The sequence below is a fragment of the Copidosoma floridanum genome, unplaced genomic scaffold (assembly GCF_036245765.1).
Source record: "Copidosoma floridanum isolate Cflo_tuat_1 unplaced genomic scaffold, Cflo_Japanese_pri ptg000004l, whole genome shotgun sequence".
Classification (NCBI taxonomy): Eukaryota; Metazoa; Arthropoda; class Insecta; order Hymenoptera; family Encyrtidae; genus Copidosoma; species Copidosoma floridanum.
In genome coordinates this window covers 41665314-41781930 of record NW_028321881.1, presented here as the reverse complement: position 1 = coordinate 41781930, position 116617 = coordinate 41665314, and the positions used below count along the sequence as shown (strand labels likewise).

Genomic DNA, 116617 nt, shown 5'->3' with positions numbered 1-116617 from the left:
AGTGTGTATACAATTTTATTACGGTACACTACCATGGTTTTTATTTTTCCATGGAACATTCATATTTTAATTACCCCTAGTCAAATTCCAGAGCTAAACAGAATTACTGTTTTTTATAATTTTCATGTAAGTTATGAATTTTTTTTTTAAGGAAGATATAGTGTACAGAAAAAAAGGATTACCATCAATTTTGCTGCCACTGCAAGTGTCACCATTCTCCACGTATGATTATTTTAAAAATATTCAAATTTTAGGAGTTTCAAAATCAAGCGTATAAATGAATATTTGATTCTAGAAAAGTTTTTTTTTTATAAAAATAGGTTTCTTTTCCAACGTTAAATTTTTTTATTGTTTTGAGTATAATTTTTTCTATGACAATTTAATGCATATTTTGATTTTTATATATAGTAGTTATATATTTTTTATATTTACATTATTCATTTTTTTTTTAGTAATTTTTGAGAACGATTCTAAACGTAATAGCAAAAATATTAATGTGACAAAAATTTTTTTACCACTTTTTTATACCCTTACATTTATTGTTAGCTATTGTATGTAATTTAACACAGACAACCCTACATCATGAGTTATTTTTGTTAGTAAGAATGAAATTGTTTTTACTGTAGTTTAACAAATGCTTGAAACATGGCAATAAAAATTTACTGTTTTTATAAAAAATTTTAAGGCCCTGCATTAAATTTACACCATGTTTTTTCAATAAAAAATGCAATAAAATTCATTAATTGTTTTTAATTGAACTTAGCACCGGTGTTCGGAAGCATTGCCACCCAGCGATAGCGTATTGATGAAATTAATTTTTTAAGAGAGATATGAAATTTAGTATTCATAATACCTTTTTCCGTCTTCGATATTTGATTATAAAATAGTAGAAGCTACCGAACACGACTCATTCGATACAACACTAATATTATCGTTCATAGAATCAATAAATAGCGATTAAATTAAATACTTTGGAGGAAAGAGACAACGTCAAGGTTTCAGTGGTTTTGCTCATTAAACAAAAAAATTAATTTAAAATTAAATAAACACGAGAACTACCGTATAAAATGATAAAACTTTATTCTCTATTTCAAGCTCAGTAAGCTCGAAAAAAATTGCATTAACAGGATCTTAAGCAAAACGATGAACAGAGCTGAACCCAAGCAGTAAACTAACATAAGATTGAAACGCGTGCAGATACGCAACAGATACACTTCCCAACATCGAGCAAATAACAACGCGAGCAACAATAGCTCGGAAAAAAAAAATTCGTAACGACTTGCCATGCAGGCAAGAAAAAGCTGAGCTACCATACTTACGCTACACCCGCTCACGTATATGTATCGCATTGTGTATAGAAAACGGATTACGAGCTCGTATATACTGTGGGTTTTGTACACGTGAAATTAAGATGAAGAAACAGCGCGCTCGCGAGCATCAGGTGCAGTATATTCAGAGTCAAGTGTTTCTGCACAACATATACATTTATATGTATGTGTGACACAAGAGAGAAGAGAAAGAAAGGCCGTGGAGAAATACACGTCTGGTGTGCACTCCATACAAACAGCCAGGGAACATTGAGAGAGGCTGAGCATGGGATTACGTGTGTTGCAAAAATGTTGGAACCTCTTCGAGAGTGTGCAATGTGCATAGAGAAAAATGGCATACATAGTGCTGCTCTCGAGACTCAATGATATGTATATTGTATAAGCTGAAACCTACGGCGATTATAGGATACTGTACCATCGCTGATGCTGCTGCGCGTAATACCATACCTAATTGTCCTACATGTATCAGCTACGTGTTGAGGTCTTTGGAAAAAACTTCATTTTTATTTTGTACAAATGTACGTGAGAGAGGGTGGTAGAATTGAAAAGTATATTTGTCTTTAGAGCGCGTGGTGGCTCAGTCGGCTAGGTCGTGGATTGGCACGTGGGAGACCGTGGTTCGATTCCCGGCCAGTGCGACATTGTCGGGCAAGTACCTCTGTGATTTTTCACATGTGCTTTTTCACCACGCAATGCCTCTCGAAGAGGGTTTAGGCAACCTTCTCGCAGCACAAATTGCCTAATTTCCACCTACCCCCCTCCCAGTAATCGGAGGCCTCCCATCCCTCATCCCTTCCTTCTCCCAAGTGTTAAGTGCCCATAGTAGTGCCCTTATTAAAAGGAGCCGGACGTAGAGCACTATAATATAAAAAAAAAAAAAAGTATATTTGTCTTTATTGTGGTAAATTATAATCTGCTGGGGAAATGATGAATAAGTAGTTTTGGAACAATTGTTGGTTTAAACTCTGGTGGACTTGGAAAAGTTACGGGTGGCTTTTGAGTCTGAAAGAGATTCACGATGGGAGTTTTTTTTCAGTTTTTGACGACCACCTATCAAAAACTTTCGTTTCACTAATACTCGAATGATAACTGGTTTCCAGCACTGTTCATTAAATTTTAATTTCACTAGGGACTCCGCCCCTGCATACTTCACGCACCAACGCCCTCACAGTTAATAACAAATATTTAATTTATTGATTTTGTTGGAACAATTGAATAATATGCTACTAAAAAATATGGTAGTTTTAATTTTAATTCGATGCAACAGTTTCAACTACTGATTATTTAGTCTGGTTTTTAAATTTACACGCCCAAGGCTGGTCTCGATCAATCACAGAACGAATAACTCGAAGACAATCAAAATTTATAGGTCAGGAAATCGTATCTACTGAACTCTACAGAGTATATCATGGTGTAGAAGCTGCGTATATTTTCATCGGCAAAGGTAAGCTCTTAGTTTCCTCAGCGTATCGTTTTCTAATATATTTTCAAAGATTTTGACGTATACATACTACGGATGCTGGTAAGCGGCTATATATACAAGCTGATCGGATAGAAGAATCCATTCTTTCTTTTTCAACCAAACAGGTATACGTGCAAATATCACAGAGTTACAGAGCTATTATTCAAGAATGGTACCGAAGGCTTGCAAAATTTCCACGCTTATTTTCGAGATCTATTGCGAAGTAAGTAGTCCTTATGTTACGTGGTAGAGGACAAAGCTTAAAGTCTGACCATGAAAGAAATTTCGGGCAATACCCTCCCCTGCACGTACCCCCTATATATGTATTTAAATTCAGTGTGCGCGAGTCTCGCGAGTAATCTCATCAAAGTACCTCTTTCTCCTGGACCAGCTGACTCACATGGTGTCCATATATGCATACATACCTTTTGCAGAGGAAAGTGATTAGACATGGTCTCTGCTCGTTGTAAGCCTTCATGTCTATTTCATTCAGATGAAAACGGATGTTTTGAGGGTTTCTTTTTCTCCCCAAAATAGGCCATTAAAGTTTTGCAGTGGTATTAGATTTCGGAAATGCGAGAGATTGGCATTTGAACCATATTAGATACTTGATAAGTGCAGGTGATCGACGAAAACTTCAAGCCGAGTGTTTTGCTTACAAAGACGTATTTGTGGGGCAGATTGTATTGAGGGGATCTTGAAAGACTTGCAAAAGATCGAGAATCTGAATTATTTTGTGATCCTAAATGACGTAAAAGTTATCGGGCTACTTTGAACGACCGAGTAGTGATTGGATGACTTGAGAAGACCTAAAAGTCTTTGCTTGGTTTTGAGTAATTATCGATGACTTTGGGAATTTGTGTTATTTTCTATTTTCTATCTATTTTGACAACTCCTTGGATTATACACAAAAAGATAGACTGGGTCATCGAACGTACATCTTTGTTAGGTCACACCTATGTAGATTTGTAAGCAAAAAAATGTCTACAAACCCTTGAAAGACTGAACAAACAAGCTTTCAACAAACTACTCTGACTATCAAATTCAACATATCGTCTTAGTTTTTTGTGTTGATATCTTTACGCAGGTTTAAATGTATTCAAGAGAAAAAGCTTTTCTCATTATTCTGCTTACAGTTTGTATATTCGGTACTTGTGTATATCACATATTTACCCTAACTCTCAGCAACCGCTAAATGAACAATAATCAGGCTATTAATTACTTAAAAGTTCGAATGCAATGGGGGGAGAAAAAAATCAATGGAAAAAATCGACGATCTTTGTACTTGTTTATTTTTACAAATATGCATACGTTGCACCAGCATTTTCCCAGAGGCTCATCACTTTACGGCAAAACGCCCATTCTCACCTCATCTCATTAAGGATTCCGTTGCGACACGTACAGCAACAACACCAGCAACACAATGGATAGCCCATACTTACACCGTGTACGTGTAGTGTATAACAAAGCCCTTACTCTTGACGCAATAACGTGTACGACGGCGTAGCCAAAATAACGTGGAAAAATATAAGACTGAAAACAGTCACAGAACCGCTTAAAATTAGAGTTACGTTCAGAGTACACGCATCGGTTTTCCCCAACTGGTGCACAACTTATCGATGCACGAGAACTTATCACTCACGCGTCGTGATTATCAGTCATGTGGTTGAGAAAAAAAACGGGATACCTTCGTGAGAGCGTCTCGTGGCAAAAGGAGATCACATCGTGTAAACACACACGGTGTTCGCAACTGTAATTAGAAAAAAAGGACAGATCCATATGCATGAAACGTGAAAAAGGAGCAACAACTCGTACTCGAGAGAACGAGATTTAGGTTGTTTCGTCGACACATATTTCCTGACGCTGTATGAGTACGTATGTGTATATAATTAACGAGGGGTATACCCCACACGTGCACGATATAGCGATTTCTCGTCACACATGTGCGCGTGCCAGTCGCACAGTTACAATGGAAATGCATTCGCACAATAGAAAGAAGCAAACAAACTCTGCTCGTCACTGCTCCAGCATTGGATTTTTAGTTAGAAAGTGTGGGTGTTTTCTCGGCGCGATGCTTTTGATTGACACCCAACCGGGACAGTTCAATGGCGCGAGGCCTTCTAAATTCGTGGAGGACTTTCTCCTCTTGAACACATAAACATCGGACAGATACAGAAAGTGAGAGAACTTGGATTGACGAAGTTGTCTTTGGTTTATATGTAAGCATGCAGGCATTTTTATCCGATCGATCTTTTTTCCTGTGGTGTGTGTATACGAAAAATCTGCTTTTTTAGGAAACAATGCTGATTTCTCATCCAAGTTGCGAGAAAATATGCGTTTTCCTCGCAGAATTGTGATTTTTCCCTTATCTTGGATAAAATCATCCTTTCACTCTGGCCATTTTTGTGTGTGGTTACATGTGTCAAAAGTTAGTGCAGTTGTATGTATTTGTAGAGCCTTTTCCGAATGTGGTTCACGATGAAAAACAAAAAAAACTTTGTGCATGAATATTCGTGTAGTAACGTTTGAATGTGACTGGGGTATCGAGTGGGTTATGTCTAATTACCATTTGTATGGCGGGCGCGATCGAGTGTTGGGTAGCTTCCGCTACATATACATACATCGGTATAGTTATGTCATCTTTGTATACGCATATGTGCTTTGGATAGCCAAGTTGATTTTTTTTCGTTTTATTTTTTTTAATGCCTTATTGAGAACTTGTTTTCATTTTGGCAGAGTGAAAATTTTTCTTAGCATACGAGTGGATTTACATATTTTGGTCGTTACAAGATTTTGCAAATAATTTTTTTTCACCATAACGGGCTATGTTACGTAGTCTAGTTTGTCAAGCCATCGTTTGTTCGGATCTAATTCATTCTGATTTCTATTTAACAGGTATCATTTTTCCGATGCCATTTGTGCACTCTGAGATAAGTATTTTTTCTCATTTCAATTTTATTGTCCATACAAATTGACTTGCAAAAAAAAAAACGTCAACATATATTTAGTTACAGTCTCACTTGATCCCATGTCAACACTTAATACGATACACGAGTACAACAACTTGATATCATATAGTATAACATACTAGCTACCAGATCTCACTTGAAAAAGGTAATACAATATAGTGCAACGTTCAACAACTTTTTAATGTGTGTATCGAGAAAAATCCACAAAAACTCAAAATTTGGGGCCACCATCACCACCAAAAGTGATCGGTGATACGATCAATCAAACAAAACGACACACTATTGTAATCAATCAAGCAGAGGAAGTACAAGCAACATCTGCGGTGAAAGTTCAGGGAAGAGATCCGTGTTTTCAGCCATGTACGCTTGAGAAACACGTGCTTACAAAGCAGTGATTTCCATCGATGTATGTACGCGTGCATAAAACGGAGCCGCACGTTTTTCCAATCCATTTGGCGAACGGGGACCGTCAATCATTGGGGACTCATCGAGTGCGATCGTGGGGATCGAGGACTCTCCGAGAGCCGTACCACACGCGTGACCGAGTTTCTTTGCGTGCAGAGCTACACGTGCTCGAGAAGAAAAAAAATAATACGGGAGGGCGCACGGCAATGCTCAGTGATAAGGAAAACGAGGAGCGGCATGAATCATAATTTTTCCACGCGTCCAATACTCTATGAAAGCGGGACGTTCCGTCGCTCGGTTTCCTTGTGGTCTCTGAATTTTCCTTTCGAAACGGTGCACCGTAACCTGCATGCATCGGTGAGGGTATTTCTTTACGACTGAATAAAATCGGCGATGGTTACCCTTGTGCAAAACGATGGTGAAAACACGCGTGGTCTACAATTATCGATTGCACCATGGAGAGCGAAACGATCAGTCATGAAGAAAAAAAAAAGATCCCGCGCACGAGAGGATTTGCATCTCTGGAGACTCAAAGTGATTCAATTTTCTCTCTTTTTTTTTTTGACCCCGTGAGTGGTGAAAAAAGGTAGATCGTAAAAAGAGGAAAAATTATCTCGGGGTATCGCAAGTGCGTCCATACGACGGTAAGAACCAATGTTTTCCCATCCGTAAAGACCGAGATTCGCACCGGTTGGCTTATTAAAAAATTGAAGTGTCTCGTAAAGTTGTCTTTTGCAAAAAAACACGACGGTAACGAGCCGCGTGGCTGCACATTGTTTTTCCCACACACGATAAATTTGCCGAGGGACATACTTATTGGAAATGTATTAATTTCGATCCAGGTCAAAAAATCGGGGGTACACGGAGGCGTTGCGTAAAATCGGATTGTTTTCAGAGTGGCTAATGCGCGAACGCGCGTTTATAAAGATATATCGCTTCAATTGTAAACCACGCGTGCATCACTCGTACGCGCACTTTGCTTGGTTGAGAGGCCCCCAGTAACGGTATTGTAAACTTCTGGTCTATATAAATACTTGCGTGCTTAGTCGCAAATGCGTGTTGTACAACGCATTGCGTTATGAAAATTATTGAGTGCATAGACCGAGTACATATCTCTAACGAGCGTTCAACGATTGGAAAATTGGCAACAAAAATTAAAAATGCAACTATCGTGATGGGTGTCAAAGGTGTTTGAAATTACATTGTTCATGAGACGACTCTTCACGATAAGAATAATTGTTGTACTGAAACGATAATCCATGCATTATGGAATGATAATGTTTATTTAAAGAATTTCATCGTATTTTATCACAACAGTCAGTACAGTTTACAATTTTCAGTTTTAATTCAAGTATCTTTTGAATTACGTGACTATTGTCTTTCTTAGTGACATCATTGTTAGAAGACTACATTGATGAAGTTATATGTAGTTCAATTTTCAACAAAAATCTTTAATGTATCAAAAGTTTATTGAAATCGTCAACTTACAACCACATTTTCAAATAACATGACAGGACTAAGCCAATCCAAATACAATAGCTTTTTTTTCGTTTGATGACTTAATGAAATTGGTGACAAATCGTTTAAAATGAGTAATTCAAACAAAAAATTGGGAAAAAGTAAAAAAATATGGTGTTTGTGTGAGTACACACTTATCAGGATGTGACAGAAAAAAATAGTGTCGCGAGTCACGCCTATTGAGACACCTGGGCAAGTCTTGCAGGGGATCGTTACTAAGATTGTAGGTCTTTGTAAGGCTCTTTTTGTGAATTACGTGTGCCAGAGTAGAACAATTCTTTTTTGCTGTTGTTTAAGGAGAATAGTCGCACAGAAAGTTGACGCGTCACTCATTGTTTGACGAAAAAGCGACACTGTAGACTTTTGACGTAATCTGCCTTGTATGTATAGGAATATTGGACAGTATTTTGCTCTATAAGCTAATTTTTTACTTAAAGAAAAGGGGTGGACCAAAGGACAATATCTATCCCAGCAAAAAAAGACTTTCTTTATATTGATAGTGTTGTCAACTCCAAAACCTCTTTGGGCAATTTTTCTTGCGAATTAATAATGTTATACAAATTCCAAGTCAGAATAATCATCAATTCATTTCGTAGAGTTTCAAACCCACACAGAATGTTCATACTACACGTTAGACCCGTGCTAGTCTCATTTAGTTCAATCAAAGATTCACGAATTCGTAGACATTGATGTATCCCATACGACTAAACTTTTAAATTCCAACTATTATCTACGTAACATTTTTAAAAGAAAATTTTTTTTTTGGGGGGGGGGGTAAATATTATTATGGTTTGCCAAAAATTGATCCATCCAACACCTTACATCAGTAAGGGTAAGATTAATCAGTAGGGATGGTCATGAGACATATGTGCTAATGCTGGTCTCGCCTTACCAAACTCGACTTTTTCTACTAATCACAACATATCTCTAGCAGTCACAAGTGATGTACCTCCATTTATTTACAGAACTTAAACTGGCATTACATTTTGAACCCCTTTTTTTTAAAGTTAACTCTTATAACATGAGTCTTACATAGATTTACAACGTAAAATCTAAGTGTGTTAAAGTACACGTTCAAAGCGTACAATCGAAATTTCTGTTTTTTATAAAATACATTATAATAGTCTTAATAAATATTTTAAGAACAACCAAATTGATGCTTCAAAAACTATTTCAACTATTTTATTAAATTAAACTATTGTTTGTCATTAATGATTGACATAGGAAGGCTGTAGAGAGTAAAAAAACGAAGCCTAGTTTTTTCACTCCACAGCTTTCGTACATTGATTTTTCCTTTTGAAACGAATCCAGTTTAATGAAACTGGTTAACCAGTTGTTACGTCATAGATTTAGTTGTTCTTAAAATTCTTATCCACGCCACCATGATGTATTTTGTAAAAAGAAAAAATTGCAACTACACACTTTAAACGTATATTTTAACATGCTTGGATTTACACTGTATCATTTTAACATACACTTTTTTTTACTCGACGGTATTAGTGTTAATGTCATTATTATTTCCTCAAACTTACTTACGGTGTCATCCTCATACGTTACGAACATCACTTATTTCTTCGAACCGATTGCCTTACGTTACACAGTAAAAGTATGTAGGGTACAATTGAGCCGCTACCCGGTATACTCACACGCTAGCGTCATTTAGGACCCATACACGATCCACCCAAGAGTCAACAAATGCGATTCATCTTGTTTTCGGTTCATTCCCAGCACAAAAAACACATTGTGTAATGACTTCCCGTTTACACCTGTATGGTCTTGAGTCATACGTTCGTACGCATGGTACGGAGGTGCGATTGCAGCGTCACGTAATTAACTCGAGCAGACGAACTCTTGCTCAATACTTCTCGTTACAAACAGTTTGATAACTGATCGTTCCAATGAGATCCGGAAAATTTAAGGTCCTTTCATTTAAAAAACAGGCGGTATCTTCGAAATCACCTTCGTCATTATTACTTCGGTATAATTGCACCACTAAATAAATATCCCTTGGATCGAGTAGCAGGAAGAAAATGAAACTTGTGTACTCTTTTGGATTATTATTCCCATGCAGTAACTCTACACTGTTTCACGAGTGATGGAAATAAAAAAAAAAAAAAGAGAGAGAGCGAGAGGTGGCGACCGACAACGATGCCACATTCCAGTCACATGCTCGCGTGCACGCGTTCTTCCAATCGAACGTTATGTAAAAATCGACGTAAAAGAACACGTATCACTTACGTGCTGCTGTTTCAAATGACAATTCCTTGTGCGAAGTTCCATTGATAGTTTTTTTTTTTTTTTACTTTTTAGCGACCATACGTGCCCCTTTTTTAACGTATACAATACAAAGCTTTCGCAAACGGTTACATAAGGTACTAAAAACTCTCTTTTTTTGTTTCAGGTGAGTTACATTAATGGACTCTATGGCAGTCCCACAAGCACGTGAGTCGTCCTTTTAAAACATAACTTATATGTACCGTCGTTTGGTGTGCCTTCAGCAAAATCCCGAAAACACTTTATGCCAATTTGACCCCCACAGGCAAAACAAAAACACGTCAATCGATTGATCGAGCAGATTTTTATGTAAGAAATAACCTCGAGGTGTACGTACATGCGTGTACTTCATCCTAAACTTAATTAATACATCATCGCTACGTTGCAAATTGCAATAGGGATTTACACGACCGTGCACATTGGGCAGTTTAAAAAAAATTATCCCAACTTGTAGGCACGTCTCGCATGCGTGGAGGCATAATAAGAGTAACTACTTGCGAGACTACTTGCTCGACGCGCGTGAGAAAATAGCTGGTGAGCTTCAATGATGATGCATTTTTGCTCCACACGATGATATACGTATAGAATAGATGCTCGTGCAATGTGGAATCAGAGAAAAAGTTCGCGGAGAGGAGCAGCATGCAGGTACGAGCTCTTGCGCAAAGCACTTCTCGTCTGAGTATTAATAGGGGGAGGGGAGATTTTTGATTTTTTTTTTTATACTTTTTTCCCGCTTCAGGTGTATCTTAATTATATCATGCGTTGTATACGTATGAAAGTGTTCTTGCAGCGAAGCCATTTTTATAATGTAATTTTGTTAACTAGACCTTAAGTAAAACTATTAGATTTTATTCAACTATTATAATATTTTTATGTGATCATCCCAAACTATTATTGGAACTGCAGTGTAGGATGATAAAAATTGAAATTATATTATGTGTCATATTTTACAGAACATTGTCTTATATCGACTTCAGAATGAGACTCATATTATAAACAGAAAATATCGTCATAACACATAGATGCTAATTTACTTTCAATTCTTCCAAGCATATTTGTAAAAATGACGATTTTTATCATGTAATGCATTGAACACGTTGTGAAATAATAATTTAAAGCCTAAATCAAAACATTCTTTGATGTACACCACTAGTTTTAACCATAAATTTTTAGAAATCTGTAAAAATTATACTCCAAATATAACAATTTCCAAAGGAATTTTAATTTACCTGGTGAACTTAATGAAAACGACGACATTTGATGTCTGAACAAAAACTACCTCGAAAACCCTGTCATGACAACACCAATATATCAATGCACATATCCACGTACATTATTCACAACCATTTATTCTGAAAGTTCAGCGAGTAAAGATACACAAATGATAAAGATGCCAAAAAAAGTATGGCCGTAAAAAAAATGGTACTTAATCTTAGCCGCATATCGATAGAACGCCCTCCCCATAATGGACACCGGCACGTGCATGCACCTTCATCCGGGAACTACATGTACACAAAGGCCGTCGAATAATTACCGATGAGGCCTTCCCAAACGTTTCTCTTCCCCCTATCCCTTTTTCCATTCATGGGCCGTGTGAGAGTTCGATCTCGCCAGCAAACATATTTGCACAGGCTGTCTCTGAGTGCGCATACTTGGGGTGCCCTTTTTTCAATCTTTTCTCATGAAACATGTAGAGTTTTATCCTATGCATTTTTCTCTCGTTCCTGGGCATCCTTAGGGTCTCCTCTGTAGGTACATTGTAGTGGTAGGTTTGTTTGTCAAGTGAACGTGGCCGATATAGCAGAAGGAATCGAATATTCCATCATAAATTTCATAATGTAATACTTCTATTTCAAACCATAATGAGTTGCTGCATGTGTCAAGCTGACGTAGTTTAAGTCATGTGAAATAATTACCATAGTGCCATCGTGAGGATTAAAAATCTACTAAAAATGACAATAATCATACATCCAAATAACAAGTCGAATTTACGTAGCTGAATTGATATAATCCTATTTTATTACACAGTTCGTAATTATTAATTTGTGATAAGATTGGAAATACTACGGTTACGCATTACAATCTCATCATTCCTTATTGCTGTCTTCGTGTTTCCCAAAATCTTGGAAACCAACAGCTCATAATTTGGTTTAAATATTTTGAACTTATTTTTTTTTTATCGCAATTGCAAGACATTAAATAACATCGTTTGATAAGATGCAGCAATTTGATTAAATAAAGAACTCCTAAAGACATTTTTACCCACGATTGTAGTCAGATTACTTTGGAAGTTCACTGTCTTCGAACAGCAGCTGTCATTTCATCTTCTACAAGCACCTTAACACTAACTCTTCATTAACCACTAAAATTCAATCAACAGTCACTTTAATGGTCACTTAGATGGCCACCAAACTTAAAAAATCGTAAATCATCGCACCAAACAACGTACAATACAACTTTTTCAGAATTAGGTCCATTCCACAACCTGCAATTATTTTTTGTCTCAACTTCTCTTCACTTTGTTTACAAACAATTCTATTTTATGTTCCTCAACGATAAAATGGTAAATTTAGTCGATGTTAAAAGTGAAACACGTTTTTGTTACTGGTAGTTTTTCAGAAGAACAATTTTTTTACTCCACTGAGCATGAGCTAATAAAAATATAGTTAAATTTTCTCCATAACAAGCACAATATTACTTTCTAGATTAGTATTTTAATAATAATAATGATAATAATAAAACTAATAATAATAATACTAAAAATTTTAAGCTGAGAAAATCATTTGATATTCCAAGAGCGTTTTTCAAGTGATAGTGATCAGCATTAATTTTGATAATACACACGAGGAAATTTTTTATCTATGCTCTGATGGTAATTATTGACAAGTACGAAAAAATAAGCAACTACTATTATTAGTTGTTGATAATTTATTAGTAGGCACTTTTAAACTTACGTGTGACAATTTTTAGAAATTATTTTATCGTTATCTCTTACATTTTCTTTAAACTTTAGTGTGCGTTCCTGTCATCCTCGATGACGGTGCACTATAAGCCCAAAAGAGTAAAAATAGACGTTAAAAAGAGCAATTCCTTGATATTATTCATTACAAAGTAGTAAAATTGCAAAATGACTCTTCATAAGTAAATAGTAGTTTTGAAGATACCCTCCTTTCAAAAGAGTAATGTTTGAGTTTTACTTTTTTGAAAAGAGTGAAAAGCCAAAATCACTCTTTTCAATAGAGCGAACCTAAATTTTCTCTTTTGAAAAGAGTGAAAAGCCAGAAATACTCTTTTCAAAAAAGGAAACTAACAATCCTTATTTTAATAAAATTTGCAATTGTAAAGAATCAAATACGTTACATTTTTTAAACTGCAAAAAATACAGACTAGTATACAAGACTTTTTCAGGTGAAAGTGGAATATGCCTGCTCGCAATCGATCCATCTTTGATCAATTACCTGTAAGTACAGTTGTCTGGATCCATTATTGGTCTGGATCCATTATTGATCTAAAATTGCGAACACAATTGATCCAGTCTTAATCCATTTAATTAATTTTGGTCCTCAGCTCTTAGTCTATATGTAGGTACTTGCGAGGTTATAGATACACGAGCAGGCATATTCCACTTTCACCTCAAAAATTCTTGTATACTGATTTTTATTTTTTGGAATTTTTAAAAATAAAGCGTATTTGATTTTTTAAAAGTGTAAATTTTAATTAAAAAAAGATTTTTAGTTTCCTCTTTTGGGAAGAGTAATTTTGGTTCCTTACTCTTTTGAAAAGAGTAAATCTGGTTTCTTACTCTTTTCAAAAGAGGATATTTAAATTTGTTTTTTTGAAAAGAGTTATTTTAACTGTTTACTCTTGTCAAAAAAAGTAAAATTTAAATATTATTCTTTTAAAAGAGAGAATTTTCAAAACTATCATTTATTAAGAGTAATTTTAAGATTTTACTACTTTGAATAAAGTGATCTCGAGAAATTAGTCGTCCCAGCGTCTACTATTATTGTATTGAGATTTATAACGAATCTTATACTTTCCATTACGGTTCTCAAGACGCCAACGCCCATTCACGTGAACTTCTTTTGTGTCGTTCGTGAGTTTATTTTGTATAACTCCCTTGATGAAGTCTAAGTGATTAGAGACTTTGGTCACATAAGCCACGTTTATCGCAGGCAAAGTGTGACACAGATCGCTTACTACTCCAACTACTGTTTCCTTTGCAACAATGAAAGCTCCACCATTATCCTAAAAAAAGTTTAAAACAGTTATCTTCGTGTAATGCATTCTATCTGTACTAACAACATGATTTTAACTATATTATTATTTATTATAATAAATATGTCATTTTTACACAGCGAAAGCCGTAGTCTTCTAGGGCTGCTTCTTTTTGCGCTACGATTGCATGGAAAGTTTTAGGAACTGTATCTTTATTCCTGTCAGCTATATCCTTTTGTTCTGTTTTATTAAAATTCAATTGATTTTCATTTATTCTGAGAATTGCTATAGGGATAATTATGTCGTCAATAATTTCAGTTCCCACAGGTAAGTCTATAACGTTGATTGATGAATTGTTCTTTACATCAAGCGGTTGCTCCATCTGATCACGAAAACACATTGGTTAAATACTATCAATGTTTGTAAGGCATTTGTATGAATATTCTTGACAACTATCCTTACCTTTAACAAAGCAATGTCGTCGAAATCTCTATTCTCATTCTTAGTGCTACTATAGTTATACCCTAGAGGCATGTACATGTAGTGTGCTAAAACTCAAGTACCTTCCTCCTTCGTTGGATTTGTTGTTCCTGCCGTAACAAGAACTGGTAAAGTAGGTTGCTCAACTAAGATCTTCAGGCAATGAGCAACAGCCAATACGATGTCAGGTTTGATAAGTACACCATAGCAAAACTTATATACTTTATCAACAATACGTCCATCACGAATTACTGGAAAACTCAGAGGATGAGTAGGATGTAAGCCAATTGTAATGGTAACAACGTACGAATATGGAAAATTCTTTGTCTTGCCAAGCAACTCCTTTGGCATTTTTTCAGAATCCAAACCAACGGCTGAAAAGAGTTTCTAATTAGCTATACATCGTCATACGATCTCGCGTTTCAGTTAACTGTTAACTTAATTAAAAAGTAGGAAAAATTCGAAACAAATTACGGTTAAGCTGCTAATTATAAGATCTGCTAGGTATATTTGCTTTCATCGAAAAACAAATGATAGCTATTTCATGTAAGTTTGAGAATTTCAGCAGTAAAGCTCATCGATACTTAAAAAATGGAGATAAAACTTTACTATGTTGAAGTTTGTATCATAATCTTGAATCTTACGTACATCAAAAAAGTTGATTAAATAATTACTGATTTCGACGTTGCGTGTCTTAAACTTTACTTTTTTATTTTAACGTACATCGTGACTATTATACACTGTCTATACTGATGACAATGATAATGTAGTAAAAGTAATAAATTTCGGAAAATACTGTCTCATCAAGTCACGTGGAAGCGTGATTTACTTCAGCTTTGCATACTCAAATTTCTAACTCTCGTATAGTAAAATCGTCCCGTATACAATCAGTAATACGAAAAATGAAGTATGTGTGTTAAATCAAAGTGGTATATGTATGTACAAACTTATGTACCCAACGATTTTAAACATTCAAAACAACGACAGTATTTTGGCTTTTGTTTGAGGAAATATAGCATGAAAAAGTAATCGAGCAATTATTAGGTTTGAGGATTATAGAATAGTACCTTGTTGGTTCTCTCCGTGCAAGGGTTGTGTTCGGAAATAATGCCTTAGTTAAGTAGTAGGTTGGTACCTACCCTCACCCCGGCTCAATTAACCGACCGTGTGTTCACACATGTGAACAAAAGTTAATCAGCTGATCACGTTTTGGCTCACTTTAAGCGTTTTTAAGTGGTTAAAGAGAACTTGCGTGCTATTTACTGTGGCATTAGGAAATATCAGTAGCCAATATCATACTGTCAGTTGCTTTGCCTCATTTTAAGAACATGCATACCTCACTTATGCACAGGAAAAATTAGGCTTGCAGCTAACTTAACGATAAGACCACTTATCGTGAAGGCTGTGTCAGGAGAAACTTGGGAAGGGAATTGGAGCATTTCGATATTCATAAGTCTCGTTTTTGTTGTTCTAACGAATTTCTACCCTGTATTCATCGGTAAAGCTGTGACATAGAATTAAAGAGACTGAATTAAACCAATTAAATACTTATTTTTTGGTATTTGAAAATTCGACTATGCAAATTTGAAGTAAATAGTAGCACGGTCGCCGAGGTTATATTTACAGTGATGTCTCTACTTATTTGAGCTATTGGAAAAATGAGAATGACTACGGCAAACCCTGTATGGAACGTAAAGCAGAAATTAAATAATATAAAGAAGATCCTTAGGCTAATTATTGTATTGTATTTGTAGATATACATCTTAGCTTAACAAACGAATCACGATGTTTCTTATACCTAAAAATATAATTTAAACTATTAAGCTATTTTAAATATTCTTACCTGCGCCTATTAAAGCAGCAATGAAAATTAGTAACATAGTTGTCTTCCTGATGATATACTTTTCAATGCCAACGATAGTACGGAAGATAGCTTACTGACTAACTCAGAGAAAATTATGTCCTTTTATACTTAAAATTTTGGGCGTACCAATTAGATTGTTTTTCAAACTCGAATTGCTAAAAATAATAGCTGATCAAATTATTCATTGTTAATTACATATTAGCTCATTTAAAAAATGAAATAGTTGAGTGCACGTGTGAGGCGTTGGCGGTTTTTGTTATACTTACTTTAACAAGCTGTTTTGTGAATAATGAAAGCTACGGATTTTTCGCAATACAATTATATCAGTGAAACATCTATGTGAAAAGTAGATGAACGGGTGCTGTTATTAGAATCTTTATTTAACTTGTATTTTTCTTTTTCAAAGGTAATGCTTTTTGTACGTGTAAATTAGTTTTCGGAAAGCTGAGTAAAAAGATGTTATCTCGTAGAAGTAATTAATATTGTTTTAATTTAAAGACGAATCAAAAGAAGTCAGCTAAGTTAATGTAGGATTAACCTTCATTATCTTATAGGTCTTGAAAGGTCTTGAATTCAATTAGCAATAATTAAATACTATTTAACTCATCGTCGATAATTTGTCAAGAATTATTTACTCAAACATTTTTTTAAATTTTCATTTATTTTTTATCTGACCACACTAAACAATAATATTATTAAAACATTTTTTATTTTTTTCCATTAAAAAGTAGTAAGAATCACTGTAATCTACGTCTTAGCTTGAATTTTCTCAAATACTTTTCTAGCTTTCTGGAAAGAATGTTATTTTGTTTTGATACATAATTTATAAAAAAAAAAAAAAAAAAATTGTTTTAAGTTGTAACGTTCGATATCTTACCTTTGAACGTACACACTGGGATTATTAAACAAGAAGGGGCATGAAAGGACAACACCGAGGAATGGTGAAGGTCTCTGGTCACTATTAACTCGATTTAACAGATCAAGCGAACCCGGAAGGGTGAAGGAATAACCCAAATAATTATGAATTGAAATTGGGGATCAAAAAGGACCATTGAGTTATACGTTTAATTTATATATTATCATTAAACTCGTTTTCTAAAAACCATAACAGTGATCCAAATTGAACGTCAGTTATACAAAATTACTCCGTTTTACCAATAAGGACGCTAATGGATTACAATTATGACAAACAATTTGTTTGTGAAACATTTGCGTTTCAAGTATTTCCGAAGATTATGAAATAGTTAATAATGATATTAATCAACGCATGAATTAAAAGGAAGAAAGAGATTTATACAAAGTGTTGTAAGGCGCGCAACAAATGACTGCTAACAAAAACTCGATTGGAAAGAGAGGCCTCGTAGCCTTCCAAGCAAGGGAGTCAAAGTTAGAGTGTCAGGTCTCTCTTCTAGCTGCAACATGAGACCTCGGTTTTAGGGCGGCATATGAATCTTCGCTGTCCTTGTTTATGATACCGATGGGCCAGAGAAAGAGACAGGTAGTCGCTTCAAATCACATATTGTGATTCTTCCATGTAGTGCTAGCGTTAGGCTCGGTGACTGCGGCGCGGGCGACGGTACGGGATGTGCTGCGTAACAAGCTCCCAGAAAATTACCTACTTGATGCGCGAGTGCGCTTGATATTTATGAGCGCCTAATTTTAAACTTACATCGTAACAAAAAAAAAAAATGTATTCATTTTTATGTAGTTACATGACCGATGGTCACAAAGTAATGGATTCAGATCTTTTAAGTTTTTCGGGAGAATCTTAAATATAATATTACACTGGAGTTGGCATTAAATCATGAAGTTATTTAAATTTCAAGTGTTTTAGTTAGCTGACATTTTTTTGGTTATTACAAAAGCATGTGAAAAGTGCTTCTCTCATTTTTTATTAATATAATTTATAAGACAGAAAAATACTCTTTGAATGTACTAAGAGTAAATGCTCGGAAAAAATAATAGTTAATTGGTTATTTAGTTTTCCGTGTGTTTTTTTTCATCTGTTCTTACTTAAGTCATGTCTGTTTTTGGATTTCAGTTTCAATGTCTGAACACAGCCAAGAGTATTGCAACATCGTTTTTCAATAACAAGTTGTTATTCCTTAAATTTTTTTTTTATTAATTTTAAATTTATACTTTTACTTGCGACCCTCCCGTCAGCTTCGCCCAAAATTATTTAAAAGGAACACCGTAATGTGTTGCCACTCAATGTAAAACGTTTTAAGTTAAAAATTTTACATCTATCTTTACCACTTCTCGGAACAAAGAATTTCTTATTAAAAGCTTTTTTATTTGAATTTCATACATTTTATGTGGTTTCTTTTTCCAAGAATTTTTTTAGTCCAGTTAGTTCAGAGCTTCATGGCATTACACTTTTTAATGTGAATACTGTAAAGCATAAGAGTACACGATTGCAACAACAACTAGAAGTGACGACCTATTCCAATGAATTTAATCTTTCATTGTTTTGAAAAGCTTATTTATAATAATTTAATACATCAGCATTAGTATCTCTCACAGTTAGAGTTTATTTAACGAGCTCTTAAGAGTGTGTGATGCCAGAATTATAATTTTGGCTGAAACGTCTCTTACCAAAAATCGTTTGGTTCACGCAATCACAAGCTTTTATCTTTTAAACCGCCCATTTCAACGTGTTGCTGAAGTTGAATTCTTTTTTTTGCTAGCACTGCTAATGTTACGTAACTATCATATATTTCAGCCCTTTGACTGACTGATATTGCATAAAATTTTTTTCTCTCAAATTTCTACAAATTATGTTTACGAGGGATAAAACGCCTATTTTTTTTGTGATGTTTCATGCGAGAGAGATGGAATACCGCCGGTGAGTTGAGCCTCGAGACGAGCAAGAAAGACGATGAGGAGTAGGAAGAAGAAATGTGTAATAAGGACGATAAGTGACAATCATGCGTGTACCCTAATGTGGATCAGCACCTTCGACAATGTGTATGAGTGTGTGTGTTCGGGTAGTGAAAAACGATGAGACGCGGGAGAGTTTGGGACGAGTGCCAATTAAAAGTGATTTCAGGCTCTTAAAGAAGTGTGTGTGAGATGGATGAAAATCCGGACTATCCAAGGCGACGACGCCGGTTCTAGGATGGGAGCCTGACGGGCCTGATCGCCGCGCCCGTGGGCGTCCCGGGCGACCCGGAACAGTTGAGAGTAGCCTTCGAGGTGAGGGGCCAATCGTACGTGTGTGTGTGTGTGTGTGAAGCGGGATTCGTAAAGAAGCGTCCATGTGGCGGCCGTCGGCAAGGGGCCAAAAGGGGTTCGTTGCGAGAGGACGAAGTGTGTGTGCAATAATTTTGAAGCATCGCCTGAGCCTCGGCAGCCAGCATGCGGCTGCCTGTTGGACTACAGAGTGCAATTAAATAAGTCTAGGGTGCTCTCGACGCCAGGATAATACCGGGGTGACGCGTGGTTACGGGTGCTACGGTACAATCGGGAATTCTCGCGGACGAGCTGGATATTCGTTGCTTCGGCGCTGGTCTTCCTTTGGGGTTCAAGTGTGTGGAGTTCCGGGTACGGAAGGAAGATGTATACGTGTGGGTAGACGTGTACAGGCCTGAGAATGTGGGTATGTGAATTGCTGATTGTATGCGAAGTATGTCACGCGGGTAAAATGTGCGGACGAATACGTGTGCAAGCATAGTTGTAAGAGGTGGCTTAGTGACTAGCGTAGCGACGGATCTCATTGATTTCATCTTCTGTAAATGAAATAAATAAATCGTAAAGGTGAAATTTGTGTTGAGTGTATTAATTTGCGTAGTTTTGCGTAATGTGTTTCTTGGTCATTTCCCTCGGGAACTGTCCGCCTCTCGACAGACAGTCTGTGGCGGGGCCCCCTCTAGGTGAAGAGTCTACTTCGGGAGAGCGGAGAGGAGCCAAGCATAGGTGCAGAAGAGTAGATCGAAAATGTATTGGGTAGGGGAGTTTTGACGTTTAGGTACTACAGGGGTTCCAGAGGCGATGTTAGTGCGTTGCATCGGGACCGGCTCTCGTCGACTTGAAAACGCCGACAGGGCTGGAAAATGCAACGTTACATCGTCGTCAGAGTGTAAATCCAACACGTCTGACAGCTATTCATTTTGAACTGTAATTTGTGTGTTCGATGTAAGTGTGTTTGAGCAGACATTTTGCACAACAGCTTTTCTTAGTTGAGGGTACTCTAGCTCAGCAGCTATTAAAATAATATATCCAACAAGGCATACAGTATACAGTGTTTTTTAAACTGATCGATTCGTTGATAGATAGGAAGCTAAGTATTTTATCCATGTTTATCAACTGTCTTGTAAAAAAGCCCTGATTTCTTGTCTAAGGACAAAGCAGGTATTTTCAATTAGACGCAATAGTTTGGAAAGTCAATTTTGCAGCAGTTAGTATGGGCTCATGATACAATAACAGTCAAAAGACAACTGCTTATGGCAGCAACATGAGAGTACTATTGAATAACAGTACAAGAATTAACTAAATTATAAAAACCTATTGCAAAACTACGAAAGTAAATGACGTAAAAATATAGGAGTCTAACCGTGAGCAGCTCTACTCACGATCCTTGAACATTCAGCCATCAAGAAATGAGCTACTAAGTCAATCAACCATTTGTTTTTTTTAAACAGACACGAAAATTCAATTTCTTGTTTCAAAATAAAACTCCCACATTGCTTAACTGCGCATAATATAATACTGGTTTTAATTATATTTTAAAACTATTTTTAAATACTGTTTTTAAAAGAAGGAACACATATTCAGTAAACTTAAGAAAAACTAAATATTGTACGTGTAAAACATATTTTTATTTCTAAACGACTGTTAAATTTTGCAGAGCCCAGAAATATGTCAATTTTAAAGCTTGAGATCCTAACACAAGAGTTTTATGATCTCCCTATAACTTTAACTAAAAATATACGTAGCAATATAATTAGTCGATGTAAAAAGTAAAATATGTTTCTGTTATAGGTAGTTTTTCAGACGAGCAATTTCTGTACCTTTCAAAGCATGAGCTAATAAAAATGTGGTTAAATGTTTTCTATGCCCAATGGAGTAGTATTTTCTATATAGGAATTTTAATAATGTTAATTTTAAATGATAATAATAACAATGATAATTTTATGCTAAAAAAAGTTTAATTAATATTAAAACTCATTAATTTTAATTAAATCTCAAGAAAAACTTTTTATCTATGCCCTGATGGTAATTATTGATAAGTATGAAAAAATAAGCAATTACTATTATTACTTGTTGATCTTTTATTGGTAGGCACTTTGAAACTTACAACTGACAATTTTTAGAATGTAATTTTTCGTTATCTCTTACATTTTTTTAAAACTTAAGTCTGCGTTTCTGTCATGCTTGCTAATATTAGGATGTCGCAATAAGCTCGTACTTTTTATTATGGTAATCAAGACGCCAATGTCTACTAACGGTTAGTTCTATGGTATCTTTCGTTAGTTTGTTTTGTATAACTCCCTTGATGAAGTCTAAGTAACCAGAGACTTTGGTCAGAAAAATTACTTGCACCGAAGGCACAGTGGACATCAGATTACTTAATACTCCAACCACTGTTCCGTTTACAACGACAGAAGATCCACTATCACCCTAAAAAAAAATTTGAAACGATAAACGTCGTGTAACATATTATATTTATACTTACATGATTTGAACTATATTATTATATATTATAACAAATATGTCATTTTTACGTTACGAAAGCCGTGGTGCTTAAGGACTTCTACTCCTTCTTTCACTACTAATCCATGAAAAGTTTTAGGACTTATATCTTTGTTTGTATAAAATATATCCTTTAGTTTTGTTTCAATAAAGCATAACTCTTTTCCATCTGCTCTGAGAGTTGGTATTGGGACAATTTGGTCATCAATAATTTCAGTTCCCGTGGGTAGGTCAATAACGTTGATTGGTGAATTATTTTTTACTTTAAACGGTTGCCTCAGCTACTCGCGAAAACACATTAGCAATACTCAATTAAAGTTTCTTAAAGCATTTGTGTGAATATTCTTGACACCTATCCTTACCTTTAATAAACCAATGTCATCAAAATCTTTATTCTCCATTATATTACTCCGATAGTTAAACCCTGGAGGCATGTACATCTTGTTTGCTAAAATTTTAGTACCTTCGTCCACCATTGGATTTGTTGTACCTGCCGTAACAACAACTGGTAAACCAGGTTGCTCAACTAAGGGGCTCAAGCAATGAGCAGCTGTCAATACGATATCAGGCTTGATGAGTACACCATTACACCACTTATATGGTGGAGAAACCACATGATCACCACGAGGTACTGGAAAAGCCAGAGGATGATCAGGATGCAAGCCAACTTTAATGCCAACAATGTACGGATGTGGAGAACTCTTGGTCTTGCCAAACAACTTCTTTAGCATTTTTTCAGAATCCAAACCAACGGCTGAAAAGAGTTTCTAATTAGCTATACATCGTCATACGATCTCGCGTTTCAGTTAACTGTTAACTTAATTAAAAAGTAGGAAAAATTGGAAACAATAAAGTATGATTAGGCCACTAACTATTAGACCTACTAGTTATTTTGACTTCCTCTTAATAACAGATGATTGCTGTTCTATGCAAATTTAAGAACTTAAGCAGTAAAGCTTATTAATGCTTGACAGACGGAAATAAAACTTCAGAATGTTAAAGTTTGCATCATAATACGAAATATTTCGTACATCCAAAAAAGTCAATAAAGTAACTACTGACTTCTACGTTGCGTATCTTAAACTTCACTTTTAGATGTTAAAGTACATCGTGCCTATTACATATTATTTACTAAAGCAAACGGTGATATATTAAAAGTAATAAATTTCGGATAGTAATGTTTCGTTACATTTACTGGTCTACGTTTTATTTTTTGAGCTATTGAAAAATGAGACTGACTACGGCAAACCCTGTACACAACGTAAAGCAGATGTTAATTAATAAGGTAGACACTCAGGCTGATTATTTTATTGTATTTGTAGATATACTATTTAGCTTAACAAAGAAGTCACAAGGTTTCTTATATTTAAATATATAATTCAAACTATTCAACTATTTTAAATAATTTTACCTGGCCCCATTAAAGCAACTATGAAAATTAGTAACAGAGTTGTCTTCATGATGATATACTTTTCAATACAAACGATGGTTCTGAAAATACTTAGCTTACTGACGAACTTGGAGAAAATCGTGTGCTTTTATACTGAAAATTTTGGGCGTACCCATTTAACTGTTTTTCAAACTTGAATAGCTAAAAATAATAGCTAATCAAATACTTCATTCTTACTTACATAATAGCTCGTTTGGAAGACGGAATAAATTTCTGCACGTGTGAGGCCGAGGAGGTTTTTGGTATACTCACTTTAATAAGCTGTTTTTGTGAATAGTGGAAGCCACGAGTTTTTTTTGAAAAATAGTCTTATCAGTGAGACATCCATGTGGAAAGTCTATAAATGTGTGATGTTATTAAAATCTTTATTCAAGTTGTATTTTTCTGTGTCAAAGGTTATGCTTTTGCACGTGTAAATTAGTTTTTTGGAAAGCTGAGTAAAAAGTTGTTATCTTGTAGGTTTAATCAATATTGTTGTAATTAAAAAAACGAATTGAAACAAGTCAGCTTAGTTAATGTATGATTAATCTTTATTATCTGATAGGTCTTCAATTTAATTAGCAATAATTAAATACCATTCCACTAATTGTCAATAATTCGTCAAGAATGATTTTCTCAAATATTTCTTTTTAATTGTATTCACTTTTTTATCTGACAACATTGAATAATATTGTACTATTAGGGTGGTTTTTTCATGACTTCTGAGTCAGAGGTGCGACTGTCAAGTTGATATTTATCAATGCTGCTTAAATTTTAAGCGATTATTTGTTAATATTATTTATTAAGGAAAATTAAGTACTGATTCAAAATTTTAGATCATAATATACGATATAAAAGTCAGTAGGAATGATTATCTAAAATTCGCGCTTAACCTTAAAATACTAGCAGTAGATATTTACCGATGCTTTCAACACAGGAAACAAAAATATATGCCTGTATTTCTTTTAATATTTTTTGATTAGGTATGTAAACACATATGTTACGAGATAGCAGTATATTTGGAATTTCATAAGCTTTATTGTGTCAATTTTTTACGTAATTACGTTCAATAAATTAATAGCTAGGCTACAACTTTCAGTAAAAAAAATGATTAGTTAATATAAAAGCACATGTTTAGAATTTAATTTTCACTTATCATTTTCTTGCGTTTATATTCGTCAGCCTACTTTGAAATTTTGAGGGGTAGCGTATTGTAACTTATTAAATGATTCCTCAAGATTTCATGCCATTCTGTTCATAATCATTTCATGAAAGAACTACCTTAAAACATATTTTTTTTTTTAGAAGACTTGTGATTGTATATAAGCTTTTAAATTTAAATTACTTCTAAGAAAATTAAATGATCAGTCGTGAGTTTGTGTGTGATAACATTTTTTTTTTTCAATTTTTTCCTTGAAAAGTAGTATAAATGACTGTAGTCTACGTGTTAGTTTTAACTTCCTTAAATATACTATTTACTTCTGTCAATTTTTTTTTTTTTTATGTAAGCATTTTTCTAAGTCTAGTCTGTTGATAGTTTCATGGCATTAGACTTCTTGATGTGAATACTGTGAAGCATCAAGTTTTCGTGATTGACGTGATAACAAGAAGTGATGACCTATACCAACAAATATAATCTCTGGTAGTTTTTGAAGGTTTATGTACAACTATTAGATACATTAATATTGGAATTGAAATGGCACCGTTCACAATTGTAGCTGATATATAGAGCTCACTTAGGTTTGTAATGCCAGAATTGAAGTTAAGGATGAATCATCTCTTGACAAAAATCGTTCAGTTTACGCAACCACAAACTTTTTTTCTGTTAAACCACCAATTTCAGCATGCTGATAGAGTTCAATTCTTTTTTCTGCTAGCTCCACTAATGTGACGTACTACGTAGGCTGTCATGTATTTTAGCCCTTGGACTGACTGACACTGCATTCATTTCAACAAATTATGTTCCCACAGGTTACAATGCCTGTTAAATAGTTCTATCAACTTTTGTATAAGACTTTTATTAATAGTTTCTGACTTTAAACTGAGCTAGGGCAAAAGTTTGTCTAGTCCTTACTATAAAGAACAGTCTTTGTTAGTGTTATTGTGCATTTATATTCCAGTTATCTTAGTCTCTTATGACTACTGATTATTCTGACCGTCGTTAGAGTGTAAGTTCAACATGTCTGAAAGCTATTTGTTTTCAACTATATTGTGGAGCACGCGGTGGCTCAGTCGGCTAGGCCGTGGATCGGCACGCGGGAGACCGTGGTTTCATTCCCGGCCAGTGCGACTTTTCGCGCAAGTACCTGTGTGATTTTTCACATGTGCTTTTTCACCACGCAATGCCTCTCGAAGAGGGTTTAGGCAACCTTCTCGCAGCACAAATTGCCTAATTGTCTCCTACTTCCCTCCTGTAATGGGAGGCCTTCGATCTCTTTCCTTGTCTCTTTTCCAAGTGTTAAGGGGGCTCCTACGACTACTGCTGAGGTCAAAGACAAACAAAAAATAAAGTTTTGTTTTTCAATAAACAAATGTGTCTGAAAATCATTATGATATTTTTAATAACGTATGAAGTGAGAAAAATGATATTTATGTGTGTAGTTTAACTTTGTACGAAAAATTAATTATTGTTTTGACCAGTCTAGTGCATACGAGGGTACAGTGGTACACCACCTGTGTTGGTGTAGTATAGCGATGTAATATATAGGTATATGGTATATATATGTCGTGTTTGCATGCGATTCCGCTATTACTCTACCTCTATAGTGTTTAGTATCTGTATGTCATTAACATCATTTAATTGATAAACAATGGATGACGGTCCTTCTGATCCACCTAAAAAAAAAGAATACCACGCACATAGAGTCTCAAGAGGATGGAGGAAAGGCAATCTCAACTTTTTGAAAACTCGCGCGATTAGGTGAACAAGTACGTCTGCTACCCACGTGACCTCCTGACCTCCTGGACACTATTTATTTATTTCCATCACAAATATCTCGCTAAAATGGTCCTTTATCCACAATTTTTAATAGAGCATATTACAGAGGAAGACTTCATCTACAAAACGTATATATTCAGTCAGCTGGGACATTTAATTTAGGTTTATTATAAACGAAAACAAATTGTTTTTCACGCTGCCCCATAGGAACACGTGCTAATAGTTACAACTTTGAGCTCGGATTTCTCAAAATTTTGACCCATTCGAAATATAATTTAGACCACCATTAAATTCAGTAGACTCTTATTTACAAGAAATAATATATCTCTGTTTGGGGACTTTCGTGAAGGAGCCCCCTTAAGTGCCCTTGGAAGTGCCCTCATTAAAAGGAGCTGGACGTAGAGCACTATAATAAAAAAAAAAAAAAAAACTATATTGTGGTTAATGTCCGCTTCCTGCATAAAAACCCCCAGCGCCAGCTTGTGGCTGAATAGTGAGTCCACATAGTTACAAGGATACACGGAGAAGCATGGTTGCTTAAAGTCAATAATTTTTTCGTTTACATAAAGATCCTTCCTAATAGTCTGATCATCTTACTTAGAATCCCTAACTCCTTAACTTTACGATGACTTTTCTTTCACCATGAGATTTTGCTGTTATAAGTTGTTAAAGAGACGTATGTTCCTTTGTTGCTGCTACATGTAAGCTACATTGCATGTGTCAGTAAAGTGTGTGAGAGAGATAGAGCATACTTAGTAGGCATACCTAGTACTAACACATGCAACATAGCTCACAAGGATCTTAGTATTAGTGAAAAAAGTTATTGACTTTAGGCAACTATGCTACTCAATGTATTCTCGTAACTACCCGGACTTACCACCCAGCCACAAGTTGACGCTGGTGTCTTTGTGCACGAAGCTTATAGAGGTTTTGAATCATAATATATAAGCAATTTAAGAGCTTTAGTTTTTCTTTATTCCATACTATCTTTAAAAATTAAAAACGTTTTTTGAGAAGCGAGAGGTCATAAAGGCTTTACAGTATTTTTAAATTTTGTGAAACATCCTTTTCAAACTAAAACATGCAACAAAATCGAGTATAAGATAAAGACTACAAGTTCTAAGAAACTCTTATAAATATATTGATGATTAGCTATATCTAAATTCGAATATTATGGTAACAAAATGATTCCGGTCCAGTTTTCCCCAAAAAAATATTGCAAGCTATTATATAATTTTCAAATTAAAACTCTAAGTTATATAATTGCAAATCAATTTTTATTAAACTGATTTAAAGACATAGGTTACAACAAAATTATTTAGACTTATAATTTTAAAAATTCCTCAATAATTTTTTTTTTCTTACTATTGACGAAAAAATCTTCTTCAATAAATTATAATTTTGTAAACTACAATGAAATGAATTGCATTAATTCTCTTATGGATCAAAAAAAAGTGTAATGCAAGACAAGCGACAGCCTAAAATGTACAATACTTCCACTTTTTTATTCATACCAGCCACTATGATACTTGAGATCCAACCAGGTGCCTTTTTTAGATTTTACTTAAAGAAGATAAATGTTTTTATTTCAATTCGTAAATTCTTCCATCATAAACAATATATAATATTAGTATAGATTTGTATACAGATTGGCACCATTGAGCGCCTCTCAACGACAGGGTGCTGAGTGTACACCAAACTCCTTTTAAGTGAATCCAAAATTGTACGATTGTTTATGAGGAGTTCATCAGTGCTGCTGCCTAGTAGTAAAAGTAACAATTCAGACGCTGTTGGTATTAACAACAAATATACATTTGGTCTAATTCTTGTGTTATTGTTTGTCAGCTTTACGCTGGTATTATTTATTTAATCGTCTTCTAAGTAAAAATGTCTGCTATCCAATTTTTTTACAAATCAACTTTCAAGTCTTTGTCAAGTGCTTTTATTAGAGATAACTGTTTTTGTAACGTGGTTTAGTATAGATCGTCACTACAAGATAAAGTTTGTACTGAAATAGTTTCTCAACAAACGTAATGCTATGTATATATACTTCATCCATTCTTATCAATAGTCTTGTAAAAAAAGCCCTAATTCCTTGTCTAAGGGCAAAGCAGATATTTTCAACGAGACGAAATAGTTTAGAAAGTCTATTGAATACAGAATTTGACGTAGGCTAATGAAAGAACAACAGTTAAGAGACAACCAATAATGGAAGCACACTAAGAGTATTATTTAACAACAATTCAAGGGTTAGCTTAGTTTTAAAACTTATTGCGAAACTATGAAAGTCAATGAAGTAAAAACCCGCAATGCTTCATCAATTCTCACTTATTTTTTAAAACTTTTTCACGGTAAGATTTCTTAGTGAAGCGACAAACATGGAGTCAATTAAATATCATCGAATGATTAGCAGAAGCCAAAAAACTCTCATTACGAAACCTCTTGCGTCAATTATTAATCAATAGTTATTGTCTATAACGGGCTGTTAAGAAAATAAAAATGATATATTGGTTACTTCACATACAATAAACCTGCTGCACTAATGTTTGTTCTTATAAATCTTTAAAAACATGATAATTATACTGTAAAATAGACGTTTTATTACATATATTATTTTGAAACGATCAATGTAATTACACAATTTATTACAATAACATTACTGATTCCTAGTGTAGTCAAATTAAGGCTGTGTAGGGTGGTCGTGAAACAAAGGCCAAAATAACTGTATAAAAATTGTAGGTTTATGTTCTAATGGTTGTAATAAAATTTGAGATACTGAACAAAAATCGATTTAATGTTATTCTTAAATTGTTATTTTATTGAAATAGGCATTTTACAACCAACAGTATTTGAAATTTAATTTACAATCAATGGTCTCACTTTTCTCAACACTTTAGCAAGACCTTTTATCATATTTGTAGGTATAAACTATAAATTTTAAAGTGATTACGATCTTCCGTATTTTAGAACTACTCTGTAAAGACCATTTTCAAACTCAAGATCCCAATCACTATTCATTTGAAACACATCGGTGTTTCCAGTTGGGGCGTTATTCATAACCCCCTTGATGAAATCTAAGTGAGCCGCAACTTTGATTATCATTAGATGTTGTACCGTAGCTGATGGGTAAAACATACTACATATGACTCCAACAACGGTTTTTCCATCAAGAACGACGGAAGCTCCACTGTCACCCTAAAACATATTCAAAACAATTATTATCGTACAACCGATTATATTCACATTCTTGATGCCATTTCAACTATTTCATTATTAAGTATGGCAAATATTTTTTATTCTTACATGACCAAAGCCGAAATTTACTGGGTCAGATGGTTGCTTCCTAATTACTCCATGAAAAGTTTTAAACTTTACTTCTCTGTTACTGTCACGTGAGTCTTCAAGTCTTGTTCTTACTGTAACGATCTTAAATAACATATTGTCTCTTTTGACAAGTGGTATGTCAAGAACTACATTGTTTATAATTTCGTTTCCCACAGGCAATTTAATAAGGCTGATTGGTGAATTATTTTTAACTTTTAATGGTTGCTTCGTCTGCTCATAAAAACAAACAAGGAAAGCTCCATCAGTGTCTTATAGGACAGTTGAACAAATAATTTTAAAACTATTCTCACCTTTATTATAGCAATATCATCAACATCGGTAACATTAGAGTAGAGTTCGAACGTTTTAAGCATGTACAGTTTGTCCGCCAAAACTCGAGTATTTTTCTTCTCTAGATCATTAGTTACGTCTCCCACAATCAAAACTGATAGACTACGATCTTGCATCACTCCTCTAAAGCAATGACCGGCAGTCAAAACGATATCAGGCTTGAGTAGGGCCCCGGTACATCTAGTTTCACAATTGTAATTCCAAGAATTTCCTTGACAACCGATCCTTACGGCAACTGTGTATGAATATGGATGATCGTTGGTCCTACCAAGCAACCTACTTACCATTTTTTGCATTTTTTCAGATTCCAAACCAACGGCTGGAAAAAGATTTCTTGATAGTAAATAGTAGTAAATTTGTATTTTTACTATTTTCAATAAAGGAAATTTTGGAATCCTTTTATGAAAACGATGATTTAGGGGTTTTTTTTTGCAAGTGTTGAATATACACTGATAGTCTTTTCTACTGATAATACGTAAATTTCGTCTTTAAAAAAAGTAATATTGTATAACCACATTCAAAAAGTATTATTTGAAAATCACTTTTTTGGAAGTATTAAATTCTCTTTACTACTATTCATTAACAGTAGTAGTAGTTTAAGTAGCCTTAAAAAATTATTTATTTCACCTTTACTGTCGCAAGAGTGTATATTATAATTTGATAAAGTGACTAGTAGTTCTATTTACATAGTCAACGCGAGTCTTCTTTAAATATGAGTCACGATATTTCCTTGTTGCAATTGGCTTTAACATTACTTGGCAATATATAATGTAAAAATATTTAGCTATTTTCTTACCTGCGCCCATTAAAGTGAGAATAAAAGTTAGTAACAAAGTTGTCTTCATGATGATAAACGATTTAATGCCACCGACAGTACTGAAAATACTTAGCTTACTGACTAACTCAGACAAAACTATGTGCTTTTATACTAAAAATTTTAGGTGTACCGTTCAACTTTTTTTAAAACTTGAATGACTAGAAATAATAGCTCATCAAATACTTCATTGTTAATTACACAATCACATATTTTTAAGACGCAGTAAGTTACTGCACGTGCGGAGCTAAGGTGCTTTTTATCACACATACTTAATAAGCCGTTTTGTGAATAATGAAAGCTACGTTTTTTACTTTTTTTTTGAAAACAGCCTTATCATTTAAACATGTATGTGAAAAGTGCACAAATGAGTGCTTTTATCTAAACTTCTATTAAACTGGTTGTTTTTTTGTTTGAATATTATGACATACATGGCAGCTAGTTTTTTTAAATATTCGATAAAAAAGTTAACTTTATATTATTTTTGAGTTAATATTTACTAATTTAATTTTAATTAAATTAATAAATGTGAAAAATTCAATTAATTAAATGTGATTTTAGTTTTTATGAGCTCGAATATTCCTTATCAAGTTTAAAGAGTAGCAAAAACTATATTTTAGATTGCCAATATTTTGAACAAAAATTAATCATCAACACCTCAAACTCAGTATTGATTACGTAATTGCTTAACTTTTAGAATACCACATAATTTAATCACAATGATTTTCCAAAAAGTCGAATAGTGTAGAGTAGCATTAGAGTGCGCTCACACATGGAGTTGGAAATACTTCCAACTGAAAAACCCCACGGGAAATTTGAATTATGTTTGAATTTCGATATTTTAAACTAATCCCATACATCGTTTAATAACTTTTATGTAGACATCAAAGAGTAGATAAGTAGGGTCACTCCCGTAACCTAACAATTAGAGAAAATTTCATCTTACTTATTGTACTACAAATAAAAGTTTATGGAACAATGCTATGTATTGTAAAAAGTTTTTACTTAATTTATGTTATCATTTTGATATACAAAAGTACTAACGTAATTAACATTTCTACTTCCAACTCTATGTGAGCATATCCTATTTGATTTTCAGTTGTTTATAATATCTATAATATTCAATGCATGCATTTAATTTAAAACTTTATTTTTATTACTTGTTTATTTACATAAAAAGTACAAAAAAAAGTTACTTGATTGATGGCGATATAAAAAACGTACACGTTGTATGGAATACAGTAGTTGCAAAACTTTATATTATTACTCGTCTAATTTGCCTGCTAAATAATAAAATACATGAATATTTATGTGAGTAGTTAAAAAAGTAGTGCCAACGACTCAGATCGCGAAAAGTGCGTCCAACATTACTACTCGAATTGAACGTTTAATAAAATGTATGAGTTATAACTTATAAATAAGAGACTTGTAGCTACATAAAGGTAATTGTCAAATGTTGATATAATTATTCTGATGAAATTTTGATGCATGATTTCTAGCACTTGGAGTAAAAAATACAATTCTATAACAATCTCATACAGACTATTGTACCCTTGATGCGAACCTAGAAGCTACGTATTATAATTGCATTTGATGCAAATAAGTTTTGTAATTCATGCTGACAGCTGAGACATATTTACCAATAAATTGTATGGGATGGAGTCAAACAAAATTTACAAGTCAATAATTCGAATTAGAAAAGCTTAATTGTTAACTTGGTGCCTTACATCAAAGATCACAGTAATTCAAAGTAAATAATAAGAGTCAAAGACAAGGAGTATAACATCGATTGAGATGCAAAACAATTCATAGCCCATGTTTGAATAACTGTCGTATTAATTAAAAAACATAAAGTAAACAGAAGTTTTTACTTCAGTTGCAAGCGTAAGTAAAATCAACGATTTTACATTTCATTTTTTAGATATAAAGCTTTTTAGTTATAACCTGCTACTATTAACAAGCTCAACATTAAAAGAAATCACTCGCTTACAACACAACGGCATCGCGTAAAGCATAATTATGGCTTTGCCTCCGAATATAAATGGACAAGTGAGTCCAAACTCATATCATGTAGAGGTAAACATCTGCATAAACTGGATCAGTCCTTACTTATATTCTCTCCATCATGTGATTTGGTTTATGACACTACGTTTTTTGTCCATAATCATAACAATATCTTAACTTTAACAATAACTAAACAATAAGTCCATATAACATTTCCACGATAGTTCTTTTTTAAACTCTATGGACAAAATGATGATGGATCTACTTATCTTCATTAACTATTATTTTTGACATTTAAAAGTCATAATCTTGGTTTAATAAAAAAAGTGCTTTACAATTTTTTGTCTTTATCACGAAATTATAAAATTATTAAGACTTCTACAATTTTAGTACTGATACTGTAGCCTACTACTTGTCTATTAATACACTAGGGCGTGGCTATGACACACGCAATGCTACGTCTTTTAGATGAGTAATATTTTTTAATGTGGACTGAGATTGATAACAGCTACTGGTGTTACTAGGTAGGTGTGTACTTATGAGATAAAAAATTAATTAGTAAAATTAAAAACCATTTATACTTTTACTTAAGACTTTTAAAATTTTTTTAGGAATATCGATAAGCATTTAGACTAATATTTCTCAACCAAAATTTAATCTCTCGTATCATGCAGTTTAATCATCTTTTAAAAACTTAGTAAACCGTTGCTTTCTAATTTTAAACCAGCAAAGAACTTTTTTGTTTTTTTCACTATTTTAAGACTTTTTTGACTCAGAGGTCTATTCAAAGATTTATTACAGACTCTATGCTCTATGGCAGTTTAACTTAGGAAGTTGAATCAACCCCTAACTCCCCTACCTTCCCTTATTTAGTCCCCGCATTTGTCCATGGTAATGGAGATATGACTCATGGCTGACCCTGTGCGGTACATCCTGCAGATAATCTTACAAGACTTTCTTCTGATAAAGTTTTCTGCACTTGAGGAGTTTCTACAGAATCTTGCAGGATTCCTTCATGATGCTCGTAGGATTGCAGTAGGCTTTACTGTAGACTTCTTTTTTGAAGAACAAAAGGAGACAAGCAGTTTTTAGTTTACCTAAAAATTAAGAATAATCTTACGCATTAAAAGGCTAAAAAAAGGACAGTCACACAATTTCTTCAGCTCTCTTTTTCGAACACAGCATCTTTTACTGGTGACTCATTTTTCCCTCGATTTCTTTTCCTACCAATGCCATCGGTTCATCTCGCACCCAACAAGTTTCCGCGCGTATCATCACCACGTGCGAATCTAGGTTCGATTTCTCCTGTTCCCAAGAAAACGCCCATTCATATGATCGTCTGGCTGACTGAGTACTCTCTCCATTTCCATTTGGCATCGACAACCAAGGAAGGAAAAGAAAGACACACCTGCTCCAGTTAGGATTGGAAACCAAAGCCCCCATAATATAAGTACGCATGAATTTTCCCTGATTTATTTTCAATATCGCCATACCTATTAAAGTTGTTTATTTTCGAGCTGTTGACGATCCTAGCAAAAATTATGTATTATGTGTAAGTTACACATAATACATGATGCAAGTCTCTTTATTTGTTTCATGTGATTTATCCTTGCAAAATTAGAGGTTTACGATGTTTGATTATTTTGTGTTGCAACAGCATTTGTACGGTTTATTAATCAATCCTAAAATACTAAGAAATCCGAATTTGATGGGCCCATTATTACCTTGGATTCTAAATTTCATGAAAATAAATTACTTCGCAAACTATCTCCATATTTTAAACAGTAAAATTTATAATGCGTCTAGTATTTTGATATGTTCCGTATAAGATAAAGTTTTGTCATCGATAAAATTAAAAAAAAAAAAAATGTCTTAAAAGTAAAGCCTTAAAACATTACAAAAAAGTTGTGATGAAATTGTAAAAAGATTTTAGATGCCTTGAAATCACTTCTGATTCGGGACGTATATGTATGTATGTACGTAGTGTTAACGTTTCGTTGTTACACGATTGGACAGTGCTTTTCTTTACAAGTTTGGCCTTGAGCTGATATCGCTTACATAACAACAGTGATAAAAACGTGGTTAATCGACTAAAAACATCGTGAGCTTTATGTTATGCCAGATTAAATGGTATATTTTCGCATTTGTCAATCTTCTTATTGATTCAGTTAATACACTGATCACTATCTGGAAATTATAAAAAAAAAAAAATGATATTCCGTAGATAGGCAAACAAAGACACGCAGTTGGTTTCTTTATTCCAAGTTGATGATTTTGAGATCAAAATTTTTGAACAAACTTCAAAATGGCTTTCTTTCAACGTACTTTATTCGAGGTTTTCTCAAGTGTGATTTTCAAAAACCTTTATGTAAATCGATGATTCTTAATGCGCATCACTTGTACAGATAAAGTGTATTTATATCTTCACAGATCTTCTATCACAAGTTGCCTCTGTGTGAGTACACTGAACAAATGGATTTTTAATTATGGGTTTGAATGAAATTTGTGAGTAAAAATTATAAAAAGTTTGTAAGTCTGTACTACGATGATTCCTCGTTTTTACAAAATTTAATTTATTAAATTTTTTTTTTTTTGGCCAAAAAGTCAAATTTAAAGTAAAAATTACGGTAACAGCAGTACATATAACATGTAGGTTGTGTATATGTAACATAGGATTATTTAGCAAGATAAAAATAGACGTACTACGAAGCAGAAAATGATTAATGATCAGTCAACGCTATTAGAAAATCATAAAATTATTTGTCATTTCGTAAAACAAAGAATGTTTTTTAATTAAGGCCTTCTATTTGTTATCCGGTTGGTTCAAGCTGAGATCAAGTTGTTATCATCTAAATAACATTTGTGGGTTATTAAAGTTAACAGTTTGGGAATCATTTCAACAATCAATTTTTTTTTTTTTTTTTGTAATATATGATTAAAAATACATTTTATTAATCTATCTTTAGTTTAGAGAAATAGTAAAATTTAAAGTATGAATAACTGTAACAACGCTGCAATGAATAGGTTAAATAAGTTGTACATTTTTTTGAGCAAGATGAAAATAGACTTATTATGAAAAAATGTCATGATCAGTCAATACAGTTAGCAAATTAAAAAACTACACATTAAAATAAGTATCATTCGAGCGTAAAGCACACCTATTCTATCTAGTGCGAGATAAAAAATATAAAGCAAACAATATAGTCAATCTAATCTTTTATCGATAAAAGTCTGTTTTGCATTTGCATGAATAAAAATTTTATCGATTTTTCATCATAGTTCAAGGGCTCATAAAGAACTACAGCAACTTTTAGATCACAATTTTGAATAGAACAGATTCTCGAAGTACTTTTGTAAAAAGAATCCAGTCGAGCTTTTGCAGCAAATATTTGATTATTGTCTCTCTCACTGTTAAAAAAACGATAAAGCTTATAAAAAATTAAAGATAGAAAATGAAATTAAATTAAATTTAATTTAATTTAACAAATTAAATTTTCTAACATAAATTACTATAAGACACTAAAAATTGCAAGTTCACATTTAATTTATCAAATTACAGTAACATTTTATAGATTTTTAGAAATTGATTCAATATGACTAATTAATATTGTACAAAGATACATTTCAAATAAAAATATTAAAGTTTACATACTTATTTATTTTAAAAAACAGTCATAGATTTCAGTATGTTAATATATTAAATACCAATTACTGAACCAAAAATAATGTACAGATTTTTAATAAAATAATTAATAAATGTTTAAGAATAATGCGATATTGACTAAAAATAAAATATAAATAATAAAAATAATTGTGTACAAGAACATTTATAAAAACAATTAATATTACATTTGACAGTTTATTAGCAACCAAAATACAATTCCAAAATTTTATTTTACAAACGTTAACATGCAAATGTATTAATTCTACATAGCACAATAAAAAAATTTCTTACGAAACTATTACACAAATATTAAATTAATAAACAAGTCTGTTGAAATTTTATTATTAACAATTATCAATTCTAATATAACTGATACACTAAATATACTTTACAAATGTATAATATTTTTTAAATATGATTAAAGGAAATTATATTCACCACTGCTTATAAAATTTTAATGAACTTTTTTTTACATATATTTACGAATTTCAAGAGATAATCGTATGTATTGTACGGATAGTAATTTCTTTTATATATTGATATTTAAATAATTAATACTCTTGCTTAAAAATTGTATACATGCACTTATTGAATTTACACTATTTTAAAAATGTTAAGCTCAGAAACCATTGATTTTATTTTAATTTCTTAGGCACGATTAATACTCAAGAATGCTTTAGAGTCTTCCCAGAGCAAAAAAAAATAAGTACCCTAGAAACTTATTGTTTTTGGGTAAAAAACAAATTGCGACCGTAGATCTCGATGTTTGGGGTCTATGTGTGAATACAAATATGGGCGTAATCAACTTTTTTGACTAACTTATGCAGTTATTGTCGGATTGGGCTGAAATTCTACAGACAGCATCATATTTTATGTCTTACGTAATGGTTTAAAGCTGGCAAGATTTTTTGTTTTAGAAAAAAATGGCAGTCATTTTAAGATGGTACTTTCAGTGAAAAAAAAAACCATTTTTTCGGCTACAACTTTGTTACGTGATATTTTTGAGGTTTTCATGCGAACAACAAAGTTGTAGATACGATTCAAGTACAACTTTTTATATTCAACATTTCCGTCCCAGATTGACTTAACTCAAACATTCTGTGAGCCAATAAGTACTCTCGGGCCAAAAAATAGCCCTGGTGGTGATGGTGCCCATCCGACGACGATCACCATTTCCTTCTAATGCATATTTATTAAATTAAGTAAATATTTTTCTGACTTTGAGCATTTGATTTTTTTCAATTTACTAGATTTGTCATTGAATGTGCTTCATTGATCTATCTTTTTATTTACTCTCTCATTATAGAAACTAAAGATACCAACGATTTACAGAGACTTTTTATATTGTTTCACCCGCAATAGCTATGTTAAAAAACGCAACTTTGGCTGTCATGTACTCAAAAACTGAGCAGGCGATTGCTCTAAAATTCAAATATGGTTTGTAAATCAACCTCATCAACAGATTCCAACATTTTTTTTTGGAATCCTTATTATTTTTATTTTCTCAGCTAACCTCTATTATGACGCATGTCAAGACAAAAATTTGGTATTTACAAGACAGTTGAATTAAACCTTCTCACCCCATAAGTATTTATACAATACTCAATCTCTTTTAGATAAATATGAACATCGCGTCAAAAGACATTCAATAATATACTAAAAAACTGCATGTACGTTTCTAATTGTAACACGAATGCATACGAGTTTCCACAGTAAATTCGCCACCGTAAAGTCAAACGAAAGGTCCGACTAACAAAACTTCGCACTCCCACGCGTTATGCGCGCAATAGAGAAAAACATGGACTTTATTAGACGACTCATTCGTTAAAAACACTTCCCATCCCACGTAATAAATATAATTATTATGACTACAACGCACTCGAATGCTCGATTGTCTCTTTAAGCAAACAGAAACAAACATGTGCATACATAACTCCATGAAGTAAAAAACAATAAAAATGGAAAAAAACGTAAAAACAAAAGAAAAATTAGCACAATATGCCGAGAAAACTCTTTAATTTCATCATTAGTACACATGAACGTACATACCTACAGTCCATCGGAACGCGGGTCTCCTCACTGCTTTTCCGCGAGAAAAACCCAGTTTTAATTGCTCGCGTGCGCCTTTCTCAGCCTCTTACGCTTAAGAAGGAGCTTCCTCTACTGTTCTCCCTCTAGTCCTTTTTTTTTCTCTCATTCAAGTCACAGACGCGCTGCAAAAGGACATGCGAAACGAGAGCCGCTATACTTGCTCCTTCTCCAATGGAGCATGCGAGTTTTCCGCGTATACCTTCATGTGTGCCCACGAGCATAGGTATACACGAACGTGGGGGAAAAAGCAGGACGCGAGCGGAAATGGCGAAAATGGAATATACGTATCCCAAGCAGTAGGTGCTCTCATAAGGCAGGTATTAGGAGCATAACAGGTACAGCCGATTAAACGGACTCCTCTGCTTCTGCCTCGACGTCGTCTGCCTGTACCTACTTGCTCGTTTTTTTCTCGTTTATCTCGAGCGTTCGAGGGAAACCGGATACTAACTCGGCTTTTCTCGCTTCTTCCCTTCGCTCAAGCCCTTCTTTTCTTTTTACCCTCGTTTTGTAGATTATTGCGATGATTGTCGATTTACCGATTTTTTTTCTCTTTCCATAGAAAATGATTACACGTATGGATGTTTGAGAGTTGCTATTTATGATAATTGTGCGCTGCTGTAAGGTAAAAATGAGACGACTATAGAAACCGTGTGAAGGTCCAGATACCCTAAGAGAACAGAATCTGGTACGCTATCAAGTGGCCTTGTGGACCCTTTTTTCCAAAAAACGCAAAATTACGATGGAAAAAACCAATACCCTCAGACACTAGTCTCATGACAAACACCAGCAATGACTCACTGCGATCAACGTATTAACTTCATGAACCAACCCGCATGGAGTTGTAAGTAACAGGTCATTTCCATATCCACTAGACGTTTACACTATTATTTTTCTCCCATACTAAAACAAGACTTCACCTTCTAAGACTTTATTAGACCTGTTACCTTTCGATTCATTCAATCATCGTTTTGTTCTTATTGTTTGGCCGAATTATTGCAATCCGTAGCGTTTAATCAAACTATTACCTTTAACATTACTTTCTGAGTTATTGCAGGAAGCTATTGAATAGGAGATAAATTCATCCATACTTAAGAACCAAAATCAGTGTCCGTAAAAAAAAGAAAAGAAATATTCTAAAAGTTCATAAGACTCTCTGCAAATCATCGAGTCTTGCGTTTCGACCATACAGTGGCTTATGCATGCAAATCAATTTGTTCCAAACCCAAGAAGGATACATGAAAATAAAAAAGAATGGGACCGGTTTGCCTAGTGACCGAAAGTTCGAGCGTCCCCTGATAGTATAAACTCGGATTACATATTACATCACGAGCTTGCTCGCTTATCTTATCGCCGTTCGAGAGAAAGAAACGCACATAATATACACACGCGACCAACCAGTTATCCCGATTTGGCGCGTATGACGTTTCGTGTATAATACACCCGATACTTGTTTCGGCGGCTCCGCCTTGTCTAGCCTCAACGACAAGAATTTGGAAAGGGTTCATAAAGATGAAAAAAGGACGAAAAATCCATATAAATTTAAACCAACGTCTCAAGAGGCTTCGACGCCTCGTGATAATCTTTCGTAAGCTGGGATTCAACCCACCAGCAGCTCTGAGAATCCAGTTACGCCAACGACCGGACGTTGCTGCTGTCGATCACCGAGGAAACTCGACGTATCCACACTCATAGTAGCGGTAGGAGAGAGAGAGAAGAGACAACAAAAGCTTTCTCCACGTAGGGCAGCGAACGGTATATTATTTCGCGGGAGGCTGGCACCTATTATCAGCTCGCGTTATCTCCGCTCACTGTGCCGAGCGGGAAGGAGAGAAACCGGTTTTCACGAAGCTGTGGCGTGGCCCGCGTGTGCCTATTGTATACACACGTGCGTTGCGTACCGATCTATCGTAAATAGATCGCTCTGCCGAGCTGGGCAGGGAAGGGAAGGAGTATAGCGGGTACTTCGGTATATACGTGCTGGCGCGCGAGGCGTTGTCCTGTGTTTAGGTACCTCATCTGTATGGTTCAAGTATAACAGTGATGGAACGGGTTTTTCCCAAAAGTTCAGATAAAACAACCATTGACATAAATAATTTAAATTTTTTTAATAAGTTTTTATTTATTTATAAGACTTACCTTTCTAATTTATCTTAAATTTCATTTTTACCCCAATTGATGCACAGCATAAAACACTTTAATAGCGCATATTTCAGTAAATAAAACGTGATAGTTTTTTAATGATAGAGCGTGAACGCGTTGTTTAAGTAATATCTTTAATTGTGTTTTAAAACAATGGGCATCCAGTATTTGAGACTATGTTTTTAAATATTAAAAGAGCATGTTATTTATTATAAGAATAAAATTTAAAATAAAAAATTGATCTTGTTATCGAAACATTTCTGATCGTCCCTGATTGATTTTCAGTATGAAAAAATAAATGAGTCATTAGCTGTTGGATTACTGATACGGAACTTCTTGTATTTTTTTCTTTATAAGATGGACTTTGTCTTAACAGTAAAGAGATTATTTTGATTGTGCGTTTGCAAATTCGATTAAAAAATTATTTTTTTGTAATAGTTATTGTTTATTTAATGTTAACAAATTTGTCCGACGAATTTCCATGTTCCTATTACTATAATCATTATTATTGTTTTATTTGTTATTATCATATTTATAATTTTTATTATTACTACTATTACTATTATTATTATTATTATTATTATTATTATTATTATTATTATTATTATTATTGATACTATTGTAAAATAATTTGTAATGCAAGAGGGATATGTGTAGACATTATTAGCAATAGCTGTTCACGACCACACCTAGTCTATTTGTCGACCATTCACATTTCTCCAGGACCAAGGTGAAAAACTATTTGTTAATTTGCCTTACACTTCCTGATCGATGATTAATGTTCCTCCGAATGCGCGCACGCTCGTATATTCACAACGACTCGTTCAAATATGTACTTATTCTCGATGCATCTCGCGATTAAGCTTCATGCGCGTTAAATAGAATAAACACGGTCGATCGCGTATCGTTTTCAAGAAACACGAATGAAGAAAAAAAAAAAAACTGTAAAATTGAGTTTAACGAGGCTCGAGATGATAAATGAAACAAGATACCGATTTCCACACGGGTTTACACCCTTTGTTTATCAATTGCTGCACTTAAACTCAATCAAAAGAGAAACAATCATCGTAGCTATACATAGTTTAATCAACGAATGAAATCTAAATACATGCACAGCCACATCGCCAATCTTGAAACTCTTTCTCATCTGCACAACAACCGTATTAACAATAATCACCCACTCAGTAACAATTATGAGGCAAACGCGACGAAAGCAGGTCCAAGTCGTGGTTTCTCGCGCATGAAACGATTCTACACCCCAGACAACCACGACGTGCACCCACAGACCTGAGTGGCGCGAGTATGTGTGTGCCTGCGAGTGGGTAACCATTAGAGAGCACGGCGATGACCTTCTTAGCTGGCTCCTAAGTGTGAAGCGTCATCAGCCGGTGACCGGGTTTCATTTTGAAGCAAAAACGAGGAGGGAGAGAAGAAGAAGAAGAACCAGATTATTGTGTGCTTGCTGAACCTCGACTCACGTGCTTACCCTTCATATATTATATGTGACGCACCTGCTGATGACACCAACCCTCTTGCTGATGATCCACTTGGACGGGGGTGGTGTGGCTCTTCTCGTTTCCTTTGGTGCTGTAGTTTCCTCAACTATACGGTGAACATGTCCGAAAATAAGTGGATTCTTTAATGGCTAGTAGTTTTGTTGAGTCTTAATTAAATATAGCTTGTTTAAAATCAGCTATTAAATTGAGACCTGGTTTCGATCACGTTTTTTGGACAATATTTATTGTCTTCTTTTTCTATGTGTCTCAAAACCATAAGGAAAATTGTTCTTTGGTATAGCTTAATACTTACTGAACCATAGGAATAACTCGTCATGATAAGTTAATTTTAATAGCAAGCTTTTGAGATTTGCTGTTATTTCCTGTTTTACTCTTTGAATGAGTGCATGGTAAACTTTGTTGGCAATTATAATTTCTACAAAAGTCATCTGTGATATCATCATAGTTATTTACGTAACAAGTGCGGAAAAGACGATTTCCCGCACGAGTCGTGATTGACTCGCACGAGTGGCCGGAGTTGACGGAAACGAGTGCCAGTTGAGCACGGCACGAGTTACCGTCACCAGCCACGAGTGCGAGTCTATTACACGAGTGCGGGAAATTGTCCTGCACGAGTTGCGTACAAGTTTTTTTGCAATAAATGTGCGAAAAATAGGTGTTTTCCGCACACTATTGCGAAAAAAACATTATGGTACGATAACAATAGTAACGCAATGAAGGACAAAAATCAATGTTTATATTCGATACTGCCATACTTTAGTTTCAAAAAGAATGATTACATGAAAAGTTCGGGAGCTCTAACCTCAAAAATAATCAAAACAATCAAAACTTTGTCGAGCAAACTCATGATTCATGAAAAAATATAATTTTATTACAGAAAAAATCACTGTGTCTTCGGAAAGAACTTAAGATTCCGTATTGCCTCTCAAGAGAAGGTATGTATATACACGAGTATATCCCAAGGGATACTGCAAACAAAAAGAGAGGGGAGAGCGAGTGCCGAGAGAGTCAGTGACCCGCTGACACAGATCGGATAACCTACGGCTCTCGTCCGCGCTACAAATATGTATACATATATATGTAGCCTATACATGCAAGTGCAGCAGCTCTTTAATCAAGACGAGAGGATCCGCTCGTCACCGACCTGAGAGCGTGCACGACGTCCTTGAAATCCTCTCGTCTCGAGGACGACTTTTACTCGGGTTTTTTAAGATCCTCGTGACTAGGGGTTGATTTTCTAATTTGCCATCATCTCACCCTTTGTTTCTTTTTTCCTCTTTTTTTTCTCTTTTTTTTTTTCTCTCCTAAAGTGGCATACGGAGTGGGGAGCATAAGGTAAAAGCACCAGTACGTGAACACTTCCTAAAATTGCACCAGTAGATTGAACAGCTTGAATAAACTATTTTCAATTTAAGTGGATAAAAAAAAAAAATGTTTCTGATATCCTTTGATCGTTCTTTAGATAAAACAAAATTTATATTTCAGTAAGTCTTTATACTCAACGAGAAAAAAATTATTTATTTGTGCAACTTGTATGAGGTGGCTTGTGAGACTGTTCAGGTACTGGTACCATTATGTTTTACCTATACCCAGTACTCGAACACATAAAAATGATTGAAATTACTGTTAATCAATAATAATAGTATGTCAAGCCAGTCGTTATAGTTTTCATAATATGTTACCAATGAAATTGGAAAGAAATTTTTCCATTTGGTTATTTGCAATACATTATGAAAATAGAAATCAGTAGAAGGCAGCTAACATAACCTCTCTCCCATTTAATTATCATGTGATGTTCAAGTACTCGGTCAAAAATACGTATCGGTACCAATACCTGAACACGCTGTTCATCTACTGGGTCATTGGTAAAAAAACTTTAAAATTAATTTATTAATTGTACAAATGACCTAGAAAAACTTTTTTGTTTTTTTTTTAAAGGAAAAAATATAAACTTACTGGTGCAATGACTGTTTTGTTGTTATGCAAATCAGAAATTCAATAAAAATGAGAAAACAAAGACTTTCTGGAAAAAGTGTTCACGTACTGGTGCTTTTACCTTAGCAGTGGTTTGGAAAGCACGTGTTTTTGCGGCGTTGCGGCAGGTGGACACATTCCTTGGTCGGTTGTTCACGCTACGACACACTTCTGTATCGGTCCGGGTAATAAGTGGCTAGAGCTCGCGCCTGGCTATTACAACGCACAAACAGTGTCAAGATCTCCCTTCATACAATCTGATATGTATTTATTGTTTTTTTTTTTTGTTTTTTTTTTGCTAATACTTACATCAAATTATTTGTTAATTTAAAAATAAATGGCAACAATGGAGCAACGTCATTTGTGCTTAACGTCCTTTACTTTTCGTGCTCATCTTGGTCTAGTTTTTTGTTTCGCAAGCACTTATAAGAGCAAGATCGACGATAATTCGCTTTACCCTACAGCTATTCGAATTCTTACACGTATGTATACGTGATAACAGAAACCAACACGTTTTTATTTTTTGTACCACAGAGATGCTAAAAAATTCACGTTAAATACACATTACCCATCAAACGTATATATGCATGTACCAAAGCGCCTATACGTAAGCGAGGCACTTTGATACTTACCTTCCGGCATCGAATGGCTTGGCGTGTAATTTATGCCCGTATCTCTACGTATCATCGGTGCTCGAACTGTACGTATGCGTTTAAATTCGACTTTCCTCGTGGCACGTGAGTTCACTTTAGGCTTCAAGATACTTTGGTACCCGTACGTTATGAAAAGCAACGAAGGATCTGATGAAAAATTGAGCGCTGCTTGTGGCTTTTGTGAAAACTTGTAGGGTAACGTCTACTTGTTTTGAAATGGTTGTTTTTTTTCTACGTCATATGGGATGTGTATTGATGATTAGTGCTTATTTATTTAGTTTGGAACTTTTTAATGCATAAGTCAATCCTGCAAGTACTAATGCAAGTAAACACTATTAGACATGTAAATATATATTTAAAAAAAAATAAGTTTCTTTATTAATATTGTCTTTTTAATTTTTTGAGATAGCATGTCCTTTAATGGTGACATAAGATTAAAAAATCAATGTATTAAAATAATATTTGAAAAAATAAAACCGCACAACGTCAATTTTTTATATTCAGTGTAAATAGAAAAAATTATAGTTTAAATAACTAAAAAACACACTTTTAGCACGCACTAAAAATTACAAAATAATTTGGACATTTAGTTTTATGACTCAAGAGTTTTTCCTTTGCCAAATCTTCATTAGATCGCAGATAAACATAAACAATTTCAGTTCGTAATGAACAATAAATAATTACCTATGCAAAATGGTTATAAGTAGGTAATCATCTTTATTAAGTACCATGATTTATTATGAAAGAAAGCGTGGAGCATTTTGTCCAAAAAGAGTAAAGATTACTCATAACTATTTCGCATAGGTTATTATTTATCGTTCATCAAGAACTGAACTGCGATCTAATGAAGATTTGGCACATAGAAAACTCTTGAGTCATCAAGCTAAATGTCCGAATTAGTTTGTAATTTTTAGTGCGTGCTAAAAGCATGGTTTTTAGTTTTTTAAACTATTATTTTTATTTTATACTTTTTAGCCCATACCATTTAGCCCTCGACGCGTATCCTACTTTGGCTTAGGTGGGATCTCATGAACTCAATGTCCAATCTTCGTATTCCTCTCGTCGAACCTTATTGATTGATACCCATGATATGATAATTTGGTAAGAAAATGTCATTTCACATTATTTTCAGCAAACCCTTTCATTTTATACCTAAATCATAGGGCTGCATTTCAAATAGCCAATCTGCCACCTTGGGACGGCCGCCATGTTGGATTTAGGTCATGTGATTATTTTTTTCGTATCCCATTCAGCAAACCATTTCATTGAATACCCGTATCATAGGGGTGCATTTCCAATAGCGTATCCACCATCTTGAAAGTCCACCATGTTGGATTTAAGTCACGTGACTATTTTTTCGTATTCCTGATAGCCAACCCTTTCATTTGATACCCATATTATAGGGGTGCATTTCAAATACCCTGTCCGCTGACTTGGACATCCGCCATATTTGATTTGTAATGACGTTTCTTAGCTATAGTCATATATTGTCATCAGAACTTAGAGCGTGTGCAAAATTTTATCCTAATCGAAGACCAGGAGTGGGTCAAATTAAGATTCTAAGATTTTCTTACAAACATAGGTAGTTAGAAGTAAAGCTGATAAAAGCGTGTTAAAAAAAAAAAATAGCACTAAAGAGTGAAAAACATTGTTTACTCCAAAAAAAAAACAATTTAAAAAATCGATAAAATTCCCAAAACGTGAAAAAAAATTTTAAAACGTTAGCTGTATTTTTTAGCAGTAACAATAATCTTCAGGTAAAAAAAATTTACCATGCTTGATCTAAGTTGATCAAAGGAATTCTAAGATTAATTATTTATTAATGTAAACAAGCATTCACACACCCATACGAACACTTCTTTATTTCTGTTTAGTTATAATTTGTCATAGAAAATTTTATAATCTTGAAGATTTTTTAACATAAAATATTCTTAAAGAACAAACATAAGCAAAAAATTACCATTTAAAAGAAAAGTAATTTTATTTTTGTTAATCCATAAAATCAGAATAAAAAGGAACTGTAACGTGAACAACAATAATAATAATCTTAAAAAATAAAAAAACCAAGCAGTGTATAATTCTAACTGGTTAGGCACACAACGGCAAAAAATTTGTTTTATTTCTAATTGTATATAGTTTTTCTGATTTTCACTTGTGACGTCATTGCAAGATGGCGCGATCACTGGGTTTTTTTTTCAAATACATCTTTACTTGGTAAGCAATGCAAAAAAATGAATGAAATTATCGTGGGCATAAAGTTGATTAGAAAAACATTTTATTTTTTGTGCTTACCATGATCCAGTTATAACGAATTTGAAATATAGTCAATAGCGATTCCCGATGCATTAGAGGAAATTTTTCGTTTGTTTGCCAAAAGTGTAGTTTTAATGAAAATCAGTACAGAAAAAAAAGTACTGCAATCAGGCGGATTGTACCCGTTTACTATACATATATATATGGTTGCAAGCTTCCTCGCCTCCGCGATCATAACAAAGTCCCATAACCTCGGACGAGCTGTCAAAAATTTTCTTGTTTAATCTGTGTATTATATACAAAAATGAGTATTAACGAACAAAATCTTGTAAAATATAGGTATCTTGAGAAAGTCAAACTAATTAATAACTGTGATCCCTATAGTCTAATACCATCTCAGTTGTCTGATAATTTAAATCAATTACCTGTTGTGACAATCATGGATATAGTCAATTATTTTGTTTTGTCAAATAGTTTTTATACTGGTAATCAATTAAAATCGTACAAATGTCTTGATGCATTTAAATTTTGTGAAGCTGGTTTTGTTTTTAATGTGCACTTTTCTAAACAGGGGGATAACTTCGTTGTTATTGCAGAGGTAAGTCATTGAATCTACTGTTACAGAATATCAAAGCATTATAAAAGTAAACAATCAATTCATCAGTTTTCCTGCTTATAGGTGAAGCATTCTCAAAGAATGAATGAGACGCCTTTGAAGCCATGGATCATACTAACCATTGATAGTTCAATCGCTAGTGCTCATTGTACTAGCAAGGCTGGTCTGGGAGAGGTCTGTAGTTATGCTGCAGCAATTTGTTTTTGGTTGTGCATAAAAAATACTGGAAAAGACACATCTTGCACTGATGTACTTTCAGTGTGGACCAAACCCACAGGTACCAAAACTATTCATCCAAAAAAAATTAAGGATATTGATTGGGGAAGACAACTAACGTCATACAATGGTTTGTACACCATAATCAACATCTGTTTTATAAAGTTATTATGCCTATTGTATTGTGTTTTGTGAAACATTATGGTCAATGACTTTCTTTAGAGGCTCAATCAAAATCACTTCCACACCTCAAAAATAAATAACTTGACGCGTTTCTAAGTAAATTGGCTAAGGCTTGTCCCGAGGCAGTAATTCTCTCAGTGATTCAACCATATGCCAATGAGCGAGTGACAAAAAATTTGCTTGGCTTACCTCAACGTTTAGGCCTTCTGTATAGTCCAAAAAAGTACCAATCTTACTCTCTCGATCAGCTACGACGTGAACAAATACAAAATATAACACCTGATGAACAACGTGCAGTGAGAAACGAGCAACAAGTAATCAAAGTAAAAGTTCATCTTGGTTTCAGTTCAGGGCTGGTTGGATTACAGCTTCGCAGTTTAAGTCAGCCTGTTGTACGTCCATTGAAAAACCATCTATATCTATTATCAAATGTGTTAGTTATCCACAGAAACTCTGCTTTACATCCAAAGCAACAGATTATGGATTGAACCACGAAAGTACTGCTCGTCAAGATTACATAAATAGTGTCAGCACCGAACACGTAAACCTTGCAGTCTTTGTAAGTGGATTAATTATTTCAATAAGGGAATCTGTGCTTGCAGCAACACCAGGTCTTATTTCTTGTGAATGTTGTGGAAAGGGCTGTCTAGAAATAAAGTGTCCCTATTCGATGCATCTCAATAGTATGAATATTGAATCATTTGTAAAATCCAATAAATCTTATCTCTACATGAAAAGTGATGAAAGCTACTCTTTACAAGAAAATCATTCATACTATTATCAGATACAGGTGAAAATGTAACCGATACTAATTATTGTGATTTTGTTGTTTGGTCAAAAAAAGACATGTTAGTTGAAATAATATGCAGAAACAATGGTTTTTTAAATCCTAATATCACAAAAGCAAAATTATTTCATCAAAAAATAATTGTTCCAGAGCTTCTTGTGAGATGGTATTTTGAATTCAAGTACCTACACTCAATGTCATTTGTTAGATAAAGGGAAATGTAAATTAAATAAAGACGCCAATATTTTATAGATAAGAATTTCGTTTTTATTTTTGTTTAATCATATATTAGTTTTACTATTATCACTACATAAAGAAGACTAGCCCCAGGCACCGTTGTGTAAGGACACACAAACAAACAAAAGCACTAACGTAGTTGATGTGCACATGAGCGCCAACATATGTGTATAAGGGTAAAAAATATTTACAAAAGGATTTGCTGTATGTGAAGGATGCTGTATGGTTAGTCTCATTCATTCAGACAAATTGAAGTTATTCTGAAGATTTCATGGATGGACAAAGGTTCAATAAGGCACAGCACACAGTAATTATTTCGTCATACACACTGACACCATTACTACTTGGACATAACATACATATTGGAATCGTACCTGTAATGTTAGAGTTATGGAGTCACACGTTCATACAAGAATAGTATTATTTATAAACAGGAGGATGTTATACTTATTACCTGATAAAAAACTAAACTTATTTTTTAAGCTGCCAATAACGCGCTCTACGTGAATACGTAGATTTGCTGTCCTTCGTGTATTTTCCAAATCAATAGGACTGAGTTGACTTCTTCCTGAAAATTTAACCAGTGGTACATTATACTAATGTATATAAATATTTACGATATTTCATCAGAACCTTTGACAAAAGCTGGGATATTAAGTTTTGCTCCATGCAAACGAGCCACGTCCTCGATCAGGAAGCCACGATCAGCCATAATACTAGTAACATCACCTGGTCGAATGTAATCAAAGAATTCACAGTTCTCAGTTATATACTTATCACTGACTCTACCCCCGTAACTATCAAATACGTATACAACTGTTCCTTGAGGGGAAACAGCTAATAAATTTTTTGCTGTTTTGTGGTGTTTATAGTTGGACCAACATTCAGCACTGGAACGCAGATTTTTTGGGCCTTCTATAAACACTTCAAAGCAGTCAATAATGACAGTTATTAAAGTCCCGAAACTCTCTTGGAAGCACAATGACATAGTCATATGCAACGTTTCTCTGTCGGGCCAATGAATTAGAGACTTAAATGTGCAATACATAACATGCAAACATCGCCTGAAATAACGTCCAAGTGTATATAATGACACTCCAAACCTTAAAAAAATTATATAAAAGTAAGACATGCCTACTTTGAATTGATAAACTAAAATGAGCAGCACCTGTAAGACAAATATTTCATTGGGAGGTTCAGTCTTAGTCGCATAAGGGTAAGGAGGAGCTGCTGGAATGTGGACAGGGCAGTGTTGCTTCTAACAAATAAGTGAGAAGCAATCGTATCATGTATGAGGAAAAGTGTAGCAGAGTTACTTATTCCTGTGAAATATTTTGTTTTTTTGTTATCTCCCACAAATGATTCATATGTGAGGTCCAATGCAGCTATTTGCTGCTTGAGATTCGTATTTTCAGATAAAGTGAGACTCAATTTATATAACAGTACACTTAGCTCCTCCATTGAAACCTCAGTTTGAGTGGCTGTTCCATTCTCAAAGGCAGTTTGTTGCAATTTAGTCGGCGGTGAGTCCAATTCAGCAAATTGGAGTGATGCATCTGAAGGCGTGCTTTGATTTTGATTCAAATTTTGTACTTTATCACAAACTTCTCCTTTTTTACTCTGAAAAAAAATTATTTCCATTTCAGATAGTATATCTGAAAAACACTGTTGTGTTGGTCTTTAATATTCTTCAGAATTACTTTTTTCACATATCGTTCATACCGCTCCAATGATGATTTTCGTTTTATAGCAAATCCAACGCTGTAACCCAAACTTTGGGAAGGAATCCAATCTGGATGTTCAGAACACTGTAGATCAGCTGGACGGCAAGTATGAATATAATGGTATCATCAAATACAAGATGCATGATATTAAAAAACTTAAAGAGGACACTTCTGTTTTTCTTCAGAATAATATATATTCTTTGAAACTGTAGTACCTGAAATGAAGTGTTTATCACAAACACGTGAATTTTGCAATCACTGGAAATTTTACCAGTGGCGCTTTTCAGGGCCAATATAAGTATTCACGTCCCCTACTTAAACATCAACCTCATCGGTCCTTTTAAGGGCCACCTAAGTTTAAACTACTTTGCCAAAAAATACATTTTTACTACCATTTCCGGAAACGTTATTTGTTGACTAAAAGACTATGCATGTAAAGCCGGCTCCTACAAAAACAAAGTCAGTCATTCACTGGCAGACGTCACGAGCAGAGTTGTTCGTTGCAAGGCTGGGAACCCCAGTGACCGACAATTCTACATTATATTACCCTCTCGATTCTAAGCATTCAACCATCCTGCAGGAATCATCGATCCTCTCCAAGGTCTGCGATGAGCAAACCTAACAGCTATGAAGAAAGAAAAAACTTGAGCCAATTGGAGTCTCCAACGGGCAAGCGTCACGAAACCAATCTCTCCATCTTCGATTACCCAAAACAACTTAGTCGGCAAAAAAAGTGCTATAGACACCAACGTCTTCGATGCTAAACTAGGAAACGTTGGGAAAGAGCACTACAACTAGCTTCAGGGCTTCGAACTTTGTAATTTTTCTCCCGATCAGTCTGGAACTTCAACCCATAGCCCAGATCACTGAGGTATTCAGGCAGTCACAATTTCAGTAACCTTCAGTTAAGAAAGAGTTTACTTAAGAAGCTCACCAGTCTTTTTTAGGGTAATCGGACGTCGAACTACCTTACCAACAAATATATTAGAACTTAACAAAGTCAACAGAAAACAGCTTTTAGGAGTTATAGAAGTCGTAAGCATGTTAATAATCGCAAGTGGATGAATTGGAAGGAAAACTTTAAATGTATAATATGAATACAATTTTAGGCGTCAAGACACTGGTGCTGAAAATTTTTTGAGATGGAAAAAGACAGCGTCAAATTCGACACATAAAGAATCTATTAGGTAAGAGATCAGCTTTTTATTGTACCCTCACAGTAATCTCTTAAATCTTTTAGTTTTTTAAATAAGTAGAAAATGTATGTGTATTTTTATGGCCTTAAAAAATGTAGAGTTTAAGCTCTAGAATTTTGTTACTCTGGTAATAAAGTTGCGAGATGAGAGAAAAAAAAGATTTTTTTTGAAATATATTTTTTTGTAATTTAAAATCTTAACAGCTTTAAAAAATATCTCTTTTCGTAAATTATACGGGAGAAACTGCAAATCAACGGCTTCTTATGACCAACGATTATCTTGTGGCATAAGGAACGCACGGTATTTTTTAGAATAATTATATTTTTTTTATGTTTACAGCTTATTATATGACCAAATAAACTGTATAGATTGCGAACAAATGAGAAAATTTTTTTTCTGAGAAGCGCCAGTAAGAAATGTCAAATTTCTAACTCAAAACGTTTCACTTTACATATCAACACACTACGGTGCTCCATTTAGTAAGTCTCGGGTGAAGTCGTGACGGGGAGCCGCTAGTTTTTGTATATTTTGGATTGCCTGACAAAAAATACTTTTGGACAGCTATAACAAGAAATAATTTTTTTTTTTTAATGAAACATAAAAAAATTTTTCTTGGCGTTAAGAAAGGTTAGAAAATTTATGTATTAAAAAAAAATTTATTTGCGAAAGTGGATAACAAACATAAATAAAAAAGAAAAAAAAATCGAAAAAAATTTTTATTTCTCAGCATTAATAAGTATCCATGAAAATAGGCAACGATTTATCAAAATGTAATATACATATCATATTATCTTAATACGTAATTTTTTGTCCATCACAAAACTTCCTCTTGATTTCTTAAAAATAAGATAACGTATTTATTTAAGAAATATGTGATAATTATTTGAAGAAAATAGTTTGACTTGACTTATTTCAGAAAATACTTTCTCGTATCGAGAAAATATGCATCAGAGTAAGTATGCGAGAAAAGTGAAAAGTCGATCGGAAATTTCTCCTGTGGCATATTTCTCCTGAGAATAGTAAAACCCACTAACACCTGCCCCGTAAACAAGTAAAAGTCAAGCGTGGAGATCGGTTATTAACTTTATTATCGCCTTTTTAACTTTCGAGGAAGCGAGAAAAAAATCGAACCTCCTCCGCAATCTTCGCATCTCTTGCACCTTGGCATGCTGTTCTTTCCAGATCCGCATGCATACTCGTGTGCACTTCGTTTCTTGGAGCGCGTAAAAACGAAAAAAAAATCGACGAAAGGAAAATCTCGCTATAATAATACATACATACTGCTGAGAGCACAAGGATTATCGATCAGCGCTTTCGTTTTATAATAAGCCAGTGAAATTCTGGCTCTTGGTTAAACGCGTGGTATGAGATCTCGTTCGATTACTCTTCTTTTTTCCACAAACTTTTATTTTCACGCGATTCTAGTGCTTTGAAAGAAAAATAATGATATTGTTCATAAATAAGCTGCTGATTTTCGGAGATGAACTTTTACGAGCGTCAGAGTGCGTTCGTGAACACGTCGTGAAAGTGAAAGACGAGAAGTACGGTATTTTCATTTTTTGATATTTTTTTTATCTGATATCTAAATTCAAAACTATGAAAAGTACACAACTATGAATGAAACGGTAAAAGTGTTTTACTTTACGTAAGTAAAGGCCTTACTTTTTCTATAGATAATTCTTGGAGTGACAAAAATGACAAATCACTTTGATTTTAGCATCATGTGTAAATAATAATAAAATCACAGAATTCATAATTTTGATCATCATCTAACATCATGCAGAATTTCTCAACATATCGCGGAGACTCTAAGTACGCTATATTTAATTACGCAGCGCAGAAACGACAAAATGAATCCTTACCAAAATTTTTTAGTAAAGTAACGTGCAACCATAACGTTTGGATCTAAAAAATTTAATATTGGTTTGATCAAAATTAAAAGAAACAACACTTAGTTAATAGTTATAGTTTTTTTAATACTACGATTTGAAGACGATAGTGACTTTTATAAAATTACATGATAAGAATAACAAGTTTTATTGATACAACTATAACTGTACATAATTATAATTCTATATTATTTTTATTTAATTACGTCATATATTGTATTTAGTAGTACTGTAGTTTTTTTTTTTTTTTTTTTTTTTAACAATTTCTAAAATTGTTGAACACACTTGCTAGTTTTTTAAATGTCAACTGTGTCGCTCCTAATTTTATCATTGATCCAATTTACGTGACATGAAATCTTCCAAATAACAGGAACACTCTTAAAGACAAATCCAAGTAGTTGAGGCCCGGAATCTGTGTTTTTGATCAAAACAAAATTTGACCAACTGTACAACTGCAAAAAAAGCCATAAAAATGAATCCATGTAAATTTTTCATTTTAGGTATCGCATTCTTAGGTAAAAATAAACACAAGAATGAAAGCCAATAATTTATAAAAAAATTTTTAGTTAATAAAGCACTAGATAACGCTTTGCAGAAGTAGTTTTTAAAACGAGATCTAAAAGAGCGGATAATCAATTTCCATTAACGTAAGGTAGAATATTCTTATCCAACAAAAATTCGTAATTCATTACAGATGAGGTGTATTCCAAACTAAATGAATTTCATAGATCTGAGATTAGTCGACTTTTTTCGAATGTGCACAATCAAATTTAATAATGCATACGTTCCTAAAAAATCGACTGGTCTCAAGCAAACATTAAAAGATAGCCACACCTAAAACTTAAAAATGTAACATGATCTTTAACGAGATCCTCCCGTCCTCTATAGGAAGTTACCATAAATATGTTTACGGTCATAGATTACTGGTTATATTTTTATTGACAGCTGTCGACAAAGTCAACTTCGTCAATAACTTCAAACAAAAAGGTATTTTTTAAATGATCTTTATGAATGGACCTTAACAATGATAGCCATTTTTAATATTTACCAATGAAATCCTAGAGTCGATGCAAAATTGTGATTCATGCAACGAGTGATATGGATTCTTCTTCATCAAGCGTTTCGTACAAAAATTTATATCCATGACATGGACCTCAAAATGTATCAACTGAAACATAGTTTCTGGAGCGAATTTAAAGCCAACTAACGTAACACTCTCGTCTGTGTTAACAATTTCATTTTGTAGAGGTAAACTTATCGGGCCCACGTCTTTGTCTACGATTACTGTTCGTTGTAATTTCATAAGAGCTACATCATATCGTGAGCCACTAAAAATTATTTGTTTGGATTTTATTTTGTGATTCATCAAATATTAATTTATGTGGAACTGGCTGTACCTTATCTTATATTTCTCGTGAACAATAATGTTTTCAACGAACATAAATTTATTCGTAAGAGACTCAAAAATCGTAACCATGTAACCATACTTCAGACAACTGGCAGTTGTTAGTACGTAGTCTTTTTTGAGAAGTACACCATTACAATTGACTATGATGTCATCAATTGTAATTATTACAATTCGCACAATGTACATAAATTGACCTGTTTTAGAGGAAGTTTTGAACCCCGCGGCAACTAGTTCAAAATTCAAAAATGTTGATTATTACTTTTTTCTACAGTTATGTTAGGCTGCGTATACATGGAGTCTTGAACTTTCAGGACCAGCCCATAAGCCCGTGTGAGTGCGAGTGAGAAGCAAGAACATATTACTCTCTTTCTTGCACTCATAAGGGCACATGGGCTGGTCCTGGATGTTCAAGACTCCATGTATACGCAGCCTTACAATAACAACTTTCAAATCGTAACTTTTATGGATAACTACCAGTTTTTTCGTTTTTCCAAAAATGTCCGTGTGTTTTATTATTAATCCAATCTACGTGAGATGAGATTTGGGTAGCAACGGGATTTTTTTTAGTGACAAGTCCAATCAGTATGCGCTTGAAACCGTTGTTTTGAACCAAAATGTCGCCCCAATAAGACTGTTAATCACACAAAATAATAAGAAAATTAAAAAATACTTGTTGTAACCAACCACATACTATTTCAAAACTTACAATTCCAACTGCATTAATGCAGAACTGCGATGCATAAATTGGATGGTATCTATTGCTCTTCGACTCACTCGAACATGTATTTTTTTTTATACCGTACACTCTAGAAAACAACAGTTTAATTTTAGCGTCTACGTCCGTCCGATACCCAGTAAGTATGATGATCTGATCCATCATGACAACTTTTTTAGATTGAGGTAAATTAATCAGAGCCACAAATCTATCGAGCTTTACTTTTTGTTGCAATTTAACCAGAGCTATATCATAATTAGTATCACTAAAAATATACCTTGCGTTAAATCATACGTCAATACATAATGAATTCCTACTTTGATTACAAATATCTTGACTTACTTGTCCAAGTAGTCTTCATGGACGATGATTCTTCTAATTGGAATCCTCTGCATATCATTTTCGTAAAGTGAAATGCTACCGGCAATCAGCTCCCACTCATGATTTGTTGACAAGTCCTTTAAGCAACTGGCAGTTGTGATGGCGTACTTTTGCTTTATGAGGGCACCATTACAACCATCTCTACTTGTACCATTTGTGGCTATCACGATGTAGACATGATATGGATAATGTCCTCGTTCGATGTACGCGTAGTCAGTCTTGGAAACTTATTCCACACGCACCAATATCAGATGACTTAATATTACCAGTTACATATTTAGAAAAATAAACTTACGAGTTTTTCTACAGTATAGGCTATTATTTTCGTTGATCATATCTCTAATCCAATCTACATACATTGAAATCTGATTAACAGCAATTTCATTTTTAGAGACAATTCCCATAAGTACAGGCTTCCAACCTACGTGTTGAACTAAAATATCCCGCCAACGAGGCTGTAAGGTTTGAATAATTAAAAAAAAAATTAAGTATTTACGATTTTGCAAGTAATTTACCTTTATATAGTAAGCTGATTATCACTAAATACTTACGATTGTAGCTGTATCAGTAGAACGGATGCAAAATTGCGTTTTGTGTAGCACAGAATATTCTGTGTTTTGTAATTTTAGCTGGCAAGAATTCTTGTCCATGTAGCGAACTGTGAAAAATCTTAGAGTCACACGATTTCTTTGTAATCTATAGCCAGACAGTAGAAAGTTTTTTTTCGTATTCATAGCTTCATTCGATTCAGGTAAGCTTGCAAGTCCCACGAACTCACCCAGTTTTAATTTTTGTTTCAACTTTACAAGAGCTATATCTTGCGTAATATCACTGAAAATTATTGCAATTCGAGTTACTTCTTAAATAATGAGTCACATTTTCAGACGTAAACCAATGCCTTACTTGTCCAAATAGTTAGCAGTGATGATGCATTCAAGGCTAATTCGCTGTATATGAATTTCATCAAAGGAACTGCTACCAGCTACAAGTTCCCACTTATTAATCAATGACAAGCCCTTTAAACAACTGGCAGATGTAATAACGTAGTCTTCTTCAATAAGAGCGGCGTCACAACCTTTTGTGATCTTACTGCTAGTAATTGGTGTGATATAAACGTGATATGGAAATTCTTTTCTAGGAGCAAATTCTTCGCCAGCTGTAGCAACTTATCAATTAAGCACTAACATTAGCTTTTAAGTAATCATACATATTAGGTTTTAGAAATCAGGGTGAACATTATTCATTATGTGGACTTACTTTTTTAATAAATATATTCTAATGAATAGGAATGAATTGCTAAGCTTTTAAGTCTAGAATAGTAATCACACCTACCCAAGCGGAAATAATTTTATTTGATAAGTTTATAATTATTATAAAATGTTTGTAGGAAAAAAAATAAAAACAGTTTTTCAATCTATCAAAAGTAAGTATTAAAACTTTTTAATCCTTATTATTTGTTTTTTTTGTTCGTGAGACCAATAACGAGAAATTAATAACGCAAGTAAGACAGTGCCCATGAAGATTATTATTTTTTATCATTTTTTACTACTTTTTTTATTTGATATGGAATATAAAACAACAAAAATTATCTACTATTATTAATTCTTAATAGATATTAGTTTATTAATAGTGTGATAAACCATAAGAGTTCTTCCTAGTTACTACTTTTATCGATGATTCTATAAAAATATTTAAGACGACAAAAAAAAATAATAATAAATAATAATAACACCTATTAAAACTTTACTATAGTCTCAAATCTGGACCGTATAAAATATTCGTATTAGTTAGTATTTTTTTTCGTAACTCAATTTCAAAAAAACTTTTCGATTGGGTGCATAAAAAACTGTTGTGAACGAAACGAAGTCGTTTTTTAATCAATAGTAGCAAAAGAAATGTGTAACATTTCAACAAAATCTCCATAGTTTTTTCAATGTCATGCCATAAATAATGTCATGAGAAGAGTTTTTTAAAATGCTATGTATGACTGGCAAAAATATTCTCTTGCAAGGAAGCCTAATTTTTGGTGTCTTATGAACATAATACTTAGGTATACAAAAAAATACTGAGTACTTACTTTGAAACATCGAAAACAATACAATAAGATGAAAAAAAACCATCTCGATAAAAAAATTACTTTCAAATATTTTTACTTAAAGTTGATCGTTTGTGATTATGAAATTTTATTGAATGCAGCTGATACATTAAAAAATATATTTCAGGATCCGCTCGCACCATATCACGCTTCAGCCAGAGACCTTTACTGCTATACGTCTCTTGGACACTTAAGATAATATAATGGCAGTCTTCTATTATCTATTATCATTTGGGTGCAAACAATTAAAATTCCATTAACATTTATATCAAAGCAAGAAACTTAATTTTTTATTTTCTTTTTTTTAGTAATTACTACAGTTTTTAACGTAAATGGCTTATTACGATTCAAGCATGGAGTTTTTAAAATATTTACTAAGCTACACTGTCAAAATGATCACTGTAGATTCACTAATTTATTATAATTTCAAAGTTTTAATGTCGTTAGCTACAGTATATTCTAACCATTGTGACAAATAATACTGATGATTTTTATTATAATTGAAGCAATACTACACTTTCATGAATAAAAGATTCCACGTAAGACTTGATACTTCTGTTGGTTTTTTATTTGATGCATCGAAAAATCAACGTATATTTTTAGCAACGAATTTGCAATTGAGTTACATTTTTCTAAAGCAAAAAAGTTTTTCGTATATCAGAGATAATTTACGATTCCAAGCGTATTATTTAAGATAACGGCTCAAACGTCTACTTTCGTGTATTTGAATATTCATGAAATGTGCGTGCTATACGCACGTTTTGTATGTTATATGGTTTGCATGAAAGAAAGAAAAATAAGTTGTTTCTCCTGATCCTACGTACACACTCATAATTGACTTATTGTCAACACTTTTCTGAACATATATATTTGGACACGTTACGACAGGCTTTTAAGTATGAATCCTAAAATTACGAGAATTACGTTTTGAAGGGAGGATATCCCTCGTGAAGTTGGAATTTATTTTGTACAGCTAATCTAGTAAACATAGACTGACGTTTCGATACATTGCAAAAGAAAGGAAGTTGACATAGTACGAGGCTGAAATACATAGTCTATTGATTTTAAATATGATCTTGTACTAAAATTTTTTTTAACTGTATACTTGTAACGCAATACTGATTTTCATTTTGTCCAGAAAAAAAGCTTAGATTATTGTTCTGTCAGCAAAACTAATAGAAAAATTGTTGTGTTAACAAAGAAAAATATAATAAAAATTATTGATGAGGTAAAAAAAAATTTGACTACGAACAAATTTTCTCTGTCCGATGTAAATATCGATTAGACGCGCTTGGCTTACATAGATACATATACGTACAGTTCAACAAGTATCGAAATCGAGTGCATAAATACGTACACGAGCGTTGTTACAGGAGTAAAGCCGAGAATTATACCTACGGGTAATAAATCAATTGGCAAAATTAATAATTTTCTCTATCTTGCTCAGAAGAATTGCCACTATTATGATAATGCCTTCGGTTCTTACTTCCGTTTCGTTTCATGGTGGACAAAAATTGCAAAAGTCCAATTATATTGTTACTATTGTACTAGTTTTATTTTACATATAAGATATACATGTGATCGTAATGGCACCATCTAACTGAGCTACGATATTATTAATTTTGTAGATTTTAGTCCAAAAAGTATGAGTGTCCAGGGTATCACTTAATTTATTGTTTCCAGTATTTTATCATCATTTTGAGAACACCGGTTACGAGCTTGAAACTCTAGCAGCTAGAAGCAACTGTACTTCTTGTTTGATAAAGTGTTTTGACGAAATGGTATAAGGGAGACCGGGGTAGTCTGGCCACCCTAACTTTATCACGTTGTTATGAACGACTACTTGATTGTAGAATAATTTAAAAAACGCAAATAAAAGGGGCCGGATGTGTAGAAATAGTATCCAATTTGTTGAGTTATTTATTTATAATAGATGTAGTTTAAATATGAAAAAGTGAATGCGTCTCAAACTGGCCATTTTACCCAGGGCCGGGGTAGAGGTGGCCATACCCCGGGGTACAGTGGCCATCGATTTAAAAGGTTGTTATTTTAAATGTTGCTACTAAACTTACGTCTAAAAATTGAAAATTTATGTAAATTAATAATTACTCACATAACAGATTGATAAATAAATATGTATATCGACATAATTATTTTTCTGTCAGTATACACATAGAATAAAGAGAAATATATATTTTTCGGTATATCGTAACTGCAATTGGAATTCATTCCAGCCTTTATCCACAGTTTTTCTCTTATACTTACGCACCATGACTTATTTTTATTGCACCTTTAATACCGAATTGACTTAAAATATGACTAATTACTTAAGTACTACATAACTTTCACCTGACACTGTTTGTTTTGTTTTGGCTATAAGTACGATTAAAAAGTTTAGGTTAGGATCCGCAGATTAGCAGACTGACTCAGTATTGACGTAAACAACAAACTCGATGGCCACTGTACCCCGGAGAGATGGCCACCACACCCCAAAATAGGACTATTTTAAATTGCTTATAATTATATTTCTAAATAATATTTGGTAAAATAAAAAAAAGCAGATTGTAGATTGAGGTTCAAACTTTCAATTCGTATCAATTTTGAATCGATTTGATGTATTTTCCGCTTCAGGCAAGTTTAATAATGTAGCTGTTCCTCCAAATTTTTTAACTATCAAATTTAATTATTTAAAAATTTAACAAAAAGTAATTCTATGGTTTTATTTTATTGACGGCATGTAAGTAGAGATATATTTCAATAAAAAAAAAAATATATTACATTTTTATCTCAATTAAATGGTTGAATATATCCAGTGGCCTGTTTACCCAGGTGGCCACGATTACCCCGGTCTCCCTTATTATTTTGGGGTGAAAACTATTAATTTTATACTTGTGAAGATATCTTAATATACTGCTTGTATGGCGTGATTAAATACTTAATAACATGTATGCCATTTCATTAATAAGAGAAGCTTATATTGATTTGTAAAAATTATAGCTTTATCAAGGAAAAAAGGTTTTTGTGTAAATAATACAAAGTTTTTTTCTTTTACTAGTAGTTAAAATAAGCAAATTTATTGTTTCTATCGTAGAGATTTAAACGTGTACTAGCTTACAAAGATTTATAAAAAGATCTTTTTAAAGTAATATCAAAAAAGTTTTGTTGATAACCAATTTTAATGAGAAAATAATTGTAAAAATAACTGAGTAATTAGATAGCAATTTGCCTACACGTGTAACGAGTGTTTAAGTTTTATAGATTTATTTCTTTGGGTGATAAAGCTTCTGTATGCAAGATCATACTAACTAATAGCCACAGTGATTAGAGATTCTGCAGAAGAAAGGAAATGATGAAATAATTGAATGGCAATAGCTATGGTATGTGACATGCATAATTATGAGGATGGCACAAATATCCGAAATCGTTACGGGTAATAAAAAAAGATTCATTAAAAATCTATTCATTAATTGAAAAAAAAAAAATTACAAGGACTATGATAATCGTGAGTATCAAAGGCCAAATACAAGTTATAGTTAAAAATCATGCATTTTTCACAGCATCACACGGCACGTGCTTCACACAGTTAAAAATAATTTAAAAATCTACTAAGCTTGATAAGTTTATTTACTGTCATGAAGTTTAAAATGTAATGCAAACATATACATATATACATATATACATTATAGCATTATATTTATAAATATATATATATATATATTTGTATATTATGGTACTCTACGTCCGGCTCCTTTGATAAGGGCACTACTATGGGCACTTAGCACTTCGGAGAAGAAAAGGAAGAGGGATGGAATGCCTCTCATTAAAGGAGGGGGGGGAATTAGGCAATTTTGCTGCGAGAAGGTCGCCTAAACCCTCTTCGAGAGGCATTGCGTGGTGAAAAAGCACATGTGAAAAATCACAGAGGTACTTGCCCAAAAAGTCGCACTGGCCGGGAATCGAACCATGGTCTCCCACATGCCAATCCACGACCTAACCGACTGAGCCACCGCACGCCCAATCGTAGTCATAAATTAAGATATCATTGGATTTGGCGGATTAAAATCTATGTAATGGTATGGTCCTTTATTGGTGCTTTTCGCAAGGAATCTACGTTAAGTATGGGTATATCTCTTGGAAACCAATCTCCTGCAGTTGTGTCTAAGTATACCTATATCTATCGTCGACCCATAACCCTCAAGATTGTCATGAGAAAGTCAAAACCCTTGGGCTCGTTCAGCCCTACGCTTCGAGCTTTTAGAGCTTGGCGCTGTATCAAGCTGTACGAAAATGCAAACATTGGACTGAGAGGGTCTCATGGTACGTCCGCGCTCACAGAGTTTGAGGGTGTTTTGAACGCTAACGACATGCACCCATGAGTTCTATCAGTCCAACGTTCCTCTCCGTATACTTTCTACTTTTACTGCGCAAGTGTATACATGTTTGCCTGCGCGCATGTGTATAGAATATAGTAGTTAAATTAATATTAATATTATATACACTTGTTAATATTATTGTTTTAATAAAATCCATAAACAAAAATTTTTTGCATGTATGGCAGATCGATGCAGATAGCTAGTACTGATTAAACGGGTATTTATGATATGGTATAACCTCCAAATATTACAAAATACGCCATATCTTTAAAAGGAAGTAAGATAGAGTAAAAATAACAAGTTTTACTGGTAAACAAAAGGTACAAAAAAAGAGAGGTGTTAAGTTACGTGAAGACATAACCTCAAATTAAAGTATTTTTAATAGTTTTTTATAAAATCAAGATGGAAAATTATAGTATATTTGAAAAATTAATACACATATGTAGGATATATTTCCCATTTTTTCCCCAACAATAACCTTAAAAATTATTTTTAAAAACGTTCGAGTTTTTCATACATAAAAAATGTACAGGGAAAACATAAATAAAACACCGTAACCCGCGAGAAAAATTACGTATTGAACTTACATGTATTTACGAACCTTGTATTTTACAGTACTTATACATGTGATTTCTACATACATGCGAGAACTTCGTTCTTACCAGGGGACTCCGAGTCCCACACGCTGATTTTTTCTAAATATAAAGTGATAGTTGTTTTCTGTTTAAAACAAATTTTTGACACTGAAAACCGATACTACAAGTATAGAAAATGCATTAAAAATACAAAAAACAGTTAACAAAGTTTGCAGCCCATAATAGGCTATGTAATTGTGTTATCCAGAATTGCTTCCTTCTTGCCGTTCAGGTGACGCTGTTTCAGATTACTGCACATGGTGAATAGCTCAACTTCCATTGACTCAAAACAATAATAAAAAACTGATAAATTCATAATTTTCTTAAGATCCACTATAGAAAAAAAAGTCAGAAAACTTTTTCTTTTTCAAATAAATTAAATGACACGTAAAAATTATTTCTTAATAAAATTTCAAGACTTTTATTTATTAAATAATTTTTATAACTTTTTAAGCATTTGATACAAAAAGATGAACATAATTTTTCTTCAATTCAAACTTTATGACAAAACTTTACACCAAATTTTATGATTGTGCTCTGAAATTTAGGGATTCTCATTTTGTTGCCTTAAATTTAAAGGGTCTGTGATTCGTTTATAAAATGGTAATAAAATATTTAACGATACAGTCAAAAAAATTAAAATAATGAATATAGTATAAACAAACATTTTAAACTTTTTAAATTTTAGAGATTTGACATTTAGTAATAACAACAAGCTGCTTAGTCACATCAATATATTTTATTAATACTTAATTAGTATGATGTAGAGTACTATACATTTAACTTTCATATTTGTTGATTTTTTTTATTAGAGTAGGTAATGATTATTTTCACAGATAAGTCTTATAGTTGATATGTACTGAAGTTTCTTTCGTAGTTACATTTCATCTCCATCAAAGTACCCAATCAAACCTGCAATATCGACTTCATTTTTAGTAAAGCAATCGTGAATCTCCCTTCCGGCAGCACACAGACTGTTTGTAGCTGAAAAAATTTAACATGAAAATTTGACTATTTACCTGTGTAAATAAACGGACGGTTCCGTTTTAACTCATCCAGATAATACCCAGATAATATCTAATACCCAGTGCAAAAATATATTAATTACTTAACAAAGTGCTTGTTGATGAATAAGAAGCAACATATTTATTGCAATTTAGGATACTTCAAGAGTTTACAATCTATACGTGTGTATTATATCATAAAGTGAAAAATAAAACGCTCAATCCTAATATAGACATTATAAGCAATAAAATATACAACAAAACTATAGTAATTAAACTCTCAGTAAGTACACAAAATTTGGAAAACAACTGAGCTTGTAATGTTTTTCCATCGACGCACATGAAATACACTGAATCTATAAAGGGTTTAATGCTATATCACAAACTTGCCTTAGTCTTCACAGTAATTTAAATCAAACAAGGGTCATAGTTTACGCTGTAAATATTACAAACGCAAGAATAAATAATGAAATTCTATGTCTACTTTGCTACCTAAAATAATGATTATTTCCTTTCGATATGGAGTCATTTGTAGCTAATTTTAAGTATTTTAGAGTCATTCATACAACAATCTTAAAACTTTACATTTTTATCTGTTAGGTTATAATTCAAATAAGGAGAACACCATTATCCAATCACTACTTGATAATAGTGTTTTTTTGCGTTTCTACGGTATCGACTAAAAAAAATTATGCTTAACTTTGAGTCAGTAGACAATTTTGATTTAATTTAAATCATTTTATCGTCAGTTATTTAAAGTAAAAATGTGGTCAAAACATGTAAAAAGAAACAAACAATTCATACGCAGGATTCATCGTTAATCTATATTGATAAATAATTAAAGACATAAATAATTTTTTTCTTACTTATTTTTTTACACTGATTCATCACCTGGTTTGCTTTTGAAATAGAGTTTGATCGAGTGATAGAAGCCATGACTGATCCATAGTTTAAAACCCTCGTGAAAAGCAATAGCTGCAATAAATGTACAGAACTATTAATAAAAAGTAATTTTTTTACATTATTATCTCTACATACATCTTTGAAATGAGTACAATAGCAGCCTACGTAGCAAAAATAATTCATGTTTGAAGAGTATGCACGTGTATCTCGTATTAGTTTATGTTGCTCTGAAACAAATCGGTATAAATTTGGGACATGAAATTAAAAATTCTAAAATGTTTTTTGATGAAGATAAATCTAATTAAACAAGATGCTTATTTTACACATAGTTAATTTTTCAAGTCCGTAAAATTCGAATATTTTGAAAGTTAAAAAATGACTACCTTTGGTAAAACCAGTTTCATTATAGCAAAAGTTTTGCAGACTCGTTATTGAAATGCCGTTGTGGTCTAGTGCTTCTTTATTATTTTTTACCTAATAAAAAAATTAAACATTTTTGAGAATATTTATTTGTTTTATTTTCATCTTGCCACTGACTTATTGTAGTAGCAAAAAATCTATACAAGTAAACCTGACACTCTGTAGAGGTTTGGGATGAGCACAAACTTAAACTAGATCTAACTAAAAAATTTAAAATTGTTTGTCATTTTATTTGGTCAGTCTAGGACTTAATTGTTGGATTATATTTCATCATTTTGGAAAAAAAACAGTTTCAACATACCGACAAAACAAAGCTGATGCACAAAGCAATGGTTATAATGACCAGCTTATCCATCGTGTGATATTAAAAGACTCAAAATTAGTAGAGCACCTGTAAAAAGTATCTTTTGTTAAATATGAGTGTATATACTTTACTAAGAGCTTTGAGCTTATATATAATACATATATCTTACAAAAAGTGAGAAAAAAACAGAAAAGCATTGATAAGTATTTCTGAGCAAGCTCTGTTAATAGAACAATTATCATAAAGGTTTCAATTCCTCACAGCTAATATTTTCTATTAGTGGTACTTGCAATGCATATGATATCTGCAATAAACATAAGCCAAACCTGAGTGCAGGGACAAAAATCTGAGACAAAAAAGTGCTTTATATTACACAAGAAATTTTTTTCACTTACCGATGATACATCGCTAATCAATGCAATGACATTTGTCTGGTTGATATGAACCATTCCACATTTCAAAATCTTTCAAGTTCTTTCATGTAAAAAATTCCATACCTTGATGGAATCTCAAACAATTGAGCCTGATTTGTATAATTCAAAAGAGTCTAAAAATCACCACATACGTAAAAACCAATATTCTATGTTATTTTTGGCTTAGTCCATGTGTTTAATACGTACCACAGTATAGCTACGCATCCATGCACTTTTTCTGACCGAGGCCTACGATGATAGGCTAATGTAGATCATGAGGATATTAAAGGAGGGGTAGACTAGTAGATAGAAAGATAAGGACTGGGGCAGATCAGCAAGAAATGGGATGACAGGACCTAGCTTTTTCAGATTTATTAGGAACCAAGTACTATTAAAAGTATAGAATAAAAAAAACGTTGATCAAATAGCTGATGTATTAGGTGAAGTTCATTATAAAAAAGTAACCTATAAAAAGTTAAATGGTGGAAAATTGAAAATTAATATTTAAAGTTTGACTTTCAGTTTCATGCGGGTTTATTTGAAAAATTAGAATTATATTTATTTTATTAAAAGAGACTACGAAGTAGTGGAAATGTCTAGTCGGTCATTGTACGTGATAAGTATTTATAACTTGGCAAAAAATTGTCATTTTTTATCAAAAAACTTAGCTTACCAATACGTTAAAAATATTTAAAGACTTTTAATTTAAATTGATCATTTCTTATAATTTCTTATTAATGTCATTAGTAAGATTTAGGATTTGAGATCTTAGCCAAGCATCACAAACCAATCTCTTCCACCTTAGATCACCAAAATAACTGAGTCTGCAAAAAAAAAAAAAGGTGTTTTGGACACCAACGTCTTCGACGTTATACGAAGAGACGTTGGAAAATAGCTTTACAACTAGCCCCAAAGCTTCTAAAGTTGTAGTTTTTCTTCCGATCAGTGAAGTGCTACAATAACAAGCCAGAGAAGATCACACTGAGGTATAGAGGCAATTATATTTGCTGGAAACTTCAGTCAAGAAAGCGTTTACTTAAAAAGCTCACCTGTCCTTTTCAGGGTCATAAGACGTCAAACTACCTTGCCAATAAATATATTACAACCTAATAAAGTTAAAAAATCTTCTCTAGGGCTTACAATAATGTTAACTATGCTAAAAGTTGCAAGAAGTCGAATTGATAGGAAAACTTCAAATGCGTCAGGAAAATGACGCTGAACATTTATCGAGATTAAAGCAGCATCAAAATCAATAAATAAGGAATTTATTAAGTAAGAAATCAGCTTTTCACTATAACCCCCATAGTAATCTCTTAAATCTTCCAGGTTTTTAAATAGGTAGAATATGTAATTGTATTTTTGTCGCGATAAAAAATGTAGAAATGAAGCTTCAGGACTTTGTTGCTGTTGCTGTGATGATAAAGTTGTGAGATACGAGAAAAAAGTTTTTTTTAATAATACTTATCCTGTGAGTTTTAAGTCTTTACAGCTTTAAAAAATAGCCCTGTTCATAGATTACACGGGAGAAACTGCAAATTAATGACTCTCACTGTAAATTCCATTTCCGTTATTCTAACTTATATTATTTTTCATTGATGTCCCACTACCTTCCACAAACCTCATGAATATTTTAATTTTTAATTTTAAGTATACCTATATTCTTATAAATTTTTTCACTGCGCCCAGGACGCGGATAGATAAATTTTATACATACAAATAATTAACGAATGATTCATTTATACAATTAAGAATAAAATCAGAAACAAATTTATATTCATTCTTTTTTAATTATGACGTAAGAATAACGTTCATAGTGTGCTAAATTTTTATTGGTAATATTGGTGATGACCTATCCAAACAGTTCTTATTTTTTATTTTCTTCTGTATGGCAAGATAATAATAATACATAATAAATTTAACTAAGACTTTTTACAATGATACATTCTGTAGCAGCATTGCCCTATTAAGAAAGCTCAATGTTATGAGCCAATTGCCAGTAAGTAAATGGATTTATATTTACTATGATATTCGATGCTTACATGTTTGTAAGGATGTTTTATAATTAATTGTATTGTAAGTTGAGTATGATAGAATAATAATCGTTTTCTTTTTTAAAGGTTAAAAAATTAAAAACATGCATGTAAAGCTTGAAGCAGCGTAGATTTGTTCAAAAATTTTCCTATTAGAATGTTATTCAGGGGTAGAGAATTATGTATACAATGTATATTATTAAATGTGGGAGAATGGGTACAAGCCCAAAGAATGATCTTTATAATCACATAAAGAATATCAGAATCTGGGAAAGTTATAAAAATGGGAGTTACATTTATTGCACCCCTATTCCGAGTAAGAGCTGTTCAATCGTGACAAATTGTGCAAATCCATTTTCCATGTAAACATATTTTTTTTCACCTGGAAAGCATAAAATCACAAATAATTGAGGTAGCTGGCGTGCAAAGCATGCTAGTATTCGGAGCCCTACTCGTGTAAATGAAGCAATACACACAAAAAATTATGAACCAAGTAACCTACTAGAAGTAAAAAATAATAAATCCATTGATTTGTCCAAAGGTGAGCCTTTTTTTTATAATCCACTTACCTAATAAACAAAATTCTCGCTCTACATTTATTTTTTTAGCTTATCTACATTTAAAAAAATGATCTTAAATTGATCCTATAACTGACGTACTAGGTGACAGTTATTGTTAAAAATTACCTTATAAATAATTGAGAGTTACAAGATAAAAAATAAATTTTCGAAGTTCGACCTTGTGTCTAATGCGAGTTAATTTGAAAAAGGAAGATTTTATTTATCATATTGAAAGAGACTATTAACCACTGGAAATGCCCATTTCATCATTGTACTTTATAAGTATTGAAAACTTGGAAACAATTCGTCATTTGTTTAACTGAAAAACGTTTTCTTTTATTTTCTATGGTAATAAAGTACAATCAAAGGTTATAGATCATACTTGATTTTTCACAATTTTATTTTCATGCTATTTAAAGGAATTTTAAATAACTACGGTAATAAAAGGCAAATTTGTACGAGTGCTTCAGGATAAATGACTTGAAATTTCATCTGAAGAAAAACGATGTTGTAAACTTTTAGGATTCAGTTTTTGTATGAGAGAATACTGTTATACAAGAATTTAGATATGGATTTAGAAGACCCTTAGATATGGAATGTGTTCTACTTGCCAGAGAAAGAATTGCATGACGTTTTTGACTTCTTACGCATTTTTAAGGTTGAAAAAGGGTACGGCAATAAATTATTGTACATCTCATCACTTTTTTAAGAAAATCAAACGTTAGAAACAGTTACAGCCATTCAAATGGCATCCCATTGTTAAAACACTTTTATGTAACTTTTATTGGAAATGGCAGTATACTAGTCTCCTTGAAGCTCTGACTAATTAATAGCTCCTCAGGCGTTTCTTACTGAAAGTTGTAGGGCTTTATTCTGGATTCTCGGTGGTAGAAATTTCATTATTAATTTTCGGACTACCGTGAGGAGTCCTGACTAGTTCTGATAGTGGTGGTGTTGCCATTTCCTTAACTGACTTGACTTTTGATGTAGTTTCTTAATGTTTTGCAGTAATTCATCGTTTTAACATTAGAGTATGTTTTTCATTAATAATTTGGGTCCGTATGAATTTCAGACCGTGTTTTCACAAGATATACAAACATAAAGTGCCAGTTTGTCAAGACTTTAAACATGTTTACGTGGCCAACTGAAAAATTAAGACCCTCAAATTAGCCGTACGCAATTCTATTTATGTATATATATAAATATATGTACATATAATTAAATGAAAATACCACAATACTAACAGTATTCAGATATTTTAGTTGAATTATTGATGTAACGTGGTTCTAAACATGTGGTTGTCTAGTCGGCCATCAGGCAGTTGAATTGAATATGATCACTGATCTAGGTTTAACCATCCATATCTCAATTTTTTTAATTTTGTAAAGTTGTTTCTTAGTCAGTAATAAAAATAAGTAATGACAAAAATCAAATTTTTAAAAATTTCAATAATAATAAAGTCACCGTCTAAGCAAGAAGAGGATGTACACAAAAAGTTAGAACAGAAAAAAAAAAACAGTAAATTTTATGTTAAAAAAAAACAAAAACATTAGTATATTCTAACTATACAAAACAAACAAAAGAAAAACGCATCAGAATTGACTTGTAAGGGAGATGAAATTATACACAGCACGATTAAGATCTACAAGTTATTGTTTGTCTACATTTTCTTCTACAAAAGTACAAATTTACTTTAATTTGAGACAAACTAGAGAGAAAATGTGCTCCAATCATCGTTGATGCTTATAAAAACTGTCATTTTTTTTCAGAACATAATTTAACAATAATATTTCTAGCTAATTCATCATTAGCATAAAAAAAAATGTATATATATATTCGACTACTTTCTAAAAATTTAAGTAAAGAAAAAAAAAAACAGCACTTGAACTGGAATAATATTAACAATTTACTTTGCAAAAAAATTACTAGAAAATCTTAAAATTTTTTTTTTGAATAAAAGTTTTTTGAAAACTTGGAAAAAATGCTAACTTTTTTTTTTATCTTTGCCTTACAATTTACGAATACATTCCCTATTGTTGCGTAGGATTCTTATTTCGCATACATAGTTTATTAACAAATAAATGGTCATAAGTGGAAACTATTTCACATCATTAAGTATCAACAATGCATTTTAAACTCATATACATACTATATGGGGCTCCTACTGTGCACTTCGCATTGCCACCCAATCCAATTATTTGTTATTCCATGCTTTTTAGGTGATAAAAAAATAAGTAAACATAGAAAAAGTATTTGTGCAGCATGAGACAGTTGTTGCCCAGAATAAGTGCTACAATAAGAAACTACGAAAGAAATTCTGAAAGTAATTAACGAACAGATTTCCAATAACTCTACGCTGCTTCAAGCTTTATGTACATGTTTTTAATTTTTTAACCTTAAAAAAAATACTATTACAATTTTATCATACTCTACTTAAAATACGAATAATTACAAAACACCCTAATACACATGTATACATCTAATATCACAGTAAATATAAATCAAATTACTTGACTAGTAGCTGACTCATATTATAGAGCCTTGTTACCGGACCAATACTTCCACGGATTGTATTACTATAGAACTAATTGGTATTTAAATTTATGTATGTATTAATATCATGTAATACAAGAAAAATTTTTTTTTTTCATTGGTCATCACTAGTATTATCAAAAAAAGTTTAGCACGCCACGAACGTTATATGTAATGTAAATTAAAAAAGAATAAATATAAATATATTTTTAATTTTACTCGTAATTATATAATTGATCTAATTATAAATTATTTGTATGCATAGAGTCCATTTATTTACATCCTGGGCATAGTGGAAAAACATATGAAAATATGTACTTAAAATAAGAAATTTAAGTATGCATGAGGTCAGTGGAGGGTGGTGGGACATATTAATGCAAAATAATATAAGTCAGAACATCGGAAATGATATCTGCATACATTTACCACATTTTTAATATACATGTTGCAAGCAACTACTATTCACTAACATATATTGTATGGATTAGTTTATTTCAAAAGTCAATGTTTCATCGTAGCATGCTAAAAAATATAACTTTAAGAATAAAATAATATGTATACACGTATGTGTGTTAATAAGTGTCGTGGTCCGTAAAGGTTAGAAGGGTATTAGTACGATTCCACAAAAATGGTGTGGGGGGCTTTGTAGGGTCTAGAAAAATTTTGCGGGGAGTATGTGTAGGGATCACTGGGGGCTGCGGGAGGTGGCTCTAAGTGTCTGAACGAAAAGTAAGCTTAGCCGGAACAAGGGGGAAAAAGATGAAATTTTACCTTATTTTGCGGAGGGGGATGCAGTGGGGGTTGTGAGTGGTTTGGGACATTTTATAAAATCTCTTAGTTCTTACTTGAAGGATCAAAGAATATGTTTTAACTATTAAATATTTTTTAGAGAAAACTGCATTATATGTTATTTATAAATAAAAATTTTCAACGAATTTTGTAAATAATTAAATTTATTGTACCAATGCTTATAAAAGCAGCCGTTATTAGGATTGTTAAGAAAAGTTGCCTTATCAACGATATTATTTTATGCCTACGTATGTATTGAATAAAATATACTGCCAAGTAAGGGACAAATCGTGAGCTTTTATGCCAAACAATATAAGTATCCTGTTTAAGTTTTTTTTCAGTGTATCAAGGGCTGTAAATGAAAGCTACTTCTCAAATATTTCATTATGATTACATTGTAATATTTTTCCAGACGCAATGAGTTATAATACATACAAGCCTAAGGCTGTTCTAATGTCATTTAACAATCATGTATAGCATCACAAGAGTTGAAGATTTATCAAAAATGACAACAATCATACATATTAATAAATCTAATACATGCAGCCGTATCGAAATCATCTTATTATTCGATAGAACATAGATCTTCTTCTCTTACAACAACGTAACTTTGAAAAATATTCACTGCAGTGAGATTCTAAGTGACTTTTAAATATAAAATAGCCAAATTTTTCAGAATTAGGTGGTATTCCATATTCATTAACTTTTTGACTCGACTTCAATTTACACGACACAGTATAGATTTCGTGACTTGAACTCAACGCTGTCCGTAGAATAAACGTTTGCTCCAAAATTGACAATACGTTAAAATGATTGATTCTTGTTTAAATCGTATGGTCTTGAGTCAACTTATGAAGTAGGTTTTGCTAAAGTAAATGTCAAAAAATAGTTAACGTTTCTTTTGAACATGAAATTATTAAACACTTTTTTCAATGCCTACTCTTATTAATCCCTGAAAAAATGACAGTCGTTAAAAAGTTTTTTTTTATCAACAATCAACGAAACCAATAAAAATTGCTTAGTTCATTTTTAATTATTTTTTAATGAGCAACCAAGTCTTATATGTGCATCTATCAAAAATAATATTGTACATACAAAATTTGTCATGATGGTGAAGTCAATAGCAAATCTCCTATAAAAGATAATAATAAAAAACAGGATAGTTTAAAATTACTAAAAACATGATTCACATTAAGGAAATTTAAATGATAAAACTTGGAATCTTGGAGCATGGCTATTTATTTCATATATTAGTTGGACAATGTGATCCAATATTTCGGAGTCATCCTGACTCCCTCTTCAGGGAACTGTACAATGTCTTTGATACCGTTGAGATTGACCGGCCTGATGTCAATCACCTGAGTGGTTGTAACTTGGCCAAAGCGTATGGCCTTATTAAGGTACACAAGCCTGGGCTCCTCGTAAGAATCATTGTTTCCGCTACTGGTTCTCCAACCTATACACTCGACAAATGGTTTTCGAAATTTTTCAATAAATTTTGCAAAAGATCACCCAGTTCCTTAAAAAATTCGTATGATCTAAAATCAACGCTGAGGGATCTCATTGTTCCACATAACTATCTATTGGTCTCTTTTGATGTGGTTTCCCTTTACTCAAACCTCCCCTTCTCTCTCATCAAAAAAAGTGTTGAGGAGAAGATTGGGTGTACTCTCGACAGCATGCATTTAGACAGAAAAGAATTTCTTGATGGTTTAGACTTCCTAATCAACTCCAACTATTTTACTTTCAACAATCATACGTACAAACAGACATGTGGTACTCCCATGGGTGGATGTACATCACCTTGGATTGCAGAAATCGTTTTGGAGTCCCTGGAGAAATCCGTGTTGCCGAGATGTAGAGATTCTTGCTTGATGTATAGGAGATACGTGGATGACTGTCTCTTGATCATCCGATCGGATAGTGTTGACACTGTTTTGGGAATTTTTAATGATTTTAACCCTTTCATACAGTTCACGGTTGAACGTGAAGACAACGGCGTCATTCCGTTTCTTGACGTCACCATCACTCGTATCGCAGATTCCGTTTGTGAAATAGATTTATATAGTAAGCCTTCATCTTCCGGTAGACTTTTAAACTTTTTCTTTCACAACCCAGTGTCACAAAAAATCGCAATAGTCTTTTCATTAATTGTCAAATGTTTCAAACTAGCAGATCCGAAGTTTAGGTCGCGGAACATTAATCGAGCGAGACGAGCTCTTACCATGAATGGTTACCCTACATATTTCATAGAAAAATACATTAAAGCCAGAATAAGTATTATCAATAGATTTAATAAAAACAAAAACCACATTAACTCACTCACCAATTGTGAGATGTCGCCACCAGTCATGGAAAGTAGTTCTAGACTCTCATTCATTATTTTACCCTTTTATCCTCGTCTCGAAAAGACTCTCCGTTCATTTTTTTCTAAACACAAATTAAAAACTATTTTCTTTAACTCTAATAAATTTACGAACATAATCCGACTAGGTAAAGATCAGACTCCAAAATTGCAAAGAAGTGGCATTGTTTACAGGATAGAGTGCGAGTGCGGATTGTTCTATGTAGGCCAAAGTAAGCGCAGGTTGGCCACACGTATTGACGAACATAAGAGAATGGTTCACAAGTGTGATAAAAATTCTGTCATTGCCGCGCATTGTTCTGAGTTCAGCCATACTTCCAAGTTCGATGAAGTCAAAATTTTGGACCAAGAAAACAACAAATTTAAAAGGGAATTTTCGGAGATGTTATATATTTCGTACTTCAACCGTAATGTTAATAGAAAACTAGATACCAATAAACTACATGATCATTACAAGTCCTTTTTATATGAACTTAGAGACAGGATGCATAGGTGGCGTTGCTCTTGACGAGTGTTGCCTGATAGGTGTGCCACTTGATGTCTACGTTTCTGTTAGTCGTTGTTTCCTTGTACATAAATCGACCGTGGGTGCACCCTTATGTGGTGACAAGACCTTAACACCATATTACTACATTTAATATCTTTCAGTTACATGTGCTGAGTCAGGATGTGACTTATATTGTAGATAACGTATTTGTATATACATTTTGACTGGTGAAATTTATAATATTAAGTTTATTTTATTATTAGTTCTCCGTTGCCATGGTTATGACTGACTAGTCCTTATCAGTCATGCTGCGTTTGGCTTTTTCATGTTCGCATCTGCATAGGTGATTTATATTTTCATTTAATGTAATTTGTCATAATGTTTTTTTATATTATAAATATTGTAAATTGTACAGTTCCCTGAAGAGGGAGTCAGGATGACTCTGAAATATTGGATCACATTGTCCAACTAATATATGAAATAAATAGCCATGCTCCAAGATTCCAAGTTTTTTCATTTAAATTTCCTTAATTATGGCAAAGGAGCAAGAAGACAGTAGTTTTATTATCAAAATGATTCACATTAGTTGCTCAACCATGCAACACCTTTTTTTTAATAAGAAAACATTTTGTTATAGTTTTCAATGTTTTCTGTCTAGGTTCCAAAAAAAATGCTGATTGCCTATTATCCTAAAAGCATAATTATATTAAAATATTAATGCTGTCCACCACATATTAATAAAAAAAGGAGGCTGTATTTGAAATTAGTTTTAACAATTGCTTTTAATATTTTAATTTGCAATTATATACTAAATTAAATAACTAGAAATTAAATAAGCCTCAATTAAATACAAAATTGTAATGAAATATTTGATGACATGGTAGAAAAAATAACTAAAAACATTAAAGATGAAGTAAAGAAATGTTTTTAATCTTTTAATCTTTGGAGTTAAACATTTTCAAGTAACAACAAGGTATTCAATCACTTAGTTGTATTTTATTAATATTTATTGAATACGACATACAACATTCAACTTTTGATTTTTATACTAGTTAGTTTTAAATTTAAATAATTAACAATTATTTGAACAGATTAGTTATGTAGGTGATATTAGAATTTCTTTCGTAGTTACATTTCATCTCCATCAAAGTACCCAATTAAACCTTCAATAGCGACTCCATGTTTAGCCAAGCAATTGTGAATCTCCCTTCCAGCAGCACACAGACTGTTAGTACCTAAAAATATTAAATTTGAAAACTTGACAATTTAACTGTTTAAACATATAGACGATTCTGCTTTAACTTATCCAGATGATATCCAATACCCATATGTATATACCAACTATCAAATAAAGTGATTATTGCTATATTAAAAGCAACACTTTTATTCAAACTAAGGATAGCCGAACAGTTTTAAATCTACTTTGTCTTTTAAACTGGATTTTAAAATTTAATATTACACAAAGAATAAAAAATCAAGCTTAATCCTTATATAGACATAATCAGCAATAAAGCTTGCAGCAAAACTATTGACGAAATTCTTAATAAATACTTAAAATTTGGGAAAGAACTGAGTTTTAAATTGTTTTTTTATCGACTTACGTAGAAATTAATAATTTAACAGGAGCATAATACTATATGAAAAACTGTCTTTAGTGTTAATGGTAATGGTGACTAACAAAGTGGCATAGTTTCAGCTTTAAACACTTAAAAATCAGAAAAAAGTTCAAAATTGTATTTTTAAATGTTTTATCGAGACAAATTATTATTTCCTATAACAAAGACTTATTTTTATCTAGTTTGAGGCAATTTTAAGTCATTTTTACATCAATAATAAGAGTTTGGTTCTGTGTATCACCAGTTGGAATTTTTTTTTCTCTAGGGTCCTGACTAAAAAAGCTGTGTTTCTTTCAGTAGCAATAGAAAACTTTTATTAAGTATAAGTTTTTATTGTACTTGTTTATTTTGAGTAAAAATGTTTAAAAAAAAAAACTGTTTTTAAAAATCGAATTTTTCAAGTCAAACTAAACAACTTATTGCAGAATCCATTGTTGATATATGATGATGATTAAAAGTGTAAGCAGTTTTTTTCTTACTTATATTTTTGCAATCGTTGATGACACGGTTTGCCACCTGAGTAGAGTAATTTCGAGTGACAGAAGCTGTGAGCGATTCATAGTTTAAGGTTCTCTCAGTAATCAATAGCTGCAATAAAAGTGTAAAATTGTTGATGATAATTATTTCGTTACATTGTTGTCATTCAATTTTGTATCATTATTATACATACATCTTTAACGTGTGTACAATAGCAGCCCACGTAGCAAAAGTAATTTATGTCTGATGAGTATTTGCGTGTATCTCGTATTAGTTTATGTTTCTCTGAAACAAGTTAGTATGAATTTAAGATATAAAATTACAAATTCTGCAACGATTTTTAAGAAAGATGAATCTAGTAAAAGAAGATTCTTGTTTCACTTTCAGCTAATTTTTCAAGCATGTGAAGTTAAAATATTTTGAAAGTTAAAAAATTACTACCTTCGGTGAAACCAGTTTCACCATAGCAAAAGTGTTGGTGACTTATTATATAATTGCGTTTATGTTGTCGTAATTCCTCATCATCTTTTTGCTGGTAAAGAAAGATAGAAAGGGTTTTTAAGTACATTTTTATTTGTTCTATTTTAATTTTACAACTAACTTTCCACACTGTCAAGCATCTCAACAAGTTTAGCTGATAATACCCATAGCTTTCGTAAAATCATAGATTTAAACTTAATCTAACTAACCGTTTTTAGTCTAACGCTATACAACTTGAATATTATATTGTATCTTACTGTGCTCCCAGAAAATACGTACCGATAAAACAAATCCACAGCAAAATGCAATATACACAGCAAAAGTTAGAATATTAATAATCCACTTATTCATGGTGTAATATTAAGAGATGAAAAATTGGTAGTAAAACTGAACATTAGCACAAACTATCGTTTGATATGAGTGTACCTCACCGAGAGCTCTGAGCTTATATGTAAAACGTATATCTTTAAATAAGTTAGAAAATGATAAAAATGTATTGACTTATTTCACTGTAATTGATAAATATTTCTGAGCTGGTTCTGTTAATAGAAAATTAATAAAAAAAGTTTTAACTGTCGTTAGGTTCATAATTATCGTTATTAGAAATACGTGTACCTATTTCCAAGCCAAAAAACATTTTTCAAAAATATTTGAGTCGTATTTACAATTTGTTTACGATCACAATGTATGGTCTAAGATGATGCTAAATATTTTACCATAAGAACATACATCTACATGTAACTGGAGTATTTGCAGAATTTTTATGCGATTAGGTTTAAATTTTATATGGAGCGTTCCGTTTTCCTTAATCATGCTATTTCAAACTAGGTTAATTTTTATTGAGAGTATATTATATACAACTTACCAAAAAGGTCGAGATATCTGGAAAAATGAACAAGTTTTCTTAATACTTATTTAAAAGTTATTTTTAAACCATTAATAATCCAGAACCTTTACAACTCTTTGTAACATAATTTCTTAATCCACATATAATTTTTGCTTATATTTCAACGGTTGAGCTATTAGACAAATACATATGGAAAAAAGTTGAAGATTTTGCAAGTATGTTCTTGCAAATTATATGTAGTATAAAAACAAAATTATTTTATGTTGGGTAATTACCTTTCGAAGAGAGTGTCAGATAGAAGTCAGACTATGACATGTGCCTCTTTTAGGTTAGGAATGCGTGTGCATATCCTGTCACGTGCTTGCTGTACACATTATAATTAGGCAGATACTAATATTACGTATACTGTTGACTTCAGTTTTTTCTGAATCCGACTATTAATTGTATTGAAACTTTTAATCATCAAAGTCGCTTTTGACGATCTCTCGTAAGGATGTATGTAAAATGTACACAATTGTTTCTACTAACTGCTACGTTTATAAGTATCCAGCGTTTTTGAAAGTACGCAAGAACTTTTTCAAACGTTTTTAAACGTCTGCACAAATTTTGGTTAAAAACTGACTGTCAATTGCTTAAGGTAGTCAACCTCTTTTAGAATCTAGAAAAGAACCGAACAATATTCTCAACATTTTTGACTGCCTATAACTTTCACGTGAAATCTAACTTTTTAATGTTTTTTATCAAATAAAAAATTTAAAATTTATTAAAATATGAATTTTTTAATACAATTAATTTTCAGTGAAAATGAACTTAGAATTCATAGACTAAAATAGTGATTTACCATTGGGTCTCTAAATCAGAACGTGTATAATAATGTTCGTGACAAGTCTTTTTATGCCACCAAATAATTTGTAAGAATATTATCTTAAGGGAGCCGAAAAAATTTTTTTTTAATTTTGAAATTGATCGGAAATTTAATCTGATCTCTGATAATGATAAAGATTAGAAAATTTGTTAAGACACGATTGTAAGTTAAACAGGTATTTTTTTTCAGGTCAAAAAAACTCAGAAAAATTAAACTATGTCAGACTTGAAGTAAGCAGAGCGAATTTGAGTCTTTTAAAAAAAATGTGGCTTGACTTATCAAAGTACTTTTTACTACACAAAAATTTTTTTCCAATAACCTACGTACAAAAAAATGACCTCGCGCTTACCGAGTACAGTATTTTTTTCTGAAATCCATTTTTTAGAAGGGAGAATTTCATAACATTTTCTTATCATATTTTAAAAACACCGAATATAATAGTAGTAGAAAGAATATAGTTTCGAAAAATAGTGTTGTGATTGTTTCAAAAAATAAAATAATTTACTCCGAAAATTTTCATTTAGTTTTCAAATTTTTTCGAAAAGTGAAAATTTAGAGAAAAAAATCCAAATGAATCATTGTATTAGGTAGAAAAAAAATATTCACATGAAAAAAAACCGAATTACGAAGTAGTTACAAATAAAGTATGAGGCTATTATAATTATTATGCATTAAAAATTATTACGACTGACCTAAGTTGGTGGTTTGGCTGTTGATTGTATTACAGACTTCATCCAAAGGTGTTAATTATAATAATAGTTAAGCCATAGCGCTTTAATTCATAGAAGGTTACTATTAACTTTGCAATCGTAAAAAGTTAAAAGCTTAAGGATAAATAATAAATTTTTCGAATTTGACCTTCTGTCTCATGCGAGTAAATTTGAAAACACTAAAATTACATTTATCATATCGAAAGAGACGAGTTGTGGAAATGCCCATGTCATCATTGTGTATCATAAGTATTTATGGGCTAGTCGTACCAATGTGATACGGATAAGGTATTTTTGATTATAGCCATTTGGTTAAAAGCCGTCATTTCTTTATTAAAAAAAACTCTACTCCCATACACAAAAGGACATGAAATGGTTTATTTCTTTTTTTGCTTCTTTTTATAAAATAAAGGAGACTATTTGATTCTATTAATATACAAAGTACATTTTATTATCCTTATTTTTTAGAGTAAGAATAGCTATAAATTATAAATGGTCGAAAAGAAGCATATTACTTGGAAAAGCTTCTATTTGTGACGATAAAATAGTATCATAACATCGCAAAACATGAAGATATAATGTGATGAAAGAAAATAGTAGTAATAGTAATCATAGCATTTAAGATTTTATGAATAACCACAATATTATTTCAAGGCTCATTTAAGAAATTTTTCACAAACTTCCAAAGAAAAAAAAATAAAGTTAATGGTGGTAATTCAGCACAAATAATGTAAGCGATGTACTCACGTTCGAGTACGTCATGAAAAATCATCTGAGATTGTATTTAGAGAAAAATTCTGTTGTAAATTGCTAAAAAATTACTTATAGCATATTCTACAGTATTTTAAAGGTTGAGAAACTTACAGGGTAAGTAATTATTGTGCATTTCATTATTTCATAAAGAATAACTATCACATAGTCTCCATGGAATTCTAACTAAGAGTGATCCCCTAAGAAGTTTCTACAGAAAAAGCCATGAGGTTGACGACTGGATCCTTGGTGCAAGAAATTCGATTATTCAATTCCGGACTACCATGACAAGTCCTGACAAGTTCTGACATCAGTGGTGCTGTCTTTTTTTCAACTGACTTAACTTTCGATGTAACTTCTCTATTTTTTGCAGTAATTTAACATGTTGACATTAAATTATTTTTTTTATTGATAATCCGGTTAAGTATTATTCTTAAACCGTGAATTTACAATATATATTAACACAAAGTGTTAATTTTTCAAAGTTATCAAAAGTTTCTTCCCAACTAACTGATAGTTTAATACCCTCCAGTTAGCCGTACGAATTATACTTGTATATATATTTAACTCTCAGTAGATCAATTTTTTTTGAATTGGTATAGTAATATAAGTAGTTAGTAACATTGTTAATAGAGATAAAATGGAAAGAAAAAATTATTATTTTAGTAAAGGTGACGTCATCTAAGTGTGAAAAGGATTGAAAAAGAAAATTCTTGTTAAAACAGTAACTTACTAAGAAAAAACAAGAATAGGATACACACACAAAAATATAGTAAATAACAGAAACGTTCATATCGAAAACATAAATGTATTATTATCGTACGAAACAAAAAAAAATGTTATGAAAATCAACCTATAAACGAGATTAAATCATGTAAAGCCAATTTAATGTACAAATTTATTCTAAATTTTAGCCAAACTAGTGCCAAAATATACTTTAATCATCAATGAAGCTTATAAAAACTATAATTTTTGTTACTGAATATAATTATTAATAATTTTAGCATATTTAAAATTAGCATACACAGCAAAGGATTGTGGTAGAGTGGTAGAGTTGACTACTTTTTTAGAAACGAATTGAAAAAAAGTTGATAGCACTTATACTGGAAATAAATTCATAATACTTTTTGAAACTTATTTTGAAGAAAAATAAAAAAGTTTCTGAAAAAATAATAGTTGTAAAAAATTCCGAAAAAGCAAATTTACAGAAGCAGCAGTTATCTAATAGGGTGCCAGTAAGATTACACAAAAGTGGTGTGGGGGGAGGTCTAAAAAATTCTGCGAAGGTATACGGGGGGTATCTGAGGGCAGTAGGGGGTCTGGACAAAAAGTAAGTTAAGCTAGAACAAGAAAAAAAAGATGAAATTTTACTTTATTGTAAGGAGGGCAGTGGGGATCAATGGGGATCTGTGGGGAGTTTTGGGGGTTTGTGTGGAATGCATCACACAAACAATTATATAATACAAGAAGATATATAGTATAGATAATTAACGCTTTATATTTCGTTTGAAATTTTCACATAAGATAACGGGAATTAGTTAGTTTTTTTACTCTGGTAAAATCTGTTAAAATATCAACTATGAGGAGGTGGGGCATAAGGAGCACTCTAACTTCATTTGGAGATTGTAAGGCTTGTACGTAGAGTTATAGAGTAAAAAAATTCTATCGTTAGGAAAATCACCCAGAAAAGTATTATCAGGCTATAAGAAATACTATTTCGGTTATTTAACTCTTAAAAAAAAACAATATTGAAACTTACATATTTAATATGCTATGCCCTAGGGTATGGCATAAAATATTGAATGGGAGGGCAGGTATGGCATGACGATTATGACTGTAATTAAAACTGACAGAAACGAAAAACAAAACGGTATAAAATCAAGCAAGAAAGTTAGTTGAATTACACATAATTGACCTAATTTTTTTTCTTATACTTGAAAATTTTCCCAACGGACTTAATTATTCTGACTAAAAACAAACAACTAAACTTTTTTATTTTATGAACTATCTAGTATAGTTTTTAGCCATTGAAATGCTTTCGATGATAGTGTATTTTTCATATCCTTAAGAAATATTGTATCTTGAATTATTATTATTATAGCTTTGATTTGATGGTTTGCAATCCTTTGTGACTTACGTCATTATGAGACTGTTTTTAATTTCCATTGTAGGACTTTAATTATTACACTAATCTATTAACTACTTTTAAAAACTAATTAAACTATTACTAATTAAAAACTATGGCAAGTGTTTGATCAGTAGTTATTTCACGATCGATTAAGGTAGTCCAAGCCGTAGGCTATTCCCCTCTCCGCATCAAAGCTCCGGAGTTTGTGAGCGGCTTGCCGCACCGCCGCATCCACGAATAATAGCCGGTTTTTGACATCGATTTTCGCATATTTTCGGAATGTCGAACGGAACGACGTTTTAGTAGATTATAGAATATTTCTCGACGAGTACAATGCCGTTTTAAAAATGGCAATATGTTAAAAAACCAGCTACATCCAAATTTTTGCGGAGGGACCATTTTTTGATTCTTGCAGCGGTTTGCAAAAAGTTTACAACCGATATTCTCAAAATTTAGTGCGGGTATCAAGGGGCTTAAGATCTACCTCGTATTTAATTTTCAAGTCTTAATATTTAAATGAACGTGAGTTATAGACTTAAAAAAAACGGTCCAAAAGAGCACTTTTTGGAAGATTGCGAAAAAACGGCTGGGCCAATTTTATTACCCTGAAGCTCATTTTCCCTATCTTGAAGTTTTGCATCTTTTTCAGCAGTACAACTTTATCGTCCGACTCTTCAGTTTTTTTTCTAGACGCGAAAAACCATTTTTGACCACATTTACCATTTTTTTTGTGCTGTTAGCTGACACAATTGAAATCCAAAACTATTTAGATTTGTTCAGGAACCGAATAACTATTACCATGATTTTTTTCGCGCTAATAGCAATTTTATTTTTCAAAAATCTAATTCTATCCTACTACTATTCGAGAGTTCCGCAATAACTGGAGCAATTACAACAATACCTTAAAAAATGATCATCTACGGGCTTTTTTCCTAGCAAAATAATAAATACATACACATGTGTACAAAGCCTTTTCCCACGGTACCTTAGAAGGTATAAGAAGCTTCCCAAATAATCGCAAGTCGACGCAAAATCGACGAAACGCAGGTTGTACACATAAATAAATTATACAACCCACTTGAAACCAATAGGTACCTACATCTATTAATCTTCCAGAAAAATGCCACTACAAAAGAGGCCCGTTCTCGCACACCGGTAGTTTTAGGATTCTGCCGATAATAGCGTGCCGTTAATTATACACGGGAGTAACGAACCCACGCGGAACAAAGTACCCCCAACAACATCGACGGTGCAACAATAGGCGGAGTGTGTTCCTTTCGCCAAGTCGCCCGTGCAATTATCGCGCTATTATCTTTGTAGGCACTCCAGAAGCAACTTTCTAGCCCATCAGCCTGCTACCGCTTTCTATACGACTGTGCACATATACTGCTAAGGCAGATAAGCGACAAAAATCGTAAATTAGGCGGAATCGATACCCATCTGTTTGCCGCGTGGCTGTATATTGTATTCCGCCTCGTTGGTGCACATTGGGGCACAATTTATGCTTTCGCGGGCTGATATTACGGTTGTAGCGAGTGACCAAAGTATCAAAAATATTCAGTCTATCGTATCGAGACCACGCCCGTTGATCGCGTACCCCGCGGAGATGCCAAATAGTGCAACATTTTCGATTCCAAATCCGGAGCCGATCAGATGTATGAACGTATTATTTGGAAATTTAGAAACCACCGCCATGTCATGCTGTGGGCTGATATATACTGCTACGAGCCAGTGGAACAACGGAATCGAGCACGTGCGTAAGTACGTATTAACTGCGGTTACAGGCATGGAATATATTTGCTGTCAACCATTGAAACGCATAGCTGTATCGATGGAACTTTTCGATATAAGTTACAAGACGATAATTATAGTGCCATCACAAAACATCCCCAATAGTAGCGCATAAAGTATATCAAACACCTTGGATGAAAAGTTGCAAAAAAACTGTAAAAACGTTGAAAATGTCCGCTATGATTTTTGTTGCTCATGTAAATTACTTTCAGACTCTTCATATTCATTTACGTGTAGCGGGTGTCTTACTCTAGTTATACCGTCAAGATGTTATCCTTGTAGTGGGATACTAAGCTGGTATACTGTAGTCATGGTATTCAATCTTGAAAGATTGGTTGTCACGTGACTGTGGACTTTTTATTCGTTAGGGTGAGATTAGTTCGGACAGGTCACGTAATCAATTTGATTTTAAAACAAAATTGAAATTTGAGTTGTATACACGTTACGATATGTCCTTCTCAAACATTGTGACCCAATGTTGGTCAAACTGACAAAGTAAGTCCTCAAAAGTGGATACACGCACAATGAGTAACCTAACGTCATGGCATTGAAATAAGACTGACGAAACAACACCTTCCGATTCGCATGAGATCTGTAAATCATAAGGTTAAAACACCTTGTCGTGGCTGACATGCAGGAAGAATGACACAAATGGCACCCATACCAAATGGTATCAGCCCACAAGCTTCTCTCCAATGCCATTTAATAAACGCCCTCAGAAAAAAAACCAACGCCACGTGCGATATTCTCCCAAAGCTTGTACGCGCCCACGCAAAACTTTTCTCCTGGGTAGCGAAAAAAAAATGGTACAGGCATCCATAATTCAATGCCGATACACAGCAATTACCGATTCAGCTTACGTAAAGCTCGCGAAGCCTTGTAACGGTCGTACTTGTCGTAACGGGTTGGTATACACGGTGGAAACACTACACGTTTTCGCACTTGCGTGAGCGGAATATCAAAAAAGCCGGACGCCGGAGGAACAACGGGCACTTTGACCGTATAAACCAGACTCTCGAGCGATGAAACGAAAGTCCAGGAAAATAAATCAACTTTTCGGACGTAACTCATCTCTGCCGAGGGAAAGTCTAGCATCAATCATCTGTCGACGCACAATGCGTTCGTACGCTTATTTTCCAGAAAATCTCTTCTTGAGACGGACGTATACGATGTACACTCGATCTCCTAGTTACAATGCTTGGACGGACGATTCGACGGAGTTCCGAATTGCAATTAAGTCGATGTGTACGTGTATGAATATATCTTCCTACGATTGTTATGTGAATATATGTTTTGCTTGCCTTTCAGTGCCCGACGCGGAAAAGCGTGGTGAATGTAAGATACAGAGTTTTGCAACCAATTCTTTTGAAAGTTAAATATAAGACTCGGTCGGTTTGTATGTTTATTGTCACATTCATCAAACTAATAAGCGGAAAACGCGTTTCCTGAACAAACACCTCGTAAATCATCCACGACAAATAGCATGTGGGGGCAGAAAACTGCTATTTGGAAATAAATCTTGTTATTATCGTTATTTTATTGCTTGGAGTTTTATTTGCAATAATAGATCGAATTGGCATTGATGACGATGATGACCATCTTCAAATTAACATTGAAAATCTGTGTGTATGTCTACGTTTGTGTATCGACGAAATGATAGATGAGTACAATCGTAGTTATAATAAAATCAAGTGTTGATGAATGACTGATGGTTTTAAAACTCTAAAGAAACGTTTTGAAAAATTTACGCCCTTGTACTAGCAAAGGGGTTCGTATGACAAAGTTTCGATGAGAATCAATTTATGAAGTGATTTCGAAAATTGTCGACACTTTCAGAGGATTTAGGAAACTTTAGAAGACTTTGGGAGGCTACAGTTTTTCAAAACGAATTGTAATGACTTAACGATTCTTTTGAAGTTTTTCAAAGTCATTAATAGTCTCCTTAAAAAGTTTTAGGTTTATTGAATGATTTTAAAATCGTTTATTTACTGTCTTCAGGAACATGTACTGGGCAGGATCTCAGTACGTAAATTTTATTGCATTATACACATTTTACCAAAAGTAAGCACAATAGAGAAGAGACTCATCGATGAAAAGAAAACCTTAGTCAAAGTACTGCCTTGAGGGTATAATTTTATCTAATGAAAAAGCATCCCCAGTACTGGTAAAAGCAGGCAAATTTGATCTTTATGAAACTTTTACAGACTTGGAATACACCTGCTTAAGGGTATTCAGTACATCATCAAAATTTAATAAATTTTTGAATTATTAAAACTTTGTAGACACTTTTACACAAAATAATTAAAATAATAAGCAAAACTATTGTACTTGGAAAGATAAATTAGGCCAAAGTTTATCAAAATTATCCAGCGTCATTCTAGATCCTTTCGGTGTCAGTTTTTTTTAGAATCATATTGCGCAACCTACTTACAATTTTTTGAAACAATTTTTTTGTACAAAATTACATGAAAGTGGTTTTTAGTCTGAAAAAAAATATTTTCATTTTCTTTGGCACATTTAAAACAAAAAACCAATGAGAATGTATACACCTAAGCCCCTCAGTTTTCGATTAAAAAAATTCCCAAAGATTTGAAAAATGCGTTTTTTCCAATTTTCGGAGCCTTGACAAAATATGAAAATAAAACAATTTCACACCACATCGATATTGACTATCAACCTTCTTGAGCGTTTCAGTGCACGCGCCCGTTTTACGGAATACCTATGCGCTTCAGCTTGTCTTAAACACATATTCAGGTATACGTACGCTCACGATGAAACGCTTAAAATGTTAACTGCAAAAAAAAATGTTGCCACTTAATTTATCGAAATTTTCTTTTTTTGAGATTGTAGAAGAAAGTTTATAGTTAATATTGACATGGTGTGCGGACTAAGATTGTTTTATTTTTATGCTTTGCCAATGCTCTGAAAACATAGGAAAAAACACATTTTTCAGAATTGCCCGTTTTTATACGTTCGCGTTAAGTGATCTGTACAATTAATTATGAATGATCATTTATTCCGGTAAGATAGTGGATAAGGCACGGAACCCATTGCATCTATAAAGAGATTTCAAAGAAACTGTAATCCACAAAAACTGAAAAATGGATCCGAGAAAATGCAATTTCACTGTTATTCCGTACAGAGTCGAAAAACCCGGCTCGTGAAAGAATTCCAGTCGTACATCTGTGCACGTATACGAGTCCGAATAAATAATCGATCCAAAGGGTACACAACGTAACGGTATCTAGCTGACTCACGCCGCACCGTAGATCTTATAGAGGCCACGAACGAAGAGAAGGAAATAAAAAAAAATAAAATAAAACGAGTGTGCTACAGATACTGTACATTATACAGAGGCGAGCTACGACCTTGCCCAGATATATACCTCTGAGCCTTGAGGTGCACTGCACGTATATATGTTGTACGTACCTACGCGTGGACGAGGATACTCACTACCTACCGATCTTTTTTCTTCTTTCGACGTCAATCTCGTTTCGATGCTTACGGCTGAAAATTGCATCGGTAGGGCATTGTGTACCACGACTGTAAATTGGTGTGTATTATACTGGGGGTAGATTTTTGTGAGAGAGTGGTTTTCCTCGAGGGCTTTGAGGAGGCGATCGTGGACAGAACTCTGGAGGGGTGTGGTTTTTTTGAGCCGCGAAAACGGGATGTTTCTCTCGAGGAAAATTAAGACGTATACCATAGGGGCTAACAAGGAGCAGGACAATTTGGGTCCTCCATTTTTAACGTTTTCACACACGAGCCTTCATTTGAATTCAATGGACTCTCCTGGTGGGATTAAATTTTTTTTTTCTCGTATGCTCAATATGGCTTATCTCGTGCAAGAGTAAAATCACTCTGGAGAAGAGTATGAGTAATAATTGACCCCTACGACGCAGATCTTCATGAAGCTTCAAGGATTCGCTTCGGATGAAAAAATGAAAATAAGCATGGTTTTTTTATTTTATTTTTGATCAGCGAGCTAAGATATCAAAGGTGATTTTTTTTTTTTTCTGTTGAAGCTTACATCAGAAGTAAAAATAATAAATTTGTGAGCTTGTTGGATTAAACATACTGTTTTATAAGTTTAAAACATAGCTAGGTATAAAAATGATGCAAAGGTTAATTATATAACTATTACTTGTTACACTACACAAATTCTCATCATTTGAGTAAATTTTTTTTTTTTCGATATTTTTCTTCAATCGATTTAAAACAGATATTTATGTAAACTCTATTTTTCGTATTTGAAAATATAAGTCCTGATGTAGCACAAATCCTAGAAAGTCAAGTAATTTACCTAAAAATTGTTCCAAAGTTTTTAATAATTTTAAAAATATTTTAAAAAGTCACGAAAACAATTCTGTCTCATAACAGCCTCTTGTTACGTTTTATAACACATTGAAAAAAATGGTTTTTACTTTTATCTAATGAATAATTTTTATTTTTAAAAACGTCACTAACAACGACTATCTTTTAGTTGTTGATTTTATCGTGCAAGCAAAAACAAGTTTGTAAAAATAAGTGCATAAAACATCCTAATGAGCCTTTAACTGTCTCATTGTAATATCAAAACTATTTAATTAATCAAGTAAACGAAGCTCAAGGATGCAGCCAATATCTAAATAGTTTTTAACTAACTTATCGAAAATTCAGTCATGTGTAAATCATCACATGCAAGCACGAACAAATACTTTTTTTTAAACTTTGAATTTGGATCTGTTCCACTATAAATAAACTCAATTTCTAATAGTTTATCAAAAAAATCTCATTTCTAGCAGTAACAAAATATATAAACCGAAAAAGCTAAACAGTGAGTTTAACGACACAGGTCATCTTTCATGTCTAAACTTACAAAGAGTCATACACAGTCGGCACTCCTTTTATTATAGCTCATCAAAATTCCTTGACGCGTCGCCTCGCAACACACTCAAGTATAACTCGGAAGAGACAAGAATGTAAATTGAAAAATGTTTCAGGAAAAGGATGACGAAAAAAAAAGCCTTTGTGTTCCGGAAGCTTGTAACGAGAAAATCATAACTCAAAAAACGGCGACGCGGGAAAAGTGCATTGCGCCATCGTATACCCTGTGCAGCAAACACACCTCGAACGCGCACACTTACTTGGCATTTCGCTGTACATATGTATAGTGGATCGTCTTCTCTCGACTCTTTCTCAACTCCCTTTAAAAAGACAAAGACAAAACAAGTGCATCGGCCGTGTATGTAAGTCTGCGCTGTAGCACAGCCCACAAACCTCAGGGAGAATAGAAGATGGGATCCACGAGATCGTATGGCGCGCGAGGGAGGCAGGACCATTCAGTTATTTCATAACTGCGACGCGCTGGGAGAGAGCAACGCGCTTCTCTAGTATACACATATGAGGAATCTAGTGAAAATAAGATATAGAAAGAAATTACTTGGACATGTTTGGGGGAGTAGGGTTGTAACATTGAAGTGCAGCTTCAGGAAAGTAAAAAATTTGCGGCATGCCAAGAGTTGATGTTTTTAATATTTTAAGTTATTGAATGTTACAGTACATCTCGAACGAGGTTTTGTTTTTTATTTTAAACTTTAAGACATATGTTATTTTTTGTATTTTTGGTCCAAAATAAAAACTAAGAAATATCTCAATTTCTATGAACTTTATATATCTATGTTAGAAATAATGCAAAAAACTCAACATCTAAGAAAAGTTTTTAATTTAAAAACTTTTCTTCATATCGTAAGTTCAAATCCAGTTATTTAATTTTGAAAATCATTAGACTATTGCTTTTAATCTTATTTTGGTTTCGCAAAGGAAGTTTCGTTTCTCCGTCAATTGATTATTGGGTAATTACAAAAAAAAAAAAAAAGAAAAAAAAACATTTTTTAATATTAAATATTTAGGAATTTTCTTTCAAGTGATTATAAATCCTCTTAACGTTATTCTTAAATCCTAATCACGAAATAATTTTTAGTTACCTGCATTGACTGTGAAACAAGTTACTTAAAAAAATTGGAATTGCATTAAAATCAACAGAATAAGACAACCATTAAAGAAGTTTTCTTACAAATTAATGTGATACTTGAACACTAAGTATTAGTGTTAAAAAAAAACTATTTTATTTTAAAAGCAAAAAATGGAAAAGTGTCAAAATTTGTCAAAAACTAAAGTATTTGTTTCTTTCTACTGAGTTTTAATTCCATCCAAAGCTTTCAATAGACTCAAAAATAAGTAGTGAGCCATACATATTTTCAACCGTACGAGCACAAATTTTTTCACGCCCATGAAGATACATATAAAATAAACATTTCAGTCTCCTATTTGTGACATGGATACATAAATAAAAAGCTGCTTTTTTTTCTCACTGTTAAAAAAACTTTGTATCTATAGATTTTTCGTGGAATCGCTCCTATTATCTCTTCAGAGCATCATGTGCACTTGCGGCTCTGTAAAACGAGACTCTTTCTCTTTTCCTTTTGCGGGTGTCCCATAACCACAACTACGACTAACCGTTAACGCGCAGATTTTTTCAATGGCTCCGTCCCACCTGCTTTGCCATTAAGATTTAAACTTTTTTTTCTTCAACATTCCAAGTAATTTTCTTCTCAAGTCTTTTTCGGGGGAGATCGATGAAAGGCAAAATCAGTCGGTGAATCGAAAGTTGACTGAGTCGTAAAGGGAGCGGATGTCGACTGGATGCTCGAGTGACGTTATTACTTTATAGACAGCAGTTGGAAAAACGCGGACTAGAAAGTAGCACTTGATTGATTCTGAGTTTTTTTTTTCTCTCTCGCGTTAACAGACAACAAAAGGATGAATCGTCATTTGGAATCGTACGAACACGATCACGTGCAACGTTGGGTAAAAATCTGACGCCTTTGTGATCCAAAAAAGTAATGCACTGTACAAAATAAGGCAGGTCTCGGGTGATTTTTAAAGTCAGCACGGGTGGTGCTACCTTTCAGTGGACGATTCCGAGAAGGATAAGCAAAACGGATATCAGGACTTTCGCTCGACTTTCTTGGTAACGATAATACCAACAATCGAAACTTGAAACTGCGTGTAAAACTAAGTATGCAATTTTGGTATTACACTCCACAAGTATTCGCAGCTTGGCTTGAAACGTTTCTTTCCCTATTTCTTAATACGCATACATTTTTGACGAAACATATTTTGAAGGGGATTTGGGAGAAATAAGCAAAAGCAGAGAACACAATACTATTAAGTTTTTTTTTGCTTCTTCAGATTCTATATATATATATATCTTGCATGAATTGTTAAAAGTATTCATTAGGGCCATTTTTCAAAAAATTGTGCATGTAAGAAATCATTTAGTTAACACAGGTTTTTATGAGAAACGGGCATACATTCAATTTCTTTCATACGCAACCAAATAATGTAGAGACTCGTTTCAAATAAATTTTTTATTGTTCTTCACGTATTAGAGATAAGTATGGCATATTAAAAATTATAGCTTATAGATCATTCTCGACAGTAATTTTAATGTCTATATTTAAACTTTAATCATTTTCTACTCCTTTGTTATTAAAGAATAGTGGCAACAGTATACGTCGACGTTGTCAGTGCTCACATACAAAAAATACCACAAAATAAATACATTGCACGTATTTATTGTTTCGTATATAATTAAGTTGATTGGAATAAGATTCAACAGCAATTCTATGCAATGATTTAGTTAATAGAGAAATTTTATGCAAGTCTTTTTCCTAGTTTTGTAAGTTGGCACCTCCCATTGACTCGTATGCTACACTTAGGATTAGGACTCTCTCTTACCTCTCTCCCCCCGGAGAGACACTCTCCATCAACCTCCTTCATACACATACATACAAGCAAAAGAAAAATAAATTATTCAATTATTAAGAATATTCATACGTACAAAGAAAAAACATGCGTTTGCCACTCCTACACGTTTTTTTCTTGCAAAAAATTTACAAAACCCAACAAATCAGCGATCCAGTACGAGAAAAAAAAAAAACAAAAAAAAACGTTATTTTCTTGATTGCAGGGCTAACGGTTCGTCGAACGGTTGCACGCCGAGTCCAACGACGTCCGTGGTAGCTTCTCCCCCGGGAATGGCCAACGGCAACGGCAGCATGACCAGCAGCAGCAGCAGCAACAGCAGCGCCAGCAGCAGCACCACCACAACGACAGGCGGAGGCGTTGGGGTTGGCAGCAATGGAGGCGGTGGTGGTGGGGGTGGGGCTCGAATGGCCGTGATCGGCGTGACTCGGAACGTTAAGCTGAGGCGCAGGGGCGCCTCGGGCTTTGGTTTCTCGCTCAGGGGTGGCCGAGAGTATGCGGCTGGGTTTTACGTGAGCGACGTCGTGCCCGGCGGCGAGGCCCACCGCAATGGGCTCAGGGTGAGTTTTTGTGTCTCAAGCTGTAGTGTGAGTGAGCTTAGAGGGAGGGGGGGCATTTTTCTTCTCTTTTCACGCGGATGTGGGTCTTTGAGAGAAAGATGGGAAGGGGGAGGGATTGATGAAGGAGAAAAGAAGAAGAGGGAAAAAAAGGGGGTAAAAGGTAAGAAGCTTTTGTGTGGTGGGTGTACGGGGATTGAAGTAGGTTGGAAAGGGCGCTTTCAAGGAGATAAGGGGTTGGAAAGAGGGTATAATATATTTTTTTTTTTCGTCTAAAGACGCTTTAAAAGTCAAGGGTGTATGTACTGCGGTATAAGCTCTTCATTTTCATGCTTTTTATAAGTCGACGGTGATTGTGCTTCATTTTTTTTTCTATTTGGTACCAGAAGGCGTTACGAAGAAGTAAATCTGAACGTCCTCAAAATGCAGAGTTGAATCTTACTGGGTATCATAACGATGTTTTTAATCGATACTTACGTATAAAAACAGTCAACAATAAAAGTTTTTTTAAGTACTATTTATGATTCACTGGGGTTTCATCTACAATAATTGAGAAAATCTTAACATTTTGCCCTGCATTTTCTTGCTACAAGTAAAACTATAATTTTTGTAATACTTATTTATCCAGCATTGTTCCATAAAATTCAATTAGTTTCTACTTTTGCTTGATTGGTGTCATTTAAATTAAAGAAAAGTATAAGTATAAATAAGTCATAAAATGTTTTTTTTTTTAATTGTAAAAACTTGTAATTCAGCGACTCGAGGTAATAAAATTTAAGCTACAGACAAGTAAATTTTTTTTCAACTTTATTTTTTGCTTAGGTTGGTGACCAAATACTTCGCGTGAACGGATACCCCGTCGAAGATGCCGTTCACCAAGAAGTGGCGCTTCTCGCGAAAAACCAGCAAGTGCTCGTTCTCAAAATCAGAAGTAAGAGTTTAACTAACGACTAATTAATTACCCCATACAAATTTTAAAGTTTTCCAGAACGTTGATGGTGCCATATTTCGATGCTTATACACAATGCAATTCATTTTGTACACTATTTTAAAAACAGTTTTTTCTATTATCATTTCAAGCTCACATTAATCTCTATTTGACATAAAATCCACACACATTTTTGTATACCATGTGCGACTATTTACATTTATTTACCACATTACGTACCCTTTACCATTGTTTTCAGTAATTTTCAATTAAACTATGTAAACAATTTTTTTGACCCAATTTCTATAAGCAATAGTTTATTATTCGTTTTTGTCATAATTACAACAAAGAGTCTGCTCTACATTATTTTTAATGAGGTGGTGCACGCTTTTGACAATTGTTAATTCATTAATCAATTAAAGTCTGAAAGCGTTTAAATAAAAAAAATTTTTAAAATGAGTAAAATACATTTCAAATGTACAAAAATTTACAAACTGAATGTAAAACACTCCCACTAAAAATTTACAAAAGTATGACAATATAAGCACTGCGAAATTTCTGCAAAATTTTCGTAGAACAAAACGTTCTAAAATTTTTCAAACATTTTTAAAAACTTCAAAATTTGTACGGATACGTAAAGTAACAAAAAATCTAACGAAAGTTTCTTATTCTAGGCGTCGGCATGATACCAGTCAAAGAGTAAGTTTAAAACGTGAAAACCTTTTTTTGTTTTTTTTTTTCGTCAATAATCTAAAGAAATTGTCTTTTTTATTTTTACACAGTAATCCAAATGACCCTGTCACGTGGCACATGGTACAGCAACAACAGCAGCAGCTGCAGTTTGGCGATGCCGTGAGCAATGAGATCCGGATCCGAGTACTCGTTGGCGAAAAGGGCCGGCTTGGATGTGGCGTCTGCAGAGGCCTCGTGCCTGGCCTCACAGTCCAGGTTACTTTACATTTTTGTTAAATGCATTCCGTTATCATCAGGTCTAACAATTAAGGATTAATTAGTCTGAAGCAAAACATTTCAGCGGATAATTACGTCAAAAATTTACTAATGAAAGTAACTGCTTCAATATAAATTGATGGTATTTCCTTCGTTTAGTAGACGTAGTTAAATTTATTCCATTATTAGCAGTTTTCAGTTTTAAATTATCAGTGATAGTTAAATACAACAGTTGATTTTTTACTAATATGCATTTTGTCGTTGACGCGGAAATCTTTCTCAAGTAGATTATTTTATGTATCACAAACTATTTGTTCAAACTTGATTGGTGACAAGAATAGAGATAAATCAAATTATTAAAATGTACAATCAGTGTCATTAACAACTAGAGAACTATAAGCTAGCTTTGCTCGCTTTGATTATCAAAATTTCGAAATTAATATAAGTACACGAAAAAAGAAATTCTCAAATCCCTAATGCTTGAAAATAATTTCTTACTCATTATTTGTTAACGTTAAACTTTCACGGTATTCATCATTTAAATGGAATATTGTGCGAAGCTAACGCGAATCATTTTCGAATCACGCGGGTCACGTAACGCAATCCAACCATAAATAAACTCTCGACCAATCACAGAACGAATAAATCAATGACAATCAAAATTCATATGTGGGACAGCAAAGTCTACTTAATCCACTCTTTTAAAATTCAATCTATTTTAACGTTAAAAAATGTTGGACAGACGTTATTTTTTAGTAGCCTGCAAACACTTATAAAATTTTGAAATAGCCCTTGAAAGACATGCACTTCTGAAATCGTATTGTATTTATTTCATCTTCAATTTACATTAATTTAATCGGTATGAATAAGAAATGTTCTTTTATTCCCTGTCTGTCCATTGTGAAAACTTAATTCTAAAATAAGAACGTGTAAGCTCGTATTCGAGTCTTCAGAAAGAAGTGAAGAGAGAGCTGCTCCTGCTTGACAACATAGTCACTTTGTTAATTTGCCTGATTACCATGTGATTTGCTACATAAAACAATTGCCGCTATAGCCTCCTGTCCGCAAGAGAGCCATTACCCCCCTTGCCCCGGTGCTCCTTTTATTTTAAAACTTAATGCGGCCCCGGACATTCCAAACGAAATTCGTGCACGTGGCTTTTCGAAATGTTATATTAACATTTGCGAGCATGATTTATACAAACAATCGATAACACATAGTATTGCAAAATCGAGCTACTCTCTCTTTCTCTCTCATTCTTACGTTCTTTACAAAGATCTTGTAATGGATTTTCCAACTACTTGTAGATAAGCCAATCATTTTTTTTAGCGGGAATTTTAATCTTGGATAACAACGGAATACAAGTGCAACAAACAATTTTTATCTAATTTTTATTACTAAAACTTAAAAATTGTGGTTGCAATGTAAAATTTGATGAATACTGCATTTTTTTCTGTTTAAATTAGAGTAACAAAAACAAAGTGAGGAATAAACGATGGAAATTCATACCAGAGAGTGTCAATGGTTGATTTTCTTACCGATTTATTCGCGTTATACCATTTAAGATATAAATCAGCGAGCAAAAACCAAGTCAATAGAAAAAAAATGTACTTTTTGTTTATGAAAAAAAAAAAAAGGTAAATAAATGTACGAATGAAATAAAATACTGAATTCCTAATGGTCCATTAGGGCACTAGAGAGGGTGGACCAGCGCGAGCGGCGGGACTCAAGACTGGTGACATAATAATCTGGTGCAACGGCGTAAGTCTGACCGACTTGCCGTTCGAGCGCGCGATCGAGACGATGCGCAACGCGGCAGTGTTGGATCTCGTGGTGAATCGGCCCATAGTCAACCACGTGTACGATTGTCCGGAATCGTTGTGGATCCAGCGCGGCTCCAGCGGATACGACTCCGAGTCGTCGGGCCTCGTCGGGCCGAGTCCACCGCCTGCGCATGTGCAACACCAGCACCCAGCCTCGCCGCAGCATCACAGGTCGTCATCCGATCCGAGATATGGACAGTTGCCGTGTAATCGAAACGGGCGGTGAGTTTTTTCGATTTTTGAAGTGCAACTTCAGTTTTTTGGTCAACGTGAGGTCCACCGAATCTTTGCTGCTGCGTATCTTTTGGATTTTGTCTACATTTGAATCATAAAGCCATTTTGTTTTAAGATCTGCAATAACTAGGTCAAGAGATTCAATTTCATGAAATAGTTTGGAGTCCCCTTTCTAAAGTCAGATAAAATTCAACAAAACTATTTACAAATAAAAAATTTATAAATTTAAATTCATGAAGTAGTGACGAAAATTTCATGAAATCTCACGAAATAAACATTTAAAACCCGATTTCTAAAAATAAATTGTAAGCTTTGATTTTAAATGCTTTGGCAAGCATAGTAGACTACGATGAAACAAGTGGGGACTTGTACGCTTTTAAGAGTTTATTATGTGATTTTTGTTTGTTTTTTTGTTTTTTAAACTTTATTAAAAAGCATACTTAAAACTTGAATAAATTTATTCAATCTTTCATTTATAAATGATCATTTTACAAAAAAGTATGTAAGTTGATTTAAACATTTAATACAATCCTTTTTCACCAAAGACATCGTGATCATAACTTTTTTCCTGTTTCTGCATATTTTATCAAAACTCCAAAAAAATGGGAGATTTAACAACTTTCATTGAATGCTTTCATTAAAAACTAACTATTTTTGGTAATTTATCCATACATAAAATAATATACATTGGAAACATTGAAATACAGCTTTAACAGACGAACGTAAAAAATTAATCAACAGGTCAGTTTTATCGTTGATCTTTAAATCCTTTTTATCACCTAACAATAAAAAAAAAGAAAAAAAAAATAGAACCAAGCAGAAACATCTCTTATAAACACTAAATTCCAGAAGCCACGTAAACAAGATCCACACGCCAGAACCTTCCTAGAGCGTCGTTTCAGTAACATAATAACCATAGTTCCGTGCAACGAGCGTGAAAAAATCTAAAACGAAGCACATCCACGCGAGAGCCAGGCACGCGCGTACCTTGACACCGAAAAGCGTGCCAGAGTCTCATTTTCGCGAGATTAGCTGGCGAACGAATGGGCCGAAAAGCTGAACGACTTTACGCTGCGGCACGTTTCTCGCAAAATCGGCTTGCATGTGCTCCTTGGAAAAATTAACTCTCGGAATACAAACACGTACACCTGCGGGTAATCTTTCTCTGCACCAGCGAGAAACCAGAAACGAAAGTAAAAGCCGTAGAGCTTTGGTGTGGAAAAAAAAAAAAAACAATACATTATTCCGATGGAAAGCAAAAAAAACGAGCCATACGTCGTGCGAATGTAGAGCCATATTGGCATTGCCGATTATTTGTATTTTGCGCGGGGACAAAAAAATGGGAGCCAATCGCTCGTTGGCTCTTGCTATCCGAGCAGTGAAAGTAACAGCGCGAAATTATAAGCGAATAAGAGGAGGATTCCTTTCTCATAGTGCACCCATGTGCACGAGCGGGTGACGTATAGTGCAGCAAAAAACGAAAGCCTAACTAAAAGTCGGTGTTTCGAATGATGTCGTCAACTGCACGGAGAACAGTTCTACAGAAATTTTTACCGTAACAGTGCGGTAAAGATGACACGCCACACTGATACTAGATTCTCACTGTTACTCTTTCTTTATCGCTCGGAGTAATTTTTACTGTAATTTCACTGCAAAAATTACTACATTTTCTCTATTTTCTTTCCTTGTCTTGTTAGTATGTTTGGCTTGTGGCGGCTTGTGGTACTTATAATTTTACTACGTTATGCTACGATACAGGTATTCATTTTTTTGAGTACTTCATTTTGGTACTTTTTTTAATACTGTATTACAGTGATAATGGAACATGTGGAGCAAAAAATTCCACAGAGAGGCTGCTATGTATGTGTGGTTAGAAACTGTGCTGCAATTTTATAATACGTTCCTAATTTAACAGGAAAATAAATTTTTTGGGTGAAATTCAAATATATATACATATACAACTTATATTTTCCAAATTATTTAGCAATTAGAGACACATTTAGGAAATTTAAGCACTGGTATGATTGAAGTAGTTAATATTATCGTAATTAAAAAAATTCAAGATCAAATTAATTCTGAAAAATCCTATAAACTGACAAATTTTTGTAATAGACTGTAGTTAATCCAAAAATTAGCAAGAGAATGGACAGTCAAATTCAGTACTAAGTAACGCATCTACTGGTTAATAAGTCATTCCATTTTTGTTTCTAATTTAAAAAGCGTCTCCTCTTCGCTTAGCGCCTGATGGGAAAATTAGAAAGCACCTGCGCTCCCCGCATTTGATTCTCATGAGGTGCGGCTTACGTAAACTTCCACGCGTACCCAGACCCGAGGAATGGCTCTTTTGAAGAGAGAGAGAGAAAAAGTTCAATTTGTTTTCGCGGTTTTCATTGCACCTCCTCGGGTTACCTAAGTACCATAATATACCCCCCCTCTCACTCACTGGTGCGCATTGTTGCGTCGGAGAGATTCACTTTCGCGTCAATCAAATATTTTTTACTTCGAATGAAAATTCATTGCGGATGTTTAATGGCGCTTTCCAAGGTGGGAGATAAATGACGAAACGCAGCAGCGCAGTGTGAGAGGGAAATTTATTTGAAAGAAAGAAAAAAATAAAAAATTGTTTTTCCTTGTCGTTTCAGAAACTGCTGTCCACCAAATGGCTCGGGTCAATCGGATTGGGGCCACATGGAACAGGTTCGTCTAGTCCTATTGTGCGATTCATTGTTACACTTTTATGGGTCTATTAAACCGCAGTTATTTTCGCACACGACATGTATATACTTGCAGCGTAACACGAGGCGCAAAAGTGCGTGTAATAAATTTACGTAAGTCGAGAGATTGCATCTGTGCGCGGCTGAACAACGCGCCTCGTTTGCAATGCAAAGCGATCGTAATTGTTACGGGAGTTGTGAAAATTAATTTTTGTTTCACGTGCACAATGGACGGATACGATGAATCGGGGCGAACGTCGATACAAAAAGTTTCCGGCTCCCTCATAACTGAGTTAAATAAAGTCATATGCAATGTACATGGAAATTGTTCTTTTTTGCCGAGTATTCTCTATTAATGTCTATGTTGCATATGTAATTCTGCATTTCCTACATTTATTTGCACACATAGCTTTCCAAAACTTTTGATGGAATAAAATTAACGACTTGGTATACTTATTATGACAGAAAAATCGATAACCACAAAGCAAAGATATAAAGTTTTGATCCTTGACTACACAGTCGAAAACAAATCTTATTCCTAAGTATTACAGATAATTTATTTAAAATATGCAATAGAGACGATAAATAAGACAATATCTTATTGGTAATTTATTGCATTTGCACCGACTTAACGAAGGGTGACAAATTAATAAAGTTTGAAATACCACTTTTGTAAATTATGGGAGTCTGGTGTTGTACAATCTTCTTCACAATGACATTGATCACTTTTTAAGTCATCGTAAAAAACTTACCTATTTTACAAAAATACCTGTATGTTGACAAACAAAGCCCTAAAATAAAATTTAAAAAAAATGTACCATCTACATCTCAGGAATGGACGCGAAAGCCAAATAACACGACGGTTATCCGCATAAGCCAAAACCACGGCACGTCCAACAACCCGTACGCATCCCAGCAGCATCAACAGTACCCGACCTACCACACGCACATCCGTCGCGGCAGCGCGCCGAGGTTGCTGCCGTCGATGATGCGTTCGGGCGTGAATGGCGCCATGTACGACGACAACAACGACGTGGACGAGGAGCCGCTCTACGACCCAGTGGCGCCCAAGGACTTTGAGTCCCACGACTTTGACGCCAATCCCAGGGACGAGCTCGACCGGAGGGCTGAGTACAGGCGCGAGCATGGGATTCGCGAGCAGTCGTACGAGCAGGCCATCGACGACGTGTTCAACAAGGTATGGGAAAAGTAATTTTATGGGCTTTTTTAAGGAGAAGCGAAAGATTAATATTTTACCTTATTTACATAATCTGTGTTTGACTCTTTAATCGTGTCCCTACATTACTCATTTTTTTTTCGAATTTTTAACATACTGTCTTGGTCTTTCAATCACGAGTGTGTATGTATCTCTCAGGTTTGTCAGGTTTGCACTCCTCATTTTTCAATCTTTTAGTGGCCTTTCTCAAGTTCTCTATGTTTTTGTATACCTTCTGTATCTAAGGATCTCCTTTTGATCAAGTATTTACTAATCCATCTTCGCGTCTTTTAATCTTCGTTTTAGCCTCTATTAGCCCTTCTCGCTTGCCTTAACACCTTATTTAAAAGGCTTGTACCTGTCATTTTATTCGTGTCCAGATTATCTTTGTCTGTTAAGTATTTACCATTACCATGGTATATTCATTTGTGGTATGTCCACCTCATTGGTCTTTATTTCAGTGATCGTCGCTTTGCTCACAGGTCTTTAGGTCTGCGGGTTTGCCTGTTTGTCGTTGTATCTAAATCAATAATTTATTAGAACATTATTAGTGATTTTGAATAGTCCCACCACTTCTTAATATCTTTTTATTTCTCTTTACTCGTTTCATTACCTGTTTTTACCTTTACATCTTTGTAATCGTATATTTATTTTCGTGTCTCTTTACTTTTGTATTTACACAAGTAACTGGTTACGCCTTCGTATGTTCACTTGTTTTTCTCTGTCTCCACCATGATTTAATTGTCTCATACTGTGCCTGTATGTGAATTCTGCACTTTTGTTTGTTATTAACGGCCCCGCGCTGAAAAGTACCGTGCATTCCTCATGTCATAAAATAAACATTGGCTCTAAAGGGCCGTTGATTTACAGTTTCACCCGTTTAATCTAAGAAAAGGGCTAGTTTTTAAAGTTGTAGCTCAATTTTAACTTCATACCTCAGTGTGATCTTCTCTGGTCTGTTATTATAGCACCGCTCTGATCAGAAAAAAACTACAACGTTTGAAGCTTTGGAGCTAGTTGTAGAGATCTTTCCCAACGTCTTCTGGTATAACGTCGAAGACGTTGGTGTCTAAAGCACCTTTTTTGCCGACTCAGTTGTTTTGCGTAATCGAAGATGGGGAGATGGGTTCGTAATGCTTACCTGTTGGAGACTGTCCCGTTGGCTCAAATTTATTTTTCCTTCATAGCTGTTAGGTTTGCCCAGCGTAGGCCTTCGAGAGGATCGGTGATTCCTGGTTGAATGCTTAGAGCCGAGAGGGTACTATAGAGTCAGGGTTTCCAGCCTTACGACAAACAACTCCGCTCGTTACGTCTGCCAGTGAATGACTGACTTGGATTAATAGTCGCCGGCTTTATATAGTCTTTGATTCGACGAATCGCTTCCGGAATTGGTATAAAAAATGTATATGCTGGCAAGGTAGTGTAAACTTAGGTGGTCCTGAAAAGAACCGATGAGATTGATGGTTAATTAGGGGACGTAAATACTTTATAATGGCCCTCAAAAGGGCCAGTGGTGAAATTTCCAGCTATTCCTTACGAATACCGTACTGTAGGGATGGACCCACTGACCAAAGAATATCTCGTCTTCGGGTCATTCTCCGGATAACCAACCGCTCATCGTTAGTCGAGAAAAGGGTCTGGAGAATACCTTTACAGTGGGTTTGCTGTCGGGACAACCACTAAGAAGGAGGCCCTTGTGGCTGCCCGTGATTTTCAAAGCTATCTTCCCTGGCTTGCATTTATAGTGAACAATTTTCTGACGGCAGCAGGCGGGATGGTTGAACGGCATCAAAACTCTGAAGTGATGGAGCAGGTTGTGCTCTGTCTGGACACATCTCCTGATATTTTGCCGGAGATATAATCGTTTAAAACATTTTTTTATTGGTGACACTCGTCAATCCTGATGGTTCAAGGTGGAATTAGACGTAGGTAGCTTGCCCATTGGAAAAGAATGTCGTCGGTAGCCGGGATACCCAGCTGTACGACTAACAACTTTTTTCATAATGTACTGCTGGTGAACGACTGTAGAAGTAAACGAGACCCTTGGGCCTATTATAACCACACTTATTTAATTACTTATTCTACTGCAGATTGTTTCGATTTTACTTCGACGCTATCTAGTGAATCCTATTGAACTAACGTGAAAAGCTGGCGTATTTTTGCAAAACTTTGAGCTTATTTATTGCTATTGTTATTAACTGTTCTAAAACAAAAACTACACTAAAACCATCTAGGAAGTATCAATAATCAGTATGAAAAATTTTAGCCAGATCAGTTGAGTAGTTTTCGCAGTTTGCGATTACAACGGTTTCAGCGACTTTGCTGTATTTATTAGTAAGATTAGGTTGTGTATTTTTTATCTATTCACTTAGGTCTTAAAAGGCTATTGTAAGAATGTAGGAGTACCATTTTCGAATAGTGATATTGAAAACATGATTTCTTGTACCAGATTGTCAGTTAAAGAAAGCCTTTTTTTCTCAGGTTTTAAAGACAATACATTAATTCTTCAAAAATCGTGGTCTACAGAATAAAATAGAAAGTTGTATTTTATAACCTATGTAACGTTTTCGATAATATTTTCAATTTATACAAATTTTTCTAAGCGACTCAAGATTTTTAAGTTTTTAGATCAATCCTCAAGCAAAATAATGATTTCAATTTCCAAATGAGTGAGTCTTTTTCTTGATTGTAATGATCAAGAAAATAATAAAATTTAGTGTCTTGGATCCATAAAGAGGAACTACTTTTGAGTTTTTTGTTATTGAAAAAAAAAAATCTTGCAACAATGGATAATAGTGTTTTATCAAAAGTCAAACGTAGCAAACTTCTAATGCTCTCTTAGTTATGTTTTATTTTAATTTATAATTACCAAACGATGATCAGGAAATCCAGTATAAATTATTCAAAATTCTAAAATATTTTACGCAGAGTAAATAATGTTTTATCAACTATTGATTAAAAAGTGAGATGCTGAACAAAGCTGTTTATGGATGAAGTATTTTAAAATAAATATTTACCAAAAATATAAAATTCAAAGCATGAATTTATAAGATTTTACTAGTTATGGTTGATTTGAGAAATTTTGTATTGACGAATTAATTTAGTTTGAATTTGAAACACAATCAATTTTTAATAATCAAACGAGACTATTATTGACTATCCTGAAATGCTTAAATAGTGCATAATCCGAAAAAATGTATATACAAAAAAAATTGACTTATGAATATCCTATCAACATCTTTAAATTTAATTAGAAAATCTTTGAAAATGAATCCTGATGATATTGTCATGTAGTTTTGTCACAAGGTTTTCAAAAATTGCAAAAAATTCTGAAACATTGAACATGAAAGAATAATTGGATTATGAATATAGATAACAGGATACCAGTATTAGCTAAATTTTCAAGTAAGTTCAAAAATTTTGAACGAAAAAAGATACTGTATATAACTTGCACTGTCCTCATAAAAAAGTTTAATAAACTGTTAATACAATTGTGAATGGATCTATTGACAGGGTCAATTAATGAAATTGATGAGAACAGCTGCAATGAAATTTTTCTTTTGAATTGCCACCTCTTAAACGCTTAAATTTTATGAGCTCTTTGACAAAGCCACGCTTTCTATGGTAACTTATGTAATTAGCGCACGTTTTAATCAGGTTAAGACAATCACGTGCGCATAACAAGGACTCATTTTCACACGATATTTAACTACCAGGAAGTTATAGTATATCTTAGAGGATTTGCGATGGCATTATCATTACTTAAGCTTACAAATTAGACATAAGCTTTCTGAGCGTTTACTTAGTTTTCTTTAAAAATTTAGTTTTCAATTTATCGATATTGACAACATCCAGAAATTTCATCAACTATACCTTCAGAATGTGGTCTAAAAAAAAGTTAATAATACAAAATCCCGCAAATTTGTAGGAAAACAACCAGACAGAGCAGAACAACGTCGTCAGCAGTAACAACAGTAGCAGCGTAGTCTTGGGCGGTGGTCCAGTTTCACAGCAAACGCTTGGCCGACAAAAGCAACGACAGCAGCAACAACAGCAACAACAGCAGACGGGGGACAAAGACAGGAAGACCGTGACGACTGTCGAGGTTCATCAACCATGTCCACCGGCACCACCGCCGCCTCTGCCTTACAAGTGGCCAGCAGGTAATTTCCTTGATTTTTGATAACGAGATCAGGATCATTTACTTTTTTTAAGAAATAAAAATATGGAAATTCTCCGGAGAAATAGGCCGTTAGGCAGTTTAAAATTCTTTGTTTTGATGTACATGTATTTTTAAAATGATACCATTACTTTATTCTTTTTTTTTTGTCTTCCTTGAAGAACTGATATACTTTCAAATGCCAACTAGAAAAAGTTCTTTAAATGTGTAATTTTTTTTTTGTAAATTATGCCGAGACCTTTGAGCACTTTTCCCACGTAAAATTTAATGGGCGCATTAGTAGCCCGTTCGAGCGACTGCCGTACCGGATCTAATGAGGCTCTAGGTAGACAATTAGGATATGCTTTAAATTATATAATTGTGTAGTGTAAAAAAATTGTTAGGCTTGTTATTGAATAATCTAAGGATATCGCTTTAAAAAACTTTGTCACCTCGAATTTTTTTTTTTTTTTTAATAAACAAGTGAATTGATCAAAATAATAAAAACAAACGAAAAGTCTGTTTACCTGAAAATGATAATCATAATGCATCGATTTTAAATAAAAAACGTCTGAAGTAGTTGACATTGAAATATTGGTATCAAACCTCAACAGGTATTAAGTTTTTACGTATGCTATAATTTACTTGAGAACCACTAAATAAACTATACACAGTAATTTCATAGGTTGCTAGCGTTTTGCTTGCTTAGGGTTAGCCAGCCTTATCAGGAAAAAAAAAATTCAAACACAAAATACATGTTAAGCAAGTACTTGTAATCCTGTTAAACAGTTACAAAAAAATGACATAAATTTTTAAAATTATTCAATGAAAATAATTTTTCACAAAGTTAAAAAATATTGAAGTTACTCAATAGAGCGTTTTAATGGTTACAGCTTATGACGTATCTTCCCTTTAAGTGGGAAAATTTGGGAGGGATTACTTATCTCTCCATCTGATTACTTCCACAGTCTACAGTCTTACAAATTTTTTATCTAAAATTATTTACAACAGTTTAAAAAACTTTTTCCTAGTGGCGGACTTATAAATTGACACCAGTTTACAATAGTTTTATGTCATTTATGTTTTTAAATTTCTATTCGAGAAAATATAGATATGTTGACAAAAAGTCGAGACCACTTAAAAGATCAAGATAACCTATGCGGGACCAAGACAGGACTAAGACAAGACTTTAAATTCCATTTTTTCAAGACTAAAACGAAATTTTTTTAAATATCGTATTGTTTTGTCTTGTGGTAGCCATTATCCTTACGCATTAATTTGTATATTGAAGATTTGTCAATTTGGTGTTACCATTATTTGACGACAACATATGAGATGGATGATTTAACTTTGTTGATAGTAGTTGAATTATTGATAAATACGTAAAATAATGTATTATTCAATTGAGTGCATCACTGAAAACTCATTCCATAACACCATATAGTCCTTCACTTAAAATGTCATTTAGATTTCAGCATCAATTAAGCCCACTGTTCAGAAAGTAATCTGCAAATCGTTGCGTACTGAATCCAGAAGTGAATTTAAGTTACAAAAAGCAGCAAAAGTTTTTTACGTTATTAAAATTGTATGTACTGTTATGATAACGTATAAATCCTAGTACCAAATAACATCAACAACGATCAATCTTCACACTAGCCAAAAAATAATGCAAACCCACAGAGACAAAGCCGATGAACGCGATGGGCCTCCAGATGGGCAGCACAATGTCGATGGGTAGCACCGGTTCAACGGAGACCGAGTCGAGCCTTGAATCGTCCTGCGGTGGTAAGGACACGGCCTCAACATCGTCATCTCTCTCGACGTCATCCTGCGAGCAGCAGCCAATGGCCGCGACAAGCTTCGCCTCATCGATCGCAGCAGCTGCTGCTTGTGGAGCTTCCGGCAAGCCAGCGGTCGTTCAGCTGGAACCGGTGCGCATACAAGCCGGCCGGCCTGCCGGTGCTGCTACCCAGACTACCGTCAAAGGACCACCACCTCCACCTTCCACCATCGATCTTGGTACTGCCATCACGCAGGAGCTACAGAGGCGAGCTAAGCAGGTTGGTAGATATATAATGTTTGATTTAGGGGTAATGATCGTTACGTTTGGTAATGACCTTTCCACAATGACATCTACGAATTTGACCAAGCAAGATCAACGGAGTGTCCAAAAATTTCATTGACAAGTCCATACTGGGGGTGATAACTCTTCCCTTTTTTGTTTTTCTACTTTAGAGGAGCATAAGTAATGGAGCCAACCAAGACTCGGCCACAGAAAAATCGGCTCAGAACGGACAGCTGGAATCGCGAAAGCCGCAGAATCCTGAGGCCCTGCGAGCGCAGGAGCAAAAAGTCACCCACGACAAGGTAGGTGAAAGTGATGTATTTTGTTTCAATCGTTGATAAGTGCGAAATCGTAGAAGTAGTCGCTATTGGATCCTAAAGTTACCAAAGTATCAATCACGCGTCATTTCACAAGATATACAAAAAGACCCGTGCCTGCTAGGTAAAGTTGCTTATTCATAAAACGATCCATATTAATGGAACATGGAAGTTAACGCATTTATAAAAATAATTAGTCCCTAAGAAATAATTTTAGTCGGATATTGTATTTACAAGTATGACTTACTGAAAGAAACCAAATTACGCATGAAAAACAATTTTGAAGAATGATTCCAAAAATATGAACAAGGTCAAAAATGTCTTATCCATAAAAATTTCTATAGTATAATTTTGAATATTATAAGGAACAAATAAAGGTACAACTGACTAACGTCAAGTATGATGTTATTTAAATCAAGTAATACAAGGAGCTTTGAATTATTTCACTAAATTTATGGGCTTACTGTGTAAGCTTAGAGTTAAAAAAATTAAATAAAAAAGCATAAGCAAAATTTTAGTAATAATAGAATCATTTCCAATATACATATTCCTCTGAATCTCATGAACGAATAGCTCAGGAGATGAATGCATTTCTTACCTCAATTCGAATAAAACTTTAACGGGGAAACAAATTCGGAACAACTTGTGTTGCAAAAAAAAATCTTAATCCTGTGTTCGTTATTCTTCCCTCGAACCTCATAGAATTCCGATTTCGTTGTTTCTGCACACTCGCCTAGACAAATATATAAATAACAGCTACGGTGTTGAGTTGGGTCTTTTGAATATCATCGCTTCCGCCTTACGCTATTATGTTATCTGTTGGCTGCACCAGAGAAAGAAGGGAGAAAAGAGATGGGTAAACACAACGTCCTTTCTCCCCCTCCTCTTCTATTGAAAAGTGCCATAATCGTTCGAACCGTAGCTATACCCATATTATACCCGAGCACCCAGCCTTTACTGCTTTAAATAAAGAGGGCAAGAGTATTGTAATCCTTTAGTGCTTCCAATATGGTATAAGAACATAAATACTCTCTGCAAACATATTCCTATAATCACGGAACAGATGAATCTCACTTCTTTGTATACGTTTTTTGGTCCCTTTCTTTCTCTTCCAATGTGTTCACTAGCCATATACTTCTCGCCCTTCCTTTCTCCTCCTCCACGAGCGTATCTTTAAAATTCAAGATCCTTTCATACACATCCGTGTGTACAATGTATTCGTAATACACCCACACACCTATCTTCCCATGCAGTCTCTTAGCAAGTCGATGACGCAATTCCAGCATCTGCTATTGTACGTATGCACTTGTGTGCGAATTGGTTTAACCATAGCATAAGGTGGTGCATTACCAGTGAGAGAAATGATAACTATTTAGGTCTTTGGCGTAATGATGTGTCCTCTTTTCAATGCTGTTGTTCTTACAAACAATTGCTGTTTCAGCTGATGGAAGAGTTCAAGCGTGCCCATCAGAGGATGTTCAGTAATGCCCAGCAGCGCAATCAGGCGACTGACCAACAACAGCAGCAACAACTGAACGGCGAACAGGTGAGATGTTTGGATGGGTTTGTGAGCGATAGAAACACTCTTGGCCTCGCTTTGCTGTAGAGAAAAATGTTAGCTTCTATCAAAATTTATTCATGAATATTTTGGGGGTGAATAATAATAAATCAATTCATCAAAAAGAAGATTATCTTATTTTGTCTCACTACGCATCGATTTTTTGTTCAAGAACATTTAATAGTGCACTTGGCTGACACTATGTTCATCCCGAATCCTGTTTTGGAATACGGCCTTACAAATACTTATACTATTTCTAAATTTAATGGAACAGATATAATGTTCGGTTAAAAAAAGTCAATGGGTGCCATTTAGTTTTACAAAAAAAGTAATAAGAACGTTAAAAATATCAAAGGGACGTATTAAAGTTAAATGTAAGAAACAAGTCATCACTCTAGATTAAGTCTAATAAATTTTCTTACAAATCTGCATCAATTTAGTTCGTATTCTCATATTCTTACTTTATTTTTTCTTCAACGCTTTTTTGTCAATCATTAAAACTTATATGATTTATCGTAACCGCTTTCAGAATAAGAACGTCTTTTCTGTGCTTACAACAAAAGTAGAAGTTTACGTTCTAACCAAAGTATTTTTCCTACAACAACAATAATACAACTAAAAATACTATATTTTTGTCATTAAGAAATTCTCTACGAGAGAATTTCTTACTACTACACTTCATACTACACTTTATGGCTATATCATAACTAAAACGTTAGTTAGTTTTGACAATTACAATAGGATTCTTAACATGATGTTTTATGGATACACATTCCTTCAAAACAACTACTTTGTTTTTTCTTCCCCCATAAATCTGATCAACTAACATTACTAGTCTTATCTCGGCATGCATGGACGTATTAAACTGTTTAATCTATAAGACTATACATTTCTTGATGAAGTTGAGTTTTCCTGAGCAACTGATATACAATATATATTATACAATATTCAGCTGCATGCAGTCTTACGAGGTTCCATTCTTCTAATTCTAAAAGTCTGAAATCATAAGTTTTAGTATACAACCACAACAAAAAAATCACTGTCGAATTCCACGCACGATACAAATGTAAAACCCATGGTCATAATACCAAGAAATCATTTGAATAATTTTCACTGAGTAGCTGTTACATATATTCTTCCACAGATATCTTTCTCCTTTATTTTTTCTCAATTATTCATTGTAATTCCACTTTTCCAACTTATATTGTATCATCAACTTTTCAAATTGAAAAATTCTTCTCTTGCACCACTCCAACAATTTTTCTTTTTGTACGTATAGAGTCAACTAGAATCTCTTTAAACTTTAAATAAAAATTACTTTTGTCACGTATTTCAGAATGAGGAAAAGTGCAAAAATACCACAACGCAAAGCACGCTGCTGGCAGGTAAAAAGCTTGCAACTGCAAAAAAAACTAATGGTGACGAGGCTGTAGAGATGCAGAGCATCGAGTCTTTCAAATTAAAGGACTCTGCTACCGCACACGTGCCAAAACCCCCGCCCACATACTTTTCGTCCACTAGTACAGACAACAACAAAATGGCCACCACCCCTGAATCACAAAATGGTGCAGTACCTTCGAAGCCGTTACCAAGTACCTCTGTCGGTAAGGCAGTGAGCAAGGTTGCCATTAGAATTGGCACTTACGAAGCTGATTCCAGCAAACAACCCTCGAAACTGGGCTTTTTGAATCAGCAGCGTAACGGCAGCAAGTCTAAAGTCGAGCCACCCGTCGCGTCGCGTCTACAAAACGAGCTTGTAGCAACGCTACAAAGATCAAACTTACGAAAAAAAATTAGCGGGGTGAGTTTTTTTTAAGTTGCTGGACACGCGCTAAATCCATTAAAATAGATGAGTCTGTTTTTTTATCAAATGTAGTCATTGGCCTTGCGTTAATACGCTTTTCATACAATTAATTTTAAAAAAAAATCTTGCCAAGCAAAAAGTTGCCTTTTTAAAAAAGGCGTCACTTTCTAGGTGTGATTTAGATCAGTATTGAAAAAGATTAATCACTAGAAGCGATTATTTTTGTGTGTACGTATCACGACAAACCAATCAAATTAAATGATTACACGTACGAGCCAATGCAGTGCTTTTAAAAGATTTCTAAATATAAAACATTATTTTGTTGACTAACTAAAATATTATTAATAAAGGATTTAGTGTGGTGGACGAATGCATGTTTTAGCTTTTTTTTTATTATTTTTGCTTTATCTAAATACTATTTTTTTTCTTACTCTTCACTTTTTTTTTAGTTACTAATAACAGGATTTGTAAGAAAATAGTATTACCTTTTTAGAAATACTATATTATTAGAGCAACAGCATCAAAGATATGTAAGATGTATTATTTTAAATAAAACATACGACCATATACAATTAAAACCCATAAAAAAAAAATATATGACCCTATTATGAAATTTATTGTATGACTGACCAAGAAAGTAGTATCTTCCAACCCCTTGATTACAAAAATTAAGTAGTTTAAACAGTGATAATTCAGTGTACAGCTTTGCACTTACAAAATACCCTAAATATTTCATTTGTGTATAAGATATTTGACGTATGTCTGCTCTGTTCAAAGGATAACGAAATTACACCACTCGAAGAAGCCGAAACGACGTCAATTCAAGAGAACGACATAGCCAGCGTCGACAAACTGGCGACCGTGCTCAGCAACAAAGTCACGATTCGCGTGAATCCCGAGACGAGCAGTCGATGAAGCGCCGATTTTTCGCCTAAAATGATCACGGAAGACGAATGATTGGGAAAAACGAAACCTTCAGTATTTTTTTCTTTTTCGATTTTGCCTAGTACACTTTCATGTATAAAAACAAATATACGCAGCGCGTCGTAGCGTTCAAACATCGTTTTCACATGGCACATGAGAGAGATAACGAACGGACAAATATAGAATGAGCTTTAAGTACACTATACACACGTGAGCGCGTAAAAAAATGTTTCGTGTACTACTTCATGTGCTACAACTTTGCGTTTTCATCTCATTTCATCTCACGTTATTCAACAATTACATTCGCCAAACGCGTCCAGAATTGACCAGAACAATAAAAAAAAATACTTGAATGAATTTACCAATCATTTGACAATCATTTCAACCAAGGAGAAAAGGCTCAATTTTTACGAAAGTGCCTCGGCGTTTGCATACATGACATACAATTTCACGTCGAATCGTTGAATCATCTATATCGATCATGTGCTCATGCATTTTTGTGTACATGCACAATGAAAAAAAAAAAAAAAAAAAAAATTAATGAATCAAAATGAAAGAAACACGCATGTGGTAGTACACAAATGTTTAATTATATTAAGAGCTGTAGATTTCAGCGCAAAGAATATGGTATTAGACAAAAAAAAAAATCTAACACACTTGATTGTTGCAGTATTGATGAATATTATATAATATTTATTAAAAAATGAAAAAAGAACTAAAGTAAAATGGAACTATAAATTAACTAGTACATATATACAATGTAATATATCTTTAAAAATAATTACTGTAGAAAGTGGGGGGGAATCGTGGGATTGTATCTACAAAGAGAACCAGTTGCCTCTTCGTGCTATGTAAAAACAATGATAGAGAAAACGAGATATCTTGCTATTTGTAATAAGGCACGTGTATGTACGTACGTGATTATTGCGTGTATTAGATTTTTTTTGTAGCGTCGATTGATTGAAAATTTAATACGATCAAGAAGTAAGACGTTTGTTTTCTTTTCCTATGGGTTATTATAACAAAAAAGCATTAAATTTCCACAAACTGGTCCCTCGAAAAATTAAAAAAAAAATTAAGAGTGTGCTTCCTTTGAACATTGGCGTTTTTTAAGGAGACTCCAGCGATAACAAGCAGCTGAACGATAACATACTCAAGTATTTTTCACGTTTAATACGAAAGATTTGTAGGATTTTTTTTTAATACATGTATACAGTGTTTTATATGACTTAAATACTAATATCGTATTTGATTAAGAGAAAGCCAAATTGGTATCGAGACTTACTTAGTAATGTAAATTTATTAAAACGATAATGCCCTTTTATACATTATATACCTTTACACAATGTATTATATATACCTTATACATATGCGTCTCTTTTTATATTATTATTATTATTATTATTATTATTATTATTATTATTATTATTTATGAATGTGTAATATTATCTTTGACTTTTATATACGTATACAAACACACGTACGCGATATGTGAGGGGTAGAAAAGAGAAAAAGAAAAAAAATAACTTCAAATAAGTAATAAAGTACTTATCAATCGACATATTGGACAAACTTTAGATAAACGGTAACGCGGTTCATTCACGTGTTAAATGAAAGTGATGTAAATGTAGGATTTGTAATCGCAGATAATGGATTTATTAAGGCATACTCTCTCATATTACCATTTATTAACCCTCTTTTCAGGAATTGGAGACTATTCCATCTGTATAATGTTACGAATAAAATCATCAAGCACAAATTGTATGTTTTCTTTGGCTGATTTCCTTTCCCCATTAGAAATAAGAATATATTGTGTTCACATCTGGATTTGCTGATTATTATGGTTTGTTGTAACTTTTTTTATAAATCCTTTTTATTAAAATCGAGGTAGTCTTTCTTATCTCCAAATCTGAAACTTGAGGTCTGGTGAACCAATTTTTTTAACTCAACTAACTCAATTTTTACTAATGTTTATACAAACTTTGCGACAAACGTAACTAAAGTTTCGTTTAACTAATGTAATAATAAAACACAATCAAAAATCGATACATGAGACTATTCTCACGATCATGACTAATGCCATTTACGATTAAATTCAAAATAAATAGCTTACGAATAAAAGTCTATCAAGTATAGTTCTACTACTACAGTTTCTTTTTTCTTTTTTTTTTTTTTTTTTAAATAAATACCTACTTAAGTAGTATGTTTATTTTTAGGCTTTATTGTAAACGAGTACATAAATATAGCCTTGGTACAGTAAGGAACATTGTTACATTATATTTGTTACATATTACAAGTAATCGTTACAATATTACATTATTGGTTTATACGTTACTGGATACACTTTGTAGTTTGTTGGTACGGTGATGATGTCACATAGACCACCTCGAGAGCGAAGGATCTATGTGGTAGACATTGATACAGTTGTATTTCGATGGCACGTTGATGATGTCACATAGACCACCTCGAGAGCGAAGGATCTATGTGGTAGGCAATTTTTGCTGCGAGAAGGTCGCCTAAACCCTCCTCGAGGAGCATTGCGTGGTGAAAAGGCACATGTGAAAAATTCACAGAGGTACTTGCTCGGAAGCGTCGCACTGGCCGTTAACCGAACCCGCAGTCTCTCACGTGCCATCCCACAAACCCGGCGACCGAGCCACCGCGCGCTCATCTATAGTTTCTTGTTTGAAATTTACTGTTACAAACTTTACTTAATAACTTTTTCTAAAACTCATTTATCTAAATGTCTTCGGTTGAAATTAATCATATGTTATATAATACTAAGTACATCATAACATAGACAGTTGTCAAGGTTATGATTTATTTGGTTTTTTCTTTTGATATTTATTTTCGCTCATAGTAAATTCACCTTGATAACAATATCTTTAATTTTTTCTTATCCACTTATCAATGCACTTATACTGATTCTAACCGTAAATTTTTTTTACTTTCATATCCTATTTTTCTCTGTAAGGGTGCAAAGTGCATAGTGAGATCGTGTTTTGTCTGGTTAATGATTAATTTCTTAAAAGTGTAACTACAGGATTAACAATGTACAAATATTTAGTAAATGTCGATTTTATGTACAAAAAGCTTAGTTTTCTAGATAAATGAAGAGTTTATTAAAATAAGTAAGAGCAAGATTGAAATATTAGAGTTTTTTGAAATAAGTAAGAATTCATCGTGAATAAACGAAGGTTCACATCAAAGATTGTTTGCGGCCGAGGTGTGGCAGCCCCTAGTGGGGGACCAGGGGGGAAAACCTCCGGCAGGGGTCCAGAGGACGGGGATCCCCGGTAGCGAAGCCCCCCTCTCCAAAAAACTAAGTGTTCGTTCAAAAAAAAATTTACAACCATTTCCAAACAAAAAAAATTAAACTTGATGGAACGAGAGCATCAGTATGTCATCAGTAGAAAAATCTGAGACAGCCAATTTTTTGAAACTCAGTGTTGGTCACCACTCTTAAAAGTTGGATGCTTGATCTAAAGCCCTAGATGCTCCCTCATTGAAATATTTAATTTTTTTGCAAAAAATTTTACACAAAATATACAATAGGATGTCATACAATAATCAGGTGTTATTTCAAAGATGTACAAAGAAAGACATTTGAAAGATGTTGCGTATTACGTACGTATAATGTGCAGCACCAATTACAAAATTCACTCATTTTTCTTATTTGTGAACGGGAATTTAGTTTTTTGCCCTAGGGCGGCAGGTTCCTTTTTCCGCCCGTGAAAAAAGCACTAAAAGTACTTTCGGATGTTTGGACTTTGTTCATCATGATGTATAAAGAAAAATCATTAATGATATCATGATATACATATTAGAAGCCCAAAAAAAAGTTCATTATTCAATTAACCACTAAGTCACTAGCGTACTTACATAGTTAGTGGTGACGGCTGTAGTGTGCTTGAGACAACCTTGGTTTCTGCAAGCTTAGTATGTTTTTCATGCTTTATCATGTGCATTATCGTTTTGTAATGTAAGTATAATTTACAAATATCATACTCCTTGGCTAAAGATTGCCAATATTATTAGAATTATTGAATGTTAATGCTTATGTGTACACATTATGTGCTTCACAAAGAAATAAATGAATGGGTCTGGTTTAGTGTTCGAAGGCAAGTCAGCGCAGGACAGCCGTGACATATATACATGTATCCAGAATAACTATATGCGATTAGTAATTTGGGGGGAGCTCGTAGATATCTAATATCTTGGTTCGTCGTTGACCACATCGATGACGTAATATAAGATTCTCTGTTGATGTGAGCA

The 116617-nt window shown here is 33.5% G+C and overlaps 3 protein-coding genes across 3 annotated transcripts; 1 reads left to right on the top strand and 2 right to left on the bottom strand.

The window, feature by feature from the left end:
- Nucleotides 1-64692: 64692 nt before the first annotated feature.
- Nucleotides 64693-66497, bottom strand: LOC106644979 (uncharacterized). Its single transcript, XM_014360705.2, has 5 exons — nucleotides 66444-66497; nucleotides 66106-66196; nucleotides 65858-65949; nucleotides 65686-65794; nucleotides 64693-64799 (listed from the first exon to the last, which is right to left on the bottom strand). Exons 1-5 carry the CDS (start codon nucleotides 66495-66497, stop codon nucleotides 64693-64695), a joined length of 453 nt encoding a protein of 150 aa, XP_014216191.2.
- Nucleotides 66498-76750: 10253 nt separating this feature from the next.
- On the bottom strand, nucleotides 76751-78283 carry LOC106644970 (uncharacterized). Its single transcript, XM_014360696.2, has 4 exons — nucleotides 78157-78283; nucleotides 77909-78000; nucleotides 77718-77826; nucleotides 76751-76857 (listed from the first exon to the last, which is right to left on the bottom strand). The coding sequence occupies exons 1-4, from the start codon at nucleotides 78281-78283 to the stop codon at nucleotides 76751-76753; spliced, it is 435 nt and encodes a 144-aa protein (XP_014216182.2).
- A 6818-nt stretch (nucleotides 78284-85101) lies between these two features.
- LOC106644971 (uncharacterized) lies at nucleotides 85102-112747 on the top strand. Its single transcript, XM_089597298.1, has 15 exons — nucleotides 85102-85256; nucleotides 93301-93655; nucleotides 94475-94583; nucleotides 95255-95279; nucleotides 95363-95528; nucleotides 97218-97573; nucleotides 100228-100281; nucleotides 101125-101497; nucleotides 105444-105678; nucleotides 107355-107734; nucleotides 107910-108041; nucleotides 109498-109602; nucleotides 110951-111134; nucleotides 111186-111415; nucleotides 112196-112747. The coding sequence occupies exons 1-15, from the start codon at nucleotides 85102-85104 to the stop codon at nucleotides 112331-112333; spliced, it is 2997 nt and encodes a 998-aa protein (XP_089453424.1). The 3' UTR covers nucleotides 112334-112747.
- Nucleotides 112748-116617: the final 3870 nt, after the last annotated feature.

Excerpts from the sequence above, each read along its gene's own strand:
- LOC106644970 (XM_014360696.2), bottom strand. The coding sequence starts at position 78,283 with ATGTACTTAAAAACCCTTTCTATCTTTCTTTACCAGCAAAAAGATGAT. Across the intron at positions 78,001-78,156 it reads TGAAACTGGTTTCACCGAAG|AGAAACATAAACTAATACGA; the intron begins GTAGTAATTTTT and ends AACTTGTTTCAG. Across the intron at positions 77,827-77,908 it reads ATTGTACACACGTTAAAGAT|CTATTGATTACTGAGAGAAC; the intron begins GTATGTATAATA and ends CTTTTATTGCAG.
- LOC106644971 (XM_089597298.1), top strand. The coding sequence starts at position 85,102 with ATGCCAAATAGTGCAACATTTTCGATTCCAAATCCGGAGCCGATCAGA. Across the intron at positions 97,574-100,227 it reads CCGTGTAATCGAAACGGGCG|AAACTGCTGTCCACCAAATG; the intron begins GTGAGTTTTTTC and ends TTGTCGTTTCAG. Across the intron at positions 109,603-110,950 it reads AACAACTGAACGGCGAACAG|AATGAGGAAAAGTGCAAAAA; the intron begins GTGAGATGTTTG and ends CACGTATTTCAG.
- LOC106644979 (XM_014360705.2), bottom strand. The coding sequence starts at position 66,497 with ATGGATAAGCTGGTCATTATAACCATTGCTTTGTGCATCAGCTTTGTT. Across the intron at positions 65,950-66,105 it reads TGAAACTGGTTTTACCAAAG|AGCAACATAAACTAATACGA; the intron begins GTAGTCATTTTT and ends GATTTGTTTCAG. Across the intron at positions 64,800-65,685 it reads GAATCAGTGTAAAAAAATAA|CTACAAACAGTCTGTGTGCT; the intron begins GTAAGAAAAAAA and ends AAATTTTTTCAG.